The sequence below is a fragment of the Triturus cristatus genome, chromosome 1_1 (assembly GCF_964204655.1).
Source record: "Triturus cristatus chromosome 1_1, aTriCri1.1, whole genome shotgun sequence".
In the NCBI taxonomy this organism is placed as follows: domain Eukaryota; kingdom Metazoa; phylum Chordata; class Amphibia; order Caudata; family Salamandridae; genus Triturus; species Triturus cristatus.
Window position 1 is genome coordinate 40940891 of NC_140579.1, and position 123637 is coordinate 41064527.

Genomic DNA, 123637 nt, shown 5'->3' on the forward strand with positions numbered 1-123637 from the left:
TGACTTAGTGTCCATCTTTTATCATCCCTACAATATTAGTCCTGTCGCAGCAGAGCTACACATGCACAACTTATATAGTTTCTGGAAGTAAATATGATTAGTGCTAGTGCACCCGTACGCAACTCCTCACTGCAACCAGAATAAAACATGAACAGAAAACTCACATCATGGTGTCTTTGTATTGAAGATCTAGCCGAGTGGTGGGGGTGCGGTCGGGGCGGCCTCCGTCATTCCCGCCTAATACCTCTTGGTTTCCCCAATGCTCCCCCAGGTGGAGCAGAGCAGCAATCACAGCAGTAGCGGTGTGGGGTCCAGGAGGGCCTCACCGTCTGGGGAACCATAGGAGTCCCTTGGTCCATTATATCTCAAAGAGGTGGAAGGCTCTCAGTCTGGGGCCACACGCATACAGGGGCAACCCCTCTGATGAATATCCCACTAGTGGGGTCCAGATATAGTCAAACCCCTTGCTTGTGTCCTCTACGATATCCTTCATTTTTTCAGGGGCTAGAGCCCCCCATAACCTAGCATGCCAATGCGTAAGGGAGGGGGCCTCTGCTTTTTTCCAGGCTGCGGCTATTGCCATTTTAGCCACTCCCTGGCATAACCACATACTGGAGCGATCCCCTTGTGTTTGGTATTTCAGACTGGGATCACGCATCCACAGGAGATTGTGTTCAATGGTGTCTGGGATTGGGTAGCCTAGAATCTGTTTGGTTGGAAAGAGGGGCAGTCTCACCAAATGTGGCAGAAGTCTCCCAGCAATCCGCAGCCCCTCCAGCATTTATTTGAAGTGTTAGGGAAAACTTTGTGCAGTTTCGAGGGATAAAGATACCAGTCGTACATAATTTTGTATCGGGTTTCTCTCAGAAACATGGATTGGTTAAATTTGGTGATGCCCTTGTACAGGGAGCCCCACTGTTAATCCCACATTGGGGTGGTAATGATAGTGTCCCAGAATTTACGAATCTGTGGAGCCAACTGGGTGCTCACGCCAGGATGAGGGAGTACAGGAATGAAATGCAGCCCTTAGTTGTAGTGCTTGATTGTGCAAATGTCTCAATAGGTAATAGGGCTCTGGTCACGGCCAGCTGCACCTGAGGTTGTTGCACCCAATGCTTAAGTTGTAAATAGTGGTATTCTTCTGTGGGGGATAGCTTAAATAGACCCATACACTCTTGAAAGTTGAGCAATTTTCCCCTCTTGTAGAGGTCCGATATCATGAGGCAGCCCCCTGCCGGCCATCCATCAAAGGGACCCTCCTGAAGTGCCGGGGAGAATTCCGGATTGTAATGAATGGGGGCATAGGGGGACGGAAAGGTCGTCAAAGGCAGGGCCCTAGTGAGGCTGTCCCATGTTTGTAGAGTGGTGCCCGTGGAGGTGCTGAGGTATGCGTTGAGCGGCTTATCCTGCTTCCGTTCACAAAAGGTCCCATATTTTTCTGCCGATCCATATGGAGCCGATGTTTCTCAGATGCTTTGAGGGACCATTCAATCAGCACCCGTAGTTGGGCGGCCCTGTAGTACCCGAGAAAATCAGGAAGGGCCAGCCCCCCCTCCCGGCGTGGTTTAGATAGGAGTCTTTGGGATAAGCGAGCTCTTTGTCCCTGCCAAATGAACTTACTTGTCAGCTTTTACAATTCTACAAACAACTCCTTTTCGACTGGAATCGGCAGGCCCTGGAAAGATATAATATACGAGGGAGGACATTCATCTTGATAGCATTTATTCTGCCTATCCATAGATGTATGCAGATCCCCACCCATTAAAGTCAGCTTTAAGCTGTCCCAGCAGGGGAGGGATAAGGATAAGGATCTGTTATTTTGTGATTTTCTTTCCGGACACAGTGGAAAGGGGAGGTTTTCTCAAACCCAGCCATCACCTCTCGGGCAGAGTCAGATTTAGTAAAAGGATTCAGCCAGGTTTACCTTGAATCCTGCAGCTCTTTCAAAAAGGTTGAGTTTGGCTTGGTTTGCTGGTAGAGATCTCAGCGGGTCAGTCATGGACATTGTCCGCAAATAGGGAAATGTTATGCTCGTCCGTACCAAACGGTACTCCTCGGATATCGGGATTCGACCTTATTCGCTCTGCCAGTGTTTTGATGCATAAAGTAAAAAGCATGGGGGAAAGGGCACACCCCTGTCTTGTTCCTCGCAACAGTCAAAAGGAGTCTGAGGCTACCCCATTTACCAAGACACGGGATCGGCCGTAATGGTAGTTGGCCATCACCGTGCCTATGAAGGTTTCACAGAAACCACAACGGCTTAGCGCCCTATTTAAAAAGGACCAGTCAACGTGGTCAAAAGCCTTCTCCACATCTAAAGATAGGAGGGCAGCCGGGATATGTTTTTTCTGTACTTTTTCCATTACATGTACTATTCCAAGTAGATTATCATGGGTCTGTCACCCGTTGATGAATCCTGATTGGTCTTGCTGAATTAATACGGGTAGATTTTCTAAACGACTGGCCAGTATTTTGGAATATAGTTTTTCGTCCAAGTTTAAAAGTGTTATAGACCGGTATGATGCACAGGCTTTAGGGTCTTTTCCTGCTTTAGGGATTATAGTAACTAGAGATTCACCCATGGTAGCTTACACCTGTTGTGTAGCCGCGATGTCATTGAAAAGGTTTGTCAGGTTGAAGATAGCTCGGGAGCAAATGTTTGGTAGAATTGCGCAGTCAGACCATCGGGCCGGGGGCTTTCTGTAATTTAAGTGCGTCTATCGCTTTTTGCACTTCTTCTATTGAAACAGGTTTACTGAGTTCCTTCTTAGAAGTGGGAGGGACCTGCAGGAAATCCAAGGACTCCAAGTAACCTGTCTGGTCCTGAGGCGACAGGCGTTCTGCAGTGTACAGGGTGCACTAAAAGTTCCCAAATGGGTTCACTTTCCCCTCTTCACTAAAATGGGAGACGCCAGCATCATCCACTATGTGTTTCACATATTCTTTTTCTTGTTTTGCCTTAAGCTAATGTGCCAGCATTGTAGCTATTTTGTTTCACTCGTCATAACCTCGGGCCTGCAGGCGTAAGATGGTCTTTTCCGCCCTGTTGGTGTATATGGCCTGAAGCTTCTCCTTTAGGCCAGTTACCCTCCTCAGGGCCTGCATCGAAGGGCTATCTTTGTGCGTTAGTTTGGCATTCCACAGTTCCACATCCAGTAGGAGTCTCACTTCCTTCTGCTGATTTTTAAGCATGGTGGCCATGGCGGTGCACTTGCCTCTTATGACTGCCTTAAAGGCGTCCCAATTGTTCGCATGGGATGTAGCTGTGTGGTCGTTCATGTCAAAATATTCTTTAATCGATTTCGTCAGGTCATCCCTAAGAAGTCTGTCTCTGCTAAGGAAGTTAGGGAAGTACCATCTAACATGTTTCACCAGAGCTGTAGCCAGAAGTATATGTTTTGGGGGGGCATGGCCCCATATAATGACAAGAGGGGGTTCAGGGAGGTAAAGTAATAGATTTCTATCTACAGAATTTGTTTGAAAAAAATATTTACATTTTGATAATAGTTTGAAATAGGCAATATATATTATTGCATATTTTTGGGTATGGTATGATTGTCAAGTGTTGTGGAGGAAACAGGAGACAAATAGTTAATTTTAAAACACGCTAGTCAAAATTAGTTAAAGTAAAGACACTTTAGCGGGCTTAGGCTATTACAAATGATTTCTTGAAATATTTATACCCAGTGTTGCAACTTGAACATATTATGCCAATTGCCTAACATATTATGCCAATTGCCTAACACAAAACTGAAAAAGAGTTAAATCCCTGTGTACAGGAGGAGTGGGGGTTCCACCCAAGGGCTCTTATGATAGTTTGTGTGCATATTGCACAATAAAACATACTGTAGCAATCACATTGATCAAAATTAGATAATTTTCAGCAATTGCTAGGTGTCCCTCAAGTCAAATTCTTTTGCATTTGACTCGTGAGGGACACCTAGTAACGACTAGTGGAACTGCAGCTTCATGAAAGGGTTTCAAAGCTTTTGAATTTGACTCGCGAGGGACACCTAGTAATGACTAGTGGAACTGCAGCTTCATGAAAGGGTTTCAATGCTTTTGCATTTGACTCGTGGGGGACACCTAGTAACGACTAGTTGAACTGCAGCTCTTTGTAGAATTCTTTTGATATTGGATACTATAATATTCACTGCCCATTGCTAATCTCGTCCCATAATGCTTTGCAGGGCCTTTGGTTGGGATTGTATTTTTGCCCATAACTGTGCTTGGGGTGGTCCTAAGAACATGGGACCACCACCGAATCGCTCAGCAAGATGTGCTCTTTGTTTTCAAGGCATCTGCTTGGTTCTCTCCCTAGGTTAGGGAGGATCCCAAAATCACCTCCTCTCTCACTGCTTGCTAAATTTTCATCTTCACTTTTGTGAAATGACTATGCATTTAAGCATGTAAAGACAGAGATACTTGTTATTGTACCAAAAGTATATGAGGTTTCTGTTTTATTAAGTGAGAGTCCGATATGCCCACCCTTATTACAGAGTCCTACAGATCATCCACATTAAAAATAAATGAAAGGAAAATCTGCCCACCCTTATTACAGAGTCCTACAGATCATCCACATTAAAAATAAATGAAAGGAAAACAGATTTTTAAACACACTATTTAAGAATCATTCAAGGTCATCAGGGTAGGACTGTCTACAGAACCGAGCAGGCACTATCAGAGGGCCACCTGAAGCACTGCAGCCGTGGGCCAGTGCCCACTTTGCCAATGCCTTTAAACGTCTCTGTATTGTTGTATTGTTGTCACATTTGTTGCTGAACTGAATCTGTAACACACTTTTCCTTTAAGAGTGGAGGTTAGTGAGGCCTTCTTATGTCCCTTCCTTCTGGGAAACCTATGTCGAACTGCTACAGAGAAGAGCTTTGCCCAGCCGAGACATGCTCCCACCATCTTGTAATTTAGGTACGACAGAGAAGAGTTTTGCCCAGCTGAGACAAGCTCCCACCATCTTGTATTTTAGGTGCGACAGAGAAGAGCTTTGCCCAGTGAAGACAAGCTCCCACCATCTTGTATTTTAGGTGCGAAAGAGAAGAGCTTTGCCCAGCAAAGACAAGCTCCCACCATCTTGTATTTTAGGTGTGACAGAGAAGAGCTCTGCCCAGCTGAGACAAGCTCCCACCATCTTGTATTTTAGGTGCGACAGAGAAGAGCTTTGCCTAGCTGAGACAAGCTCCCACCATCTTGTATTTTAGGTGCAAAGAACCGCCTTTGATGCAACAAAACACATTCTCAATACAGGAATTGCATCACACTGTTACAAGTAGAAGCGAGTGGTGTGGGAGGTTTATTTAGGAATGGTTTAGGGATCGCTACAATTTGTAAACTAGTTTACCCTTACTTATTTGCTTGATCCATTGCTATTAGAAACTCTGCTTGAGAAATGAATGAAGACTGCGTGACAGAGTTTTGTAAAGCCTTGTTGTCAGTTCTGTGTTCTACTTTGGCCTCCAAGCCTCTCAGTCCTGGTGGCATTAGTTCCCTGCATTGGCGTCCACAGGAATATTTAAACGAATCATCTAAGTCTGAACTGTCTGTTGGAAAGTGCTGCTCAGCCTTGCAGGAACTTATCTTGAGGATCATGTGTGCCACCAAGACGCCATTAACCTCGGGATGCTCACAAATACTGTCCGAGGACATCAAAGTAGAAGGTAGTATGTTCCCCTTGTGGTCTTCCTACACATCTTCCTCAGATCATCTTTTCCGGTAGTGCTGGTCTCTTGTACCTTCCCAAGATCGCGTCCGAAACTGGATAAATGGTCAGTCTCCCTTTCGCCCCATCCAATGAGCATGACTGAGGTTCTTCAAACAGTGGCTAAACATGTAAGAGTGCATGTGCAGAGAGTGGCTGAGGATGTGCATATATTGCTACTTCAGCACTGGTCTCCTGGCGACTGTGAGAGCTGACATGAACATTGAAGAGCCTCCATTCACATCCAACTGAACAGAAAGATCTGTCATGCTTTTTACCGGCACTCTGGTCGCCCTCAACAGTTGCTTACAAACACGCACTCTAACCTAGTCCTTATTACCACACACATGGGCTTTACTCATGCACCTAGTGTGTACTCACAATTACATCTAATCTTTACTCACATAAGTTCAGGCTCCACTCATCCATAGTCCTGTTTTCTGTCACACACTGACCTCCACATCTTTGCTGTCTGCATGGTACTCTCCGCAAAACATAGCCACCTTGTGCACAGCATCAGCAACACCACTTTCTGCATATTATCTCCCCATCAGTACAATCCATGCTACATCAATCAATGTTATTATTTCTTCTCGATTGGTTGGCTGTTTTCCCAGTTGCTTTTATTTTTCAGACACTAATCTTGGCACTTTATTTTTATACTACACAGAACTGAAGGGTTGAGGCAAAGAGAAACCGCACCTGCCAACATTAATATTCCGGGAAAGGTACAAAATATTTCCAAATTTGCAATGAACCTAGGAGTATAACCCCTCTCTACTCCAAAATGGAAAAATTCAAAAATACTAAGAACGGATAGTGGTTCAGCACTCAGTAATCGTATTGTATTGTAAGAGATAATAAGAGTATAGCAACAACGTATTAGTCACCAACATCAAAGATCACAGTGTATATGTAAAAAAGTAAGAACTTCCAGTGTCGAAATTTCCTTTCTTCATTTGTTCGTTATTAAATAATCTTCTCAATCAGTTACATCAATGAAATGAATGATAAAATCCAGTAGCCATTGCGTTTCGTCCACAAACGACTTCTTCAGGGCTCTAAAGTGTGTATGGGATTCACCAAATCCATAGTATCTTTTGGCACTGTTTACATCCCAAAAGTTGTCAAACTATGCAGTAAATACCTTGAGAAATGTTAGTCTCTTAGGTGGTGCCCGTCATGGCGTCTGCTTCTAAGCACTTTATTTTTATGTTTGCTTATTTCCATCACTGTGTTTTTTCATATTGTTATTGCACATAGGTTCATCATAGTTACAGCTTTTCTCTATCTTTCTATTGGCATTATTACACGGATTCTTCTCTTTGCACTTATCTTTTGCTAAATAGTGTATTTCCTAAAGGAGCAGGAACCTCAACAGTAAGTGCATGTCTTTGAAGGGAGAGGCTTCCATGCAGGCAATTAAAAGAATAAGTTGGAGGAATAGCACCTGGGGTGGTAGCAGTACCCTAAGCAATTCTGCTCAAGATATTTGAAACCATGTTTTTGCAAATTGGGTGAACCTAAATCTTGCTACAACTTATAGAACACGCCCCATTGAGTAGCCACTTACCCTTCATATGCTTTCTGTGTGTAGGGTTCTCTGTTCATCATGCTCACTTTGATGGGCCTTTGCAAAACTGACATTATGATTCAGTGTATCCCTTGTGATAGTGGAAATTAGTATTGGTTACAAAATATTCCAGTATATAGTTGAGACGGGGAGGATGTGGGGAATGTGCAGTGTCCTGGCATGCGCTACTAGTTGCTTATTGGCCTGCTGAGTCATGCCCCGGTTACTTAACGGTAATCTTCATTACCCCGAGTTAGGTCTTCCTCGCCACATGAGTTCCCGTCCCTCCCTCCCTATCTGGCTATCAGCTTCATGGTTATGCTTGGTAGTTTCAGGCTGTGGGGTTGGGCCGGCCTGACTCTTATAGTGGTCATGGGGTGTATGGGTCGGCCATATTGGGAAGGGATGGGAGGCTAACTTTTGCTTCGGAGGGTTCTGGTGTGGAGCTGAAGCTCACTTCGTTAGTTATGTGGCGAGGAAGACTAACAAGGAGGTAATAAAGCCTTCATGTAGCACCTTTGCAGGGTAAGATTTTTGTTTAACATATGTCTCTATAGTCAGACTACTGAAAACAACGAGCCGCACAGTTTACTGTTGTGTCTTCAATGCAGTGTGTGTTATTGCTTGTTACCTGTTCCCTTTAAGAAATATTTCTTCCATATGCATAATTAACACAACCTGAGTTTTCACAAGGGCTTTGCACCATCGTTGACCCATTTCTGATTCTTTGCCTCTTTTCTTTTGATCTGAATTTCAACAGCACAGCTGTCAAATAGACCTATTCTCAACCGTATACAAGGAAGTGGGTTTTGGGTCCTCCCCTTTCATCCATTGGCTTGTTTGGACCAGCTACTTTCGCCCATTGAATTGAGACTTTGTCAATCATGTGTTTGTCATCCCAGTGGCTCTAAGGCCATTGTCTGTTTGGGTGTAACCTTCCGCCTCCTCTTGAGTTCCATGGAACTGTGAGGTGCTACTTTCCAGCTACAGCTCTCGCTGTCCTTCCCTGCTGGCTGTCTCCCGTGTGTGGCACTTTACTATTAGTGCTAGAACATGAAACACACACCTCAGAGGTTAGTTTGTAAAATAATAAGTGCAGATGGTCAAAATGTTTCTTAAGCAGCCACCACCCACTGCCACTCGCTCCACCCACTGCCACCTTTGCCTCCTGTGATATGCACCCTATATTGCGGCGTAGATCATTATTGATGGAGCAACATTATAGGCTAATAAATCAAAGATGAGAGGTTTTTGTGAAGCCCACATCCTGATCTTGTGTGTTTAAAGGTGCTCTTGTGTGATCAATGGACCTGTTGACTTTGCTAGAGGCTTTAATGGCGCGAGGCCCCCAGGGGTGGCTTCTAAAGCTGTCCTGTCTCCCCCCAGACTCCACATGCTCACCGCCCTACTCCGGCTCCAGCACAGGTGGCATTCCACACATGGGCGCTAGATTGCGCCAGAAGGCCTCGCTTGCCCAGTCATGTCCGAGACACATCACTTAAGAGTGGGTTTGATTGTGGTCTGCTGTGTTATAACCACGCCCCTTAGTAAGACTGGAAACCACTTCACAAGGATGCCTATCGTTTCATTAATTTTACTACTTGAGCTGAAGGGGTTACGTGTCTATTAGAAACCTTGTGTCAGGGTGTGGGTATTCTTAATATGGTGTTAATCTTAATTTTAATGTTAATCTTAATGTTAATTAATGTTAATGTTAATCTTAATTTGCTTCCATGTTGTAATTGGAAGTTTATGGAGTGAAACCATTTGTGGTCTTTTCGTTGCTGTTAAGGTAATGTTTTTGTCGCACAGGATTGTTTATTGTTATCATTAAGTTGCATTAACAAGCTGTTTCCAAGAATAACTGCGTTTAATCAATTTAAATTAAATTCGGTGAAAAGCTACAGTTCATTGAATGATAGTGCGGTATTGAGTCCGTTACATGTGACTCGATTGGCAGAAATCGGATTGCCAAACTGTTAAATATCCTCTTGGGTATCTGTTATACAGATTATTTCTTTTTATTTAACACTTAATCAACAGGTATAAGCATAGAGCAGGGATATTGTGTACTTTTTAGATACAAACCGGCAGTTTGAAAAGAAACAAGCATTGATAATGCCAATCGGTGTCGCTATTGGGATGTTATATGTATTTAGCTATGCCAGCATTAGCGGAGGGGGAGCACGACACTCTGCATCTTAGCTGATGTCTGAGGAGGGCTTCTGCTGCCTCAAAAAGTGCCTTCCTTATTAATATGCACTTACCCTGACTTCTAGTGCGAGCGTGATTCAGCACCTACGCTAATGTGCTGCATAGCTAAATACATATAATATCCTAATGGCGAGACCAATGGCATTGCCAATGCTTGTAATATAAACTGATTTAATAAACTACTGTTCTTGCGCTCATCCCTAAATTAGACAAGCTGCGCCACCATGTGGCAGACGGTCTTAAGTGCTGGTGTTGACAATGAAGTGCTGGTGCCGAGCACCGGAAACCACTGGCTCATATTAACCCCTGCTTTGTTAAAACCCTGATACCTATACACATGAGAACTCAGCCAATCCTTGAGGTAATAGAGGACTATGGTCTTCAGAATAACTTGACGCACAACTCCTCAAAACCAAGATCCTTCACTGGTTGACCAAAGAAAAAAGAAACGTCCACCACTGCAGTCCGGCTTTAGGAAATCAGTCGACTCCTGAACACCTCTGCAGAAGTAAAGACCCCAGGTGTGATCGCAGACTTTAACCGATTCTCCACCATGGGCATCCGCTGGTCGGTCTTCCATCACTTGGGACTGCGTCACAGGCTCCTCCCTCTTGAACTAGAGAGCCAACTTGGCTTGACTATGCCAACAGGGTTTAACAAAGCCAGAAATGATCCACCAGGACAAGTGCCAACCTTCTGGAGGCATGACCACCCCACCCCTGCCCTCTGGCCTGGCTTGGGTCTTCATGGCAGAAGAATCTAATTCCAAACTCTCCGCGTCATCCACTGGGCGATCCCCAGAACATTACTACAATGAAAGCTCAGGGTCTACTTCCAAAGGAGGGACTTCAGATCCAGAGTACCTCGAATCTTGGTCGACCCCTATTACAAATCTTGTCTGTGTGGGCAATGTTTCTCAGCAGAGGCATGCCAGCTCTGCACACCTCTCCTGAATGAAATAAGAATCACCAGCAAAGACCGGGAGCCTCATGGGGTGATGAAGGTCCGGCTCTTTCTATAACATAACACTCACTGAATGGAACCCATCAAAACAGGAGCTGTCTGTAAATGCCATCTGCAGCTCTATCTCCCAAGCTCCTTGCAGTGCACTCCTCTCACAGCACTGCTCTGTGACAGAACTCCTACAGCACTACTGCTGCACTCAAACACTCCTCACACCTGAGGACAAGGCGTCCATTCAGACCTGGAGCCTCATAACACTCACTGAATGGAACCCATCAAAACAGGACCTGTCTGTAAATGCCATCTGCAGCTCAATCTCCCAAGCTCCTTGCAGTGCACTCCTCTCACAGCAATGCTCTGTGGCAGAACTCCTACAGCACTACTGCTGCACTCATACACTCCTCACACCTGAGGACAAGGTGGGTGCTCAACATGCAGCATCTTTGCGACCATGCGACGGAGTCCTGCACCCAGACTTAGGCCTTCCAAGAGGAGAAAAGGCTCTACATAAATGGCAATATAATACAATTCCTAACAGTGCCTTCTGTGAGGTGTGCCTCTGTTGCTGCTGGTTGGACTCCATACATTATTCACTGGCTGCTCAACAGTGAGAAAAACACAAAGTTGCTGAGAGGATTCTTTGCAAAGGTCAGCTACTGGCAATGTCAGGAGCTGCATTCCAGTCCATCGTTTTTACCCCACTCCACCGCTTCTGACAGTGAGGCTGCTCCTCTCCTGCCTGGAGTGCACTCCATATAATTCTCCCTGCAGATTACCCGTGCCTCCTGCAGTGCGGGGACTCTGTGGCTCCTGGTCGAACATTATCTAATACTCACATTTGGCTGAACAGTGCCACCGGAAAGTAGCGCCCAGTCACTTCCAGGTGGGCTCCGTCAAGCACACTCCAGGCTTTCACCCAGGCCTCCAATGGCTTTACCTATGTTGTCCCTACTGGGCAGAGTCCATCTTGCATAGACTACAGTGAACCTTTCAGGTGCACCACAATGACAGTCTCTACAGCCAGCTCCCAAGGGGAATCCACCTTTACAAAGCGGTTGTTACATCGCGTTAGCATTACAACGCGGTCGTTGCCTTACATTGCAAGTCATTCGATCAACTTGCTCTAGATGGCGCTCTAACCTACTATTCCAGCACTTTCCCTACTGTTGCGCAGGGTGGAGTTGGAATAGTAAATTATACTATTCCTAATGTTGGAGCGCCATCTAGTGCAAGTCGATCTAATGACTTGCATTGTAAAGGTATCGCGTTCTAACAACACGGTCGTTGTAACAACTGCGTTGCCATGGAACGCGATGTAAAAGCATGCGTTGTAGCATGCTATATTCGCTCCCAAGGTTTGTAAGCATCGACATGCATGCATACATGTATGCTTACACTCGCAACACCCCGTCATGCTTGTGCCTCATCCTCACACATCTCACCCATCATGCTGCATATAGTCCAAGGTAAAACCTACTCCATTTCTGCCATGCCCTCAGAAGGGCACCCAGGGATACGGCTCATATTGAAGTGCTTCATGACCTTGTCGGTAGTATGAAGCGCTATGTAAATAAAAGGTACAGAGATGCTACTTAGGTGAACACCCAAAAAGCACGTTAGTGTTCACCAATAGTAATAAAGCGCAATACAAATATCAATACACTACAATGTGACGAGGCAGCTGCAATCTTTGATGGAGGGTTTCCATTCACAGTGAAATGGCCCTCTCCACTTGGCCGCTCCTTGCAATGGTTTCTTGCAAGATGCAGTGGTGGAGCTTTCATCGAACCCATCAGCTGCCTACTGTGTCCATGGCCACGCCATGTACGCCCACCTCTCTCCCAACGTCCTCAGATACGCCGTGGCTCCCAGTAACCCTGCTGGTGCCAACACAGCCAAAATGAGGGGGTGGGGGGAATTGGCGATTGTCTTTCAGGTGCTAACTTCTCACAGGGGTGCTGAGAGCTCTGTGGAGGCAGGATTACGTACAGCAATGGTGTCTCACACGTCACTTGGGTCTTTGACCCTCTGCTGATGGCCACCATAGGCTCTCATGCCTTACAGATGCCAATTCATGGGCCTGACTCTCATGCACCTAACTCTTCTGAGGGACATAGATTTCTGGGGACTGGAAATTGAAACAAATGTGAAAGGGCAGGCAGTGAGATCCTCATTTACAATATTTTGATGCACTGCAGCGCGGCATGCCTTCCTGCTGTGCTGTATCAACAGAAAAGGCTAGGAATGCGCTGTATCTACAAGATACGGCACATTCCTGTCCTTTTCCCCTGCGCTGGCGCACAATTGGCTGTCTTATGCCAACACAGGGCCACTTGCGTCATGATGCAAGGGAGTCTGCGTTTCCTGCACAGAAACAAAAGCAATCATGAAAGGTGTTTTACACTTTCTTTGTGTGCTGCAGAATGCAGCACACATAGATCAAGCATTTGCAATGCAATATGTCAAGTACAAAGTCCGTGTTTATTTGTGTTTTGAAAACTGCAAGTGGTACCAAAACACGGACTTTGTACTTGTATTCGTTGCTTACGAGAAGCAAGGCTGGCTGTAACTGCGCCTCTTATACTACCAGTCGTGCTTCTCGTAAGCAACAACTGTAAGTACAAAGTGCGTGTTTTCGTACCAGGGATACTGTGCAATGGTCAAATAGGATGTTCCTAATCGAAATTTCAACTGCAGCAATATGGCACGTAGTGTCTAGAGCGGCAAAGGCAAGCGTCAATGCTAAGCAAGTTGCAAGACTTGATGTCGATTGAGCTGGTATAATTTCATAAGAAGACCAGAAATTTGTTGTACATCAGCGCAGAATTGATTTGGGTGTATAAGATGCCTTCTGTTTTTTAAAATAGATACGAGTCCCCCAGTTCAAAATAATGGTGAGGCGTTGATCAAGTATTCTCTTGAGAAGTTCACAAATTACAGCCTCCTCTCATTTAGGCCAGATAGTTTCTCCTGGCCTCTCCTCTAGGACCATTGCACAGTATCCCTACCCAGTACAAGTCTGTTGACACCATACCCTAGGTGGGCGAGGTCCTGATGAAGGTGGTTTCATTCCATGCTATCCCACCGAAACGCACGTAGACCACGTGCGCCCAGACCCATTAAGAGTTTTGTCATCACTATCAACTATTGGAGATGTCTTATCATTCTGATATTCCTGACACCCACATAATATACGTGTCATGTATGAATGAAAGTATAACTGAGTTATGAGTGTGTTTGTGAGTGCTGTTGTAGTCTTGGCTGAGTAGGGTTGTTTTGATTTTATATAACAGTGATATAAAAAAAAAATTTGTCTAAAAAATTGTACGTTTATCAACATAGAAAATGAAATGTTTGGCATCAGTAAATGACGTTATCTGGTGAACAATTATTACAAAAATTTGAATTTTTGAGAATGAATAAATAAAATGAATATTTTTATAAAAAACAAAAAGTTTATGTATTAATGAATTAAAATGTAAAATGACTATGCTATACTAGTAATGGTCAACCCATGCACAGATTCAATCTGAGGTAAAAGAAATAGAGGTCTGAGAGGAGTTATAGCTTTGTCATATTGTTTACCTTCCCCTCTTACTCCTAGACCTAAAGTGCCTTTGAGGGGGCCCCTTTATTTACAAACAGACCTATTCAGGGTCAGGGACTACTCTTCTCACTACTCCAAATGCAGATCTGCCTATACAGCCTTGCGCTGACTTACCCAGCCCCTCTGGAGCCACACACCTCACCAACCCCTGTAACTCCAGAGCCAGACATGCAATACACATCAGGCAGGCACAAAGACACAGACACATAGCACACAGAAATGCCAACTTCTGAAAGTGGAATTTCTAACATAGTGATACAAAATCTGCGGATACCATTACGCAGCATTTATTTATACTATTACAAGCATACACAACTTGACCACGCTGCTCCTCTCATATCAGGAATTACCACTGAAACACTTATCAGGGAATCCCCAATGCATTCCTAGGAGAGGGCAGCCTCACAGCAGTGAGAAACCAAAATGACTGTTTGTCACTACCAGGACATGTCACCCAGTTGAGGTACATGTCCTAGTGATGGAGCAAGGATTCAAGAAAACGAATCCTTCAATAACTTTTATTAACCGCTAAAACTGTAGATGAGACAAGACTAATACGCATCAGACACCGACACATGGGGAGAAAGCTTTACGCATGCTTAATTAATGTGGAATAAAATTGCAACGCGACTAAAACCCGCTTTAAATCGGATAAACGCTTCGCGCATGTGCAAACCAAAATTACATAAAGATATTATGACTAACCCGCTTTGAGAGGGAAAAACTCACGCATGCGCAAAAAGGACTAACATGTGGTTGTGAGGCACCACATGCCCTGCATATGCTTGCTTGAACTTAAGAGAAAGCTACTGCGGTTAATGCTTTTGCTCAGAGAAATAATGCTAACATGAGATAGAGTGGAAGTGGGTGGTGAACAGTGAGAATTAGAAGTTTAAGGAAAATAACATTTGCTTATGATTCTTTTATTATTAGTGTGCATTTGGGCTTGTTAAGTCAATAACAGAAGGAGAAAATGGCGACAGGTGAAACGAGTCGCGCATGCTCAATGAATACATGAGATGACCGAAAAGATGAATAGCTGCCAGACACCGAGGCTAGAAGACGTGGGAGAGAGAAGACGTGTATCACTCATCCATGTAGCCTGTATTGAATTAAGTTATTACAATGGCAATAATATAGGTATAGGAAGAGAAAATCATCAATGAGCTAAAGGGGAAGACAATAGTACTTTAATAACAAGCATTTGCAATGCAATCGGTCTCGCCTTTGGGAATCTATATGTATTTAGCTATGCATCACATTAGCCTGGGTGCTGAACATCTACTTTTCTTTAAAATGGAGGGAAAGTAAGCACCAAACTGCGTGACACACCAGGTATGTGAACACATGGTGAGAAATATTGCCTTTCAGCGGGAAATGGTATAGTCCAAAGCTCTGTTTCGGTGGTCATATCACTGAAAATACAAGATTTGAAAAAATAAATATTGTCTACGGGTGCTCGTGGAAGACGATTTCTATGGACTGGAATCTAGAGCATGCTAAAGTGATTCTGGTATTTTACTAACCTCTGCTGGTCAAATAGAGGCAGTTGAACAGAAAAAAAGTCGTTAAGCGGAAGCAGACTAGTCCTAGGGCTGATCTCCAGAACCCACATAGTACATACACATACAAGTATATAATAAAGTATATACAAGAGGTCTCGAATGCTCAACCTAAACACACAAAGGGGAAAGAAGGAGGATGAGAAAGACTTAAGTACCGTCACAAAGGGAGACAGCAGGAACCAGCAAGAGAAATAAACGAGCCGAGGGTGTCAGGTGCTGGATTAAAGCGGCCCGGGGTGGTTTCAATTCTAGAGAGCCCTGGTATTCAGCCTGCCGACATTTATTTAATAGGCTTCCGAGCAGAGCTTTGGGCACCGATACTCATTAGTTGACAAATTAAGCACTGATGCATCTGAAGAATACATTGCCTTCAACGATGCACACAGCACTCATTCCACAGTGGTGCGATGCTTTCCTATTCACATTCCCCTCGCTGGCTCCCGCACCCCGCGTGTGGAAGTGCTTCAGGCTCGTGCTCTGACCAACTTGCTCCTCAAATGGACTGTAATGGAAGTTCCTTGTGTGCTGCAGGGCTCGGGGTTTATTGCTCCAGTGTCCCGGTGGGAGAAACGCTGAGCAGCTGAAGCACGAGGTAGGAAACGCGGAAATTTCCCGAGAGCATAGCTGCCAAGGTTTTAGATTGCTATGTGTGACATTTTCCTAATTTCTGTGTAATTATGAGTGCCATTAGAACCACTATGAGGGACACTTTTCTCGCCAGCAAAATCAACCAATAAAAGACGAGGGAAACATAAATATCAGAAATTTGACCCATTTGAGCAACGAGAAACTCGAAGATCTTAAAACTGCTGCAAATTCATGAGGTGGCTGAGTCATAATTACAACGAAATTATCAAAATATCATACATAACAATCTGAAACCTTGGCAGATATGAAAGTGGGCGAGCATCACTTCACATGACATAGCATTGAAGGCCATGCCCATACTTCTGTTCTTGACACCGAGTCTTGTTTACTTAAATATTTCATAAAAGAGATAGGAAGTATGTGTTTTATTCTATTGCTATTTTATTGCTTCTCTTGTACAATGCTGATCATATAATAAACTTGTGAATTTTGGTTTGCATAATGTATTGACTAATAAGAATAAAAAAAGGTAGAAGCAATGCCAATTAGACAAAAATAAAAGACAAGGAGTATGATAAAACAAGGAGAATAAAACAAATTACTTTTACCAGGTGGTGTTTGTTGTCCAAGACGAGGCCATGCAAAAAATTAACATGATGAGAAAAGGTCTTTCACCTGGATTGGGGTGAACTAAGTTGGTAAAGCTGTCACTGCAGGGGCCACCTTATTCATAAGCGAATGCTGTAAGCAGGAAAGTAAGACTTTTGAAGCAACTACTAATATTAGCCTCAGATGTCACCACTAGGAAAAGAAAAAAAAAGCGGACAGCTAGAAAGCAGGTCTTATGGCTCCGCTAAGAGTGAACACTAAAAGGAGCAAGGACTTGCGTTTATACTGCAGAACCACCTAACAGGGTGTGAAAGGCCCTAACACAGAGCCCAGTTGCCTCGGGCCCATATCGCACATCAATTAGAGTCAACTGACTTGCGGACTACGGCTGGTGCAGTTAGCAGTGTCATGAAAGCATGGTGCTGGGCAAGCCTCAGGAGAAGCTGAGAGATGCACACAGCGGTCACAGCAGGCTGTATTATTTCAAAATATAACACCAGTGAATTGAGCAGTCCAGGGGTCTGGCGTACCATAGCTACACAATTCGCTTACTTGAACGAGTCAATAAACTACAAGAACTGCATGTACTCGGTAGCAAAGAGAAACCTTTTAAGTCATTTTTAAAACCTACTTGCTGCATATTTGCTATGCCGTGGGTTTTAGAACAGGCTGCCCACGGTTCACCCTGCAGCAGAGCCTCTCTTCCTCCTACAGAGCACATCTTCTTGCCCTCGCTGTGACCTTGGAAATGTCTGGGAGCCCCAAGAGATTGTCACATACAGGAGACTGGTCAGGCCAGGCGATGTAGAGGACACGTTTGTACTCAGCAAGGAATTTTGGAGTACTTAAATCTCGGATTTGTTTTTATTAAATCCCGGATGTTTTATTTTCCAGTGTAAAAAACACTTAAGCCACTCTTTAACGAATGGATAAACCTTTCCTCTTGAAGCAATATCATGATCGCAACAAGAGGACAATACTCCCTGGGGCGCACAATTGAAAATGTCTGAAATCAGTTCTTACGTGTGTTGGATTGCTGGATTTTACTTAGCCCACATGTATGGAAATAGAACATTTTCATAATCTTCAGCGTACGTGGAAATGATGGTTCCGAGATGGACAGTTTGATTGTCTTGAAAAAAAATTGATGCAAAGTCATTTTGTTTGGGGCTCTGCTGCCCTCTTGTGGGCTCTCTCGGAACTGACAATGGCGCAGCGAATAAGGGAAAGCCGGAGAGCTTTTCTTTTGTCTAATTGCTGAACCGCGGATATTGTCTAATCTACAGGGTAGGTTATATAATATTATGACCCTAAAGCTCTTGCGTGAAACAGGTTACAGTAATACCAACAAGCATTGGCAATGCAATAGGACTCGCATTTACGCGAGACGTATTGCGTTGCAAATAGCAATGTGTGTGGGCGACGAGGCACAATGGGGGGCAGCGGCGAGAAGGCATTGGACTGCGGGAAGGGGGTGGGGCACAGGAAGAAAGTAGTCTGTGCTGTAAAGGGGCCAGTAGCCTTGGAAGGACACAAATGACTGACATGGCTATTATGGAGAGGGACTAACGTGCTTAAAACAAATCGGAAGGCAGCATTTAGAACCTAAGCCAATGAAGAAGATGGGCTGGAGAGTGAGCGGAGCTTCCACAAAGCTTCCACACTATAGTGTATACTGCATGCCTCGCAAAGCGATGGAAGCGCATTCGTGCTGCAACGCTAGGCGAGACCTAAAAATGAATATGTCAGCATAGTGTGATGAAGATTCCCCTATCCTTGTCCAATCACATTTTACTAATATTTGCAACTATTGAGGGTGGGACATGTTAAAATAAAGACTATAACTGGGGAACTTGGAGAGACATGTAGAGTGTGCGAAGCAAGAGATTTTCAAAATACGGCTGCTGGTTAGAGAGAGCGATTCGAGAGCAGAGAGAAGAGAACCGAGACAGCGCTGTTGCTGCTGGGTCGAGGGGGGCGGCGGGGGGAAAGAGAGCAATCTGGGAAGATTCAGATCCAAATGACAGCCTGATTAGATTTGAAGATTGCGCAAGAACATCGAGGAGGGAGAGAGTGTAAGAGAGGGATGCGCCCTGGTGCGTCGGGTTTGTAGAGAATAAAAGTATCTGCCCTGTTCTGATCCTGTCCTATAGTCTTTGTCTCCTGATTCTAACTCAGGGGAACCCCACCAGTCCTTTGGCCAGAGGACTGGTTTTCGCTATTTCTAATAGGTAAATAGTATTCTATTTCAAAGTTTGCATATTCTTTGCAGCTGTATTTTTGATTTGTATCTTCTGTCTTTTCATCTATTCACTGTCTTTGCATTTGATTTATTGAGTGAATTTGTGTCAACGAATTTATTTGCTAAATGAATTTTTTCTCTCCAGCATGAAGAATGATGGAGTTTGCACTGTGAATCTGTATTAATGAGCGTTCAATTTATGACTGAAAATCTTAGAGAAAACTTTGTAATCTTACCCAGAGTCTGTGGTTATTTCACTGAGACCTACAAAATTAGTTAGATAGCATGTTAATATCACCATTAACTAACTCAACTAATGGTCCATCGACCAGAGGAAAGTGTGTTGATTTGTGAAAGATTAGTTAAGCATTTAATTCGTAATGGTCTAAGGTTACAGGGAATTGACTAATCTGAACTTAAGTGAATTACAAAACTTGAACCCCCAGCGGATTGTCGAGGGAGTGTGTGTGAACATTTGGGTAAATGTGTATGGGCCCCATTGAAATATATTTGTTTTGTGAAGTGTTCATCCCTGGGCTTCAGCTGAATCACTACCTTTTACCTACAATGCACCCTGCCATAGGGCTAGCTAGGGCCTTCCTTAGAGGTGACTGACATGCAGTAAAAGGGGAGGGTCACAGACGTGCACTCACTTTATGTGCCACGTCACAGTGGCAGTACACTGCGCGCCCAGGCCCTTCAATGGCAGAGGCCTGAGACAGGTTTGAAAGGCTACTTTGGTGGGTGGCGCAATCGGCGCTGGAAGCCCACCAGTAGCATTTAATTTACTGGCCTTGGGTATCTGAGATACCACTTTACAAGGGACTGATAGGTAAATTAAATACGCCAAACAGGTGCAGGCCAATCTTACCATGTTTACCACAGAGAGCACACACACTTTACACTGGACAGCAGTGCTAAAGTGCCCAGAGTCCTAAACCCACCAACACCAGGTCAGAAGGAATACCAGGAGGAAGGCTAAAAGCTCAGGGATGACCCTGCAAAACGGGCCAAGTCCAACAGGACTTATCTTCAGGGTAAAGTGACACTTAACGCTGCCATTATGTCTTAGATTTTTGGGTGCTCGATTTTATGCATAATATTGCAACACCATTATTCTTGAGTTAGGTTTTCGCACACACTCACCCACTGAAGGGAGCGGTTTTGCCATACTTTTGGGCTCTACAGTACAGCTTCATACGATAGAGTAATTGATGTAGGGACCCGTCACAACTTCGGACAACAGTACAGCCGCCTGCTTGCATTAAAATTGTTTTTTGAATTACGGGCACTTTAGCAGCTTCTCTTTGTGTGTGTAACTAAAAAAAATCAGATAGCTAAACGAGCGTGAACCAAAAACACACTGTCTAGCGTCGGCTGCTTCGCATTGCCCATCATGGAAAGAGAAAGAGGACCGAGTCAGAGAGGCAAAGAAAGAAAGGAGGAATCCGAGGGGAGGAGATGGAAAGAGCTGCCAACAACAATAACAGTTATTACCCTGAGTCGGACGTCGGGAACAGACACAGTTGAGCTACTTGCACGAAGAAATCCAAGTATGCTTGATTATCGTAAAGGCTCCAAGGAGGTTACTGACCACCCCTTTCAGATGGATGACATTCTAACTCTACCCATCCCCAGAACATGAGGCCTCACCGCCCACCACAATTTCATTTTTGTTCCAACGTCATGTTTATGAGAGCCTAAAGGCCCTCCAATCCTTTATCTGCAGCCTGATTATTTTTGCTGCTAGCCATCAGTGCTCTTCCTCCCCCTAGTCCTAATCTTTTGTCCTGATGAAGACCAAAGGATACGTATCTAATTACCTACATGACATTTGTATTTTATTTGAAAGGTTTTATATAGCGCTAGCTACACCCGAGGGTATCAGAGCGCTTTACAATGACGAGAATTAAACTTGGACACAACAATAGCAATAGTTAAAGCAATTAAACACAATGTTATATAAAAATAAAGGAAAAATTAATATTACATATTTGGCAGATTGCGTAAATTGTAAACAGAAAACAAAATGAGAGGACCAGAATGAAGTTATAGGTAGTGATATAACAGTATGCCAGGGGGGACTTATTGCACATAGTAAGGAGGGAGGGTATGGTGAGCGGAGATCAGGGGAGTGATTACCCCAATAATTTATTGAGAAGGTGAATTTTAATGTTTCTTTTGAAGCTGTCGTAGGAGGGGTTGCAGCGGAGGTCTTTGGGAAGGGTGTTCCAAATGGTTGGGGCCTTGCCAGAGAAGGAGCGGGATTTCGAGGCGTTTTTTTTTTTTTTTAGAAGAGGGGGTATGAGCGGAAGAGTGTTTGAGCTTCTCAGCGTACGGGCACTGCCAGCTCCTTTGAGTTTGGTTGAGAGGTAGGTTGGAGCATTCTGGTAGAGTGCTTTGTGCGCGACACATGCAATTTTGTGGGAGGATCTGCCTTCCATGGGGAGCCATGTGAGGGCAGGGGAGATGCGGTCGAGTCGGTCACAGTTGGTTGTCAGTCTTACTGCAAGGTTGAGGACGGCTTTGATGGGGGCAAGGTGGATTTTGGGAGTACCGGAGAGAAGGACATTCCCGTAATCAATTTTGGATAGGACCAGAGATTGGACAATTAGTTTGAAGTCATCAGCTGGTACGAAGGGTTTGATTTTTTTGAGATGTCGGAGTGTGAACAGTGCACTTTTTGCTGAGTTCTTTATATGGGAGTTGAGTGTGAGTTTATTGGTGATGGTGATGCCCAGTGATTTGACAGATTCGTCAGCGTATAGGTGATAGTTGTTTGCGTAGGATGGTCAGGGGTTCCATAAAGAGGTTGAAAAGGGCGGGGGGGAGAGGATGGATCCTTGAGGAACACCTAGGGAGACAGGGGTTTGCCTGGAGAGGCTGTTTTGAATTTTGATTTGTTGGGTTCTATGTTGGAAGTAGGATGTGAACCAGGAAAGGACCGTGCTATTAATGCCGAAACGTTCTTTGAGTGCATTGAGTAGGGTTTGGTGTTAGACTGTCAAATGCCTCGGTGAGGTCAAGGAGGATGAGTAGGTAGCTCTCGCCCTTGTCCAGGGCTAAGTGAATATCGTCAACTATGTTGAGCTGTGCTGTTTCAGTGCTGCAACCTTTGCGGAAGCCCGATTGAAGGGGGTCGAGGAGGTTAAATGTGTCAATGTGTTTGTCCAGTTGGTGGAGGGCGCATTTTGAGGGCTTTGGAGAGGAGGGGGGGAGGTTGAAGATGGGGCGGAGATTGGTAGGGTCATTGGGGTCAGCTTTGGGATTTTTGGGGATGGGGGCGATTTGTCCGAGTTGTAGGGAAATGGGGACTTTTCCTGTAGAGAAGGAGGTGTTAATGATGTTGGTCCAGTAGGGAACGATGCATGTTTGAGATCTTGGACGAGTGCGGAGGGGAGAGGGTCTTTAGTGTGAGAGGAGGGTTTGAGTTTCGTTAGGATGTTGAAGACTTCCTGTTCAGAGACGGGGTGGAAGTTATGCCATGTGGCGTTATTTTTGAGCGGTAGGATATTGGGCAGGATTTCAGGAGGGATGTCCGATGAGATGAGGAGTGAGGGAGTCAATGGTGGGTTCAAGGGGAGAGGTGAATAGGGTGGAGTATCCAGGGGGTGTTGAGGGGTGGGCGAGGGTTGGGGGTGGAGGAAAGCACGGTCAATTTTAGCGATTTTTTCACTGAAAAAGTTCGCGATTTCTTCACATTTGTTAGTGGAGGCCACAGGGTTAGGGAGTGCAGGTGAGGTTTGACTTCTAATAATATTGAACAGTTCTCTAGGTCTGTTTATGGCACGGGAGAGATGATAGCGAAAGAAAGATGCTTTTTCCGAAAAGATGTGTTTTTTGTAGGAGGATCTTGCATTTCTGAGGAGAGCGAGATGGGATGGGGAAGGGTGTTGTCTCCATGTTCTTTAGCTAGTCTCAGTGAGACTCTTTCTTTATTAAGGTCAAGGGTGAACCATGATTTAGAGGGGACATTTTTAGCGTTTTCGTTTTTAGGGGGGCAAGTTGGTCTAGAACCTCAGTGACAGTTTTGTTAAAGTGCTCAGTGAGTTTGTTAGCATTAGAGGAGGGGGCAGTGAGACTGAGTTGGGATTGGAGTTTAAATTCCAGAGTGCCAAGGGGGATTTGCCTAAGATTTCTGGTCACAGTTGTAGTCTTATTTTTTTGTATCGGGGCCGGAGGGAAGATCGAGAACAAGATAAGATGATGGTCAGACCAATCGATGGGGATGATGTTGGATAAGGGTGTCAGATCAGGGTTGGAGATGATGGCGTCAAACGTAGCTCCTCTGGCGTGGGTGGGGGAGTGGCAGAACTGTTTGAGGTCGCTGATCTCAAGGAGGTTGTTGAGAAGGACAATTGCAGGGTCGTCGGGCTCATTCCAGTGGAGGTTAAGATCTCCCAGGAACAGATCGTTGGAGAGGAGCGATTTAGTAAGAAGGTTAGATAGTTCTTGGGCAAATGTAAGGGATTCACCAGGAGGGTGGTATATGTTATGGAGTCGGATTGGGGGTGGGGGAGGAGGGGGGGGGGGGGGCGGGGGAGTTTTTAATTTTAAGTTCGGCTCCTAGGTATTCAAAGGTTGTGTAGTCAGTGTTAGAAATAGAGGAGAGTTGAAGTTCTTCTTTATAAATAATTGCTAAAGCTCCCCCTATTTTTTCAGTTCTGTCTTTTCCAAGACTAGAGTAGCCAGGGGGGGCCAGGAGGTCAAGGATGGGTGTGGAGTGGTCGTTGAGCCAGGTTTCAGTAAGAAAGGTAATGTCAGCATCCTCGTTGAGGATGGTTTCAGAGATTTCAGACGCATGTCGGACAGCCGAGCGGCAATTAACGAGCATGCAGGAAGAGGGTTCAGGATTTGTATTAGGGGCGGGGAGAAGTTGAATGTTGGAGAGTTGGGGGGGGGGGCGCTCGGAGCCTCAGGGATCCTGCTAGTTCCCAGGATAACTGGGATCTTGGAGTGAGTGGGGGAGGGGTCAATAGGAGGGAGATGGATAAGGTAGGCGTTGCAGAGGGCAGAGATGTAGGGATTCAAGGTTCGAAGGGGCCTGTCAGAGCGGGTGAGGAGAGGCGATGTTATCCAATGTTTAGGATATGGGTGTTTTCTGTGGCTAGTGTTAGGCGCATAGGGCCAAGAGGGGCGGGATATGGGTTTATGGGAGTTGATCCCATTGAGATCCTTTCTGAGAAGGGTGAGTTCAGTAGTTAGGGTAGAGAGATTGTGGTTTAAATTACGAAGTGTCTGACAGAGGTCGGGTAGGAAGTAAGTGGAGGTGACTGGGTTGGAGGAGGGGTTAGGGATGTGGTGTGGAGTAGGGAGGGGATGTTGGCAGTTTGTAGTGGTCGTATTGCTAGGGGGCGATACAGATACAGCAGGTGGTTTCGTGCTAGGAGGGGGTTTGGGAAAGGTTAGGGGAAAGGAGGAGTGTATGCGCCGGTGTTGACATGGAGGGCTGGGAATTACATGTGATGGCTTGGCGGGGGGTGGGGGGGAGAGGGGGAGAGGAGGGGGGAGAGTATGGGGGGTGAGAGGGGATGCAGTAGCGGTAAAAAGGGTGGAAGTGAAGTTTGTGCGGGAAGGGGTGATCTGAGGAGTTATGGTTGTCAAGGGACTGGAAAGAGGGGTACAGGGGAGGTTGCAGGGTGTTAGAGTAGGTCGGTCATTGGGAGGCAAGGGGATTAGGGGGAGTGTATTGTGGGGGTGAGAGGGGGTTGGATCCAGAGAGGAGGGTAGGATAGGAGTTAGTGCGAGGGCAGTGTTATTAAGGTTGGGAGTAGCATGGGGGTGGGGAGGTTGGTCTCATGGGGGCGGAGGGGAGTTGAGTGGGGGTCTGGAAGGGGGTTGGTGAGGTGATGGGGGATCGGATTGTGACGGGGGATGGTTCAAGAGAGGGTGACTGAATAGGAGTTGTTGAACAAGGATCGTCATTGGGAAGAGGGTTGTGAGTAGGGGCGGTTTGGGGGGTAGGTAGTAACAGCTGGTCGGTAAGAGTGTTAAAGATGAGTTCAAAAATTGCGAGGTGCTGTTCGGAGGCTTGAATCAGGATGTTTCCAGTTTTGTAGATGGAAATGATTAGTTCACCAGGGAAAAGAGAGGTCGGGTAAGTGGTGAGTTTGTGACCATGGGAGATTTGAAATCGAGCTAGATACTGGGAGGTGTTGTAAAAAGGTGCTCTTCCATTTGGAGGGACGTTTGGTGTAGAAAATATAGTTGGTTTTAATGGGGGTAGTGAGGCTGTGGTAGTTTTCTTCAATAAGGGTTTCAGGATTAGGAGTTTATGTTTGAGGCTCTTTTTGGCATTTTTTGAAAGGTTGGTAGGGTATGGAATTGTCCAAGAGTTGGGGCCATGTTTGGAGAGTGCAGGGAGCTGGTCAGTTAGAGCTTGAGAGGGGCGTAGTGTATGGGTGGGATTGGGGAGGGGTATGGTGGAGAGGTTTGGCTGGGGGGGCGGGGGGGGGAGTGGCGGCAGACAAAGAGGCAGGCAATGATAGGGGGGGAAGAATGGGGGAAGGGTATTTGTGTAAGAGCGATGAGGGGGTGGGTGTGGGAGGGGCGGGCGGGGGTTCGGTTTTTTTTGTGACCCTTTTTTTTGTGTCCCTGCTGCCGATCCGGGGGGGGGAGGGGAGGGGAGAAGATGTAGGTGGGTGGGGTTGATGGGGGGTAATGAGGAAAAATTGTGCAAGTTAGCGGAGGGCAGGGGGGAGATTAAGATTAGGAAGGTTGCCAAAAAGAGGGCAGAAAGAGGTCTAGGTTGGTGACCGAGCAGGGGTTCAGTGCTAATAAGGTAGGGGGGGTAGCAGATTGGGGTAAGGGATGCGATGGGGTAAGGGTTGGGATGAGGTAAGCAGGAGGGTAGGGGAGAGGTATGAATGAGAGTTCGGGCGGGCAGTGGTGATTCTCCTAGGGTGAGGAGGGGGAAGACTTTGTATAGCAGAGAGGAATAGAATGGATAGGGAGGTGAGTGGCAATACAGTAGAGAGAAGCAACAACAGTAATGATGAATATAGGTATGCAGTAAGTGGCACAAACAACAACGGTAATGATACATATAGGTATGGAATAAGCAGTGAATGGTTCAACAACAACAGTAATGAAAAAGTAAATGATAGTAATGACAGTGAGTGAGATGAGAGAGAGTATATTTTAAGTTACAGGATTAATACAATCAATTTAAAGTGCATGTTGATATTGATAAAATAAGTGATGGGGGTATAAGGAGGAGGAGGAGGAGAGCATGTAGGGGCAGAAGAGGAGAAAAAGTTTAGAGCAGGTAGTCAGGGTGCGTGATAGGAGGGGTGGAGGCTTAGAGTGAAAAAAAGAGATAATAAGAGGAAAAAGGAAGGGCAAGCGCGTAAAACAATGAGAAGTCGTCAAAGTATTGACAGGCCTGTCTGGTGGGGGAAGGTTAAAAGAAAGTTCCGGATTCTTGGGAGAAAGCGTATGGTTGAGGGCCCAGGGATCAGGTCCAAGGAATAGGGCACGGTCTTCTGTCGTTGCAGGGGGTGAGGCAGGAGGAGTACTGGGTATGTCAGAGCATGGAGACGGTCTTCGGGTGATCGTCTGTACAGAGAAAGTAGGGGAGAATGCGGAATGTTAGCTCATGGGGATGCAGTTAAGTGAGACTTGATGGAAAGGTTTTCTAGGACGGACCAATGACAAGGCAGCGTTGGGCTTTCAAGTGCGGTTCAAAATGGTGGCAGCGAAACGCAATCAGACTCTAAAATGGTAGCAGTGAGCCAGAGTTTCATCAGAGGTTGCGAGTAAAAGAGACTGGGATCAAGGGGCACCAGCCGATCCCACAAGTAACCTGTCCATTCAAAACAGGCTCATGCGGCTTCTGTTAGACCCCATGAAAGGGGTCTACTTGGGTTCAAGTGAGGTGCAGAGCTTAGGGGATCCTGGGCCGTCATTGGAGAGCTCTCAAGCTAGTAGTATGGAGCCACTGCTCAACCCTACCTGCCAGTAACCCTCGGGGGCTATCTCGGCGAGTATCGGGCAGGCAGCGGGGAGTCACAGCTCGGGCGCACCAAGTCTCATGTGTTGATTCAGGTGGGAGCCTCAGTGGATTCATTTGGGGCCTCAATGGTGTAGCACTGCAGTCCGTGGCGAGAAGGGGCCAGAGGGGGCTCAGCAGGTCTGAAGCCACAAGGCAGATCAGGCTCAAAGAATCTCTGGGGCCATCCCACCAGGTACCTTTGTTCAGGTGTCGGTTGGGGGGTTTTCCTCCTTTTTTCTCCTTCAAACAAAGGCCCAGACCAAGTGAGAAACGGGGGGGGCAGCAACCCCAGCCAATTCACTTTAATTAAATTAAAGTAAGGTAAAGTAAAGTAAAGGACCCCCCATAGAACACAGTGTACTCACCTTGAGCGAAAGCGTGCTGAGACCGCAGTCCTCCGACACTGATCAGGGAATCACTCAGCTCCAGCGTTGGCTTCACAACGTCGGCTCCAATGAATCCAATGTGCTGTCCACACTCACGAAGAGCGTCCTCCGTCTATCTTGCGGTGGTTCAGTGTGCCTGCAAATGGCCCCTGGTGGGCAGCGGGAAGCTGGGGCCGAGCCGCAAGGTCTGATCGGGTGTTCGCATCAAGGGCAGGCTCCGGGCAGCGTCCGTTAAGGCAAACAGCGTGTGCAAGTTAAGGCATCGGGACACTGGGTCGGTTCTTCTGACCTGGCAGCGGTCGGGTCAGGATTCGAGCAGCGGGCGCCCACAACACAGGCCTTCGACGAGGGGGGGGGGGGGGGGCTCTCGTGGATCGCAGTGGTCTAAATCCTCGGCGGCGGTTCCCAGGATACCACTGGGCAGTCACCTCCGAGGAACAGCAGTGATTCAGCCGGGGCCGCGCCGCAAGGTCTGATCGGGTGCTCGCATCAAGCGGCAGGCTCCGGGCGGCGTCCGTAAGGGCCAACAGCAAGTGCAGATAACATCGGGTCTGCTCTTCTGACCGGGCAGAGGTCAGGTCAGGACCGGAGCAGCGGGCGCCCACAACGCAGGCCTCCAACGAGGGCCACGGAGGTCGGGTGATGAGTGGAACCGCTGGAGCGAACCAGAGAGCCAGGGCGCTGCCCAGGGAGCGAAGAAGTCCAGGCAAGTCAGCGTTGAGTCCTGGGGTAAGACTATAATCTAATTTGCTTTCACTCCCTAAATTTCAATGGTAGCAGTTTCAATGGTAGAGATGCAGCATTCGGATTCAGGTAAACAGGGGATAAATACCGATTTGGTATTCCCCTACCCTGGAGCTCTGCGGAGGAGCTCCTATTCGGCGGCCATCTTCCTCCTCCTCAATCCTCCTCATATAGGGGTCGATTCTCTGAGCACACAATTTGCTATGTTTTGTTTGTATTACTTTGCCATCTTTATTCTGGATAGGTTGTAGCTATATCTGATGTATAAATTGCACATAGCACAAACTTCCTCTTGAGCACTCTTGTTTCTAAATGTACAGACAATCATGCTGCCTATAAATAATCATGTGATAATGAATAGAATAAAATAGCATTGATTTGCCAATATCATGGTGATGTTTGAATAACTTTATTATAATTTTTGTACCACACTGATGTGACTTCCACTGTGACCATTACCTTATGTACTGACAACAATACCGAGCACTCATCGGCTGCATTCCCAGGTCAGCACTGCACATAGATGCAGCGTGCGCATTGCTGCTCGCTCCCACCACAATACTCCATGGGAGTAAACTTTTTAGAAAAGGTGGGGCATGCACTCACCATTAGCCATTTGCAGGCTACCATTTTGAAATGACAGTCACGAAAGCTAATGCAAAGCATGGGAGGAGTCAGGCCCCACAAAGTACAGACAACAGATCGCCTAACAGCGCAAGCGCTGTCTAGGCTAGACCTTACATGGCTTTGTAAATCTGGGAAGGCACACTGTGCCGCTGGTGCATCCCAAAATGTTACACACGGGTGGTGCAATGGACTTGTAAATAAGCCCCCGAGAACATAGTGTCACCTACAAACAGGTCAGCCAGTCCAATGTAGAGCATGTCCTCCCTGGCAGGGAACGTAAACTGTGACAATGAGCTGTGAACTCCTGCATGTCACTGTTAGAACTGGGGGTCTCTAGTTGGCAGAAGTAGGTACCATTGACCAAATAGGGGCCCTTGCTTCTAGTCAGGGTAAGGGGGTACACTCCTAAAAAAATACCTGCTGACCCCCTTGGTAGCTTGGCACGAGCAGACATGCTTATTTCAGAGGCAGTGTGTAAAGTATTTGTGAACACATACAGTAAACCAGGGACAACACTACAGTTGGGCACCATACAAGTTGCAGTATAAAAGAAAGTATTTTTTATATAGACTTAACACAAGATCACAAAGACAAAAACCCACAATACTGTACTTTAAATATGGTAGAAATAGTTTAGTTATCTTAAGATGTAAAATGCAACACTTTAAGTTCAATGTACCTTTGGATGCGTAACGCAATACAACGAAAGTGTTGCAGGGAAGGTGATGCATCGGTTCCTTACACACAAGAACGGTGATGCATCAGGGGTCTACTGATGCGTAGGGGTTAAGTCGGTTCTTCTCTGCGTGGGGAGGTGATGCGTCGGTTTCTTACTGCGCTTCCGTGGCGATGCGGCCCGCATACCCGTGATGCGATGAAGATCCGGTGCAACGTAACAAAAATGGTATTCTTCTTGACGCGACACGATGCGTGCACGTCCGATGGCCGTGCGGCGAGTCAACGATTCTTCTGAGCTGCGACAGGCCCTGCGACACGCTTCCCAGTGATGCGGCGGCATCTGATGCGACATCAATCCTTTTCTCCGGCGATGCGAGGCGCTTCGGCAACAATGCGACAACTGCAGCGGCGACACGCTTTCCCAGTGATGCGACGACAGCGGCTGCAGCAGCGACACGCTACTCAGAGGATGCGGCAGCATCTGGGGCGACGTCGATCCTTTTTTCCGGCGATGCGAGGCGCTTCGGCAACGATGCGGCAACTGCAGTAGCAACACACTTTCCCAGCGATGCACGACAGCGACACGCTTCTCGGATGATGTGACGGAGTCTGGGGTGAAGTCGATCCTCTTCCCTGGTGATGAGAGGCGCTTTCGCGTTGTCAAGCGGCAGTTCGGCAACAAGCTTCTTCGTGCGTTACGCTTCCAGCTCCTTGCGACACGCAGTCCCTCAGAAAGCCCAACACAACTGCAGGCACTTCACTAGAACTCTTGGGGAGCTGGTGGGTGAAGTCTGTTGTCCCTGAGACTTCGGCAGGAGGCAAGCTCTATCTCAGGCCCTTTGTACTACTTTCATACAACTTGTGAAGTAACTCAAAGTCATTTCTCCTCTCATTGACAGTCAGGCGACCACTGCAGGCCAATCCCTCACGCTTAGGGATAGTTTCTCCTCAGCCTCTCTGGTTCCTCTCCTCAGCAAATGTTTCTTCTTGTTTCCCAAAAGTGATCTAAAGTTCTGGGGTCTGGGTCCCCCTTTTTATACACAGGTTCTCTGAAGGCAGAGAGGCCTTGCCTAGTCCAAACCAGTTCTGGAGCACTTTGTTTACATGACTCCTTTTCTTTCACAGTGCAGGGCAGGGACATCAGACGCACCACAGGAGGTGGAGCTAGCATTGTGGAGGGAAGACACAGCCCTATTCTGGTCCCAGGTGCAACTCCTCCCACCCATATGCATGCAGATCTCTCTATTCAGCCCTGTGCCATCTCACCCTGTCTCCTGGAATCCCCCAGCCCCTGTCACTCAAACTCCAGACAAGGAATACACAACCTAGCGGAGGCAGGCTTTGGATAGTTAGACAAGAAAATATCCACTTTCTAAAAGTGGTATTAAAACCAACTTAAAAAAATATGTATTTTATCTTTCTGAGTTCAGGCATACTAAACTCAAATTTCTACCTAGTTCCATGTATCTGTTAGGATCATAAGATGTAATAATCAAACTGCCCATTCTGGCCTATGGAGAACGGGTAGCTTTGAAATAGTGAAAAATGAAAATGGCTGTAATTCACCATTAGGACATGCCACACACATCAGGGTGTGTCCTACCTTTTACCTACAATGCACCCTGCCCTTGGGCCTACCATAGAGGTTACTAATAAGCAAAAAAGGGAAGGTTCAGGGACTGGCAAGTGGGTGCACTTGCCCAGTCAACATGGCAGTACCAGACTGCACACATGCTCTGCAATGGCAGACCTGAGACACATTTTACGAGCTGCTTCTGTGGGTGTCACAACCAGTGCTGCAAGCCCACCAGCAGCATTTGATTTACAAGCCCTGGGCACCCATGGTGCACTGTACTAGGGTCTGACATGTAAATCAAATAATCCAATCATGGAGTCACTAATCCCTACATCAATTTACCATAGGGAGAGCATATGCACTTTAGCACTGATCAGCAGTGGTAAAGTGCCCAGAGTCATAAAACAGCCAACACAAGGTCAGAAAAAATATAGGAGGAGGGCAAAAGGTTCAGGGATGACCCCGCAAAAAGGGCCAAGTCCAACAGTCACATGCGGTTTCCTTGTTACCTTCCTGTGACACAGCTGCATGGATTGTTCATTTTATGGCTAGTATACTTACGATGTTAGTACTGGTGCACATCATCTGTCTAACTTTAGAGCACTTTAGCTGATGTAACTCTAGTACCTCTGTAATGTTGCATTAAACGGGTGACAGAGCACAGACCTTGTACGTTCCAGCTGCACAATTACATTGCATTTCTCAAAGTGACAAATATACTACATTTCATATAGTCACACATTTAAGAACAGGCGCTTTAAGTCATTTTAATTGCAATAAATGCAATTTCATGTTACATCCTTTTGTTCATTCATCGTCTTTTTTTATTCGCATTGACATCCATTACTTTGGAAACTTGTCCAAGTGATCTCCTTTAATAATTTAGTTTTTATTAATGAATTCCTCATTATCTGATAATATAAGGCACATTAATGATCAGTGATTAATGTGCATATTGTGTGACTGTTATTTGCAAACCAAAATCTATTATATTGACACAAATTAAAACAATATAAAAAGACAAATGAACAAAACAATGTAAAATGGAGGAGAATCTATTACAATGAAAGGACTGTGCAAGGGGGAATCCCCTCTCTTTGTAGGCAGCTCACTATCTTGGTTTGCAGTACCCGAGGACAGCGGATAGACTCCCAATGCACGCCTACATTCAGCTTCAATTGGCAAAACACTTCCAGAAAGGGTGCCTCAGTAGTGGAGGTTCAGTCATTTGCATATAATCAGTTTTCAGTCAAGAGACAAAGAACCCAGGTCTACACCTTGTAAAAGGTGGCAGTTTCACCGCTAGACCCCCACCTTCTACCTGATGCAGCCCTAGTCCACCAATATTACGCAGTTTAACAAGGTATGGGAGATAGGTACTGCAAGTAGATACATACTGCATGATTTAACCAATCATAAAGAGAATAGGAACCAGAAGTGTATCAGTCATACAATGCACACACACAAACACTTTCACTGCATAACACCGTCCCACGGATTCACAAGACCAGGACTGGAGGAAGATCTTTCTCCTACCTCACTGCCAAGACCTGGAACACCCCGCCCCTCCACCTCAGTTCAGGAAGGATCTGAAGACCTGGAACACCCCCGCCCCTCCACCTCAGTTCAGGAAGGATCTGAAGACCTGGAACACCCCGCCCCTCCACCTCAGTTCAGGAATGATCTGAAGACCTGGAACTCGCCCCTCCACCTCGGATCAGGAAGGATCTGAAGACCTGGCACACCCCGCCCCTCCACCTCAGTTCAGGAAGGATCTGAAGACCTGGAACACCCCGCCCCTCCACCTCAGTTCAGGAAGGATCTGAAGACCTGGAACACCCCGCCCCTCCACCTCAGTGGACCCTATTTAGGTTCAGGTGGTCAGGATCCATGTAGATTTCAAGCGATCCACTGACGTCACTAATGTCCTTCATTTAGATTCACTCCACGTACATTTATTTCTGTAGATATCCTGAAAATCTTGAATGGATCCGCATGGACCTATTACAAAATTGCATTTCCGTTAAAGCCTATTTACATTTTTGTTAAATATGCTAAAATACTCTTAGAAAGTGTTCATTTTATTCCCATAGCTCTTTCAAAACATATCATTTTGTCCAAGTTCCTCTGAATCTGCATGAACCCTACCAGCATGGAGGCCAACCCTTGACTGCATGGAGGCCAACCCTTGACTGCATGGAGGCCAACCCTTGACTGCATGGAGGCCAACCCTTGACTGCATGTCCTTCTGTCTCATAACAATAGTCATCTCCATTTTCGCGCAGAGAGTTTAACATGACCCACATTGAGGGAATGGATTGAACTTCGCACATCGTAGGACCAAATTCCTTCTTCAAGAAGAACTTTTCTTCACGGTGATCCAGACAATTAGAAAGGATATGGCAGCTTCGTGGCACTGGGTGGAGCATTGGTGGAGTTGTTCTCTGGCCTGCTTGTATGATAGAAGTGATGATGGCTAGTGGTTTCATCTCCAAGCCGTACACAGCCGTGTTCAACGGTCATTGGGATGTCTTCAAGGACTCTCCAAGAGGCTGCTGGTACAACAGATCGCATGAGTTACGGGGACCCCACCACGGTCCTACAGTCCAGGCTGGCCCGAGATTGTTTCATGTATAACTGAGCACCGGACGATGGAAACCTCTTCTCCAGAATGTTGCAGACCTGCAGAGGGAGAAAACAAACTTACTGCATCTAAAGCCAAGAAGGATTAAGTGAATACCTAAAACAAGCACGAAAATAAACCACATGAATTCTCTCTAAGAGAGGGCATACATTGGACATCATTTTGGGGTCGACAGGGGTCTCTATTGCGACTCCTGGCTTGCCCCGTGTGAACCATGGCATTACCAATGTGACCACTGCCCTCAGAGGTGGCAAAAGTAGTGCTAAGAACAGAAAGCAACCAGTGGCCTGATGAGCACTCAGTGTCTGCAACTCCCACTAAGAGGTTACACTTTTAGTTAAAAAGAAATTCATTTAGAAGTGCAAAGGTCACGTTCTAGAATACTGAATATAATTAAAGTGCTACGTTCTTAGTTCATTGTATCCTTTATACCTGTCAAACTACTTCTGGGAGTCCCTGAAAGACTGGAACCCTGGACGTGGGGACTTGTGTGACCTGAGGGCTTGAAAGAGGGGGCGATCTCCATGGTAACAGGTTTGTTTTTAGAAATAAACCACACAGGCAGCGGTGTATCGTACCATCTGCGTGGGGGGGGGGGGCATTCAAGAGTCCATTTAAGATGGTTTAAAACATGCACTTTACCAATATAAGCAAAGCAGCTTGAGAGAGTGATGGCTGGTGAAAAAGTAATGTGTGCAGAGCACATCCCCCCCTCACGCCACCCATGCTGAGGACTGGTAAGAAGAGTAAGGCAGGAGACTGTCTTCACACAGTCTTCCAGTCCTTCAGCTGGAGGCCTAGATAGAGGTCTGTTGAGTAAGCCTTCACCCACCCTGCTCGCTGCAGCTGTGGTGTAAAGCACTGCACGTACCTCCTGCAGCAGCGCCCGGCCATTCAGCTGGTTGTTGAGGTCGATGGGTCCGAAGCTCCGGAAAGTGACCCTCGCCGTTGCCCTGCCTGTTGAGAGAAAGAGAGAGACAGGGTGAGAGAGAGAGAGAGAGAGAGAGACAGGGTGAGAGAGAGAGAGAGACAGGGTGAGAGAGAGAGAGAGAGAGAGAGAGAGACAGGGTGAGAGAGAGAGAGAGACAGGGTGAGAGAGAGAAAGAGAGAGACAGGGTGAGAGAGAGAAAGAGAGATACAGGGTGAGAGAGACAGGGTGAGAGAGAGAGGGGGGGAGGTAAGGAGAGAGAGAGAGAGACAGAGAGAGACAGAGAGAGAGACACAGAGAGACACAGAGAGAGACAGAGAGACAGAGAGAGAGAGAGAGAGAGAGAGACACAGAGAGAGAGACAGAGACAGAGACAGAATGCAGTGGGTTTGACCTTACACTGATGTTTACAATCCCTTGAGAAAATGGGACACTGTGAACCCCCTGAGGTGGACCCTGCAGCGGGGCATTGGCACTGAAGTAAATAGATATGAGACAAAAATATACAGACAATAGGTGGTCCCCACGTACCTGCAGTGCCTCAGCACTATGAGTCTCCCCCAAATTAGAGCATCCGTGACAATCTGTGTCCTACCCCACTTCACAAAGTGCTCTGGTCACACAGACTGCAGTGCTCTGGTCACACAGACTGCAGTGCTCCGGTCACACAGACTGCAGTGCTCCGGTCACACAGACTGCAGTGCTCCGGTCACACAGACTGCAGTGCTCTGACTAGTCACACAGACTGCAGTGCTCCGGTCACACAGACTGCAGTGCTCTGACTGGTCACACAGACTGCAGTGCTCTGACTGGTCACACAGACTGCAGTGCTCTGACTGGTCACACAGACTGCAGTGCTCTGACTGGTCACACAGACTGCAGTGCTCTGACTGGTCACACAGACTGCAGTGCTCCGGTCACACAGACTGCAGTGCTCTGACTGGTCACACAGACTGCAGTGCTCCGGTCACAGACTGCAGTGCTCCGGTCACAGACTGCAGTGCTCCGGTCACACAGACTGCAGTGCTCTGACTGGTCACACAGACTGCAGTGCTCTGACTGGTCACACAGACTGCAGTGCTCTGACTGGTCACACAGACTGCAGTGCTCTGACTGGTCACACAGACTGCAGTGCTCCGGTCACACAGACTGCAGTGCTCCATTCTATCAGTCCTCACTTCCTTTGGCTGCAGAAGTGAGCCACGCAGCTTTACCTGAAAGAAGCACATGATGGCGCTCTAGGACGACTTATCCACCGAGGGATTTGAACCACCAGGAATCACATGACCTATCATCAAGGCACCTATCATATGATTCCGCACCTACACACCTTTCACCTGTCTCATCGACTAGACACATGTCATCCAAGGACTCCTCGCCAAGACCCCTTTCACATGACCTGTCAGCAAGACACCTCTGATAGGACTCATCACCTGCACCCCTTTCACTACAGCACATGTAACACTTACAAGCACATGTCCAGCTTTTTAAATACACTGCACCCTGCCATATGGGCTGTTCAGGGTCTACCCCAGGGGTGACATCTGTATTAAAAGGGACGATTTAGGCCTGGCAAAAGATGTATTTTGCCAGGTCGAAATGGCAGTCTAGAACTGCACACAGAGGCTGCAATGGCAGGCCCGAGTCATATTTAAAGGGCTACTTAAGGGGGCGACACAATGAGTGCTGCCGGCCCACTAGTAGCCTAACTAAGGCTTCTGGTTTTCCGTTTTACTGATTTTTACAGATAAAACAGGCAGAAACCAATGCTTTTCCTATCTGCATTAATTTTTAAAAGTGAAAAAATACTGAAAATGGTACTTCTGCCGAGAGACTCTCCATTCTGACTTCATAAGTTCCAGGCAACAGCTGAGCAGATAGACAGCGTGGAGAGTTAAAACACAGGATGAGATTATGTTAAATACAGGCATATGCTAACATATATTTGTAGTGTAATGATAATATATACTTGTGAGTGTAATGTTTTCTTACATGTAGCTGCTTAATTTGCTAAAACATGACAGGCCTTGATATAGGAGTGCATGTCTAAGAGTTAAATAGCCATAAGCGTTTACATCAGTATAGCCACTAGGCTGCACTTAGAATTTTGAGGTCTGATTGCAGCTAAGAGCTTGCCATACCTGTAGCCAAGCTCCTGGGAGCCATGTGGATACTTTGCGGAAAAATAACACCCCCGCCTTAACTCACTGTGATTCTCCGATTTTATCTTGTTCATTTTAAATTGTAGTGCAACAACTTTGTTGTTATTTTTAGTATTTTATCTTGTTTATGCAAGCTGATAACTGAACCCATCATGGCACTCTTGGCGTTTTTTGTAACATTTGATTGGCTTACGTCAGACTGTACTGTACAGTATTGTTTTTTTTATTATACACTGTTGTACTTGCACTTTTGATAGCCCAGGAGGCCGAAATAAAGTTATTTGAATAGAATACAATAGCGTTAAATAAATGAAGAAATATACCATTTTACAGTTCCATTTATTCTCAACACACAAAACAAATCTGGATGAATACAGACGGAAATGTAAAAACAAGTTGACCCCTGTAGCCAAAGTCACCGCACATTGACCGTGGACCGAAGAGTAAGCCCAGGAAAACACCGGTCACCGGATAGGCAAGGTAACTGTCTGGCCAAGTCTTTTTGGCCCCTGTGAATCGCCCCCTGCTGGAGTTGGTCACCCAGATTGGGCCTGAGTAGCCGTACTCAGCTTTACAAAAGTTTTCAAACTAACCGCGAACCGTGGTAATTACCAATGCTTGTTTGCAATTTGAATGAAAACCAGTGACTTATTATCTGCTTAGTAATTTAAATTTTCAGAACATTCAGGTGGATTTTGTTCATTTTAATGTTCAACTATTCATAAAAATAAGAGTGTTTTTTAATAAACTGGTGTTGCATTTCTTTCTTATTTAACTATATTTGGTGCTTTTAAATGCTTTGCACTTGTTCCTTCCTCTGTGAAAGCCTGACTACCCGAAACCACAGCTGCCTACTGTTTGCATAAGAGGCTGACGGGACTCAAGATGGATTAGTGAGTGTATGACAAGGTGAGATTGCACGCCACCATATAGTACACCGCTTTACTCAAGATGTGCTGGCCTCCTATCAACACCCAGGAAACAGCCGCCACCATGCTACCACCTCTTGGGACCCGCCTTGTATCCATGTCTCCATTCCATCATCCTCATAGGACTCAACCCCATCTGCCCCATCCACATGCCAATCCTCAAGGACTCCTTCACGACCGTCACCTTCCTGGATGCACGGAAAACCTCCTAAACTTACCATCTTACTCCTCCTAAAAAAGACTTCAGCGGACCCGAAGGCTCTGGTGAGGTACAGAGCCATCTCCCTCATCCCCTACATGGAAAGAGTCTTTAAAGAAGTCAACAAGCTACTGGCTCACCACATCAATACCAACCACCTTCGGGGACCCTCGCAATCAGATTTCAGACAGAACCACAGCAACAAGACCACCCTCATTGCCTCCACGGATTACATCGGTCTCATCATAGACAAGGAGGACACAACGCCACTCATCATATTCGACCTCTCAGCCACTTTTGACACCGTCTCCAATCCCATCCTCATCCAACGCCTCCACAACACCAGAATACGAGAACCCGCCATCCTCTGGATCAGCTTCTTACGGACAGATCACAACCAATCTGTAAGCCTGACCCTATTCTCGTCCTCTGCCTTCAACCTGATCCATGGGGTCCCTCGAGGCTCCTTGCTCAGTCCAGTGTTCTTCAGTGTCTACAAGGCCCCACTCACCAGAATCATCTAATTCTACACACTCAACAGCATTTCCTACACCGATGACACCCAGCTCACCCTCTTCCTCCCCGACAACACCCCCAATACCAGATGAAGGTCACCAGCTGCATGACTGAGGTATCAACTGGATGTGGACTACTGTCTGAAGCTCAACTCCAACAAGACAGAAGTGGTCCTCTTTAGGAAAGACTCCACAGCCTGGTGGCCCTCCAAATTAGGACCAACACCCCCATACTCTTCAAGAAACCCAGGCATCGTGATTGACAATCATATCTCTATGTATAAGCAAGTCAGCATAGTTACCTCCATTTGCTTCCACCACCTCAAACTCCTCACGAAAGTCTACAGATAACTCACACTAAGCACCCGGAGAACCACCACTCAAGCACTGATCACCAGATGACTGGATTATGATAATACCCTTTACGTTGGAATCACCTTGCAACGCACCCACAGACGCCAGGATATCCAGAACGCAGCAGCCAGACTCACTCTGAATCTGCCACTCCACACACACATAGCTAAACACCTTAGTGACGCCACTGGTTCCTCATACACAAACTTGCCATCTCCTCACTTACAAATACAGAGCATTACACAAGCAAGGCCCCAAATACCTTAACACTTGTATCAAATGCCACACCCTGACCAGACACCTCCACTCTGTTGGCCCCCTACTTGCCCAAATGCCCGCATTCTTCGAGCCAGAGCCTGAGCTTGCGCATTTTCTTTTCTGCATCCCAAAGCAAATCTTTCCTAAAATTGGCTGGCTCTTACAATGCATTCCTGGTCAGGGCAGCTCCCCTCCATAGATAGCAGGATACCCTATGGGTGATATGCACACCCTACAAATCTTCTTAATAGGACATATTTCTCTTTTTCTGACACTTTCTCTCACACTCTGTCTTTATCTCCCATCTTTCTCGCCCTCATTTCCTGTGTCTCCATCTCTAACTGTATGCCCCACCTCCTCTATCCCTCTTCTCTCTCAACCTTCCACCTCCCTGTCACTGTGGTTGTGTATGGTCTCAACTCCTCACTCTCTCTCCTTCAGTACCACTCCACTCTCTTGCTCTCACACATTTTTGCTTTTCGTTCTGCTCACTGCCTTATGTTCCTTTCTGCTCCTCCTTCATTGTGTCCGCTTTGTCTCTTCCTCCGCCCTGTCCCTCCGTCTCTTTCACCCCTTCTCTCTCTACCTCCCAGCTTTCTCTCTCTCTACATGGTGCCCTTTATATGAACTTTCATGTAACTCCAAGGGGCATATTACCAAGAAATGGCAATAACTATTGCTAACCTAGGTTAGCGCTAGTTTTCCTATCGCCGTCGATCCCTGCAAGTTATCGCCCTGTTAGCAACATTTTGCTAACAGGCGATCGCTTCAGGGATCAGCGGCAAAAACCCCCGCTAACATTAGTGCGATGGCGTTAATGAAACCGGTGATAGCGGGTGGAATCCAGCGATAAGCCCTTAAGTGATAGAAAAAGGCACGCTAAACCACAAGTTTGGACTATGCCGATCTATCCACCTCCAATATAAAAGATGCACACCAAAAAAGGAAAAATGCAGATTTGAGCAGCCAGGGCATAGTGCAGCACACATCAACAAGCCCTTCAAGCCACCCAACATCCTGGTTGACCAGGATGAGATCTTGGTTCCCACGGAGGACATGCATCTGGTTCCTGGATCCCTCGCTGGACTGGCGTCTGGTTCCTGGATCCCTTGCTGGACCTGCGCCTGGTTCCTGGATCCCTCGCTGGACCTGCGCCTGGTTCCTGGATCCCTCGCTGGACCTGCGCCTGGTTTCTGGATCCCTCGCTGGACCTGCGCCTAGTTCCTGGATCCCTCGCTGGACCTGCGCCTAGTTCCTGGATCCCTCGCTGGACCTGCGTCTATGGACTGGAGTGGGATGTGGAGTAGGTGTGGAGTCGATGAGCTGTGGCGGGAGACATTGATGTGCAACGATTGCCCGTATTGGTTGGGAAAGTCTGGCAGGTCGCATTGAGACACATTGCTGACCTGTGTGAGAAGCCCGCCCTGCGCACCTTGGTGCAGTCAACAGTAGAGGTGATCCTGCGCACCGACGTAGTGAGGTCCGCTTCGCATACTATGATCCACCACTACACCGGGGTGCACGGAGGGGATTACTAACAGTGGGTGCCGTCTCCCTGCATCACAGGACGGATGATGTTGGGCTGGCTGGACGCTCGAGGGTGAGGCCCCTGTCCTATGCCGAACTTGTGTGGTCTGAGCGCTGCAACTACACGCCTAAGGAAGCCCTGCTGCATCAACTGTATTGGGTGGTCCACCAGCGGACTACGCGGTGACTGCTGTACCCAGCCCAGTGAAAGCACACCTGGCTCAGGCTCCTGCTGGCTGAGTCACAGATTTGGAGAGAGTGCAGTGGATTGCGCCACAGGGTCAATGTCCAGGTAAAGAGATGGTGGGACACGTAGCGCAGGAGGGCCGGGGGTGGAGTCGCTTGTGCCTATCAGGCTATCACACGTAGATGATGCACCCCCAGTGGCGGCTCTACCTCTATGTTGGAAGAGCTTTGCCTCACCACCTCAAGCAGTGCAGAAGAGGAACAATCATCACATGATGATAACTCAATCAATCACTCAGGGCAATTGTAAGCGTGCCACTCACCCGTGAGGGTCTCAAGGCACTGAGGGGTGGGGGGCCGCAGGTCTGTTAGCCGAAGAGCTAGGTCTTGAGGGTCTTCCTGAAGGTGTTCAGGGAGGGGGCATCTCTGATGTCTGCCAGTAGCTCTTTCCAGGTTTTGGATGCAATGTGGGAGAAGAATCTTCCGCCTGCTCTGGCTCTGTGGATGCTCTGGGTTTCGGACAGTGCGAGGTTGGAAGATCGGAGGTCTCTGTGTACGTGGAAGTGGATTCTGTGGTTGAGGTATTAGGTTACGTTGTTGTGTAGGCATTTGTAGACGTGAGTGATCATTTTGAAGGTGACTTTACACCACGGGGAGACAGTGGAGTCTACGTAGGTGTTGGCTGATGTGTTAGTGCTAGGGAATACCGAGGACGAGTCTGACGGTCGTGTACTGTAATCTTGGTAGTTTGCGGAGTAGGGACTTTTTAAATGGTGGCATGGAGTCCTTTACCATAGTCCAGTCTGCTGATGAGTGCATGGGTGACTGTCTTCCTTGACTCTGGGGGTATCCATTTGAAGGTCTTGCGGAGGATGCTAAGCTGGTGGGGACAGCGTAGACCTGTCTGTTCATGGAGAGGGATGGGTCAAGTACGTTGCCAAGGTTTCTGGCGTGGTCCGAGGGGGTAGGTGGGCTTCAGAGGGCAAAGGCCAACAGGTGTTGTCCCATGCTGAAGGTGCGGTTCCAGGGACAAGGACTTCGGTCTTCTCGGCATTGTGCTTCAGGCAGCTGTTGGTCATCCAGACTGCGAGGTCTTGCATTCCTTTCCAGAAATTGAGTCTGGCGGTGGTGGGGTCTTTGGTGAGGGAGAGGATGAGCTGGGTGTCATCAGCGTAGGATACAATGTTGAGGCCGTGTTGTCGGACAATGGCGTTGAGGGTGCCATGTACATGTTGAAGAGGGTCAGGCTCAGAGATGAACCCTCTGGGACTCCGCAGGTGATTTACGTGGGATCAGAGAGGAAGGTTGGCAGTCTGATCCTTTGGCTTCTTCTGGGGAGGAATCGGATGGCTGTTCCTTGTATGTCGGCGTTGTGTAGTCTGGTGACTAGTGTGTGGTGGGAGACTGTGTCGAAGGCCGCTGAAAGGTGGAGTATGATGAGGGCTGCGGTGTGGGCTTGGTCCAGGAGTGTGCGGATGTCATCTGTGGCAGCGAGTAGGACAACCTCGTTGCTGTGGTTGGTTCGTAATCCGGATTGGGACGGGTCAAGGACGGCGTTGTCAATGAATTGTGTCAGTTACCTGTTGACTGTTTACTCTGCAACTTTGGCCATGAAGGAGAAGAGCGAGATGGGCCAGTAGTTCTTGAGGTCGGTGGGGTCAGCTGTGGTCTTTGAGAAGGGGCCAGACTTTTGCACGCTTTGTCGTCTGGGTAGGTGTCTGTTTTGAAGGTGGTGTTGATGGTGCATTGCAGTTAGTGTGTGATGGCGGCCGTGGCACTGTGGTAGATGTGGGAGGGCATGGGTTGGTGGGGGCCCACGAGTAGATGCCTATCATGGTTGAGGCGGTGTCTTCGGCTGTGACTGGCATCCAGGTGGATATGGTAGGCTGGGTGGTGTAAACGGGGCCCGGGGCGTCTGTAGACAAGGGTTCCTCGGAGTGTGGAGTTGTGGCTGGTCTGGATCTGGAAGTGCAGGTTTACGGCAGAGGGGAAGGTTTCGCTGGAGGTGGTGAGGTGGAGGGTGCTCTTGTAGGCAATGGCGAGGTACCCTCCCGGGTGGTTGGTGCGGTCCTTCCTCTGGATCTGGTTTCCATCCGGAATGGCGGTGTTGATGTTGAAGGCAGAGGAGGCGTTGGTCCAGGTGTCCGTGAAGAAGGCAATGTCGGGGAGAGAGAGACAAGTAGGTTCCAGATTTCCATGGCGTGTTTGTGCACAGAGCACCCTTTGAGGATGCATCCTCGGGTGTCGCGGGTGCTAGCGTCGGCTGTGTTGGAGTCCAGGGTGGCGGTTAAGCTCTGGAGGCAGGAGAACTGGCCGTGGCTTGTGTTTGCCGAGGCCTGTTGTCAGTCTCTGACTTTCCCGGGGTTGAGTGCGTGGAGGGTGGCTGTGCTGTAGCAGTGAGTGGCCTGTGATCCAGGCTTCCTGGAGCTGGTCGCGGTTGGGTCGCAGATGTGCGCAGACGGGTTTGTCTTAGGCGTGCATTCTGCGTGTCCGCTGCACAATTGCGCAGCATCTACCATCAAGTAGGGGAGGGTGGAGGAACGATCAGCTGGGAGGTGGGAATGTGCGACGACGGGGGTGCGGGCCGCAGAGGCAGCAGCATCAGGAAGCGGGAAGTGCGGGCTCAGAGAAGCCAAAGAACAGTTAAAAAAGGAAAAAACCAGGGATAATTAACTGATGTGATCATGCTATGACTCCTGAGGGGGTGGGCGGGTGGGTAGGTAGGACTGCTCCAAACATGGAGCAGGGATGTGCGGATTGGCATGTACACTCAAGTGCACAATGACTGTTTGGTTGGCCCACTCAGGCCGCCCAATGCAGACATGCGCACTACTCTGTTCGCTATGCAGGCTGCATTACAGCCTGCATGGAGAACATGCCCACCCCTCCAGCCCCTGGCTGCATGACTTGTCCAATTGCCAATTAACAATCTCACCGCCGCATCGCAGCGTTGTGATTGACTCAGAGGAGGGAGCCTGGCTGCCTACTTTCTTTTCGTGGAAGCAGACGCAGGAGAGCAGGAGCTACGAAGATACAGGACACGGCTTAGAGGTAAGACTTTCCTCAATACATTTTTAACACACGCTCACACACACATCCCCGCGTCCACGACCCATCCAGTTTTCTTTACGGGGTTTACAAAATCACAGCTGTCCAGACAACCCCACGCACTTCTCAATGGTGGCCGCTATGTGCCCATGCACAGCGGACGTACTACTCGTGTGCCAAAGGCGCATACGTAGTTGCGATGCATGCCAACATCGCATTCCAATACATACTAATACTAGGCACATTGCAACAGTAGAGTAGGTGTTGCATAGCGGAGACATAAAGATCAGTGTTCCCACTACAGTGAGTGCAACCCAAAAATAACCTTTGCACAACAAACCCAACGTGAACCCTGGAGTTCCTTTCTGAATCCCCATAAGATCACATTGGAGACAAATGCACCCCTACATTTTACTTTATTTTGGCACAAAACAAACCCAAGATTTCAAAATTTTAGCCCATAAAACACCCCATTGTTCATATTTTAACCCAGGAAATAGACCATTTTAAATTTTTTCCATCCAAAACCCATACACACCTGAACCTCACAATTCGTTGTAGTCAAATGCAATGTAAAGGCACAAGCGTTGCCGGAGTTGCGTAGTTCATGATGTACTGCCAGCGTTGTACTGGACGTCTCCCATGCAAAAGGCAAACCCTAGGCTAGCCCGTCTGCGTCCATCTGCCCCTGGACCGCGCTCAGCACCAAGGAGACTTCCTCTTGGACACTCCACCACTACGACACCAGCACCCTCCTTGCCATCAACCCTGGACGCCACCTCGCCTGCCAGGACCAACCTCTGCTCCGGACCGGACGTCACCATCACTGATGGATGCAGTATCACCTGCAAGGAGCAGCCTCACCTTCGAGGACAAGGCATTGCCCTCACCTACAGAGGCACACTCCAACTGACCACGCACTCTAATGACCCAACGGTGACCATGGACCACCTCAACTCCCAGATCCAGACCAAGCCCAAGCACATCCACTGCGGTACCTTCATGTGCAAGCCCCCCGGCCCTTGGCCCCCCATTGTCATTTACCATTGTTGACCTCATGGCACCCCAGGGTCTCCCATCCATCAGACGCAAGCTGCAATTCACCTCAACAGGCCACATAGCAGGACATACGGTCAAGCACGTCGCCTCCGCCAGTGGGAACTTTGACTTCGACCACAACACCGGACTCTCCTGGACTGACCATCGTTGGTAACATCACGTCTTCATCTTGCCCACCGGACACCGCCATCATTGCACCCCCTCGCAGCTGGATCAAGGCCACCGCAGAACATCTCGTCAACATCCTCCGCACCAACACTCCACCAATGCTTCCAAACGATGACAACGCAGCACGCAACCACCACCGATGGATCTCCAACAGCGCCAACATTCGGGCACCACTCACGGACAGCACTGCGTCAGTACCTTCCGCCTGCCTGATGGCAGACGTAAGGGTGACGCAGTGCCACAGGGTGAGGCTGGCCCCATACATTACTGGAGTTGCGTCATGGTTGTGACACGACTGCAGCAATGTGTGACTCTAGCGCAGGCAAATACGTCCGGATTCCTTATGTATCGGTCATTACTTGCGTCATGGAGCGCTGTCCAGTGATTACAGAGCATCCATGCTGTCGCAAGAAGAGCGTAGTGAGAAGTGTTGCAACGCTGTCTTGTCGCAGCACAGCAACACTTTTCATGACTCTGGCACAGGAATGCGCACTATCCTATTGATTGTGTGAATTCCTGCACTGTAGTTTTGTTGGAGGGCAGCACTGCAACATTGTTTGCAGCGCTGTCCAGCACCAAAAATATCCATAGATGTGGGCCCAAGACTTATCCCCATTGTTAAGACCAGAAAATAGTTGGTCTGAAGTTCCTGCAGCTACCAGGCCTTAGCGCGACTTTTTTTAATCCCTTTGCGGGTCCGGGCCATCCTTGCTAATCGTGCGAAGTGCGGTTAGCGGGAGTTTTTGTGAAATTCAGAGAAGGAACGCCTACCTTGCAGGTCATTAGCGATAAATATTGCTGCCATGCACGGTGATAGAAAAACCGGCAGCTATCGCCGGAAAGCTGTTGCTAACACCTGTTAGCAACATCTTGCTAATATGAAATATCGCCAATTTAGCGACAAAAAAGTGCAGCTAAAGTGGCGATAGGCCTTGATAATATGCCCCAAGTATGTATTTTACTGCTTGACATGCAGAGTCTTTTGTAACATGTGGAGTTAAAGAAACGTTTCTATTTCTGCATGAAATACTACAAGCTTATATTGAAGTGTAAGTTCCGGCTCCTTTGCCTGTATGTCATTGTTAACGTGTCTTTTATGATCGTGTATTGTACATGCGACTCATAATAAAAACATTCCAGTTGAATTGGTGTCGTCTTCTTGAGCTGTTGAGTTTTCCGTTCACGGAATGGAAACCCAGCTTGGTTTAAAAAAAAAGCATCTTTTCCGATTAGATGTTGATTTCATGTGGACTGTAACTAACGCGTTTAGTGCCACAATGCACGTGCCCTGTCCTGATAACATGAATTATATCAAATGGTTTACTTTTCCCGGAAGGCCAGGTTAATTTAGAACATGAAAAGCGGCAGTGGGGTGGGCATGAAATGCTGCATGTGGGCTGCAGTTTGCATTTAATCCACTCAAATGTAGGACTGAGAAGGTATGGGTGGCCCCAGGTCCACTAATGTGGCCAGGCTGACTGAAATTTAAAATCTTGCAATAACAAGTGGGAAAGCCAATGTCTTTGGCCGTGCAGACAAATATGCTTTCATTCACTAGATAAGCCATCATGAGCTGGCCCTATAGCCATTGGTTTGGTTCTTAATGCATAAATGGAATACACTAGATATTAAAGCGAAGTATGCCCTCACTGGGAACGGCGGGCAATTGTTGCATGTCAATGTGTAGGTAAAGAACAGCCTTCATTGTTAATAAAAGTCTATTTTTAGAACATAGGCCAAGAAAATGGTCTGAGCTTGGTTCAAAATTAAATTCCTTTTAGTTTAAATGTTTACAAAACTATAGTTCCTTGGGGAAGGTACATTTTTTTACCTCCATATTGAATGGTACATTTGAAATATTATTCTTTGTGCGGCCAGTGGCTGCAATAAACCAGTCCTGCTGGCTCCCAGCTCCCTCCATAGGCAGTCATTACTGTCGTCTAGAGTTGAGAAAAGGTGAACTGCCAGGAAACAGGTGAACTGCCAGGAAACAAGGTGAACTGCCAGGAAGCAAGGTGAACTGCAGGTGAACTGCCAGGAAGCAAGGTGAACTGCCAGGAAGCAAGGTGAACTGCCAGGAAGCAAGGTGAACTGCCAGGAAGCAAGGTGAACTGCCAGGAAGCAAGGTGAACTGCCAGGAAGCAAGGTGAACTGCCAGGAAGCAAGGTGAACTGCCAGGAAACAAGGTGAACTGCCAGGAAACAAGGTGAACTGCCAGGAAACAAGGTGAACTGCCAGGAAACAAGGTGAACTATCAGGAAGCAATAAAACAAAACAACGTCCAAAGACAGAAATACTGACTGACTGAATGAAATCTCAGTGAACACGGATCTGGGATGTGTCATTTGGGAGTGGCCAGGAGCAGAGGCCTGGATTCTGCCATGCTGATGGAACAAGTAAGTTTGAGTGACAGGACACTTACATACGGGGGCTCCTCTGCCATATTGGTTTGCTCTCAGCAGGAGAGAAATCTGTTCCCAGATCAGGAAGAAGAGTCGGTTTCTCAATTCCGTGGGCTTGCTCTGGAGGGGACGAATGCCTTCTCTGTGAAGGTTTCCACAAAAAAAGACAGGAAACGCCAAAATGTGAATGCATTTTAGAGGGAACTGTGCATAGACTGGGCCTATCGCACACAAAGTCGGGAAAATCGTGCGGCTTGAGCCAACGAGACCAGGGCTGAGCAGCGTTTACTTACTGAGCTGTGTTGTACTTGTAACCCAATAAGATGCCCACTAGATTCATGTAAATATATGCCTAAAATGTCGTTGTTAGTTACATTTAGAAGCTAAACAAAATGTGCCAGATGCATTTGTAAAGGGTGATTTGGTGTTCCTGTATTTTGTTGGTGTATTCCAGCAGGAAAGCACTAAAGTGCCCCCTTTTCACATCCTTAGGGAAGGAAGGTGACAATTTTGAGCAGTTCCCTGCACACGACCACTTCCTGGTTCATTTTCATGGCTAAGAAGGATGCCGCCTAGGAGGTATAAACGCCCGGGGAGGCCACACTGAAAGACAATGCAAGGTCACACCTGAGCCACTGTCTCAAGGTAAAGGGACGGCGTCCTTGCTCTAAATGTAGTGGCGAGACTGCAGTTCTCTCTTCCGGTTTCCCAGATGGAAGCACGAAAGGGCGCCTCATTCCACACAGAAGAGTGATCCGTGTGGGGATTTTACCATTGCAAAACCAGGCCCACTTGTTATTCCCCATTCCAGAGGGGACACCGACCGGAAACTTCAGTTCTGGCCACCTGGTATCCCCACACTTAAATCCGCGGAACTTGTTAACTGGGCCCAAGCTATGGAAAGAGCTGTGGTGACCCTGCCATGTGCACGACGTTTGCTTTCATGTTTTTAGCTGCTTGAATGAGTGATGCAATATATCTTTTTTAGGTCAAGATCGGACTGGAACCGAACATAGGCTCGTGCAACTGCAAATACAGGGCACGTATGGGCAAAGCGTGAGGTTTTGCATAACATTAGTTGGATAGTTTGTGAGGTGGACGAACTGTGGGAGGGAAGTGAGTACTTAAGGAGGGTGCACATATGGGGCAGCATGACCTAAGATGCACAGCAGAGCCAAGTACACAGCACAACTGGGATGTGCAGTATAACAGCGACGGAATGGAGAGTTTTTCCAGTTGGATATCATTACTCATAGCCATACCTGTGGCCTCTTGTAGCGTCCCAAGGGCTAGCAGTCACGTGACATGACAAGAAACCAGGACCAACCAGGAAGGAAGTTCAAGCAGAAGGAACCAGCCCTGAAGGTGTCACCACCCCAAGGACCAGGCCAAGCACAACCCCAAGAGGAGCCCGTCGCGGAACCAACTACACCGGAGCAACCACCACCCCCCAAAGGAGGAGGAACAAACAACGGGAGCCCAACACCCCAATGGAGACCACGAGGAAAGAGCACCAAAAGCCCAACAGATGGATAACCAGAGGGACCAGGACCCAGTGCCAGACGCTGGAGCCGAGGACTCAGGAGAAGGAGAGGAGAAGGCCCCAGCCAAGACAAAGGGAAAAAAGAACAACAAGAGCAACAAGTCCTGGCCAGAGGTCAGCAGCAGCAACGAAAACGAGGGATGGCAGTAAGTCAGATCGCAGAGGCTGAGGCACAAAGGGACGAAGGAGGAAAAGAGACAGATCAGGTCCAGAGGGAAGACAGGGACCGCACCACCACCAGCGGACACCAAAGCGGACCCCGACAACAGCAAAGGAGGAAAGGGAGTCCAGCTCCCCCTCTCCACCCAAGACCTGCAGAAAGAGAGAAAGGATGACTTCTACACCCGGAAGAACATCATCACGGACCAGGAACAAGGAACACAGAGGAAGACTACTTCACAGTGGACTCCAGGAAGGAGGACAGCGACATGGAGGAGGATGGAAACACCCCAGAGGACCCCGCAGAAGCTGTCCGAGAGGACCTGCGGAGGTTGCACCAGATAGTCAGTAAAGCCCCGAAGATCGGAGCAGAAAAGAATGAGGAGGACAACATCGTGTGGCTAGAAGACGCAGAAGCCACAGTGGAGATCTCCACCGAGAACCAATAAGGGATAGCACGAGCAACAGAGGGCCTGCAGACGGTTCAGTACCCAGCGGTCTAACAGCCATCCCACAGAAAGGTTCCGAAACCAGACACCGACTGCTAGAGCTGAGACAATGGCTATATCATTGTTCACCGTAAACGTCAGGAGGGTGAATGATCAGGTTAGGCGGGTCGACACGTTGCGCTTCCTGGCCGCTCAGAACCGAGATATCTGCTTTCTGCAGGAGTGCAGGATTCCATACGCCTAGTCGTCCAGCCAGCTCAATGTCTCCTTCTTCCCTACTACCACGCGGGTTCTGGAAAACAGAAGAACATCTTTAAAACAGCCCAGGAGCCTCCAGCAGCCCTGGAGGTCACCTAGTGCATGTGTCCCTGGCAACAAATCATACATCACAGAGTCTGGGTGATGCATGAAGTAGGTATCCAGGCCCTAAGCTCTGTGCCCAGGGCCTTCAGCAGGTCTTGTGCGTACGTGCACTCTCAGAAGAGATGGTATGTTGTCTCGTCCACGGTGCACCCTCTCAGGCAGGACTTGTATAGGTTGAGTCCTCTTGCGTGCATGAACGCTCTCACGGGAAGTCCTCCTTGGATGGCCATCCAGGCGATGTCCTTGTGATGGTTCGTCAGGCGCTTGGATGCGATGTTTCCCCACACATGGTCACTGTGTAGTATAATACGGTGGTGTATTGCCTATCATTGTATAGTATGGTATGGTCTGTCATTGTATTGTATAGTATTTTATTCTTGTAGAGCGCTACTGTCACCCAACGGGTATCCTGGCGCTAGACTGAGATTGTAGGGAGCCCTAATGAAATACAATTATTAAACCAAAGAGGATCTTTGCAAAAGAGTGTAATTTGAGCAGTGACGGGGTGCAGTTGCGATTACATGTTCATTGCTGTGCTTTCATGTGCTGTGGCTGTTCAGATGAAACACTTCATCTGCAAGGAGACTGCCTAAACCCACGCAATTTCCTTTGGAGAGAGTTGAGAGGTTAGAGAGAATTTTGGAAGGATGGCCCTGAAATAGCTTGGATTGAATAAGGCAAATTGAGGCCCAGGTGGGAATCTTGGCAACAGAAAAGACACGCTGCTGGAAACTGGGAACTGAGAGGTGGCCACGTGGATGGCAGATGGGGACTGTGGATGGTGGCAGTCCCTATACGACAGTGCCTCGTGCCACTCATTTTCATCCAGATTCACGCAAATTTTGAGTGATATTTGTGTACATTGCAAAGCCTGCTGCTCCTGTCCAAACAAACCTTCCTAAAAAGACACACTGCGATCAGCTTAGAACAGTAGCTGGGAAACCATGCGAGGCAAAGAGGGGAGAGTGGTGGGGCGGTGGGGAGGAGAAATTACCTCAATCACGTCGGGAACAGCAGAAGGACATTGATTAAGTTTGATTATTCTGTGCTTGGTCCCTGCTCCATGGAGGCAAACGGAACAGACGTTTGGTCTGGGCTGGCCAGATAGGAGACAGCAAAGAAGACTGAAACTGGATTCTACAAATGGTAAGCAATGGGCGGGTACATTGACCATAAAAAGTAACCCTAGCGCAAAGAGGTCACTTATGTTTAGGACAAAATGAAGAGGCCTTGAATGATGTCTTTCACAGGTTCAAAATAGGTTAATATGTGGTCCGCCAGAATCAGTGGACTTATCTGATTTTTACAGGATGAGCACGTATTGTGACAGCAGCACACATGAGATACCGTACACAGCCCCCAGCAGAGGGAAAAAGAATCACTGGCTACTCACACTAACCTCTGCAGAGCACACTCAGATACCGTACACAGCCCCCAGCAGAGGGGAAAAAGAATCACTGGCTACTCACACTAACCTCTGCAGCACACTCAGATACCGTACACAGCCCCCAGCAGAGGGAAAAAGAATCACTGGCTACTCACACTAACCTCTGCAGCACACATGAGATACCGTGCACAGCCCCCAGCAGAGGGAAAAAGAATCACTGGCTACTCACACTAACCTCTGCAGCACACTCAGATACCGTACACAGCCCCCAGCAGAGGGAAAAAGAATCACTGGCTACTCACACTAACCTCTGCAGCACTTTATGAGATACCGTACACAGCCCCCAGCAGAGGGAAAAGAATCACTGGCTACTCACACTAACCTCTGCAGCACACTTGAGATACCGTACACAGCCCCCAGCAGAGGGAAAAAGAATCACTGGCTACTCACACTAACCTCTGCAGCACTTTGAGATACCGTACACAGCCCCCAGCAGAGGGAAAAGAATCACTGGCTACTCACACTAACCTCTGCAGCACACTCAGATACCGTGCACAGCCCCCAGCAGAGGGAAAAAGAATCACTGGCTACTCACACTAACCTCTGCAGCACACATGAGATACCGTGCACAGCCACCAGCAGAGGGAAAAAGAATCACTGGCTACTCACACTAACCTCTGCAGCACACTCAGATACCGTACACAGCCCCCAGCAGAGGGAAAAAGAATCACTGGCTACTCACACTAACCTCTGCAGCACTTTATGAGATACCGTACACAGCCCCCAGCAGAGGGAAAAGAATCACTGGCTACTCACACTAACCTCTGCAGCACACTTGAGATACCGTACACAGCCCCCAGCAGAGGGAAAAAGAATCACTGGCTACTCACACTAACCTCTGCAGCACTTTGAGATACCGTACACAGCCCCCAGCAGAGGGAAAAGAATCACTGGCTACTCACACTAACCTCTGCAGCACACTCAGATACCGTGCACAGCCCCCAGCAGAGGGAAAAAGAATCACTGGCTACTCACACTAACCTCTGCAGCACACATGAGATACCGTGCACAGCCCCCAGCAGAGGGAAAAAGAATCACTGGCTACTCACACTAACCTCTGCGGCACTTTATGAGATACCGTACACAGCCCCCAGCAGAGAGAAAAAGAATCACTGGCTACTCACACTAACCTCTGCAGCACACTCAGATACCGTACACAGCCCCCAGCAGAGGGAAAAAGAATCACTGGCTACTCACACTAACCTCTGCAGCACACTCAGATACCGTACACAGCCCCCAGCAGAGGGAAAAAGAATCACTGGCTACTCACACTAACCTCTGCAGCACACTCAGATACCGTACACAGCCCCCAGCAGAGGGAAAAGAATCACTGGCTACTCACACTAACCTCTGCAGCACTTTATGAGATACCGTACACAGCCCCCAGCAGAGGGAAAAGAATCACTGGCTACTCACACTAACCTCTGCAGCACACTCAGATACCGTGCACAGCCCCCAGCAGAGGGAAAAAGAATCACTGGCTACTCACACTAACCTCTGCAGCACACATGAGATACCGTGCACAGCCCCCAGCAGAGGGAAAAAGAATCACTGGCTACTCACACTAACCTCTGCAGCACACTCAGATACCGTACACAGCCCCCAGCAGAGGGGAAAAAGAATCACTGGCTACTCACACTAACCTCTGCAGCACACTCAGATACCGTACACAGCCCCAAGCAGAGGGGAAAAGAATCACTGGCTACTCACACTAACCTCTGCAGCACACTCCGATACCGTGCACTGCCCCCAGCAGAGGGAAAAAGAATCACTGGCTACTCACACTAACCTCTGCAGCACACTCAGATACCGTACACAGCCCCCAGCAGAGGGAAAACGAATCACTGGCTACTCACACTAGCCCCTGCAGCACACTCATATACCGTACACAGCCCCCAGCAGAGGGAAAAAGAATCACTGGCTACTCACACTAGCCTCTGCAGCACACTCCGATACCGTACACAGCCCCCAGCAGAGGGAAAAAGAATCACTGGCTACTCACACTAACCTCTGCAGCACACTCAGATACCGTACACAGCCCCCAGCAGAGGGAAAAAGAATCACTGGCTACTCACACTAACCTCTGCAGCACTTTATGAGATACCGTGCACAGCCCCCAGCAGAGGGAAAAAGAATCACTGGCTACTCACACTAACCTCTGCAGCACACTCTGATACCTTGCACAGCCCCCAGCAGAGGGAAAAAGAATCACTGGCTACTCACACTAACCTCTGCAGCACACTCAGATACCGTGCACAGCCCCCAGCAGAGGGAAAAAGAATCACTGGCTACTCTCACTAACCTCTGCAGCACACTCAGATAACGTACACAGCCCCCAGCAGAGGGAAAAGAATCACTGGCTACTCACACTAACCTCTGCAGCACACTCAGATACCGTACACAGCCCCCAGCAGAGGGAAAAGAATCACTGGCTACTCACACTAACCTCTGCAGCACACTCAGATACCGTGCACAGCCCCCAGCAGAGGGGAAAAGAATCACTGGCTACTCACACTAACCTCTGCAGCACACTCAGATACCGTACACAGCCCCCAGCAGAGGGAAAAAGAATCACTGGCTACTCACACTAACCTCTGCAGCACTTTATGAGATACCGTACACAGCCCCCAGCAGAGGGAAAAGAATCACTGGCTACTCACACTAACCTCTGCAGCACACTTGAGATACCGTACACAGCCCCCAGCAGAGGGAAAAAGAATCACTGGCTACTCACACTAACCTCTGCAGCACTTTGAGATACCGTACACAGCCCCCAGCAGAGGGAAAAGAATCACTGGCTACTCACACTAACCTCTGCAGCACACTCAGATACCGTGCACAGCCCCCAGCAGAGGGAAAAAGAATCACTGGCTACTCACACTAACCTCTGCAGCACACATGAGATACCGTGCACAGCCCCCAGCAGAGGGAAAAAGAATCACTGGCTACTCACACTAACCTCTGCAGCACACTCAGATACCGTGCACAGCCCCCAGCAGAGGGGAAAAGAATCACTGGCTACTCACACTAACCTCTGCAGCACACTCAGATACCGTACACAGCCCCCAGCAGAGGGAAAAAGAATCACTGGCTACTCACACTAACCTCTGCAGCACTTTATGAGATACCGTACACAGCCCCCAGCAGAGGGAAAAGAATCACTGGCTACTCACACTAACCTCTGCAGCACACTTGAGATACCGTACACAGCCCCCAGCAGAGGGAAAAAGAATCACTGGCTACTCACACTAACCTCTGCAGCACTTTGAGATACCGTACACAGCCCCCAGCAGAGGGAAAAGAATCACTGGCTACTCACACTAACCTCTGCAGCACACATGAGATACCGTACACAGCCCCCAGCAGAGGGAAAAGAATCACTGGCTACTCTCACTAACCTCTGAGGGGACTATGCTCTTCACTTTTTGTGACTATGCTCTTCACTTTTTGTGACTATGCTCTTCACTTTTTGTGACTATGCTCTTCACTTTTTGTGACTATGCTCTTCACTTTTTGTGACTATGCTCTTCACTTTCTGTTAACTATAAACTTTTCTGTGATGTAATAGTTTTTTGCTAAAGTGCAATTAAGTGAAATTGTTTAACTTATTAATAAGGCACGAATGCTTTATATCATAAGTACAAAAAAAACACCTTGGTTTCATTTCAGTACACAAAGATCCTTACTTGGAGAACGTCGGAAGAGTGGACAGTTGTGAGAACACAGTCCTGGGCACACGTAATGAGGATAGGACAATGGTATTAGTGTCTCGTATAGTTCAAAATTTCTGTGGTCGACACCAGTGTATTGATCAAAAGTATTGCGTACAAAAGGACCTCTTGAAGGTAGTCACACGTCTTTGGTGCGACATGTAGATGCGTGGGTAGAGGCGAGGCAATACGAGACTCCTTGGGGGAAGTGATCTTGTGTGTCCAGTGTCTGGAGGAGGCAGATAGGGGGGTATGCCGTACTACGGGGGGGGATGTCAGAATCCTTGGGGAATAGTAACCTTGTCCGAGCAGTATCTTGGAGGGAGCGGGAGGGCGGTTACGCCGACCTACTTAAGTCAGTGTGGGGGAGAAAGGAAGACACTGGTTCCGTCTTGATTTCCGTAATTCCTTTTGTACGCAGGGCCACACCGCCCTTCTCACAACCCCTTCCACAGGGGCCCGCTACTTTGGGCCAGCCATCTAGCAAGAACCTCGACGTGGACCATTTGGTCCTCTTTGACCTCCTGGCCGGGTTGGAATTATCACCGGCCTCGCGACACCCCCTGTTCTTTTCCAGAGCCACACAGCCCTGAAGAGTCACGGGATAGTTCGCTAATGTGAAAACACGTGTCGGCTGGTTGTTTCTTTGTTGTTGCATCATTAAGTACTTTTGACCAATACACTGGTGTCGACCACAGAAATGTTGAACTATACGAGACACTAATACCATTGACATATCCATATTACGTGTGCCCAGGACTGTGTTCTCATTACTGGTGTGGGTTCTTTGACTCACACATTTACGGGGGTTACAGGGTATTTCCCCCAACCTGGCAGCACCGTGCACACTCCATGCATAGTAAACTTAACGCATACTAGCCTGAGCACCAAACTTCCGGTTACTAAAAACCCTACATCGAGTTAGAGTTGACAATTGTGTTAAAAGCACGGTAAATGGACAAAAAAAAAACTCAATTGAATTAAAGTAAAGGGATATAACTGCTTATCCAGTGCTCCAGTTCGCTCTTACTATTTCACTGCAAGGCAAAGCAGTGCTTGTCAGCACGGGAAAACATACTGGTGCTAAAATTGCTGCTCTAAATGCACAAAGCGCTTTTTGTGTTTTACTCCAATTAACTGAAAATAAACCCTTTCATTGTGAGTATTGATTTCGGTAATGGAATTACCAATTCATATTATTACCAGGAAAAAGCCTGTCAACTGCAAAAATACCTTCAAGTCTTTATTTCATGGTATATGAAGTGACTCGGATTTCACTTACACTGTATACAGTGCTGGCTGGTGAAATTGTAAAGTGGCGGGGCACTTATTTCTAAGTGCTGTAAATATTAGATGTTACGAATACCAAATCAAATTGTACTCAATGGGTATTGAACTAAGGCAGATAAAAATGCGGATTTGGCCTTTTGTTGATTCCTGATCATGACACACACCCCCCCCCCCCCCCATGTCACACGATGAGAGCAGTGAATTTTCAACTCACTGAGCCATCGGTGTTACATTTTTCTATCAAAAGCAAATGCCTTTTCAAACTATGACCAAACACAGATATCTGCTGTATTGCAAGTAGATCTGTAGCAACAATGTGGCTAACAGTCATCTCTTCTGCCATCTGCCTCATTAAAATGTTTTTCCTGCAGTATTTCAAACCTATAATTCAAACTCACTGGCAGATGGCATGAGAGCTTCTGCCAATAGCTAATGGCAGGATGCAAAGGTACAAGGTTTATTTTTTTAATATTGACATCTTCTTGCTGCTGTTTCTAAGAAAGAGCAAGTAAGTTTTATGCAGTGTCGGGGACTCCCTTTAGTTAATGACAGGCACTAATCTTCTGGAACACACTTTTTCAATTCTTCTCATTTGGTGAACGATGCACCTGAGCAAGTTTCGTGTTTCTCAAGCACACTTCACAGATGCCCTCATGTCATGTGACAACTTCAACCAGATTTGTATCGTCATCTAAGAGCATGATGCATTCTGGGGTTTGTAGTTTCACTTTTGAACATTGTAAATATTGGGTTCAGAATTACAGCATGCAAAATGACATACATGACATGGAGCTCCCGGTCCGCTGTGCGACTGTCTGAATGCATGGATCAGACAAAATGGCCCCTTTATAAAGGATACCATGTTGGGAGCAATGCAGCAACATGCGTCTCAAACTTGGAAAATGGGAAGCGGCAACAACACTAAGATGCTTCACAGATGCAATCGTTAATTCAAAGACCTAAGAAAGATCAGACCAAGATGCCTCTTGCAATGCCACTTTTATGAACCCCGCTTTCCCGCCGGAGCCTGCCGAAAGCCTAACCGACAACAGCACCGTCAGTGTACAACTACATACATCAATAGGGTTGAGATTAATTAAGCAGCCTCACTCGCATGAGGCCCGATATCTTCTCTTATGATACAAGGCACTCAACTGCTGCAGCAGGTCACACGCAGTAACTGGTGGGCAGACGCCTGCTCGAAGAAAAGTGTCCCACTCTGAAAGGCTAGGCGCAGTGCTCGTGATGTGGGTTCTAACATGCAGGACTGCAACGTGCGACACCCAAACATGTTTATATTGCATCAAACCCATTTACAAAAGAATAAGCACAATGGCCAGCAGCGGTTCCTCACTCTTCAGCGAGGGGAAAAGGAGATAGTGGGGGGGGGGGGGGGGGGGGGGGGGGGAAGAAGAGGGTTAGGAGAAATAGTACCTCGATCATGTCGGGAGTAGCGGACAGGCATGGATTACGTTTGTTTAATCTGTGCTTGGTCCCTGCTCCACCGAAGCAAATGGAACTGACATTTTGGCTGCCCTGGCCAGTTAAGAGGCAGCAAAGAAGACTGAAGCTGGAACCAACAAATGGTAAGCAAGGGCGGGTTTGCAAGTCCTTTACTGAACACAATAGTGTCATAAGCGGGTGCTTGCACTTGCAGGCTCGACCCTAAAAAGGGTCAGTTTTCAGTGGAAAAAAGTGATGTGTTCATGTTGCATTTTTGGCCGTTTCCTGTCGCGGGCACTTAGCCTACCCACACAAGTGAGGAACCATTTTCATCGAGAGACTTCGCGCAAAACAGAATAGTAGAGCAAGTGTTATTACCAAATGTCTCTCTGCATTTGCACCTTCCAAATGTAAGAGAGTGTGTAAGAAAGACATTATTTTGAGAAATGCTCTATAATTCACATGCTGGTATGGGTGCCCACAAACTCAGATGTGCAAATAACTACTGGTTTTAAACTACACATCTTGCTCCCATTTCAAAGATACATAGGTTTCCTTGATACCCATTTTTCACTCTTTCTATTTTACCAAGTGAATTGCTGTACACCCGGCGCACAATGAAAAACCATCGCAAGGCGCAGCTCAGTTATTGGCTCTGGGCACCTCAGACTTTGGAGAACCTACAAGCCCTATTTATCCCCATAATCAGAAGGGTCAAGTGGACGTAACGATATATTGCTTTTGAAAACCTGCCATAGTTAGAAGAACTTTCAGATGCAAATAGAGACACAGATGGCTGTTTTTTAAAGCAATTTCAATTTTTTTTAAAATTTCAACTGTAACTTTATAGGAAAACCGAAGCATCTACACAAATGACCCCTTGCTGAATTTGAAATTTTGTCTACTTTTCAGAAACATATAGATTTACGGGATCCACCGTTGGTTTCACCTCCATTATTACTACTAACTGGAAGGAGGTTGAAAGCACAAAAAATAGGAAAAATGGTCTATGTCCCAGTAAAATGCCAAAACGGTGGTGAAAATGTTGATTTTCCGATTCAATTCTGCCTGTTCCTGAAAGCTATGAAGATGATGATTTTAGCACCATAAACTCTTCATTGATGCCGTTTGAAGGGTAAAAAAACCAGACTTTCTTCTGCAGCACCTTTTTCCCATTTATTCCCAGAAATCCAAAATGCTGCTGTATTTTGGTCAATTTCTCGGACTGCTCTTGGGGAATCCACAAACCCTGGGTACATTTAAAATCCCCAGGATGTTGTGGAAAAGGGACGCAAATTTGTTGTGGATACCTTATGTGGACAAAAAGTATAGGGGCCTAAGCACGAACTACACCAAGTAGCAATAAAAGGCTTAGTACGGTGGTGGGGTGTGGGGAGGCCTAGCAGCGAAGGGGTTAAACTTGATTATCCTAGCTCCACCTCAATTCATCTCACTCACACTGCACACTCCTACACACCACTACATACACCCTCTCTGTAGGACTTAGTTGAATCCTTAGCCTGGAAAACGTGTGAGAGCTCAGGAGACATGTGAATCTGAGGGGAGGAAAGGACCCGAGCCTGGACAAGCCGTTTATGAAGTCAGCCGTAGGAGAGTCCTTAGAATTAAGTCTGGGCAAATTGTTTTTTTTGCTTTCATTAAAAGATGGAACCAAGAATAGCCAAACCACTTTTTCCACATCTGTGAAATCTCACTACTTTTACGGCGTTTTGTGGTGGTTCTTGGTATTTCTCTGGTTCACATGGTGTAGGGAGGACAGAAAACTCTAAAAATTGCTTGAAAGGTGTGAACTGCTGTGAAAGTGCTTGAAATCCACCCTTTGGAAAACAAATTAGAAAAAAAGTGGTGAATGTTTACCATATACAGAGTGTGTCCCACTTACAGATTGTGCATGTCCTGCATTTCACCGGAATGTTTCTCCCACAGCTACTCCGAGGCAGATTAGGATGTACATGAATATTTCAGGATGCATAATGCATTACATTTCTATTTATAATAATGGTGCTCCTATCTGTGACGTTGCACGTCTTACACCTGAATTTTGAGTAACACTTTATATACAGGTAGAAACAGTAAGTGATGGTGTGAATCTGAGAGCACGCTAAAAATCACTGAGGGATGGGGCAAATCTAAATATACATTAGGGTGGTTGTCATACCCGGTTTGTGCTCCATGGATAAAGCGGGGGCTACTAGGCCTCAGATATCAGAAATCAATCAACAAATGAATAGGGAGAATGCTCAGCTCAATGCTTCTCTTTTCAAGAAAGAAAATACACTTTGGTACTCAATACTACATACCACTATGCCGAGTTGGTGATGCAGCGCGTGCAAGTTAAATTGTTTTATTTATTTATCTTACTCCATTCCACCGAATGTTGGAGTCCACTACCCCCACACCCTGCCCCGTGCAACACTCCCTCTGCGAGCCACCACGGACTTTAGCACTGGTGGCGCCCTGTGCGACAAGGTCTGTTGGTGCCCCCCTATGACCACCCCTGCCACGGATTCCCTCACTAGCACCCCGTAACAGTGCACCTCAAGTCTCCATAATCACGGTCTCTCAGATTCATTTAGTTTTATAGCACCACTCATACCTGTGTAAGGTGTCAGAGCACTTTGCACCACACAAATTGCACAGAGACAATCATATCTGTGTAAATCAATGTATAGGAAATGTTACATCATCCCGAAGTTTAACAGGTACACTCCCTTGTGATATTCATCATTACTGCCCATACAGGTTAACGATGATATGGCTAAAAATTGGGAAAGTTTGGGTGTAAGAACAATTGAGGATTTTTCTGGGGGAAATAGATTTCCAGTTTTCGGTGCTACAGAGTGCTTTTGAAATTCCTAATAGTCACTATTTTAAATTTATTCAGATCAAAAATATTCTTAGTTTAAAGACCCCCAGGATTACATTTGAAAGGCTTCCATTTCTGGATGCTATAGCGAGGAAATCGACAAGAATTGGGAATTTATACAGCTTGCTTCTTGATCAAACTCCTGACAATTTGGAACCAACAGAGTCATCTTGGGCATTGAAGCTTACTAACCCCATTGTTGACATTGATATGAGTGTTTTTAACATCGAAAATACTTCTAGCCCAATTATATAAGAATATTTTTAATTTATACTTTACCCCTGCTAAGTTGTTTACAGGGGGGAAAAGGATAGATGATTATTGTCCCAGATGCGGACTAGGGCCGGCTACCTTGACTCATATGTTTTAGGATTGTGATAAATTAACCTTACTAAAAAAGGAGCGGTCAAGGTTCTGGGAGGAAGTATTTGGGCATAGAGTAGCTGAATCATCTACACTGCTAATTCTTGGCTACGATAGTACATTGGGGCTAAGTTTGGAGGAGGAATCGCGTCTTTTTAGGGACTGCGGTATATTGAATTCTACTGGCAGCTAGATGGAAAGATATGGAACCTCCGACCTTCCAGAAGTGGCTCACCAGGTTTCTGGGAGTTTATAATCAAGAAAAAGCTATCTATTCCACCAGGGGTAGACAGTCAAGAATCCGTGGTCATAAGATCTGGTCACCCATCGCTGCCTGGACTAGAAATGTAAGGGGGTCATAAGTAGACAATAATAATCAGATTACTGTTCAGCATTATTGGGGATAACTTAAGTTTTCCTTTTGTCAATAATCTCTAATGTACTATTGTACTTATGTATTCACTGCTTTATATTATTTATTATATGTATATTCTGGTATTGCTTAATAAAAAGATTTTTTTTTAAAAAGGAAAGGTTACATCAGACAGGACTACAAGGTGTAATGCAGGAGTGACATGTCATCGATACTGGTAGGCAATATAGTTTAAATTCTTATTCTGGAAAAGCACACATTCAGAATTTAAAACGTAACATCATTGTTAGGGGTTCTCTTTCATTATGAGAATTTTTGTCTACCCAAATGAACCCTTTTCACAAGATTAGGATGATGAAAGCCTGGGCAAAAAAACTCTAGCATATATCTTGCAGTTTGCATGCAGCTCTAGGATGACAGTTAATAGCTCAATGTTCTATATTAGGATTTTGACATAAACGACAAGTAACAAAAGGAGCTCTCTTACAGAATCAGTGACCCACTGACCTATTTACTTTAAATGCACTTTGTTATTTGCATGGTACATGTCCTTAGCAGCAGGCATTTTAACCCACAGCACTAACTTTGGATGAGTCCAAACTTCCACTAGACAAACCTCCAGTCTCTTTCCAGGAAGACTATTAATCACCGAAGTTAACCTGACATTTAATTGATGCCTTCAAAAATTCCTGAAGGCCAGGAACGCGGCAGCAGGTGCTTTTAAAAAAAAAAAGGTACATTTTCAAAAATGAACCCCCCACCCAAAGTCAACGCCCGGTGCCGTCGCACCGATCGCACAGCCCTAGAGCCGGCCCTGTTCACACCTTCATCAGTTGTAGCCCCATTGTTAGAAATTGGGTTCCTGGTGGACTTTGATAGATCACCACAATCCTACTGGGGGTAAGTTACAAAACACCCTAAATGTACCGGTGCTCGCCCTCTGGTAGCATGGCACAGAGCAGTTAGTCTTAACTTAACAGGCAATGTGTAAAGTATTTGTGCAACTCTTCAAACAATAAAAAAGTTAAAACATCTCACAAAAATATTCCATACCAAGTTAGAAAAATAGCTCTTAATTTCATAAATAAAACAATACCAAAATAACAAACATTTAAATAAATAGAACGCGAGTTATGTGTTATTAAAGATTAAACTATAAAAAAAATAGCGCTTAGAAGCATTAAATGCCTATTTGGGCTGTCTGGTTCCACCAGACCGGGACAAAGTAAAAATTTCAGGCCGATTGCAATAGAGCGTGGGCCAGATACAGGGACTCTGAAAGGCCGGTTGAACAATAGTACCTTGATCCTGGTTGCGACAATGAAGATGCGAGGTGCTATGAGGTGGACTCGATAGTGGTGATGCCCCAACTCTGAAGACGATGTGCCGTTTCCAAGATGCGATGGTTCAGAATCCATTGTGCTGGGTTTCTCTACGCAGTCGAGGGGATGCGTAGATCGCCTCCCAGCAGTGGCAGCGATGAGGTGGTTCCAATGGCGATGTGCTTTGCTGCAAGTGCGATGCGCCAGTCCGGTACCTGCAACATCGGTGATGGGTTGATTGTGCTCTCGCAGCAGAGGATGCGTCGGTTCTCGTGGAGCAAGCACCTTAGGCCCTCTTCCAATGGTCCAGGAGCAGGGGTGCAAGTCTTTTATGTCCCCGAGACTTCAGATCAGGAGGCTAGTCAGCTAGTCCTTGGAGTCACTCTGGGTTCAAATGATGGAAGTCTAGTCTTTACCCTATCAAAGAGCAGCAGGCAGCAGGGTAACACTGCAAGGCAGCAGTTCTTCCACAGAGGCAGTCTAGCAGAGTGGCAGTCCCTTAGCACAGCAGTTCTTCCTGGCAGAATGGTTTTAGGTCCAGAAGTGTATGGAGTTGGTGGTGTCGGACGTCCAGTACTCACAGCCAATTGTGCCTTTGAAGTGGGGGGGGGGGGCTTCAAAGAAGGGTCTTTGAAGTGCACAGAGGTCCTCCTTTCCTGCCCTCGCTCCAGACTCACTACAGGGATGTATGCAGCCCTTTGTGTGTGGACAGGACACAGCCTATTCAGGATTAAGTGTGAAGCTGTGCCCCGCTCCTCCCTCCTAACCTTCCAAGAAGGCTCATCAAATCACACTGAAGTTCCTTTTGTGTGTGGCTAGAGGGAATACACAAAGTTCAGCTGTCACCTCAACCAGCCAGTGATCAGAGACAGGCTGCAGACACCAAATGGCTAAGCAGATCTACTTCCTTTCTATTAGAGATTACAACTTATTAAATGTAATGAGGAATTACCAATGTCATCCTTTGAGAAGGGTACGCGCCTCACAGTAGTGAAAAACAAGTTTTTTTTTTTATACCTACCAGGACTGTAAAACTTAAGAGTACATGTCCTACCATTTGAATACATAGTATCCTGCCATGTAGGATACCGAGGGCTTACCTTAGGGGTGCTGTATATGTAATAAAAGGAGAGTTTAAGGCTTTGCAAGGGGTTTTAATTGCCAAGTCAACATGTTTTGGAAATGGCCCTTTTTGCAGGGTTATCTCCAAACTTTTTGCTTCTTCCTCCTATTTTTTTCCTGACCTGCTGTTGTTGGTTTTAGGACTCTGGGCACTATCACTGCTGATCAGTGTTAAAGTGGATATGCTCTCTGTGTAAATTGTGTGATGGATTGGCGTTTCCATGATTGGTATATTTGATTTACTTGTCAGTCCGTAGTAAAGTGCACCGAGTGTGCCATGGCCTGTAAATCAAATGCTACTAGTGGAGAATGTTTGCATTGTCAGCATTCCGTCCATCATTTGGTTGCTGTAACACTTTTCGGCCTAAGTGGGACGGGTATGCCCAGACGTGGGTCCCTTGCTCACTGTTCCACTGGCTGAAGGGTGACATACCCTGAAACCGGTCCCAGGATGCTTGTTTCCGGTCCAGGGAGGATCTGGCCTGGCAGTTCGGTCTGGACTGTTCCCATGGGGCACAGGGTCCAGACCTATTTGCATATGGCTGGGTCCAAACTGGGGTGGCGTAGTGGGCAAAAGAACGATGGATTTAACACAGATCTCTTGACTGGGGGAGAATGTTTGCATTGTCAGCATTCCGTCCATCATTTGTTTGCTGTAACACTCGTGGGCCTGCAGCACTGATTGTGCCACCCATGTGAGTAGCCCTGAAAAGGTAACTCAGATCTGCCACTGCAGAATCTGCGCGCAGTTTGTAGCTGCCATATCGACTTTGCAAGTGCACCCACTTGCCAGGCCCTAACCTTCCCGTTTCTTCCATGTGAGTCACCCCTAAGGTAGGGCCAAGGTACCTCTGTGGATAGGGTGCAGTGTATGTGAAAGGTAGGACGTGCCCTGATGTGTGTGGCATGAACTGATAGTGAAATACTGCCAATTTCGTTTTTCACCATTGTAAGGCTATCTACCCCATTGGAAAGAATGAATTAATTTATAACATCTTTAACATCTTATAAATATAACTTCCCATTGGGACCAGGTAGGAAAATAAAGTTTACTATGCCTGAACTAAGAATCTAAAGATTCATCTTATAGTAAAGGTGATTTTTACATTTTGTGTTTGAAAATACCACTTTTAGGGCCTCATGTAGGTAAATAAAATTTACCGGTTCTTAAATACCGAGCCGTACCGAATCGGTAAATTAGAATCGGTAAGTTATATGTAGGTAAAAATTCGGTAACAGTTACCGATTCGGTAACATTCGGTAATCACGAATCGGAATTCACCGAATCGGTAAATACCGAGGTGGTATTTACCGAATCGGAAAATTCCGAGGTGGTATGTACCGAATCGGAAAATACCGAGGTGGTATTAACCGAATCGGAAAATACCGAATCGGTATGTATGGATTCGGTAAATAAAATCACATGACTTGACGAAACAGCTAATCCAGTGCAACGACAGCCCATCCAACCAGGAACTGCCCACACCCAGGCAGGTGTACATAATTAGCCGAAGTGGCCACACCCAGGCAGGTGTACATAATTAGCCGACCCTGGAGAGGCTTGGAGTGCAGAGGAGAGGCAGGGAGCCGTTGCATGTGCGAGCGGGTAAACGAACAGCATGTCCAGCCAGAGAACACAGAAAGACGGAGGGGAAAGGAGGAGGAAGCTGAAATTTAGCCCCAAGGAACTCCAGGTGCTGGTGGAGGAGGTGGTGAAGCAGCACCAGAAGCTGTTCGGAAGGCAATCCCTGCAAGTGCCTGAGGTGGAAAAGCGCAACATATGGCTGGCCATCCAGGCGCAGGTCAATGCTGTGGGAGTGACCCACAGGGACATTGAGGTCCTCAAAAGCGCTGGTATGACCTCAGGATTGTAACCAAGAGGAAGATGGGCGACATCCAGAAGGAGGCCAGCCAGACCGGAGGTGGAACCAACAGGGCACCTGCCCTCACCGAACTGGAGGAGCTGGTGGCGGCCACAATCGAGCAAGAGAGCGTCGTGGGTCTTGGGGACGCCGACAGCTCTGCCAGAGCCGCAACACACCAAGGTAAGACGAAAGCACAGCAATGTAGCCCCCCCTACCCCTATCCCACATCCCCCAATTGTGAAACGAGAATCACACTGCAGTCCACACGTGTCAGTGCAGACAGGCAATGCATTCCGGGAGATGTAGTCAGGGCAACACTAACCAGGACGTAAATGTTACAGGGCAACAAGGCATGTCACGCACTCGAGGCACAAGGAGACAGGGGACATATTGGAATGTGAAATGATTTATTGTGACGCTTGCAATGCAGCCCTTCGGGGACACTGAGCCAATGTTGTATTTCTGTCCACAGATGTGACATCATGCAGGACAGGGCATGCTGCAGGAGAGACGGCACACCGGCCACATAAATCACCTCTAGCCAGCACAAGTTCAGACCAGGGAGCAGGCCCACTGGCAGCCGCACCACCAACACAGCCAGCCTCGCCGCACACAGAGCCAGCATCACCTCACCGAGAGCCAGCATCACCACCACCAGAGCCAGCATCGCCACTCATGTTCGATTCACCGGCCACATCTCCGCTTGCAGGCGTGAGAATGAGGAGGCGTCCAGCAGCCAGGCTACGAGCCTTAGACACCTCGTCAGACGACAGCATGGGCCCAGAAGACCGCACCGGGCCCCAGGAAGGGAGCCATGCCACTGTGCCCCACACCTCACAGGCAGCACAGACGGAAGCAAGAGGGCGCCGCAGGTCGCGTGTCCAGAGTCCACCAGCACCCACTGACGGCCATGGTGTCTTCTTGGGGCTCGAGGGCCAAATGTTGAAGCAACAGCGCCTGCAATCAAAGGCAGTCATGTCAGTCCAGAGGCACATGCGGGTGATGAAGACAACATTAGTCAACATGGACACTAACATTAGCGGCATGGCTGCGGGCATTCGGGACATGTCCCAGTCTATCCAGCAGTTGTGCAGCAAATTAGATGCCGACATCGAAGCACGGCGCCGGGAACGCCAGAGAAGGGACACTACCAGCAGGGCACTCAACCGTCTGGCAACTGCCACTTCTCTACTGTGCCGGCGCTCTGTGACGATGCAGGAGGGCCTAACACAGTGCTGCAGCGACCTGTCTCGGGGGATGGTGCAGGTGACAAGTGCACTAGGGGTGCTATTGACTAGTCAGGCGTCGACAACTGCTGCAGGGGATGCTGCGGAGAGCATCGACACCAGCAGCAGCATCACACCCCCCGTCCCAGAAGCACGCAGGAGCAGCAGGCGGCTTGGGGTTGGCTCTAGTGAGGATGCACAGGCCGTGCAATCCACCACTGCAGCGCGTATGCGCAAACATTGATGTAGCCCTGCTTAGCCACTTCCCAATGGGTGACGTAACCCTGGACATACTATAGATGGTATATTGCCAGATTGGCCTGTTCATGTGTGCATGGCGTGGTGCCACATTAAAACTACGTCAGGACTTCTCACAACTCGCTGTGTCCCCTTACTTACTCAGAAATAGTTGGATGTGATCTCTGCCCGTCTCTCTCTCCCATCGATTGCAGTTGGCACTCTAGCTGCGTTGCCCTCTGGCTGGCCTGACTCATCCTCGTTGTCCTCAAAATATGTTAGTTCCACATCTGTACCTTTTTTCGTGGCAAGGTTGTGCAGCATTGCACAAGTGGCAATAATCTTGCAGCAGGTGATGGGTTTGTACTGGCGTGCGCCTCCGCTCTTGTGCAGGCAGCGGAACCTGCTCTTCAGTAGTCCAAACGTGCGCTCCACCACATTGCGTGTTGTTTTGTGTGCCACGTTGTATCGTCTCTCACTCTGGGTTGCTGGGTGTAGGTAGGGAGTGAGGATGAATGACCGGCATGCATATGCACTGTCGCCTGGATGAGTAAAAGGGAACCATCAGTAACATGCCTCATGACACTATGATTTGCAGGTTTCAAGGGGCGTCACTGTTACTTACCTAGCAGGTATCCCTCTCCGAATTCTCCGGCACTCAGTCGTGTGTATATCCCACTATTCTGGAAGATGTAAGAGTCGTGGGTGCTCCCAGGAAACTTTGCAACAATATCTGTGATGATGTTCCCTGCATCACAGATCACCTGCACATTGATGGAGTGGGTGGACTTCCTGTTCATGTAGATGTGCTCTGTATCAGCTGGTGGACAGATTGGGATGTGCGTACCATCAATACAGCCGATGACATGGGGGAACTGTGCCATGTGATAAAAGTCAGTTTTTGTTTTCTGCAGTGCAGCCTGTGTGTTCGGGAAGCTGATGTAGTGGTGCATTCTCTGCATCATGGCATCCAGGAACTTCCTGAAGAAACGTGACAGGCAACTCTGGGATACCCCACCCACCGCAGCTATCACCACCTGATAACTGCCGGATGCCAACAGATGTAGGCTGCAGAGCACCTGCACATGTGGGGGTATGGCGTGCGCCCTTCTTATTGGATGGTCCAGGAGTGGGTGTAGGTCCCTGATTAAGTCCATGATGGTTTCGGGGTCTAGCCTGTACCTCTCATGTATCTCTGCATCAGTCAGCTGGAATAGTGTGATGCGCTGTCTGTAGATTTGTTCCTCCCGTCGCCACACCCTCAGTCCTGCTGCCTGTAGACGTAGGCGCCTTGCAATGACGTACATAGCGGCCATGTTGTCCACGCTGTTGCATTTTGGGTTTGCTTTTATCCATTGTTGATGGTTACCACCTGCTTTTAATCCGTGTTAATTACCGACTCTTATTTAACGATTTTACTGGATTTCTTAATTACCGAGTGCTCCTACATGTCATTTTAAATTTTACCACTTCATATTTACCACTTCATGTTTACCGAATCGTTAATTATGTATTCGGTAAATATGAATCGGTATTTTAGAATTCGGTAAATATGATTCGGTATTTACCGCCTCATATTTACCGAAAAGTGGTTTTTGGACTCCTACATCTCACTTGTCTGAATACCGGTCGGTAACGGCATTTTTACCGAAAATCGGCCGTTACCGACCGGTATTTGGCTACCTACATGAGGCCCTTAGAAAGTAGGTATTTTCTTGCTTAGTCATCCAGTGTGTCTCTGCTAGGATGTGCATTGACTGTCTGGCTTTGGAGAGACAGGGGTTAGAAGAGGCATTCTCTCAGATGGCCACCAGGGGGCGGGGGTGATGGTTGTCCTGCTATTCCTGAATGAGTCGGGGCTGGGCTGAATAGCCCTGGCCTGTATTCAGAGCAGTGGGAGGAGTTTTCATTAGCACCTGAATAGGCCAAGTCTGTACTTAGAGTGGTGGGAGGATATTTCCTTGCACCTGAATGGGCCCTGTCTGCCTTGGACAATGCGGTCTCCATCCCCTGCTAGGAAGCTGGGCGAAGAGAGGACAGAACTGGTTTGGACTAGGCACAGACATTCTCCGACTGAGAGGACAAAGGATTTTGAGGTATAAATATTGGGGCCCAGACTCCAGAACTTTAAAACTCTTTTGGACCAAGAAGACTGCCAAGAAATAGAGCTAGAGAAGCTGCGAGGAGGAACTACCACTTTGCTAAGTGCTTTGCTGAGTTGTCTTGCAGTGGCTGCTTCGGTCTTGGGCAGTGAAAAGACTGGACTTGAACTTTCTGCAATCTATTTTTGTGAGTTTCTCCAAGAGCTTGCCCACTCTTCAAGAAGTCTCAGGTACAGCAAAGACTTCAAGTTCTGCCCTCAGCTCTGGTGACTGTTTTGTGTTGCAACAGAAGAAAAAGCAACCCAACACCGTCTAAGACGCCGCTACCGACTTCGTGTCCTGAAGGCACTGCAGAGGGCACCGCCACAATGCTGCACCGCAACCCTGGTCTCACTGATGCCACCTGATGACGACGCCACCGAGCTGCTGCTTGCACCGAGACCTGTGAGTACCGCACTCCGCACCGCCTCGCTTACCACTGCCCTGGTATCCCCGACGATGCAGCTTCATGACAACAAACGCCACTGCTTGCACCGTGGTTCGAGGGCACCGCTTGTAAGTTACATGCAACACTGTCCTCATCCTGCACTCCAGCCTAGGCCTACCGACGCCAGCGCCATCGACTCCAGTTCGTCAGTCGACGACAGCGCTTCAGCAAAGACGACGCTGCTTGCACAGTGACCTGTCAGCACCACGACGAGCACCGCATCACTTCGCAGTGCAGCCCTGGTCTCACCAATACCGCTGGACGACCATCACCTAGCCGCAGCCTGCACCGCGACCTAAGGGCACAGCATGCTGCACCGCTGCCCTTCAGACCGCAGGACCAGATGCCTGCCAATGCTCCCGACTTCAACCGCGAGGAGTTCGATCTGCAGCATGTGTGACTTCAAGGGCCAGACGACTCCTGCACCAACCTCCAGGACAGACGCCTGTGGACACCGTGCTTTCGGAGCTCAATGAGAGGCCGCTGACGCCCTGCATTTCTAAAGGTACGGTTTTGCGGGTCTTCCCGACACCAAAGCTGGCCCGCGACGCCACGGTCAGCCAGAACTATTTAGATTTGTTGTTCATGACGCCGTGATAGCCCCAGATGAAGCTATGGACTTCAAGGAACTGTTTTACACATTTATTTTGATAACTGAATATTTCTAAGTACTGTATTGTGGATTTTTATCATTTTTGGTCTGGTCTTAAGTATATAACAATATTGGATATTTTTCTAAACTGGTGTGGTGTCCTTTTGTGGTGCTTCCACTGTGTTACTGTTGGTCATGTGCAAATGTTTTACCCACTGCCTCCGAGATCAGCCTGCCTGCTCGTGCCAAGCTACCAAGGGGCTGAGCAGGGGTTATGTTAGGAGTGTAACTCCCTTATCCTGACTAGGAAGAAGGGTCCCTATTTGGACAAAGGTGCGAGCCCTTGCCAACTGGATACCCACATTTCTAACATGTCACTATAAACTGAACACTCAAGCTCTGTAATGGTGTTTAAAGGGTTACTTGAGTGGGTGGCACAATCAGTGCAGCAGACCCACTAGTAGCATTTAATTTACAGGCCCTGGGTACATGAAATGCACTAAAGTAGGAACTTCTAAGTAATTTAAATATTCCAGTTTGGGATACATCAATCAGACCATATTTAAAGGACTGAGCACAAGCACTTTATCACCAGTTAGCAGTGGTAAAGTGCACAGAGGCCTAAGGCCAACAAAATGAATTCAGCAAAAAAATATTTTGCCTGCTTCCCTCCATTTCTTCTGTACCCATGTTTGCTGGCTCTAGGACTCTGCGCACTTTAGCGCCGCTAATCAGTGCTAAATGCTTGAGCTCTCTCCCCTAAAACATGGTAACTTTATAGTGTACTCAATTGGCATATTTCATTTGCTTATAATTCCCTGGGAATGTGCACTACATGTGCCCAGGGCCTGTAAATGAATTGCTACTAGTGGGCCCACAGCACTGATTGTGTCACCCACGCAAGTAGCCCTCTGCCATGGCAGGGTCTGCACTTGCAGTTCCCTGCACTGTGACGTGGAAGGTAAAACTACTTGCCAAGCCCTGAACTCCCCCTTTTATGACATACAAGTCATTCGCAAGGATGGCCATTGGCCGCCCAGGCAACCGAAAGGAAGGAAATAAGATTTGCAGCTTTCCATATAATAGCACTAAATCTCTTACACAAAAAGAACTCTAGATTCACACAGCTCTAGGGCTCATCTTTTGAATGCAGGAATATAACACTCAACAGGAAAAGACTGAACAGTTCATTTTTCAAAATGTATAGAGCAGAGTTGGACTCCAAGTTTAGAATTTGTAGTAACTTTAGCTTATTTTGGAACTAGTACGTGTTTTGTTGAAATCTACGCATTATTCAGGAGTTGCTGGGTGACTGGACAGGTGGAGTAAACCCAGATTTATGCAGAAAATGGGAGAATCTCATAATTACAGCAGCCATGGATATAGGATAGGGAGAGACAAAAAGAAACGAGAGAGAAAGCGCAAGCAGAACTATGGAAGGGAGAAAGAGTTTAGCTAGAGACAAACATCAGAAAATTGGCAGAATGGGAAGGGAGAGACCGTAGATAAAATGGAGGGGCAGTACGAGAACGCAAGCAGAGACGACAGAGAAAGTGAAAGAGAGACATAGTGGCAGGTGAGGGAAGACAGCAGAGAAAAGGGGGACGCAGCAATGATGGCTGAAGCTGCAACAACAGGATTAAAGGAATCAGGAACAGAAAGCGGCAGGCGGGGGTGTGGGAGCACAAAAGGAGAGAGGCAGGAGCTGGAGGCCGCAGAATAGAAGATAAACAAGCATTGGCACAGCCAATAGGTCTCACCTTTGGGACCTTATACGTGTTTAGCCATGCAACAGTTGCATAACTAAATACTTATAAGGTCCCAAAAGCGAGACCTATTGACCATGCCAAGCGGCCGTCCGGCCGCAAAAGTGATCGCAATCAAACATCAAAGCGGCCCTGCGGCCGCGAAAGTGAAAGTAATCGCGGTAAAGCCCGCGCACTCTAGCTCTAGGCTGGTCTGGTGGCACTTTTTGGAGCCCTCTCAATAAGTCTCACCAGACCAGCGCATGCGCTGGGTCAGGCGAGACCTAACAAGGAAAAAAACAGGGGAGACAGGCAGCTGAGATCTCGAAGAGCGAGAAAGGCAGCATAGTCCAGGGAGAGACGAGAAAGTTGGAAGGAGAGTAGAGATAGGGGACCAGAGAACCTGGGCAGCACAGACGGGTGGCTGGGCACAACCGAGGCTGGGCGCAGACTCACAGTGAGGAGGGGTGTGCTACTACAACAGACATCTGAGAAAGAGGGTGACAAAGATTGGGGGGCTGAGACAACAGAAACTAAGTTCCCTGGGGACAGCAGCGACCGGGGCCTCTGGGGACAGCAGCGACCGGGGTAGAGGGGGGTGCAGGCACAGCAGTTGCTGGAGATAGAGGGGAGAAAGGGGAAGCAGGGAAAGTAGAGATCGAACCTGGCTGGCCAGGTACAAGAGGAACAGGGAACGCTGGAGACAGCAGTGACCGGAGGGGGGGGGGGGGGGGGGGGGGACAGTGGACAGCAGTGGCCAGAGGGGAGAGGACAGCATTATCTGTGAGACTGGTGGACAGCAATGACCAGGAGGCCTAGGACGGCAGTGACCAGGGGGCCGGAGACGGCAGTGACCAGGGGGCCGGAGACGGCAGTGACCAGGGGGCCGGAGACGGCAGTGACCAGGGGCTGGGGTCCAAAGACAGAGGCCATGGACTGTAGGGATTGGGAAGGGGGCTGCAGAAATGGGAGACAGGGACTGCTGAGCTAGGGGCCGAAGTAGGGCCGTTTCTACCATTAGGCAAGGCTGGGCGGCAAAAGGGGGAGGGCGGCAAAAACCTAAACATGCATGCATGCGCATAACGCAGTCCCAGGGTACAGAAGGCCCCAACCCTTCAGGACTCAGTGCCACATTTTGTGGGGGGTCAATGAATATCTGTTGTTCGGCAGAGTCAGGGGCCCCTCATCACAATCTGCAGGGAGTAGGGGCTGGGCATCATTCAATGTCACTCCACTGAACGGAGGCCAGAAAGCGAGAACCATGCGGATTCCAGCGATGGGGACCCTCTGTTGAACCCGCCTGTGCCCCTGGGCAGTGTGCCTACAGCGGGACACGAGAAAAGTGCTGCATATGTTCTCACATGCGTTCAGTATGTGTTGTACCATGATCTGCAGTCTGGGGGTCGGGAAAGTGATAATGGGATACACCGTCCCCCCCCCCCCCTCTTCCCACCGTCACTCACATTCAAAGGGCCTCACTTGGAGCACACATGCATTTTTCCAACCTAGAAGGAACGAGGGCCTAAAATCACCACTAGGCCGCAGCCTTACCGCGCCACAGGACTGCTGGACCAGGCCTGGCTCTTAGAAGCCACGTCTCAAGTTTCATGGCACTATATTCCTGTTTCTATTCATGCCTTCCTTTACAGTCCACTGTTTATGTATCGTGACGGCAGGTGTACCGTGAGTGCTGCCTGCTCTGTGCACCTTTACAGATGTTACACTGCCGGTAGTGCCTGTCACTGTGAGCCTGTATTACTGTCTTCTGGCCTCCGTACTCTGATAATGTTCACTGCAGCTGTGCTTCCCCCGTTACTGTCACCTGTCCCTGTGTTAACATTACTGTCGCCATGGGGGCCCACCAGCTCTTCGGGATATTTAATGCAGATTGAAAACCATGCAGCAGAAACGTGTACATAATATATTGGCACAAAACTCGAAAAGTGACGTCCCGGTCTAAATAAAAAAAAAAAAACAAGCATCACTTAAAACTACAGATCTCACATGTGGGGGCCTCGTGGTGGTCTCCTGCTTGGAACAAGCTTTTGGAGATGGTTACAGAGCAAGAAAAAACTGACAAGGAGTTTTTTTCCCAGGCTAAGTAAAAATACATTGAGGAGGGTAAAAGGAAGCGCTTGTGTCGTTTGAACGGCACATTAGTATTCTGTCGCACTTTGAACAAGCATTTGCAATGCACGAGGTCTCGCATTTACGAGAGTTTGAGCTATTGGCATTGTAAATGACAATGCCTTTTATTTATGTTTTGGTTTTTAAAACAGAAATAAAAGGCATAGTCATTTACAATGCCAATAGCTTAAACTCGCGTAAATGCGAGACCTATTGCATTGCAAATGCTTGAGATCACATGGGGTCTTCCACCCGTTAAGTACCAAGAGTCCTGTGTGCCTGTGTTATTGTACAGCTGGTACCTGGCCCGCCCCAAAAAAGATTATCCTGGCATTGCTTGATATCTTGTCTACGATAAAGCTTGCTCCGTCTCTAGAATCTCGCCCCATAAAGCAGCCTACTATGGGTTGGTTTGATTCTGTGTGGGTCTGTGTATCTGCCTGTGTTGGGTGTGATTGGAGGTGGAAGAGGCCAGTAGCCCTACTGTTCTCCCAACTCAAGCCCATGATAGCATAACTGAGTTAATACCCCTCAGAACAGGGCAATAACTTACATAGCCGCAACAATTGACACAGATGACTTACTTTAATACGGATTTGACAGTCCAGACGAGATAGAGAGGCACCAAAGCAGGCCTCCATTCCCCAAGACCTGGATGACAGGGGGAAGAGAGTGATGGTAGTAAAAGGGAGGGGGCAGCATTTTTCAATTCTCTCCTCGGGCAGCAAAACACAGAGAAACGGCCCTGGGCCGGAGCAAAACCTAGACAACAGGAATGGTAGCCGGGCAGTAAACAGACAGGAGGCACAGAGTGAGGTGTACAAGGTGCTGGATACACATAGGTAGAGGAGACATGAGGAGAGAAGCGGAGGTCGTGGAGGTGAAGCAATCAGAGAGGTGGAGGTGGTCTGTGTATGTGTCGATAGAGAGTTCGGACAAAGTGTTGGGGCGGAACAGACACAAGAAGTGCGTGTTCCGTTCTGTTCACAGGAGCACATAGTTCCCTTATCTGCACGTGAGAGTGCACTCCTCGGAGGTCAGAGTGCACTCCTCAGAGGTCAGAGTGCACATCAGAGTGCACTTCTCAGAGGTCAGGGCAGGGGCACAAGAGTAAACAGCGCAGACGCCTTGGTGTTATATTGTATTATAGCAGTTCTATAGCGCTTAATACCGCTATGTGGTATGACTTCAAGCAGGGGTATTTGTCTAAGGGGTCTAGGACACCTAAACAGGTCTATATTGAAAACCTAAAATCTACAAGCTATGCCCTTTGGAGCCCACAAGACAAAGAAAACAAGAACTAAAGAGATAAGTTAGATGTGACTTTAGGTTGTGAATCAAAGTAAGATTTAAGTTATTCAGTGTACATATGGTGGAAGGCTTCAATTAATTTCAGCCACTGGTTGGATCTCAGCCTGGACCGTCCTCTGGTTTGCACAGTGCCAGTCTGGAGTGGCACAGTGAGCATGAAAAGGATGGGAAGAATGTACACCACAGTAATTACCAGTGGATAGATATGCTGCTTCAGATTATGTCTAGCTTGATGCCATGCCACGCCTAACTCATAAAACACCTTTCCCTCCAGGCCCACCCCGGTCTTCCCAGATCCATCCTCTTCCCACCCGTGCCCAGCTGGCAGACAGCTGCTCTTAGGGGAACCTTCTCCTGGGATGGCGTCTGACATTCTAGAGATGGAGGGAGGAGAGGCAGTGGGGGGCGAGGGTTTCCAGAAGTGACCTTGGGATGCTGTGGAGAGCCAGTTGGGTATGTGAAGGAAGGCAAAGGAAAACATCAGAGTTTTTATGATCCTAAAAGGGGTTTGGGGGAGTCTGCTTGCTTCTGCACTGACCCTGGGAAACTGAGACGCAGACTTGCTAAATGATGGCCCCCGCACCGCCTTATTTCTGCACCGGGCATAATGTCCGAGCAGGAGATGGATTGTAGAGAGAAAGAGAGATTGAAAGCGTGAAGCATGGTGGCAGTGGCGGCTCCTCCACTAAGGCGAAGGAGCGTCGCCCCACTGCTATGAAGCAGCAAAAGAAAGGAAAAAAATAAAATGATAATAAAGTAATGTTATCATCATCTTATTTTGTTCTCCTGCTGCAGCAGCTAGCGTGAGGGGGCGGGGTGGGACAGCAGAGCAGGGGAGGAGGACAATGACTGTTAGGTTGTCCCTCTAGTGCTGCCCAAAACAGTCATGCGCACTTCCCCTGTTCTCCATGCAGGCTGCAATACAGCCGGCATGGAGAACATGCCACCCCTACAGCCCCTGGGTGAGCACTTTGTAACGAGGCTCAGACCAATCACAACGCTGTATTGCAGTGTTGTGTTTGGGTGCTGGGAGCATGGGAGCCCTGGTGCTTCCTGCTTCCTGTTTTTAACAAGAAGCCAGGAAGAGGACAGCAGGGGACACAGAAGAGGCGGTAAGTGATTTCTGTTTTTACACCGATTTCCCCCCTCCCCCACCACTTTGCCCCCACTTGCCTCACTGCTGCTTCAAGGTAGCAGCCGTGACTTCTGGGTGGGTGGGCCTGCAGTGATCCAGAAGGCACAGCAAGGATGTGGCAAAGGCACACATCCTGTCTCCTCCTCACCAAGGGCCTGCCAACACCTCCTGACAAACCCTGCCCCCAAAGGGGCATGCTGAACACAAGAGTGTGGTTTCGTTGCATAGATTCGGCATAGGGATAAATAAATGACTGCCAAATTAAATTCTCTGTAAATGGAGAATGAGAGGAAGTGGCGTAACGGCCAGAGCTGCTGACTTTGGAGCTGGGGAACCAAGTCCGAGTCTCAGTACTGGCTCAACATACTGTGTTACTGAACAAATCACTTAATCTCCCCGTGCCTTCAACTAAATGAAGGTTGTTGATCCCAACAACCTGACTGCCCCGACAACCACCGGCACCTCAGACCCCGCGGCCACCACCCACATCGATCCCCTGCTCACCTGGACCAACATAAACGACGATGACACCATCAAAATCATGAACACCATCCACTCCGGCTCTCCATCGTGGCCACACCACATCTTCAACAAAGCTAGCGCCACCATCGCTCCCAATCTCCGCAAGACCATCAACATCTCCTTCGAGACCGTGACCTTCCCAGAGAGCTGGAAGCATGCCGAGATAAACGCCTTACTGAAGAAACCCAAGGCGGATCCGAGGGACCTCAAGAACTTCCGGCCCATCTCCCTGCTCCTGGCGAAGGTCATCAAGAAGTCAGTCAACAGACAGCTGACCCGCTACCTCGAGGAGATCATCATCGTGGACCCATCCCAGTACGGGTTCCGCAGCAACCACAGAACCGAGACTGCCCTCATCGCCACCACCGATGACATCAGGGCCCTACTGGACAACGGTGAAACCGCGGCCCTCATCCTCCTGGACCGGTCAGCCGCCTTCAACACTGTCCGCCACTACACCCTACGCACACGCCTCCACCTCCACAACGCAGGGATCCGAGACAAGGCTCTGAAATGGACCACCTCCTTCCCCTTTGGCAGAACCCAGAGCGTCCGACTCTTCCCCGCCCCCCCCCCCCCTTCAATTCCGAAGCCTCAGAGATCACCTGCGGTGTACCCCAAGGAACATCCCTCAGCCCGACATTGTTCAAACATCCACATGGCACCACTCGCCCACGTAGCCCGACGGCACAACTTCAACATCATCTGCTACGCCGACAACACCCAGCTGATCCTCTCCCTGACCAAGGACCTCCTCCCTGCCAAAACCAACGTCCACGAGGGAATAAAAGCCGTCGCCGAGTGGATGAAGAACAGCCGTCTGAAGCTGAACTTGGACAAGACAGGGGTCCTCATGCTTGGCTCCACCCCCTCATCCAGGGACGCTCCTAGTGGCCGTCCGCACTGGAAGCAGCACCAACACCAACCAACGACGCACGCGACCGCTGGCGGCAGATCATTTTCCCACCTCGCCGCCAAGACCTGGAACACCCTCCCCATCCTCCTACGGCAGACCCAGGACCTGCTAACCTTCAGGAGGCTCCTCAAGACCTGGCTATTCGAGCAGTAGCAGCACCCCTCCCCCCCCCCTTAGCACCTCGAGACCCTCACGGGTGAGTAGTGCGCTTTACAAGTGTGTTGATTGATTGATCACGTCAGCTTGAGTTTTGAGACAAATTGTGGCATCATTATCCAAAACCCCCTTTTCCGACCTGAAGAAAAGGTAATATTGTTCCAGCCACCTATAGCGGAAGAGGGTAACCCCTGAGAGATGGTGAGGTGGTCAGGATCTCCGCTGGGAATGCAGTTGGCTCAGGTGTACTTATAGGGGACAGAATGTCATCTAGGCGCGTCTGCGTGATCATGTTTCATTAGCACGCCTGAGTGTTGGCTAACAGAAACGGATGATGGCTGCCTGGATCTAAGGCCAGAAGCCCAGAGGCCCATTATCATTTCTGGTTGTGGTTCCCATGTGTATGTGATGGCATCCAACCAGGAAGGCAGAAGGCACAACTAAAAGCCAATCATCGCTGGAATTCACAGACCTATTAAAAGGAATGAATCTTTCCCAACACATCCACACTCCTACCCACCACAAGGGTCACATACTCGACCAGGTCTGGATGTCTGACCTCGACATCTCACCTCCTTCAGTTTTTCCCTGTTCTTGGTCCGATCATTATTTTATTTCCTCTGTCCTTCACTTACACACCAGGTGTCCCCCCCCCCCGTATCAAGAATTTTAGGGCCCGAAATTGGAATAGAGCGAATCTGGCTGAATTTTATGCCTCTCTAGCCTCTACTGCTCCTACCTCTTCGATCACGCTTACAGTTCAGTCTGACAACCTCGATACTTGGTTACGTCAGGCCAGCGACAAAGTAGCCCCCTTCAAGAACATCAAAGTTAAGCGCCCTCACGACGCTCAACGCTGGTTCACGGACCAACTTAAAGCGGAGAAACTCGCCCTGCGGCAATCTGAACGCCGCTGGCGCCGCCACTATGATCCTCAGCTTAAACTGGCCTACACTGAGGCGTTGAAGTCGTACAAACTATCGATCCTGGCAGCCAAAACGGCATACTATTCTAAACTTATATTGGACTCTAACAACAATTCGAAAACCATCTTTTCTGTTGTAAATGAGTTATCCCTGCCGGATAGGGTTACCCCCCCAGCCTTTGCCGACTCAATCCCTCTGCGACTCACTTAACTCTTATTTCATAGACAAAATCATCACAATAAAAAACAACATTCCGACCCCGGCATCTTCCACTCCACCTCCCCTTCCCCCAAAAAACACTAGTTCCTTGTCTAAGTTCCCCCCCATCTCTCCACAAGAATTTGTTTCTCTCCTTTTTAAAGTCAGATCGTTCCCCTAACGATTGTTGCCCCCCTCAGATCCTGAGAGAAGCCTTCCTAACATGTCCAGCCCCCCCCCTTGCTCTCCTCAATAACTCTCTCGCCACAGGGGAGGTCCCTCTCTCTTTTAAGCAAACATCCATCGTTCCCATTTTAAAAAAACCCAACACTGATCCCCTCACACTCAGTAATTATAGACCTATTTCCCTTCTTCCTTATCTGGGAAAAATTTTGGAGACCCATGTCACCCGCTGTTTGAGTTCATTCATTGAGGAATCTGGCTTTTTGGACTCTCAGCAGGCGGGCTTCAGACCCCTCCACTCCACCGAGGCGGTCATAGTAGCAGTCATGGACACCCTTAGGAAGGGTGCCGACAATAACACCTCTCAGGCCCTTGTCCTTCTGGATCTCTCGGCGGCTTTTGACACGGTCGATCACACCATTCTGATCGACCGTGTCCATAATGCCGGAATCCAGGGAGTGGCCCTTGACTGGCTCAGATCCTTTCTTCACCAGCGGTCACAGTCCGTCCATCTCTCCTCCTTTTCTGCCCCTTACACCTCCCTCCCTTGCGGCGTCCCACAGGGCTCCGCATTATCCCCTCTTCTTTTTAATTTGTACCTCCAACCCCTCCTAGCTTCCCTCCGTAATTCGCCAGTAACAATCTTCAACTATGCTGACGACCTTCAGTTGATCTTCCCTATCGACTCTTCCCCTTCCTCCTGTTTTAATTTCCAGTCTACTATGTTGTCCATTGCGGAATGGATGTATCATAGTCACTTGAAGTTGAACCCTACTAAGACTGAGCTCGTCTTGGTAGGCAGCCCCAATCATCCTTGGAATTCCTCATTTTGGCCTTCATCCCTGGGGACCGCTCCGGCTCCTGTGCGATCAGTCAAAAGCCTGGGGGTGATCATCTCTGATGATCTTTCGATGAAGCCACAAATCAACTCGGTCACCTCAGCCTGCTTTTTCCATCTTAGGCGGGTCCGTAAGATCAGTAGGTTTCTTACTAAAGAAGCCCTGATCTTAGTTGTTATGGCACTCATCACTTCCAGGCTCGACTACGCCAACTTACTGTATGCTGGCATCCCTGCCTGTCATCTTCACCGTCTACAGCTGGTGCAGAATCAAGCCGCTCGCCTGATCTTTCACCAGCCTAAATTCCAGCATGTCACTCCCCTCCTTCACAGCCTCCATTGGCTTCCTATCTCCAAACGCTGCATTTTCAAAATGGCATGTTCCACCTTTAAGGCCCTCTCACATGCTGCCCCGGCCTTTATTTCCTCAAGCCTGTCTCGTTACATTCCTTCCAGAACCCTTCGATCTTCTTCTCTCAACCTCCTTGAGATCCCCAAGTATAAAAGGAAAAAGCATGGTGGCCTATCCTTCTCGGTTTTTGCCCCCTCCACCTGGAACGCTCTGCCATCTGCTCTTCGCATCTGCCCTAAGTATGACTGCTTCCGTAGACTCTTAAAAACCCTGCTCTTCCAATCTGCATACGGCTAATTATCTCATCCTGGCTCTCTGTCAATTGTCATTCAGCGCCAAGAAACCGATGGTGAAAGTGCGCGGTATAAATATTTTAACATAACATTTAACATAACCTGTATGGTTGATTGCAGAGTGCCTCTTAGTCCATCTAGGTGAACTATGTGTTCATGAACCCAAGGCCGGCTTTGGCGCTGGTGTGACCCGGTGGGACAATGTTTCTTGGTGTCCCCCAACGACCATCTCCGCCACGGATTCCCTCTCTACCACCCTTCAACAGTGCCCCTCAAGACCCCATAACCACACTCTCTCAGATTCATTTAATTCGTTTAATAGCACTGCCACTACTCATAGCAGTGTAGGGTGTCAGAGCTCTTTACATCACACACACTGCAGAGACAATCAATCATAGGTGTGTGAATCAGTGTATAGGAAATGTTACACATGACAGAGGACTACAAGGTGTAGGAGTCACGTCATCCATACTTGTAGGCAGTATGGTTTGAGAGTGCTTAGTCTGGAGAAGCACAAACTCAGAATTTCAAACGTATCACCATGGCTGGGGTTGCTCTTCAATAATCAAAATTGATTTCTTTACAAAGGAACCCTTTATCCAACATTACGATAACGAAAGACTGGGGAAAAAAGGTCATAATGCTTTAATCTATACCTTGCAGTTTGCATGCAGCTCTTTGATGACAGTTAATAGCTCACTGTTCTATGTTAGGATTTTAACTTATAAACGGCAAGTAACAAAGGATCTCTGACAGAAGCAGCAACGCACTGACCTATTTACATTATATGCACTTTGTGGTCTGCATGGTACACGTTCTTTAAAGCAGGCATATTAACCCTCTGCGCTAACTTACGAGTCAAAACTTCCACTAGACAAACCCCAACTCTCCAGGAAGAACATTATTCAATGGAGTTAACTTGACATTTTTATGGTTGCCTGAAAATTGCTGAAGGCCAGGAAAGAACGCGGCAGCAGGTGCTTTTAAATGCATAATATACTTAAAACGCAAAGTCAGCGCCCGTGCGGCCGCCCCGGGCGCACCGCCCTAGAGCCAGCCCTGCATGAAGCCTGTGAGTAGCAGGCAGGAACCCGGAGGACAATGGTGTTCAAAGCACATTGTGCATTCCTGGGCTGGGAGTGTGCTATCTGTTCGGTGGGGGAGCCGATGGGTGATTTAATGCCAGTCTGGGAGTGGTCTGGGATGCTGCTTGCAGTCGGTAGGATCTCTATCACATCCAAGGAGGCAGGTGTGGTCAGAGTTGTTTTAAGGCATGGGCTCTGGCCCAGGGCCCCCACCTTTCTAGGGGCCTCAGCATTGAGCTTTCTGGAACGTACCAGAGAGTGGCATAACCTATAAACGACGGGGCCCCCTGCACAATATGAAAAGGGGCTCCCAGGTCTCCAATATCTCATAAATATTCAAAGGATTTGCACTGAATGGAGGCCTGCTGAAGGACTGGGGACCCTTTAAAGGTTTGGGGGCCAACAAAGAGGGCTGTCATAGATAATAGTGAATGAGATGGAAAGAAATAATACATTCCGAGTTTATCCGAGCAGGGGGCCCCAAATGATGTTTGGCCTGGGTCCCCCGAAATCCTTAAAATGTCCCAGGGTGTGGCAGCAGTTCAATGTGGGATTAGAGGATGGTCCAGTCACCTAGTTTCAGCCTGCATCTACCCAAAAAGGGATCACAGAAAGGGATTGAATTAAGAATAAGGGATCAAGGCGGGGTACAGGTGTACGTGAGGGAGATTACGATAAAAAAGGGATTAAGGATTAAATCATGAAGTGAGATTAGGGTCAGGGATTAAAACAGGGGTTAGAGATCAGGACAATGGAAGCGTCAGGGCTCTGGTAAAGGTAAAATCAGATTAAAAGAGGCCTTCATATACTCCGCGTATCCGAAATTATGACGGGCTTCACGCAAAGAAAGTTAAGAACACATCAAAACTCAGCTGTAATTCATTTCAGGCCCCGCATCAATTCGGACGAAATGACATAATTTGTAATGAAAGCAGTACTATGTTAAACTTGTTCAAAGAATGTGCCACAATGTTTGGGATATCAGTCTCACCTGTTGCCATAGGGGCAGATGTTGTGGAGGGTAATCCGGTTGCATTCGTAAGAAGAATGGGTGCCAAAGTGGTTTCATTCTGTATTGGTTCAGACGGTTTTGTGCTTATTGTTGTGTTACCTGTTGTGGATTTTTCTGTTGTGATCTGTGTTGTAGGGACTGATGACGTGTTATTCTCTGTGGCGTTTGGTGATGTCGTACCTACTTCAGTGCTTAGTGTGGCAGTCTCTCCTACACTGCTTAGTGTGGTAATCCCTGCTAAGGAGGTTCGGGCAGTAGTCCCGACTTCAGTGCTTGATGGGGTAGTCTCTGCTACAGTGCTTTGTGTGGTAGTCTCTGCTACGGTAGTTCCAGCGGCTGTCCCCACTACAGTGCTTGGTGGGGTAGTCTCTGCTACAGTGCTTTGTGTGGTAGCCTCTGCTACGGTAGTTCCAGTGGTTGTCCCCACTAAAGTGCTTGGTGGGGTAGTCTCTGCTACAGTGCTTTGTGTGGTAGTCCCCGCTACAGTGGTTTGGGCGGTAGTCACTACTTCAATGCTTGGCGGGGAAGTCTCTGCCACAGTGATTTGTGTGGTATTCCCTGTAACGGTGGTTTGGGCGGTAGTCCCTACTTCAATGCTTGGTGGGGTAGTCTCTGCTACAGTGCTTTGTGTGGTAGTCCCTGCTGCACTGGTTCCGGCGGTTGTCCCTACTTCAGTGCTTGGTGGGGTAGTCTCTGCTACAGTGTTTTGGGTGGTAGTCCCTGCTACACTGGTTACGGCAGTTGTCCCTACTTCAGTGCTTGGTGGGGTAGTCTCTGCTACAGTGTTTTGGGTGGTAGTCCCTGCTACGGTGGTTCCGGCGGTTGTCCCTACTTCAGTGCTTGGTGGGGTAGTCTCTGCTATGGTGCCCTGTGTGGTAGTCCCTGCTACGGTGGTTCCGGCGGTTGTCCCTACTTCAGTGCTTGGTGTGGTAGTCTCTGCTACACTGGTTCCGGCGGTTGTCCCCACTTCAGTGATTGGTGGAGTAGTCTCTGTGACAGGGTGTTGTGTGGTAGTCCCTGCTACACTGGTTCGGATGGTTGTCCCTACTTCAGTGCTTGGTGGGGTAGTCTCTGCTACAATGCCCTGTGTGGTAGTCCCTGCTACACTGGTTCCGGCGGTTGTCCCTACTTCAGTGCTTGGTGGGGTAGTCTCTGCTACAATGCCCTGTGTGGTAGTCCCTGCTACACTGGTTCCGGCGGTTGTCCCTACTTCAGTGCTTGGTGGGGTAGTCTCTGCTACAGTGCTTTGTGTGGTAGTCCCTGCTACACTGGTTCCGGCGGTTGTCCCTACTTCAGTGCTTGGTGGGGTAGTCTCTGCTACAGTGTTTTGGGTGGTAGTCCCTGCTACACTGGTTACGGCAGTTGTCCCTACTTCAGTGCTTGGTGGGGTAGTCTCTGCTACAGTGTTTTGGGTGGTAGTCCCTGCTACGGTGGTTCCGGCGGTTGTCCCTACTTCAGTGCTTGGTGGGGTAGTCTCTGCTACAGTGCTGTGTGTGGTAGTCCCTGCTGCACCGATTCCGGCGGTTGTCCCTACTTCAGTGCTTGGTGGGGTAGTCTCTGCTACAGTGCTTTGTGTGGTAGTCCCTGCTGCACCGATTCCGGCGGTTGTCCCTACTTCAATACTTGGTGGGGTAGTCTCTGCTACAGTGTTTTGGGTGGTAGTCCCTGCTACACTGGTTCGGGCGGTTGTCCCTACTTCATTTCTTGGTTGGGTAGTCTCTGCTACAGTGCTTTGTGTGGTACTCCCTGCTACACTGGTTCCGGCGGTTGTCCCTACTTCAGTGATTGGTGGGGTAGTCTCTGCTACAGTGCCCTGTGTGGTAGTCCCTGCTATGGTGGTTCGGGCGATTGTCCCCACTTCAGTGCTTGGTGGGGTAGTCTCTGCTACAGTGCCCTGTGTGGTAGTCCCTGCTATGGTGGTTCGGGCGATTGTCCCCACTTCAGTGATTGGTGGGGTAGTCTCTGCTACAGTGCCCTGTGTGGTAGTCCCTGCTACGGTGGTTCCGGCGGTTGTCCCTACTTCAGTGCTTGGTGTGGTAGTCTCTGCTACACTGGTTCCGGCGGTTGTCCCCACTTCAGTGATTGGTGGAGTAGTCTCTGTGACAGGGTGTTGTGTGGTAGTCCCTGCTACACTGGTTCGGATGGTTGTCCCTACTTCAGTGCTTGGTGGGGTAGTCTCTGCTACAATGCCCTGTGTGGTAGTCCCTGCTACACTGGTTCCGGCAGTTGTCCCTACTTCAGTGCTTGGTGGGGTAGTCTCTGCTACAATGCCCTGTGTGGTAGTCCCTGCTACACTGGTTCCGGCGGTTGTCCCTACTTCAGTGCTTGGTGGGGTAGTCTCTGCTACAGTGCTTTGTGTGGTAGTCCCTGCTACACTGGTTCCGGCGGTTGTCCCTACTTCAGTGCTTGGTGGGGTAGTCTCTGCTACAGTGCTGTGTGTGGTAGTCCCTGCTGCACCGATTCCGGCGGTTGTCCCTACTTCAGTGCTTGGTGGGGTAGTCTCTGCTACAGTGCTTTGTGTGGTAGTCCCTGCTGCACCGATTCCGGCGGTTGTCCCTACTTCAATACTTGGTGGGGTAGTCTCTGCTACAGTGTTTTGGGTGGTAGTCCCTGCTACACTGGTTCCGGCGGTTGTCCCTACTTCAGTGATTGGTGGGGTAGTCTCTGCTACAGTGCCCTGTGTGGTAGTCCCTGCTATGGTGGTTCGGGCGATTGTCCCCACTTCAGTGCTTGGTGGGGTAGTCTCTGCTACAGTGCCCTGTGTGGTAGTCCCTGCTATGGTGGTTCGGGCGATTGTCCCCACTTCAGTGATTGGTGGGGTAGTCTCTGCTACAGTGCCCTGTGTGGTAGTCCCTGCTACACTGGTTCGTATGGTTGTCCCTACTTCAATGCTTGGTGAGGTAGTCTCTGCTACAGTGCCCTGTGTGGTAGTCCCTGCTACACTGGTTTCGGCGGTTGTCCCTACTTCAGTGCTTGGTGGGGTAGTCTCTGCTACAGTGCTTTGTGTGGTACTCCCTGCTGCACCGATTCCAGCGGTTGTCCCTACTTCAGTGCTTGGTGGGGTAGTCTCTGCTACAGTGCCCTGTGTGGTACTCCCTGCTACGGTGGTTCCGGCAATTGTCCCTACTTCAGTGCTTGGTGAGGTAGTCTCTGCTACGGTGCCCTGTGTGGTAGTCCCTGCTACGGTGGTTCCGGCGATTGTCCCTACTTCAGTGCTTGGTGTGGTAGTCTCTGCTACACTGGTTCCGGCGGTTGTCCCCACTTCAGTGATTGGTGGAGTAGTCTCTGTGACAGGGTGTTGTGTGGTAGTCCCTGCTACACTGGTTCGGATGGTTGTCCCTACTTCAGTGCTTGGTGGGGTAGTCTCTGCTACAGTGCCCTGTGTGGTAGTCCCTGCTACGGTGGTTCCGGCGGTTGTCCCTACTTCAGTGCTTGGTGGGGTAGTCTCTGCTACAATGCCCTGTGTGGTAGTCCCTGCTACACTGGTTCCGGCGGTTGTCCCTACTTCAGTGCTTGGTGGGGTAGTCTCTGCTACAGTGCTTTGTGTGGTAGTCCCTGCTGCACAGATTCCGGCGGTTGTCCCTACTTCATTGCTTGGTTGGGTAGTCTCTGCTACAGTGCCCTGTGTGGTAGTCCCTGCTACACTGGTTACAGCAGTTGTCCCTACTTCAGTGCTTGGTTGGGTAGTCTCTGCTACAGTGCTTTGTGTGGTACTCCCTGCTACACTGGTTCCGGCTGTTGTCCCTACTTCAGTGATTGGTGGGGTAGTCTCTGCTACAGTGCCCTGTGTGGTAGTCCCTGCTACGGTGGTTCCGGCGGTTGTCCCTACTTCAGTGCTTGGTGGGGTAGTCTCTGCTACAGTGCTGTGTGTGGTAGTCCCTGCTATGGTGGTTCGGGCGATTGTCCCCACTTCAGTGCTTGGTGGGGTAGTCTCTGCTACAGTGCCCTGTGTGGTAGTCCCTGCTACACTGGTTACGGCAGTTGTCCCTACTTCAATGCTTGGTGGGGTAGTCTCTGCTACAGTGATTTGTGTGGTATTCCCTGTAACGGTGGTTTGGGCGGTAGTCCCTACTTCAATGCTTCGTGGGGTAGTCTCTGCTACAGTGCTTTGTGTGGTAGTCCCTGCTGCACTGGTTCCGGCGGTTGTCCCTGCTTCAATGCTTGGTGGGGTAGTCTCTGCTACAGTGCCCTGTGTGGTAGTCCCTGCTACACTGGTTCGGGTGGTTGTCCCTACTTCAGTGCTTGGTGGGGTAGTCTCTGCTACAGTGCCTGCTACGATGGTTACTTTGGTAGTCCCTGCTTCAGCGCTTGGGGAAGTAGTCACTACTCTGGTGCTTAGTGTGCTAGTCCCTGCTATGCTGGTGAGGGAGGGAGTCCCTTCTCTGATACTTAGTGTGGTAGTCCCTGCTATGCTGGTGAGGGAGGGAGTCCCTTCTCTGGTGCTCGGTGTGGAAGTCCCTGCTACGGTGGTTAGGGAGGGAGTCCCTTCTCTGGTGCTTGGTGTGGTAGTCCCTGCTACGGTGGTTAGGGAGGGAGTCCCTTCTCTGGTGCTTGGTGTGGTAGTCCCTGCTATGATGCTTAGTGTAACATTCTCTGCTGTGGTTGCTCCTTTCAAGGTCTCTTCTGGGGTTCTTGTGGTTGTTCTTTCTGTATTTAGGGCTGTCGTCTCGGCTGTGGCACCATCGGTCTTCCACGCAGGTGATGTGCTGCTTGCTATCACAGTGGTTGCGAGTGAAGTCACAGAGGGTACATCCACGGGATACTGCGATACCACCATTGACACTAAACCTGTGAGGTATTAAAAAAAAAAATTGGAATTCTTCTCAGAATATTTCTGGCATCATTTTGCAACATTAATGCTTTTTTACAGATCGGTATTTCAACTAGAAGAAGAAAAGGACAACATTGTACATTGTGATAGAGAGCACCTGTTTGGGTCCTTCTCAGGAGCATAGCGGTCATGAACACCGCAGGGTCTGTGGCCCTGGGGGAATGGGATCTGAGGGGCCCGCCACTATGGTTATCTTTTACAACCAAACCACAGAGCACTGGCACCATTTCACTGGCCACGCAATGAGTTTAGAAGTTTCATTTATAAGAAGAGTCCCTTGGCTGGGCTAAACGGGATATCAAACATATGCTAGGGTTATTTCGAAACAAGGCACTACGGATTTTTTGATCAAACTGAGCTCAATGGAATTTGAAGAAAACAATCATTTTCTTGTCACACTAGACGTGACTTCACTGTACACTGAGATACCACAAGACGAAGGGTTGGCTGTCTTGGCTGTCTTGGAGACATTCCTCAATAGTAGACCTAAACCTGAGAAGGTGCCCACACAATTCCTTATGGAATTAGCTACCTTTGCTCTTAAAAACAACTACTTTTGCTTCAAAGATGAATTTTTTCTGCAAGTTAAAGGCGTCGCAATGGGGTGTCCCTTTGCCCCAGAGCTGGCAGTCCTTTATATGTCTAAATAAGAGGATCGCTTCATATATAACAACAATCCTTTTTCAATTTACATCGGTAATTGGGTCAGATACATCGACAATGTTTTCTTAACTTGGACTGGAGAAGAAGACCAACTACAAGGCTTTGTAGATTGGCTAAATAACAGAACACCTGACATAAAATTCAGCCTGAATTATTCCAAGTTTCGAATGCCATTTCTGGACGTTGAGATCTACCCCAGTGAGGGCCGTCTGGTCACCACACTCTTTAAGAAAAAAACGGATAGAAATAAAGCATTGCATTACTCAAGCAACCATCCACGCAGCCTAAGGGACAATCTGCCTTATGGCCAATTTTTGCGAATTCATCGGAACTGTTCATTTAAGGATGAATATTTCCATCATGCTGAAAACTTAAAGATCAACCTTCTCTCCAGAGGCTATCCCAAAAAATTACTGAAGAAAGCTAGTAAACGAGCTTGGTGGACCCCACGAGAGGCACTTTTGGAAAGGAGGGACAAATGCAAAATGGACAGGATCGTTTGCGTATCTACCTTCAGCCCTACTTCCAACTGGTTCAAGAAGATTATCTCTCAAAATTGGCATTTGGTCAGGAATCTCGACACCTCACTGACAGAACCTCCACTGTTTGCTTTCAGAAAAGATAAAAGCATTGCTAACCAGATAGTGCGAGCAGCTTTGCCAAAAACGAAAAATCTCAATATGAGAAGTTTTCTAAATCTTCCTCCACTTCAAGGCCACCACAAGTGTGGCACATGTACTTGCTGTGAGTCAACCATAGAAGGCAACCATTTCACCCACAGGGGAATTCATTGGAAACATGACATCTTTTCAAATTGTAAAACAAAATATGTGGTGTATGGTATTCTATGCCCATGTAATAAATTGTACATCGGGAAAACAAATCAAGAGACGAGGCTCCGAATACAACAACATAAATCACGAATACGCAAGAATGTGCAAAATGCCCCACTGGTCAATCATTGGCATCTTAACAACCATACGGAAAATGATGTTAAATGGACCGTGATTTCCAAAGTCTCACAAGATAGCCGAGGTGGTGATCTTGATGCGAAATTGTTAAAAAGGGAAGCCATGCTTATCATTAAATTCAATACGTCAGTGGACGGTTTGAATGAAATTTCTGAAATTTACAACTTGTGAAGTGTCCCCAGTCTAGTTTGGTTCTTTTTACACAAAGTTCAGCAATTCTCAAACATGCACACATGATTCATGCCAACATGTGTTTCTCATGGCCAACTCAGAGTTCGTCCACACAGCGTGCTGGATTTGTCCTCCTTTCATTTTGATAAAGTTCCATCTAAAAAACATCAGGCCTAAACTACATTTCCCATGAACCCCGCACCATCTTGCTACGATTTTTTCGGGCCCCTAGAAATACTTTGAATGCCCTCCTATTACGACTTTGAAGCTCATGCAATCGAAACTATTAGATCATCACCCACATATAATCACTCCCGTGATGTTATTTTTATACGCATAAGACGGACGAGTCAATCGTTCCTTGCAAACCACAAATCCCAGGCACCCATTACGGCGGACACAAGGACCGTAAAAGAGACGTCACTTCCCCTTGGATCTTCAACCTGAACGGCGGCAAACGCACGGAGAGAGGATTGCTTTAACTTCTCACAACGATTGCTCTGAGGTAAGCGCGATCGTATCCCGGAGCTCCGTGTCAACAGACAGTGAAGAATATCCTTCTAGAAGGGAAACCATTAACGGGCTTCTTTTCTCTTTTTATCTGTCAGAATATATGAACAATTAAAAAGGCTTTTCTTCCACTGGAAGCCGGTGGACTGCTCAAATTGGAAATAGCAAAAACTACCTCCCGCCGTCAGAACACACTTCATTGACATCACATTAGCCTGAAAAGTAAGACTACCACATAGATCACTTCGGAACTTTAAAGGTTTTGTCCAAAGGTGACGTACTTGCTAATTTCTTTTCCCCTTCCTTTAAGGCTTTTGGTTTCGTGGTCCATGTTGAAAGCCCCTACTGTGCACACCTAGTGGCAGGTAAGATGAGAGAATGAGACATGCGGCTTGACAGTCAATTGGCACAGGGACATTGGTTAGTATTTAGTGTTGTTTCTGTTTTATTTCAGAGGGTGTTGGTCCTGATGAGAATCCCCACAATTGACGGGATTCGAAACGCGTAGACCCTTCGTCGCTGTTGGCCAATTATTTTCAAAATAATGTTATGCAAAATATTATAACTGTTTCAAGTTATATCTGCCAATGGCCTGATGCATTTTTTCCTACAGTGTATTTTTTCCACATTTAATTACTGTTTGTCGTCAAAATAGTGTTCAGTCTGTGTGATTGTTGAGGTTGCCTGTTTTTCCTGAGTGAATGAAGTATGCTAGTGATGGTGTCGTTTAAATTTGTCTATGCAATGTAAATAATATTATTGATGAATTTTTTCTATTTTGTGTGTCTTTTTGGAATGTCATAATTGTCATAGTGAAACCGTGCAAACTAATAAGCAAATGTATGGTATTAAAATAATTTGAATTAAATTCAACGGAAAAGGTGGTTGGCAGTGAAATTGTTTCATTCAGTTCACGTTCTACAATTGTGTATAAAGTTAAGTGCAGCAGTGGCACTATCGCTGTTTGTTACTTTAACGACAGCTTGCTAGTTGTACACAACATCACCCTCGACAGACAGCATATCACCTTGCACATGCCACACCTTTCTATCCTAACCGCGATGCTCCGCTCCCCCTGGGACCCGGGTCCTTCGGTCCTCCCCGCCCACATCTCACATACTAGCCAGATGCCCACCAGCAGTAGATCTCTCCACGTTCCGTCATGGAACGTGAATGGCTTGCTGGATTGCATCAAACGTGCAGCGGTCCTCAAATACACCCAACGCCACGCTCCCGATGTGCTCCTCCTTCCGGAGACTCATCTCCTGGGAACCCATTGCCCATTTCTAGCAAGATACAGGTTTGACAGGGTGTGGCACTTCGGTTTCAGGCAGGGCTCCTGGGGGGAGTGGCCATACTAATCCGGAGGGGCCTTCCCTGCACCCCTGCACAGGTGATGATCGATGCACAGGGCCGCTATGTGGCCATATCCAGTAGGCTTGAAGGTCACACCCTGAACCTAACCTCAACATATATCCCACCCAACATACTCCCCACTACTCTCCATCACCTTACAGCTGTAATCTCCGCCATGCCCCTGGTTCAGACAGTAAGCAGGGCGACTTTAATGCAGTTATGCAACTGTTACTTGGCACAACTGGAGAACCATCCTTGTCGCGCCTATCTCACTCCAAGAGGCTGTCGGATTGGTCAACTGCCCTTGGTCTATGTGACAACTGGCGAATTTGGAATCCCCGGGGGAAAATATATACCCACACTTTGGCGGCCCACCATACTCACTCTCGCATCGATTTGCTCCTCCTGCCTGCCACTGATTGCCAACATGTCTGTAACATCTCTATTTTCGCCCGTGGAATCTCAGGCCACTCAGCCATTTTGTTATGCTTGGGAGGCGCCTCTGACGGTTTGGCGACTGAACGCGTGGTTATTGGAAAACACAGATTAAGGACGCGCTTGCAGTGGAGTTGCAGCATTATTTCCTTATCAACCAGGGTTCGGTCCCCTCTCCGGGCACACTCTGGGAGGCTGGTAAGGCCACCTTACGTGGCATAGCCAGGGGCCTGGTGCACATGAAATGTGCGGCACAGACTGTTTGCCTGACCCAGCTAGAGGCGCAAGCCGTCGACTGGAACTGACACTCATAACTACAGCCGAAACCCAACCCGCCAGATAGCTTGCAGCGATCCGGGATGAGATCCGTCAGATCTCCCCTGACTCTGCAAAGATGTTGTGGTGCTCCTCTGTGGCCCGTGTTTACGGGTGAGGTGACAAGAATGGAAAGTTGCTTCACAACTTAGTCGAATACCCCAAGGCTAACAGAATTATCCCCGAGATCCGAGACGCTGACCTATTGGACTGAGCCAAGAACCATGGACTTCCCGCAAATCCAAACAGATTTATACGGGGCTCCCATTCCACAGGTGATTCCACCCATCACCAGCGCGGTCCTAGTAGCCTGGCGCTCTGCCCTGTGAAATACACACTGGGACAAGCGACTTACTCAACATACACCTTTATAGCATGGCACATGGCTGCGGGAGGCATCGAACCTTTAAGTCTTTCGGCAATGGGATCATGTCGGGATCTCGCTCCTTGGAGACGTATGGGTGGGGGACCACGTCAGGGCCTTCCCAGATCTACAACAACGTCACTCCCTTCACGCCTCCCAATTTGATAAATATCTACAACTCCGCCACGCTCTTACTGCACATATTCCCCCAGGTACGTCTGATGGAGCAAGGACTCGTAAAAAAGAGACTTGCTCGGAAGCAATCCGCTCGTGTAACTGACTAACAAGTTATTAATGCAGTGTTGTGAAAACGAATATGCACCACATGAACACGCGGGTTAGTGAAGCTTACGTATGTATATACTAACACGGATAACATTGAAGGACTAATACCGCTTTAAACGGGAAATCTGTTTTGTGCATACGTCAACTACATATACGTAGGATGACTGAATAATGCTTGGAGGGAAATTCTTGCGCATGAGCAGAAGCTTTAAAAATGGAGTCTTGAAGGCTCACATGCATGGCACCTGCTTAGCTGAAATGAAAACAAGCTATTTTACTAATGCTAATGCCGGGAAAAGTATGAATAAATATAATGGGATAGAGTAGAAGTGGGGGGTATACAGTGCAACCACTTTATTTGAGAAACTCACATTGGTCTTCTGACCTTCATCATTAGTGCGTATTTGGGCATCTCTCACAAATGAAGGAGCTGAGTGACGCGAAGTCCGCGCATGCCCACTGAGTGAAACCAGGAAGGTCATGACAAAGTAGTTGAAGGGAAGCCAAGATCAGATGCTACGGCGTGAGAAAGAGATGATGTAAAGTTCAACTATGAAGACATTCATTATAATTTGTATCGACATTGTTACATTTAGCGTATGGGAATAGAATTTATGAACAAGCAAGCATTGGCATAGCCAATAGGTCTCGCCTTTGAGACCTTATAAGTGTTTAGCCTTGCAACAGTTAATGTTGTTGCAGTAAGGATATTGTGCTGCATAACTAAATACTTAGAAGGTCCCAAATGCGAGACCTATTGGCTATGCCAATGCTTGTTTTTCCTGTGCAGCGATTGTGGTTGCCATTTTATAACAGGAGTAATCTTTTTCCACATGAACCTAAAATCGAGATACATGTCACATTGATTGAGTGAGTTGTTTAAAATAGCAACTCATTGTAATTTAAAGGCGTCCTCCCCATTATTTAAACTTCACATTGAAGACATTAACAATTGTTGTGCCTGTGATGCTGTGATTTGATACTACACGAACTCCCTGGTATGAATCGAAATTCCAGGTAAAGACTGGCTACAAGAGTCGTTATGAACTGGTTACAGAGGCAGACCTAGAACGCTAACCTTCAAATTCCGAATAGAAAATAGCGAACGACAAGCTCCCGGGAAATCAGCTCTAGAAAGAAGGTTGATCCATTTTGAAAGTAAAATTTATAATCAAAAAGTTCTTTTTTAAACTGGTACCTTGTTGGACCCGGCCTCGTGGCGTGGTCCCGAACCCTCCTACCCGACCGGGGCGGCCCCCACCTTTCGGGGTCCCTCCGGATTGCACCTTGCCACCCGCACCAGCCTACGCGACCCGGCTCGCCCCGGCCTCGGCCCCAGCGAAGCCCCGACACCGAGGCACCAAGATCCGGCCAGGGGGGGCACCACGTGGCCACTCCACCGATCCCAGAGGAGGAGGGACCCCAAACCGTCCCCCAACGCCTGGTTTCGATCGCCCTCCGGCCTTCCTGGGCGCCGGCGCCTCTCCCGCTGGGTGTCTGGCCTCTCCCATCCCGGCCCCTCCGCCCCCCAGGTGCAAGGGTCCGGACATCAAAGGGTTCCAGACCTATATCTGGGGCCGCCCAGCACCTGGATGGCAGTTGTATCCTGGAGTCAAGAGCCCTGCTGATCGGATCGCGGCTGACCCTATGGAGAGAGACTCATTACCTGGGACTGGGAACTCGGAGCCCTGCTGACTGTGTCGCGGCTCCCCCCTTGCTGAGAAGAAGACCCTCACGGAACATCGGAGCCCTGCTGACCTCGTCGCGGCTCGACCTCATCGAGGCAATCCCCCGAGCCCTGCGGACGACGTCCCGGCTCCCGGAACCCCCCAGCTCGAGGATTGAGAGCTAGGCGCAGGGTGTTCCCGTACCAGGCTGGTACTGAGATTGTCCCGCTACCCCATCCCTACAAGACTTTGAGACTCTTTTGGATCCCTCGATCCACCTGTAAATATTACCACAGAAATCTGCCTTGATTACCGATAAAGACTTATGAGAATTGATACCCTGGTTGTGTCCCTTTGTGGTGGTGGGGTTGCTTGGCTGATACGATCATAGGAAAAGGACCTCGCCCAGGAGGCTTCTCAGCGGTGCTCGGCTACTCGCCTACGGAACAGTGGCCCTCGGGGTGGTCAGTCCGACACCATTGGGCTCCCAGAGGGCGCCCTTCTAACATTGGTGGCCAGCGGTGCGATCCGAGCCCGACGCAGATCGTACAGCGAGTAACTCACCCACTACCTACCTAGACACAGGGTAACCATGAACGACCAACAGACCACCCCAACCGCGGAGTTCCAACAAGAACGGTTGGAGGAATATACCCATAAGGAACTAAAACAGTTTTGTAAAGACAAAGGCATCGCGACCACCGGATTAGACACAAAAGAGGACCTGCAAAAAGCCCTAAAGACCTGGGTAGAGTCCGAAGCGGCCTCCCCCCAAACCGAAGAAAACCCGGTGCCAAACGTACACCGGCAACCAACCGCAGCCCTGGCAGAGGGGAGAACAACCAGCATAGAGACCGGCCTCTCCCCGGCAGAGATACGAGAACGGGAGAGGGTCAGGACCCACGAGTTGGAGCTCGCCCGACTGCGCCTGGACGGCGAACTCCTACTAGCCGAAAATAAATTAGCCCTAGAGCAACTGCAAGAAGAAAGAGGAGAAAAGAGGCACCGAGAACTGGAAGAGAGGAGGCTAACCCTCGAGCATGAGCGGGGCCTTAAAGAACTTGAAATCAAGTCCAGAAATGGAGAGACCGGCACCTCCGGAAACAGAGACCCCCTCCGCCGGCTGAGGCGAAAGTACATATCCCCAAGGAGGTCGTCAAAGAGTACTACAAGAACGACGACATCCAACAATGGTTCAAGGCCTACGAGGTAGCCCTGACCGCCCATCGGGTACCCCGGAAGGATTGGGGTGCCGGCCTATGGGGACGGTTCCTCAGCGAAGGCAGAGACACACTGCTACAGCTCCCAGACGCAGTGATGACCTCTTATGACCATATGAAGGAGGCCCTGCTCACCCGCTATGGGCTCACACCAGAGATGTACCGCCAACGCTTCCGGGACTGCAAGAAGCTCCCCGGTACCACCTGGGTGGAATACGTAGACTTTTTTAGCAGAGCCCTGGAAGGTTGGATCAAGGACAGCAAGGTCACCTCCTACGAACAACTGTTCGACCTCATTGTATGGAAGCACCTCTCCAACAACTGCTTCATCGAGCTGAGACAGCACCTCCTCGACAGCAAGCTGACAGAGCCGCAGAAGCTCGCCGCCGAGGCCGATCGATGGGTGAACACCCAGGTCCCTCGGAACTCGATGGGGGAGTACCAACGGAACCCCACGGGGCCCCCCCGCCAGCGGGGCATCGAACAGGAACAGAGACTTTCCAGCGGGGCCACCCCGGAGTCCTCCCCGGGGACCGCCCTCGAACCGCACGTCCCCGTCCCTCGCCCGAAGAGGGGCCCCCCCCCCCCCCCAGCCCAACCAGGGCCTCGACCGACGGTAACGTGCTACAACTGCCAACATCCAGGGCACTATGCCAGTGAACCTACCTGCCCCGTGAACCGACGGGCGGGGACCACCGGGCCACCCCCCCGCCAGTTGGCGGCCGCTGCCCTGGGGGAAGGGGGAGAAGAGGAAGAGAACTACGACGCCGGACCAACCGAGTGGGAACCCGCCGCCATGACATTGGTATGCCTGGGCAGCCGGAAAATGGTACCCCGGGCTCCCATCCCGAGCAACACCCATAAGTACCAACAGTGGGTCACCATTAATGGACGCCGGGCCGAAGCACTCCGAGACACCGGAGCCAGCGTAACAGCCGTCCGCTGCCACTTGGTGACCCCCGAACAGATCTTGCCTAATGTACTGTGCCCCGTCCGGTCGGCAGACAACACCGAGAGCTTGTGCCAGATGGCCCGGATCCCCTTCGAGTGGGGGGGGGGGGGGGGGGCCACGACCACCCGGGCCATCTGACCGAGCGTAGAGGCTCCCCCCAAAGAGCCGGAGTGGCCCGAACCACCACCTCCCTCCGTCAAAGAAGAAGCCGACACCGAGGCCGGGCCGCCAGAACTCGCCCCGGACGAGGTCGCCACGCTCGGCGACCTCCCCGAACTCGCCCAATGGCGCCAAGAAGGTGGCCCTACAAGGGAGCAGTTCCGCCAAGAACAGAAGACCTGCCCCTCCCTCGAAGGGACCTTACAGCAAGCAGCCACCCAGGCAGCCGGAGACCAGACGGGGACCCACTGGGTCTATTGGGACAATGACCTCCTCTACAGCGAGCAGAAGACCGCAGAATTGGGGGCCAGCCACGTGCTGGTGGTCCCCCTCAGATTCCGGGACTTCCTCCTCAATCCGGCGCATGATGTGCCCCTCGCCAGGCACCTGGGGCAGGACAAAACATACAGCCACCTGGTGACTCACTTCTACTGGCCCCGAATGTGGAAGGACATGGACAATCATTGCCGGACCTGCCCGGCCTGCCAAGCCAGCGGGAAAAGGGTCAAAGCCCCTCTCCAGCCCTTTCGAATAGTCAACACCCCGTTCGAGCGAGTGGGGATCGACACCGTGGGGCCCCTGGACCCCCGAACCTCCCAAGGACATCGCTTCATCCTCGTCCTGGTCGACCATGCCACCCGATACCCCGAGGCCATCCCTCTCCGAACAGCGACGGCCCCCGTGGTGGGCCGGGCCTTGATGGGAATCTTCTCCCGAGTAGGTTTCCCCTGGGAGGTTGTGAGCGACCGAGGCACCAACTTTATCTCGAAGTATATGCGGTCCCTGTGGCAACAGTGCGGGGTCACCTACAAATTCACCACCCCGTACCACCCCCAGGGGAACGGTCTAGTCGAACGATTTAACCGGACATTGAAAGGAATGATCAAGGGCCTGGAGGAGCCCCTGAGACGCAAGTGGGACGTCCTGCTGCCCTGCCTCCTGTTTGCCTATCGGGGGGTCCTGCAAAAGTCTCTGGGGTTCAGCCCCTTCGAACTCTTGTACGGACACGCTGTCCGAGGCCCTCTCAGCCTGGTCAAGGAAGGCTGGGAGACCACCATCCAAGATGCTCCCCCCGACGTCTACCGGTACCTCCTGACCCTGCAAAACCAAACACGGAAATTCAGGGAACTGGCCGAAGCCAACCTCGAGGCCAGCCAGGAGGAGATGAAACGCTGGTATGACCAGAACGCCTCCTCCATAGAGTTCGAGCCAGGCCAGCAGGTCTGGGTCATGTCGCCCGTCGACCCCTGTGCCCTCCAGGACAAGTGGACCGGGCCCTTCAAGGTGGTCGAGAAGAAGAGCCCCGTCACCTACCTGGTCGAACTGGAATCCCCCAGGAACCCCCTCCGGGTCCTCCACGCCAACAGGCTCAAACCCCACTTTGCCCGAACAGAACTTAGCCTGTTGATGGCCACGGACGATGGAGACGAGGACTACTCCGAGCCCCTACCCGACCTCCTGAAAACCTCCGAAATGGACGGCTCCGTGGAGGGAGTCATCCTCTCCGCCACCCTGACTCCCGATCAGCGCCGAGAGTGTCAAGGACTGCTGCATCGCTTCGCTGCTCTCTTCTCCCTCACTCCCGGAGTCACACGATGGTGCGTCCACGACGTCGACACCGGGGACAGCCCCCCGTGCGACAGAGCCTACCGGGTCCCCGAGCGAGTGCGGGCCTGCATCCACGCCGAGGAGAATTTCGATGGGACCCCCAACCGTCCCCCAACGCCTGGTTTCGATCGCCCTCCGGCCTTCCTGGGCGCTGGCGCCTCTCCCGCTGGGTGTCTGGCCTCTCCCATCCCGGCCCCTCCGCCCCCCAGGCGCAAGGGTCCGGACATCAAAGGGTTCCAGACCTATATCTGGGGCCGCCCAACACCTGGACGGCAGTTGTATCCTGGAGTCAAGAGCCCTGCTGATCGGATCGCGGCTGACCCTACGGAGAAAGACTCATTACCTGGGACTGGGAACTCGGAGCCCTGCTGACTGCGTCCCGGCTCCCCCCTTGCTGAGAATAAGACCCTCACGGAACATCGGAGCCCTGCTGACCTCGTCGCGGCTCGACCTCGCCGAAGTAAACCATCGGAGCCCTGCTGACCTCGTCGCGGCTCGACCTCGCAGAAGTAACCATCGGAGCCTGCTGACCTCGTCGCGGCTCGACCTCATCGAGGCAATCCCCCGAGCCCTGCGGACGACGTCCCGGCTCCTGGAACCCCCAGCTCGAGGATTGAGAGCTAGGCGCAGGGTGTTCCCGTACCAGGCTAGTACTGAGACTGTCCCGCTACCCCATCCCTACAAGACTTTGAGACTCTTTTGGATCCCTCGATCCACCTGTAAATATTACCACAGAAATCTGCCTTGATTACCGATAAAGACTTATGAGAATTGATACCCTGGTTGTGTCCCTTTGTGGTGGTGGGGTTGCTTGGCTGATACGATCATAGGAGAAGGACCTAACCCAGGATGCTTCTCAGCGGCGCTCGGCTACTCGCCTACGGAACGGTGGCCCTCGGGGTGGTCAGTCCGACACCATCGGGCTCCCGGAGGGCGCCCTTCTAACATACCTATTGCAGAAGAGTCCGCAAAACATACTGGTCTATCTTTTAGTTATTTTATTTTTGTGACTTTATATAGCGTAGATTGGCCCAAAGGCACTAGAGCAATTCACAAGACAGAGCAGAAAGTACATAGTTGCCATGCTTTCACATTCCATATGTGTGCACTGCATTTCCATGGTTTCAGTGTTTAGGTAAAAGTCACATTCTACTACCAAATTTAACACTTTTAGGGGGGAGGGAGAAGGAGAAAGAGAGAGATATCAATCGAGATAGATCTAATCAGACAATAGCTCCTCGAGCTGCAGTCACATGAGGGGTGGGGGGGGTTGTTAGAGTAGACTGCAGCTAAACTAACTAGTAAACTAAAAGCGCTAAAAAAGAAGAGGCACCAACGAGTGTATTGATAAAATAAGAGTAGAAGCTACAGAGAGAACCGAACTGCACCAATTGTGGTCGAAAGAATGAGTGGAATTTTATAAGAAACCATGGATAAAGTAAAAATTACATAGAATAAGGCAGACAAGAAGACATCAACGAAGAGAGCAAAATTTACAAAAATATAGGACAGGTTAAACTGCTACTTAGTGAAGGGCGGGGGGGGAAATGTGAAATAGAACAGGAGGAAACTTGAAATAAACTGCGTAAAGATACAATTAAAATAAAAGTAATAAGCATGAAGATAACCACATGGTAATGAAAAAGGGTGGAAGCGACAGACAATGGGTATGAAAAGGAAGTGTTAAATATGGAAACAAAGTCACAAAAGTACGATCAAAAGGCACAAGAAAAGCTTTGTGTGCATGGAACGAGTCAATAAGCGAGTGGCAAGGGATCTGGGTGGAGGGAAGTAGAATGACAAAGACGGCCGTTAAATGTAGGGGCGGGCACAGAGCAACAAAATACTACGAGGGATGCAGTAACCGGGGGGAAAGGAAACAAGAGGAGCAGAAATGGCTAAGAAAAGAAGCCGCATGGGAAATGGCTACGGTGAATCCAACCTTTGTAAATAATTGAAGCAAGGAAGAAAACGGGCAAGACCACGCGTTATGGACACTTAATAAACAAGGCGTGGACAAAAAGTGGACGAGAGTGTTGCGCGCGTGATGGAAAAGGGAAAGTAGGCTGCGTGCGCGAAAGTGAAAGGGATTGCGGCTGTACATATTGCAAAGCTGCCGACTGCGTGCATGCACGCTCGTGTGAAGGCAAGCTTGTCGCCAGCCAGCAGCACTTTGAAAACTCACCTACTAAATGTCTCTCCGAGCAGCGAATGCACCCTGACTCAGCGAGACCTAAAAAGTAAGGGGATGGGTTACGGACAGTGGTTTAACTGAATTTTGTTACATGCAAGCCTGACCAATCAAATTTCGTATTTTCCTGATATTGAAACTTTAATGGGTGGAACATGGAGAAACCGAAGGTATATTTAAGATCGCTTTAGTTAGTTAGTACAGATGCTGTGATGCGGAGTGCGCAGACGATGCTGAGAGAGAGATGCTGATGAAGAATTGAAGAAGTGCAGAACTGGGTGGAGGGAGCTGATTGCAGAGCCTGCAGCAGAACTTTCTATCCTAATTTAATTGGGTTAGATCAGAAGATCGCAGAAGAATCTCAAAAGAGGAAGAGTGCGTCAGAGAGGGGTGCGGCGCAACCGTCGGTATTCTAGAGAGGTCTACTATTCTGTCCTGATTCCTGTCCTGAAGTCTATGTCTCCTGATCTGGCCCAGGGGACCCTTACCAGCCCTTTGGCCAGGGGGTTGGTCTTCCACACCATTCTTGGTAAATATAATTTTTCGTTATTTGCAAATGTTCTTTTCTCTCTGCCCTCTCCCTTTGAGCATTGATTATTGGAGGAGTCTGATGCAAATGCATGGGGTTTATTAATCGAATTTTCTCACCCATGAATGTTGGTGACTGCACTGTAGTTTTGAGATGGTTCACATGCGTTTAATTTAGATAAATATTAAAAACTTTCCTGAGTCTGTGGTTTATTTATCACATTTAAAGTATAAGTAAGTTAGCTTTATCCTATTCTCACCTTCAACTAGTTCAACTAATGGTCCATTGACCAGAGGAAAGAACTTTTTGATCCGAGAAGGGTTAGTTAGAAGGTGAACAGAAGTATTAAATAACTAATCCTGAATATTGTGAAAATCACAAACTCGACAACCAGCGGTTTTACGCACTGTGAGTTTATGGGCCAAGGTGAGTATATTGTAGTGGAGTATCTGTTGAACCGCTGGATCACGTCGATTCCCGAATTTAGCCCGTTGGAGGCCCAGGTTATGATGGGAAACTTGGGCAGAGAAGGGGTGTCACAGATATACCACTCCCTAGTGAATAATGGCCCCTCTACCCTGGACTCGCTGCGAACCCGCTGGGAAGAGTGGCTGGGTCCCCTAGAAGAAGCAGACTGGTGCGACCCCTTATGGCTCCCAAAAGTCTTACGACCTCCTCTAAACTCAGTCTTATCCAACTTTATTATCTACACATGGCCTACTTCACCCCTGTGCGCCTACATAAGGCGGGACTGCACCCCTCCCCAGATTGCACACTATGTGGCCAAGCCCCGGCCGACTTTTACCACATGGTCTGGTTGTGCCCTGGTCTTGCCCTGTTCTTGTCGGGGGTGGAATGTGAGCTTTCGCAGACTCTGGGTTGGCAGGTTCACCATGATCCCATACGCCTTCTCCTGCGGGTATTTGATGGTCTAGATGGCTCTAGAGCAGACAAACATTTTCTGGGCACGGCGGTGGCGGTGGCCAAGCGAGACATCGCGGCGGCCTGGGCTCAGGCCAAATCCCCTACCCTGCGAAAGTGGCGACGAGTGGTGGACTGGTGCGTGGCCCAGGAAGAGCCTCTCTTTGAGTCCCGGTGTTGTCCTGGGAAGTTCCACAAGGTATGGGGCAAATGGCTGAACTTACCATTTTGAATTATTGGCTCTGCTTTTCTCACACATCGCTCTACTGTCTTTCAACTGGGGTGGTCTGCTCGAATTACTTCAATCATGACTGTGGCTTTTGTTGTCTGTTATTGATGGTCGCTGATCTACTATGCAATTGTATGCTGGCCTCTTGTCTGTCTGTTTTTCAAATGCAAATAAACTTTATTATCAAAAAAGAAGGAATTGATTTGGGTGAGAGGACCACTATTTGCCAATGGGTCAGTTGTCTAGGTAAAGACTGATCAAATGTGGGGAGATGTGGCGCAGGGGCCAGAGTGGCTGATTCCGGAGCGCAGGGCTCACAGTATGATTGCTTGCGGCAGCTCAGCATCATGTGACTCTGGGCAAAGCTCACTTAATCTGCTTGACGGCCCCCCAGCGCCTGGATACCCTTAGGGGTGATTCGTTTGCACTTTACAAATAGGGATTAAATGTGGAATTAAAAATGCAGTACTGCACTGATGAATGCTGCACACCTTGAGGAGCTCTTGGTCGGCTGATTTATGCAGGGAGGAGATTTTACCCAGAATTCGGGAGCCCTTTAAGGCTGTGATATTTTCTGGAGAATTCAGGAAGATCTAGAGTGAATTTCGAGGGGCCAATGATTCAAGCTCAAAAACAAACCACTGGGACAATACATCCGCATGTTTTGAAGGAAATTTTAATACACAAGGATTAAGTGCCTGTAAATAAAATTTTAAAATAACTTTACATAAAAGTGGACACTATAATGTTATCTCTTCAGAATAGGCTTCCTTCATGAAAACATCCTTAAGGACCGATCTGACTAACTATGGCGGCCTGTTCAACCAATCGCCAGTTAGACTGATAAACTAGAACTAGGGTCTCTGCGTCGCCCCAACGTCTCTATTTACCTTTTTTATCTATTGACCATATCACAGGTAATGAACGATGAGAACCTATCCTCAAATCTCAGATGAGTTCAGCAGTTCACTAAACCATAAATCACCCGAAATTTGAATAAGAAAATATAAATTTCGGCATGTGAGTGAAGAAGATGATTGGAGGGGAGATTGAGCATAGAGAGGACAGGTAGAGATTGAGAGGCAGAAATTAAGAGGGGGAGCATGGAGAGTAGTGGTGGAAGAAAGCAGGGGAGTAATATCTAATGAACATGTATAAAGTGATACAGAGTAAGTGAAAGAATGTGAGATTGAAATGGTACGAAAAAGAGACAAAAGAAGACTTAGACTGATGAGTTGAAAACCGATGAGAGGGGGAAAAGCCCCTGCACTGTGGTCACTCAAGACCAGTTCTGTGGGCAGCTCCTCTCCCACTGGGATTGGAGCCTGACTGGCTAGGAGGACAAAATAAAGGCAAGCGAGGTGTAAGCCACATCTGCCAGTGGCAGAGTAGGCCTCCTTTGAAGTTATGCAAGGGGCTGGGCACAGGCCCCAGGGCAATCTTGTCAAGGGAAGGTCAATCTCTCCACACACCCAAGGCCAATCTCTCAGCTCCTGGGTGACAGGAGGAAGTTCATGCAAGTGGGCTTATACAGGCTTTAGGCAGGCAAGAGGTGACTTTGAAAAGTACCTTTTGGGAAACATTTAGTACAAATCCAAATTTACTGGTGAATTGGATTTGTAATAAATATTTTTTTTAAAGTCCAAGAATTAACTTTTCATCTGTTTCTATGCAGAGAAAACATTCAGATTTAATATTAACTGAATGTTTTCCAAGGGAACAGCTAACCCTGCCACAGTGAAAATAGCTTTGAGCCCTTGTCACTGTAAGCAAATGTTTTAGATTTAACCTATACACGTCCTACTTTTAAATGCCATGACCCTACCTTATTGGGCATTGAGGCTAACTCAGGGATGACTTAATATTTAAAACGAGGATTTGTCACAGGCGTTGCAATTAATAAAATCGGGGTTGGAGTGGTTAGCTGCCCAGCCCAAGTTTTTGTGTCAAAGAGGACATCTAGTTGTCGACTCTCGATAAACTACGCAGCCTCATGGGCGTGTTTAACAAGGGACCGTGCATTGATCAGTTCCAAGTGGAATTCAAAAGAGGACTGAGGCTGTGTGTTTTTGGGGAAGGAATATTGGACATTACTCACTCAGGCCCAGATACCTGGAATCCACAGTTGTTGCATTTAAAACTGGAGGGATCCTGACTAGGATCTAACCGTAGACAGGCGTGATCTGGTAAATTAAATAAATGAAGAGCTTTGCCTGAGCATGAAATCCTGATTTCCTTTTCTGGTGTAAAAAGGGCAGCGTCTCCGGCCCTCGGTGCGTTCCTGGCGTGGACGGGGGCAAACGGGCCTGCTGCGCGCGTCCGGCCCAGCATGTGTTTTTATTGCTGGCTGAACGCGATCTGCAAGCCCCCACCGGAAGGGATTAGACTGGGGAGGGACTGCTTTTTAAATTTAATTATTTCTATAGTGCAAGTCCTGCCTCAGGAAGTCGCACGCTGCACAAAAGTCTCGGCAGTATCCGAGGGCACATACATGCTACTAAGTGAGGCTGCTGCTGGGGACAGTGGTGGTGGATCTGGTCCCGGTGGTGGTGCTTGAAGTGAGGGTGCTGCTGGGGACAGTGGTGGTGGATCTGGTCCCGGTGGTGGTGCTTGAAGTGAGGGTGCTGCTGGGGACAGTGGTGGTGGATTTGGTCCCGGTGGTGGTGCTTGAAGTGAGGGTGCTGCTGGGGACAGTGGTGGTGGAACTGATCCTGGTGGTGGTGCTTGAAGTGAGGGTGCTGCTGGGGGCAGTGATGGTGGATCTGGTCCTGGTGGTGGTGCTTGAAGTGAGGGTGCTGCTGGGGACAGTGGTGGTGGATCTGGTCCTGGTGGTGGTGCTTGAAGTGAGGGTGCTGCTGGGGGCAGTGACGGTGGAACTGATCCTGGTGGTGGTGCTTGAAGTGAGGGTGCTGCTGGGGGCAGTGACGGTGGATCTGGTCCTGGTGGTGGTGCTTGAAGTGAGGGTGCTGCTGGGGACAGTGGTGGTGGATCTGGTCCTGGTGGTGGTGCTTGAAGTGAGGGTGCTGCTGGGGACAGTGGTGGTGGAACTGATCCTGGTGGTGGTGCTTGAAGTGAGGGTGCTGCTGGGGACAGAGATGGTAGAACCGGTCCTGGCAGTAGCGCTTGAAGTGATCCTACTGCTTGTGTTGGATGCTCCAATGACTGGTGGGGACAGTGGTGGTAGAAACGGTCCTGGCGGTGGTGCTTGAAGTGAGGGTGCTGCATGGGACAGTGCTGGTGGAACCGGTCCCCGTGGTGGTGCTTGAAGTGAGGGTCCTGCATGTGTTGGATGTTTTACTAACTGTGGTGAGGCAGTGGTGGTGGAACCGGTCCTGGACGTGGTGCATGACGTGAGGGTGCTGCATGGGACAGTGTTTGTGGATCTGGTCCTGGTTGTGGTGCTTGAAGTGAGAGTGCTGCTGGGGGCAGTGATGGTGGAACCGGTCCTGGCGGTGGTGCTTGGGATGAGGGTGCTGCTTTTCTTGGATACGCTATTAACTGTGGTGGGGCAGTGGCGGTGGTGGAACTGGTCCCAAGCCAGGCGCGCAATGCCCTTTGGGCTCAACGGGCTTCTGCTTCCCACCCCCTGTCGTGTGTGTCCGCCCGGGCTAAGAGCTTTCTGGGCGCACACAGCTTTTGAGCTGCCAGCCACACCAGAGTACTTCACAGGGCTTTAGAAGACCACCAGCCTCGCCACAGCTGACGCAAGGAGCACCCTCATTCCAGCACCACCGCCAGGACTAGATCCACCACCACTGCCCCACGCAGCACCCTCACTTCAAGCACCACAACTGGGACCACGGGCAGGGAAACTGCTGTGTCCTGGATGTTGGCTCCCTGGAACACAGTGCTTCAGACAGCCCCAGGGGATTCGGTCCACGGGATCTTTCATGGCTGGGGGGGGTTGGAGGGGGGGGGGGAAGGGAGGGGGTTGACTACCCCCTTTAATTTAATTTCTGCCGCAGGGATGGGGTCCCGGGCCTATTGAGATTCAGGGAGTGAGGCTGCTCACCCTCCCTCACCTTTATTTTAAATCAGCCTTGGGAAAAGGTGTCCCAGTGGCAATTTCAGGCTTGGGGAGGGGAGCCATGCACCCCCCCCCCCCCCTTCCCTTTAGTAGAATTTTGGTTTCCAGGGGATGGGGTTCCTGGATCCTAATTGAGGCTCAGAAGGCAGACACATGTCAAATATGTTTTGCCCTCTGGTCTCTCCACCCTCCCCCAGGATCTGAAAACTTTCTGGGAAAAAAGAAGTCTATCCGAGCGGATGGGGTATCCCTTCACTTATTCGTTTTCCTTTTGTTTAGCTCAGAAGGAGTCCTGCCTTAAGATGGCTGCTTCTACACAGTTGATGTGGTAGCAGCCAATCGGATCTCAGCTTGAGATCTGTCGGGTAAGCAAATCCCCTGCAGGGTGAATTATAGTTTTTGAGCATTAATTGCTCAAAGACTAATGAATGGATTTATGCCAAATCGACACAGCACGCTTTCTGCCAAATTTGGTGTAAATCCGTTTAGTGGTTTTTGAGGTATCATTGTTCAATTTTCCTATGGAAAATGAATGGGGAAAACTCGTAATGGGACTACAGCTTTTTCTCAGCCTGCTTGATGGAAACTTTCCGGGAAGAAACTGAGGCAAATTAGATTTTTTTTTTTACGCAAAGCTTAGTACAGATTCATCAAAAGGAGCAAAAGTTATTAGGAAAACAAAAAATGCTTTTCCTATTGAAACGCAGATCTAACTATAACTACCCAGTGTCAAACGGCACTGATATATAGAGATAGATATATATACACACACACAACCTCTGGTGGTCACCCACATCACTCTCTTGCTGTCTCTGTCCGCCTCTCTCGCTCCATCTATTTTCCAGTAATTGTCATACTCTACCCTCTGCCTTGCATTCTTATTTTTGTCTCTCACCTCCTTCCTTGTTTTGCCTTTGTGTTTTAAACATGTTCGCACATGTTTACCTCTCCTTGCTCCAGCCACTCATCTCTAATGCCTCATGGCCGGGTTCACCGCACTCTTTCCCGTGACGGTTCTGTCGCGAGGCATTTCTCGTCTTCTCCAGGAAGTTAAATCTCTCTCAGTTTACCTCTTTCATCTTCTTTGTTAAACTAGTTTATTGGCTGAAGTGCTCCCACCCAAGGAGCCTGACATACTGCAGGAACCATCCGTGACTCTGTTATGACGTTAGAAAAACAAGCATTGGCAAAGCCACTTGGCCTGGCTTCAATGTGGCAACACGTGTGAACACAGGCATGCGGAAATCAGCTCATTAAAAATAGAACTTTTGGGTTTGTCAATGCGGCTTCATACAAATTTATCAACAATATATCCTCCCTAAATGCAAGAAAACCACACCAATGTTGTGGAGCGAGGTGAGCCTCAGAGTGTCAGCCATACTTAGTTAGGGAGATTCAAAGATGGAGTTTTAGATCTTCCATTGGAGCGTTCCTTAAAGAGGGAGGAATCCCTCACCTTCCACCAGCGGCATGGTTCATCACGGCTCCTCCTCGCTAAAACCAATCCCCAAGTCGGTGGTGGGATCCCAACGAAGCTCGCAGAGAGGCATTGTTTTCCAATCATCAGCTTCCGAAACAAACTACTTACAGTCACCGAGTAGCAGGGCCGGCCTTAGTGCTGGTGGCGCCCTGTGCGACAATGTTTGTTGGCGCCCCCCCCAATGACCACCTCCACCACGGATTCTCTCACTAGCACCCTTTAACAGTCACCAAGTCTCCATAACCACACTATCTCAGATGCATTGAATTAGTTATATAGCGCCACTCATACCAGTGTAGGGTGTCAGAGCACTTTGCATCACACACACATTACACAGAGACAATCAATCATACGTGTGTAAATCAGTGTATAGGAAATGTTTACATAAGCCAAAGGACTAAAAGTGTAGGAGTCACATGTCATCCATGCTGGTAGGCAGTATAGTTTAAGAGTGCTTGGTGTGGAGAAGCACAAACTCAGAGTCGAAAAAGAAACAGCATAGTTGGGAGTTTTCTTTAAAAATAAGAATCGATTTCTAGCCAAATGAACCCTTTTTGCAACCTTAATCAATGTTTTAATAATGTATACTTTGCAGTGTGTATTCAGTTCTGGGATGAAAGTTAATAGCTCACTGTTGTATATTAGGACTTTATGTTATAAATTGCAAGTAACAAAAGGATGTCTCTTCTGAAAGCAGTAACCTGCTGATCTGTTTACATCAGACCCACTCTGTAATCTACTTGGTACACGTTCTTTGCAGCAGGCACATTAACCCTCTGCACTAACTTCACAGAGGTCAAAACCTCAACTATGCAACATGCTGATCTCTCTCCAGGAAGATAATTAATCACAAGAGTTATCTTGACATTTATGTGAGGCCTGGAAACGCTGCAGCAGGTGCTTCAAAAGCATAATAAACTTTCAAACACGGCGCCCCCAGGAAGCCAGCACCCGGTGCGGTGGCACCGCTCGCACCGCCCTAAAGCCGGCCATGCTGAGTAGAGTTAGAGGAAGGGCATCGGTTTACAGAGGAAAGGGGCCACACATGTAGAAATACGTTTAGTTATCTTAAAAAATGGAACCTCATTCTGTGGTGAACACCAAAAGATTCAGTTTGGAGTGTACAATGCACACCTTCTGATAATGATTGTCGACATGTTTCAGCCCACCATCAAACCCTTCCTGGGTCAAGAGCATTCAGCAGAAGGAGTCCCATGAGCATTCAGCAGGAGGAGTCCCATTGATTCAACCCTAGCCTCCACTAGCCATGTTAGTAACCTACAGCCGCTTATGGAGAAACTGAAGAAAAAAAAATTGAGAATTGCTGATGTTATGTGTCCCAACACTTGTTATCATCACAAAAAAAACAACATTGTTAGAGGTAACAGCATCATGCACACGCTTCAGTGAGCACATTCTCCAGTAGCCCCTAAGAAGGAACACTTGACATCACTCACCGCATAGCAGCAGGTAGCCTGCTACGGTCATCTTGAGATGAAGGCCCGAGCAGCGTGCAGGCTTCTGTACTCCTGCTGATAAATGCAGCATCCTGGCTCCTCGGGTGGCTACAGTCTCCGCGACTCTGGTTGGGTACCGCCTTTCTTTGCTCCCTGGCCAGGTGCCGCCTCCTCTAGGTCTCTGGTCATCCCCCTAACTTCCTGATCGGACGCATCTCTGGTTCACAGGTCAGGTGTAGCGACCCCTCAGCGCCCGTGGTTCTTAGGACAGGTGAAGCCCCCAGCAGCGCCTCTGGCGCTCAGGACAGGTGCAGCCCCTGGCTCTTAGGACATGTGCAGCCCCCAACAGCGCCTCTGGCTCTCAGGACAGGTGCACCCCCAGCAGCGCCCTTTGCTCACAGGACAGGTGCAGCCCCCAGCAGCAGCCCAACTCTCAGGACAGGTGCAGCCCCCAGCAGCGCCCCTGACTCTCAGGACAGGTGCAGCCCCCAGCAGCGCCCCTGGCTCTCAGGACAGGTGCAGCCCCCAGCAGCGCCCCTGGCTCTCAGGACAGGTGCAGCCCCCAGCAGCGCCCCTGGCTCTCAGGACAGGTGCAGCCCCCAGCAGCGCCCCGACTCTCAGGACAGGTGCAGCCCCCAGCAGCACCCCTGGCTCTCGGGACAGGTGGAGCCCCCAACAGCGCCTCTGGCTCTCAGGACAGGTGCACCCCCAGCAGCGCCCTTTGCTCTCAGGACAGGTGCAGCGCCCCGACTCTCAGGACAGGTGCAGCCCCCAGCAGAACCCCTGGCTCTCAGGACAGGTGCAACCCCAGCAGCTAACCTGGCTCTCAGGACAGGTGCACCCCCAGCAGCTAACCTGGCTCTCAGGACAGGTGCACCCCCAGCAGCGCACCTGGCTCTCAGGACGGGTACAGACCCCAGCAACGCACCTGGCTCCCAGGGCAGGTGAAGCCCCCAACAGTGCCCCGGGCTCTCAGGACAGGTGCAGCCCCCAGCCGCGACCCCCGTAACTTAGGTGAGGTGAAGCCTCCCCTACTCCCTAGTTCTCAGGACAGGTGCAGCTCCCAGCAGAGCCCCTGACTACCAGGACAGGAGCATCCCCCAGCAGACTCCGTGGACTCTCTCACTAAGTCACGCCGCCGCCTCCAGCTGTCCTCCCTGCACCGTTCAGGTAGAATTAATGTGCCCCTGCAGTCACCAGGGCGGGAGCTCTCAGCAGGCGGCCGCTCCCTCCCCTGAGCAGGCAGGTCTCCTCCGGGGAGTCCCGCACCAGACCGCGGCGCTACTCAGCAGCAGCTCACGGCCTCTCTGCTGGAAGATCTCCCAGCATGAAATGTGGGTATAAAATCACGTTCAAGAGAAATTGGCGTCTCGTACCTAAGTGCTTTAGCACATCCTCAGAGCAGAAAGCGCTACATACATGCTACTCAGGCGCGCAACGCCCATTGGGCGGAAAGAGATTTAAATTAAATGCACAGCCAACGGCAGGCGACTTGGGGGGAGGTTGGGCTGTTAGTAATTAAATCAATCATTTAATTACTAACAGTCCAACCTCCTCCCACGTCGCCTGCCATTGGCTGTGCAGCTTCCAGGTCAGACGCGCCCATGGACCTGTTGTCTCACATCAAAGTCTTCCGCAGCCTCGCCGGTCCTCCGAAGGCCATTTATTTACATGTCTGTGTGTTTCACGCCTTCCCGTGCCCTTCCCGCCCCGACTCCTGGACGGCTGGTGCTGCCACAGGGTGGAGTGTATCTCGGGGAAATACGCGAGCAGAGAGCTGTAGGCAAGTGTAATGGCTTGTTTCTAAGCGCCGTGACAGAAACCGAGCCCTCTGCTGGGATTTAAATCGACATGTAAAAATGTACCAAAGGCTTCAAAATTCAAAACGTCTAATGTGAAAGCGATTTACCTCCGAACACTGGAGTTAATTAGTGCATTAAATTACATTTATCAGAAGTCTTAGGGTAGGGTGACCAGAATTTCAAAGCCAACAAGCATTGGTATAGCCAATAGGTCTCTCAATGACATTAGTTTGAGTTATTGGCATTGTAAATGACATTGTTTTTTTCCACCTTAATGAAACATTAAACAAATGCGGTAATGCAAAATGTCAATAGCTCCCTTTTATGTAAGTGCGAAATCTATTGCATTGCATTTGTACTCGTGTGAGTTTTCGGACCGGAAACCCCTTGTATGCTCCGCCCAAACCCAAGAATCTGCCGCTGCCCGCGTCCCACGCAGTGGGACATCAGCAGGGCAGCTCTCTAGTGGCCGCCCGTCGTAGCCTTCCCCCTCTTCTGCCTCGCGTGCGAGGCTACGCCCAGGCAGGAGACCTCCCAATAGCGCGTAGGTGGAGGCGGGCCGTTGGGGGTGGGGGGCGAGGCTAGCCCCCCTACTTAGGCGTCCCTCTCGCCCAGTTCCTCCTCTGCTTTCTGCGCGCCGCTCCAGCTCGGACACGCGTATTCCCACCCTTTCCGCTTACCCTGCGTAGCGGAGACAGCGCGTTATTGGAATGTTTTAATGTTTTCTTTTGCGTTGCAGGCGGAGTTACAGGGCGATCTGGATGCAGACGGGTACAGTATGTGCAGGTGCTAGATCCTCCCATAATTACGTTAGGATGATCTGCTGTGGCTTCGCTTAGAAGGTTAGGAACACCAGTCACGTCTAAGCTTACGGCAGTGGGGCCAAAAGACATCCTTTGTTCGTCTGCCCTGGGCTTTTGAGTAATGTTGCAAATTAATGCCGTCTTTTACGGGTTACAGAACAGGACCCCTAATTTAGCCCATTAAGCTGGCTCGCAGGGGCAGGGCACATATAACAGCAAAGGGAGGAAGGGGGGGCTCTGGCAGCGACGGTTGCCTCCCCAGAGCTGTGGCGGAGTTACAGGGCGATCTGGATGCAGACGGGTACAGTAAGGGTACCTCTGCGACAGGCGGTACAGTAAGGGTACCCCTGTCCGGCACAGTAAGGGTGCCCGAGCCAAGGTCCAGGAGCCGAAGGGGGTTCTGGGAAGACCGCGACGGCGCCCCGCAAGTCCTTCGGGCGGTTGGGGGGCCTGACCAACCGGGGGTGTGCCACAACACGCTCCGCCCCTGTCAGAAGGGGCGGGAGTAGGAGACAGATCACGTGACCCAGTGGATGATCTGAAAATAAATATGTGCCACACTGCCGGGCATCGACCCACCGTGTGTGCTGGCTCACCAGGCGGGCGGAGCAGCTAGGGGCTGCTTGCCCTGGATCGCCCGTAAGATAACCCAATTTTATTGTCATACTTATGTTGTATGAAATAAACCTGCAGCAGTTCTTCACCCACAAAGAAAGTGTCAGTGTAATCATTGGGTGACGTCTGTGCATGCGTGTTGATTGAAGCGGATGACGGTGTGGTCACTATGCCGCTGCCCGCGTCCCACGCAGTGGGACATCAGCAGGGCAGCTCTCTAGTGGCCGCCCGTCGTAGCCTTCCCCCTCTTCTGCCTCGCGCGCGAGGCTACGCCCAGGGAGGAGACCTCCCAATAGCGCGTAGGTGGAGGCGGGCCGTTGGGGGGGGGGGCGAGGCTAGCCCCCCTACTTAGGCGTCCCTCTCGCCCAGTTCCTCCTCTGCTTTCTGCGCGCCGCTCCAGCTCGGACACGCGTATTCCCACCCTTTCCGCTTACCCTGCGTAGCAGAGACAGCGCGTTATTGGAATGTTTTAATGTTTTCTTTTGCGTTGCAGGCGGTGTTACAGGGCGATCTGAATGCAGACGGGTACAGTAAGGGTACCTCTGCGACAGGCGGTACAGTAAGGGTACCCCTGTCCGGCACAGTAAGGGTGCCCGAGCCAAGGTCCAGGAGCCGAAGGGGGTTCTGGGAAGACCGCGACGGCGCCCCGTTAGTCCTTCGGGCGGTTGGGGGGCCTGACCAACCGGGGGTGTGCCACAACACGCTCCGCCCCTGTCAGAAGGGGCGGGAGTAGGAGACAGATCACGTGACCCAGTGGATGATCTGAAAATAAATATGTGCCACACTGCCGGGCATCGACCCACCGTGTGTGCTGGCTCACCATGCGGGCAGAGCAGCAAGGGGCTGCTTGCCCTGGATCGCCCGTAAGATAACCCAATTTTATTGTCATACTTATGTTGTATGAAATAAACCTGCAGCAGTTCTTCACCCACAAAGAAAGTGTCAGTGTAATCATTGGGTGACGTCTGTGCATGCGTGTTGATTGAAGCGGATGACGGTGTGGTCACTATGAGTGAATACACGAAAGCCTAGACATTCCGCGAATGTGGAAGACAATTCCTAGGGAACAGATCGCCGAGTAATTGTGCTTTTCTCTCACGTCCAGGCTTAAGAAGTCTGCTCATGCTGTTTTTTTATATTCAGCTACCCCCCTTGGATATTGTAGGGTCTTGGCTTCTCCACGATGAGGGCGGGTGTTGCCATTTCTATGGAAGGTGTCTGCAGCATGTCATTTTGGAAAGTGCAGCACTAAAAATGCAACGATGGAATTCATTACGGGGCATAGAAATGAACTGTGTAACCACGACTGAACTGAAATATTGAAAATATTCAGGTGCAGAAAATTAAAGTCTTAATAATGATTTTAACAACGTTTCCTGTGTTTTTGTATTATTTTAAAAAGTTAGACATTTATGCTTTTAGGTTAAAGACTTCTGCAATCCGAATAAATGATTTATGTAAAAGCAGTAAAAAGTTCAATTCTATTGTATGTACCCTGTGCACAGATCTATAGATGTGTGTATTTTTTGCAGGTAAACATTTTTGTCAATAGTAACTGTCAATTATTATAAGGTATTGACTCTAATCGACTCTAACTCAAACTAGACTGTGGCATGGCTCCTTGGGGCCAGTTCACAAAAATATATCTGAGTGCAGAAAGTAGTACTACGGGAGTGTTCATGTCAATTGCCTTACAATGTCCAAGTTCCTATTAATGACAGTGTAAAGAGGGCCCAGTCATTTCTATTTGTATTAACTGCATATGAAGATTCCTATTATAATCCCATTTTAGATACTGTTCAGCACCTCACAGAGGCTTGCAGGAGTGTGTAAATGAGTGCTACACAAGTACCCCTTTATGTATTTTAAAATGACTTTCTGAATATGCTGTTTGCATTGGGTGCAGTTCATCGCAGTTTAATATTTGCGTGGCCTTGTACTCGGCGCTTGAAGAGAAGTAACTCCCTTCCAGTGCCAGAGTAAGTGTTTGCTGCTGAGAAGTGCCTGTACTCTCTCTGGCCCTCTCCCTTTGACTGGTAGAAGTGCAGGTAATCCGGGCCTGGCAGGGCTATGCTTGGTTTATGCTCCTGAGATTAGCAAATGCCCCACAGCTGAATTTTCCAAATCACGCTGTAAGAGGCGCACAGCCGCCATGTTTTGCGTATATCAAGTGGGTTCAAACCACCTTTTTATTTCACAGAGGGCTCGGAAAATACCGTTCTTCGTAGCTCTGCGCGATGCCTGCATTCAGGCAAGTGAACATTGTAAGTGATAAACCAATGCTAACAGCACGCGTGTGTCTTCTTCCTAGTGCGGAAACATGTTTGTCTTCTATAATGCTATCGGTTCTGTCACAGCTGTGATAATGTAAAGCAATGGCATCATTTTAAGTAAAGTTAATGAAAGAGTTTTGATTATCATCTTTTGAATTCTAATACACAAATCCTCGCTTCTGACGTATCAATAACCACAAATCGTAAATGGGCGGCAACGGAATAACTGCCATTACTATATGAACTATAATGCTTAGAACCGCCCCTTCAGTTACGCTGTGTGCGCGCAAGAATTGTCGGCGCTGTGTGCGCGCAAGAATTATAAAATTTAGGGCTGGGCGGAATTTGCGGAATGCCTCTTCGCGGAATTTTGAAAAAAAAATTGTGGAAAACGAGCGCACAACCTGAGGGACCGTGTGCCCGGGACTGGGGTCCCTCGTGCTTGGGCAGGCTCCCCTATCTCCCCGGCCTGGCTGCGTTGAGAAGCAGGGACTGGCCCCGAGCCTCCTGATTTTTGGTCAGGGCCTGGGATCCCACGTCCTGCGGCCTGCCAAGTGTCCATCTGCCCGGAACAAGGGACCCTGGTGCAGAGCAGGCGGGAGCCCTACCGCTATGGCTCGGTGTGGGCAGCTGGGAGTCCTTTCGGTCCCGGCCATCTGGTCGCACCTTCCCCTCGGCCATCTGGTCGCACGCAATGCTTTCCAATGGGGCGACCAGATGTCCGGGCCAGCCTGGAAGTCCCGATGAGGGCTCATTTGACTCCCGGATCCCAGTCAGGGCTCCAGGAGGCCGGGCGCGTCCGCGCCTAGGGTCTCCTCCGTCACTCGGAGCGCGAGGGTTACAAGAAAGGTGGGTAGCCTTCCTCCGGATTGGTAGGGGCAGGGTATGCCGGGACACCCCTCCTGGGGATGGCGGTTCTCAGGCGGGGACCAGATGGGCCAAGCCCGGATGACACTTCCCCGGGGCGTCCGGTGCTCCCTCCTCCAGCCCGCGGCGAGGCAAAGTGCCCAGGACGGGCTCCATGGGTCCCCCGGGCGTCCACCGAGGCCTGCAGCCCCAAAGCCCTGCAACCCTGGATGTCACAACAGAGTCAGAGTGTCAGAGGTAGTACATGCACAACCCACTAACCTGAGCCGGCCAGCAGGAACGATGAGGTATTGCTGCCTATCCCTTCCTTCCCTCTCCAGCTCCTGCCCACTGCGACAAAACAGCCTATGCAGTGCACGGGACCCAGCGGGGGAAAACAGGGGAAAAATCAAAGATGGTTCACTCGCCTCTCTTATGGAGGCGCCCTGAAGACTCAAAGCCTTTCGTAGCGCTCGACCGTTGTTCCGGCACAACGGGAGCGGAGAAATAGAGGTAGGACTCAGCTCCGGGTTCCTGCGTCCCTACGCAGCGTTTGCTGAAGTTCAGAGGGGAGAAATCCGGCGAACATACCGTCGGCTCCTCTAGAGTTTCGGAACGCGGGAAACAATCCAGCAGCGAAGGACAACGCGCTGGGACGGTTCTTCGTGAAGATCAATCCGGAGCAATGTCGGCGTCTAGGGGACGAGCTTCCTCATCGGGGCTCTCATTCAAAGGAGTTCAAAACGATTGTCAAGCGCCTCCTAGTGGGGGAGGCGTCCTTTTCTACTTCCTGGACGGGCGCAAGTTCGTCCTCCGCGCCCCAGAGCATTCTGGGTGTTGTAGTTCTGCTGCCCTCGTCGAGTGATCGCGACAGAACCCCCTCTCAAGGACTGCCGTCTCGGCGGTCGACCCGGCTTCCCGGGATGTGTGCTATGGAAGGCTTCCAATAGGTCTGGGCAGTGGAGATTTTGTGCAGGTTCCAAGGTTCTGTCTTCCACTCCGAAGCCTTTCCAATCCACCAAATATTGGACCCTCCCTCTTATAATTCGGGAATCTAGGAGTTCTTGTACTTCGTACTCCTCCTGTCCGTCTATGTCTACTGGATGTGGTCTCACCGGGAGCCTTGTGTCTACTGGGCAGGGTTGGAGTAAGGACACGTGGAAGACAGGATGTATACGCCAGGCCTCGGGTAGGGAAAGCTTCATCGCTACAGGATTCACTATTCTCTCGATACTGTACGGGCCTATGTATTTGGGTTTAAGCTTCTCTACCCCCTTCAACTTGAGGTTACGCGTTGATAACCATACTCTATCCCCAACTTTGTACTGAGGTTCTTCCTCCCTCTTTCTGTCTGCGTACCGTTTGTGAGTGGCCTGGGCAGCAGCCAAATTCTGCTTGGCTTCAATCATTACTGCCTGTAGGTGCATGTGATGTTCTTGGATGCTAGGAAGGTTGGATTGCGCTGGCCAGTCAAAAGGGAGCATGTTGGGATGATAGCCATAAAGGCAAAAGAAAGGAGAACACCCCAAGGTGGAGTGGTCCGCGTTATTATACGCGAATTCTGCCATCCAGAGTAATGGGTACCACTGCATAGGATTTTGTAACGTGAAACATCGCAAATATTGCTCAAGGGTCTGATTTAAGCGTTCTGTTTTTCCATCGGTTTGCGGATGGAAGCTCGTGGAGGTTCGCATATCGATGGAGAGGGTTTCGCAGAGTGCTTTCCAGAATTTGGATGTGAATTGTGACCCTCTATCTGTGATCAAGATACTCGGGATACCATGCGCTTTTATGACATGTTGGAGAAACACTTGAGCAAGGTCAGCAGAGGAAGGGAGTTTCCGCAGCGGGATGAAGTGTCCCATCTTCGTTAAGTGGTCGACCAGTACCAGTATTACTGTGTATCCTTCACAGGGGGGCATTTCGACGATGAAATCCATCGAGATGGTGTGCCATGGTTGAGGGGGAATAGGGATTGGTCGTAATAACCCCACGGGTCTTGTATGAAGCGCCTTGCTTTGTACACAGATCGAACAGGTTTTTACGTAGTCCTGCGTGTCTTTTCGTAAGGTAGGCCACCAGAAGGATCTTTCGAGGCTCGAAATAGTCTTATTGATGCCTCCATGACCTCCCAGTGGGGCATCGTGTGTCCACTGGAGTACTCTATGTTGAAGACGAGGGTTTGGCACATATAAGGCATGGAAGTGATACAGAAAGTCATCCTTTTCATGGCGGTGCTCGGGTTGTTCTTGAATCCAGGTTCGTGCATCCACGTTTGCTACTGCTTCTTTCAGGTCGTCTAGGAATTCCCGTGGGGTGATCAGGGCGATTGCCAGGACTGACTCCTTCTGGTCTGGGATGATCATCGGAGGTGTTTCATCTTCCGTTCTTGTGCAGCTGTCTGTTTCTTCGGGTCTCGATAAAGCATCGGCCTTCCCATGTTGAGTTCCAGGGCGGTATTTAATAACAAAATCATAATCGGAAAAAAAAAGCGACCAGCGCAACTGTCTGGGTGTCAGGGCCTTTGCTGTCGTTAAGAAGAGTAAATTCCGGTGGTCTGTATAAATCTCCACTGTGTGGCGTGCCCCCATGAGGTAATGTCTCCATTCCTCACAGGCTCTTTTGATCGCCAGTAACTCCTTGTCGGTGACAGTATAGTTGGTTTCACAAGGGGTCAGTTTCTTCGAGTAATAGGCAACGGGATGAAGCTGCCCGGTTTCCGGATGCCGTTGCGATAGTACTCCGCCGATGGCATATTGTGATGCGTCGGTTTCGACTACAAACGGTAGGTGGGTGTCTGGATGTCTGAGAATCGGGGCTTGCGTGAACTTGTCCTTCAGGGCCCGGAAGGCTTGGTCGGCGTCCATTCCCCATCGGAAGGGGGTGTTTTTTCGTAAGAGGCTAGATATGGGTTTAATGATCTTGGAGAAGTCTCTTATGAACCGCCGATAGTAATTAGCGAACCCCAAGAATCTCTGGACCGCTTTTACGGTACGAGGGGCCTCCCAGTCTGTAATAGCGTTGACCTTGCCTTGATCCATCAGAAAACCCTGCGCGTTTATGATGTACCCCAAAAAGGCTACCTCTTCCACATGAAATAAGCATTTCTCTAGTTTGGCGAATAAGGAATGTTGTTGTAGCCTGTCCAGTACTGCCTTCACATGTACTTCGTGATCCTCTGGGGTGGTTGAATAGACCAGGATATCGTCTATGTACACCACACAGAACGTCTCCAGGAACCCTCTGAGTACCTCGTCCATAAAAAACTGAAAGGCCGCTGGGGCGTTACACAGCCCAAACGGCATCACCAGGTATTCATACAGGCCGAATTTTGTTCTAAATGCCGTCTTCCACTCATCCCCGCTTTTCACGCGTACCAAATGGTAGGCCCCCCGTAAGTCCAATTTCGTGAACCATCGGGCTCCTTTTAGTTGGTCTAGTAGTACCGGAATCAACGGTAGGGGATACCTATTTTTGATCGTAATTCGATTGAGCGCCCTGAAGTCGATACACGGCCGTAGTTCAGCACAATCCTTCTTCGGGATGAAAAAGAGTGGGGACGAAGCGGGGGATGAGGAGTGCCTGATGAAGCCTGAGGCCAGGTTCTCTGCAAGATACTGTTGGAGGTACTGCGTTACCTCCCATGTAGGACATCATGAACGCTGTTTTTGCCGCTTCATCCTGGAAGACCGCAGGCTTACAGAGAAAGTGTAACCTACATTGGTTTAGGAAGGTTTCGAATTTCTTGGGCTCACCATAGAACCTTTCGGGGGGGGCCAAAGGTATACTCGTACTCTGTAGCACATGTACTGTGGGGACTGAATCTGTGACTGGAGCTGTGCTCCGTAGGGAAAAGTCCCCATTCCCTTTTAACTGGCCTGCTTGTTGCGCCATACCAGGAGGAGGCAGCGTCCAGTCTTTAATGTATGGACTCCTGGCCTCAGATCTCCCTTGGCGTGATATTCCAGCTACTTCTCTACGCAGGGTACCTAATTCTGTTCTAAGGTCTCTGTTTTCGGCGCGGGATGCCTGTACCTCAACTTGAAGTGCCGTTAGGCTCTCCACCAGAGAGGTGAGGACAACGTTGGTATCCATCGTTCGGGCTGGGATACTATCTTGGGCTTGACAATCTGTCACAACAGAGTCAGAGTGTCATGTGGTAGTACATGCACAACCCACTAACCTGAGCCGGCCAGCAGGAACGATGAGGTATTGCTGCCTATCCCTTCCTTCCCTCTCCAGCTCCTGCCCACTGCGACAAAACAGCCTATGCAGTGCACGGGACCCAGCGGGGGAAAACAGGGGAAAAATCAAAGATGGTTCACTCGCCTCTCTTATGGAGGCTCCCTGAAGACTCAAAGCCTTTCGTAGCGCTCGACCGTTGTTCCGGCACAACGGGAGCGGAGAAATAGAGGTAGGACTCAGCTCCGGGTTCCTGCGTCTCTACGCAGCGTTTGCTGAAGTTCAGAGGGGAGAAATCCGGCGAACATACCGTCGGCTCCTCTAGAGTTTCGGAACGCGGGAAACAATCCAGCAGCGAAGGACAACGCGCTGGGACGGTTCTTCGTGAAGAGCAATCCGGAGCAACGTCGGCGTCTAGGGGACGAGCTTCCTCGTCGGGGCTCTCATTCAAAGGAGTTCAAAACGATTGTCAAGCGCCTCCTAGTGGGGGAGGCGTCCTTTTCTACTTCCTGGACGGGCGAGAGTTCGTCCTCCGCGCCCCAGAGCATTCTGGGTGTTGTAGTTCTACTGCCCTCGTCGAGTGATCGCAACACTGGAGCCCTTCAGCCCGGAGCCCTGGAGCCCTGCAGGCCCAGAGCCCTGCAGCCCCAGAGCCCTGCAGCCCCGGAGCCCTGCAGGACCGAAACCCTGCAGCCCCAGAGCCCTGCAGCCCCGGAGCCCTGCAGCCCCGGAGCCCTGCAGCTCCGGAGCCCTGCAGCCCTGCAGCCACGGAGCCCTGCAGCCACGGAGCCCTGCGTGGGCAGGCAGGAAACCTAGCGCGAAGGCTCGGGGTTGGACAGATGGGAGTCTTTTCAGTCCCGTCCATCTGGTTGCACCTCTCCCCTCGGCCATCTGGTCGCGCGCAGTGCTTTCCAATGGGGCGACCAGATGGCCGGGCCAGCCTGGAAGTCCCGATGAGGGTCCATTCGCCTCGCGGATCCCAGCCAGGGCTCCAGGAGGCTGGGCGAGTCCGCGCCTAGGGTCCCCTCCGTCACTCGGAGCGCGCGGGTTACAAGAAAGGTGGGTAGCCTTCCTCCGGATTAGTAGGGGCAGGGTATGCCGGGACAGCCCTCCTGGGGATTGCGGTTCTCAGGCGGGGACCAGATGGGCCAAGCCCGGACGACACTTCCCCGGGGCTTCGGGTGCTCCCTCCTCCAGCCCGCGGCGAGGCAAAGTGCCTGGGACGGGCTCCATGGGTCCCCTGGGCGTCCGGGCCCCGGGAGCTCCGCCGGGCCTCCCATGCCTGAGGCCCAGTGGGGGGTCTACGAGCACCCCCCACCCCCGAGGCCTGCAGCCCCAAAGCCCTGGAGCCCTGGAGCCCTGCAGCCCCGGAGCCCTGCAGCCCTAGAGCCCTGCAGCCCCGGAGCCCTGCAGCCCCGGAGCCCTGCAGCCCCGGAGCCCTGCAGCCCTAGAGCCCTGCAGCCCTGCAGCCCTAGAGCCCTGCAGCCCTGGAGCCCTGCAGCCCCGGAGCCCTGCAGCCCCGGAGCCCTGCAGCCCCGGAGCCCTGCAGCCCTGCAGCCCCGGAGCCCTGCAGCCCCGGAGCCCTGCAGCCCCGGAGCCCTGCACCCCCGGAGCCCTGCAGCCCCGGAGCCCTGCAGCCCCGGAGCCCTGCAGCCCTGCAGCCACGGAGCCCTGCAGCCACGGAGCCCTGCAGCCACGGAGCCCTGCGTGGGCAGGCAGGAACCCTAGCGCGAAGGCTCGGGGTTGGACAGATGGGAGTCCTTTCAGTCCCGTCCATCTGGTTGCACCTCTCACCTCGGCCATCTGGTTGCGCGCAGTGCTTTCCAATGGGGCGACCAGATGGCCGGGCCAGCCTGGAAGTCCCGATGAGGGTCCATTCGCCTCGCGGATCCCAGCCAGGGCTCCAGGAGGCTTGCGCATCCGCGCCTAGGGTCCGCTCGGTCACCCGGAGCGCGCGGGTTACAAGAAAGTACGGTAGCCTTCCTCCGGATTAGTAGGGGCAGGGTATGCCGGAACAGCCCTTCGGCGCTGGCGGTTCTTTGCCGGGGACCAGATGGGCTGCTCCCGGGCAACATCCTCCCAGGCCTCCGGGGCTTCCCTCCTCCGGCCCGCGGCGTGGCAAAGTGCCCAGGGACGGGATCCACGGGTCCCGGGCAGTCCTCCGCCGGGCGCCCGGGCCCGCGGGCCCCGAGAGCTCCGGTGGTCCCCCCCATGCCTGAGGCCCACCCGGGGTCCCCCGAGCCCACCCCGGGAAGCAGAGTCCCCCCGAGACCTTGGCGGGTGGGCAGGCGGGAGCCCTACCGCTATGGCAGACGGGAGTCTTCAGGTGCCGGCCATCTGGTCGCTCCTTGCCCCTCGGCCAACAGGTCGCGCGCAAGGCTTTCCAATGGGGCGACCAGATGGCTGGGCCGGCCTGGAAGTCCCGATGAGGGTCCATTCGCCTCCCGGATCCCAGCCAGGGCTCCAGGAGGCCGGGTGCGTTCGCCCCTTGGGTCCCCTCCGTCACCCGAAGCGCGCGGGTTACAAGAAAGGGGGGTAGCCTTCCTCTGGATTACTAGGGACAGGGTACTCTGGGACCCCTCTCAGTCCTCAGCCGGCAGCTGGATGGGCCCGGATGCCGCCCCATCCCCGGGGCCTGCCGCGTGGCAGGGTGCCCGGGACGGGGTCCGGAGGGCCCGGGGAGGCTTCCTCTGTGCCTGCGGTCCTGGGAGCCCCGGCTGGGTCCAGGGGCCGGGCCCCTGGTCGGGGTCTCCGGCCCCGTCCCCCGGCACTGCCAAAGGCCCGGGACGGGCTTCCGTTGTGGCCGGGGAGCCTCCCCTCGCTGGCTTGGGTTCAGGAGCTCCGGCCGGGCCCCTGGGGGCCCTGGGGAGGGCGGCCTCCCCACCCCGGGCTCCGTCCTGGGTCCTGCCACGTGGCAGGGTGCCCGGAGCGGGGTCCGGAGGGCTCGGGAAGGCTCCCCCTGTGCCTCCGGGCCTGGAAGCCCCGGCTGGGTCCAGGGGCCCGGTTGGAACCCGGGTGGGGGTCTCCATCCCATGGCCCCGTCCCCCGGCCTGCGGCACTGCCAAAGGCCCGGGACGGGGTTCCGTTGTGGCCGGGGAGCCTCCCCTCGCTCGTCTGGGTTCAGGAGCTCCGGCCGGGCGCCTGGGTGCCCCGGGAGGGCGGCCTTCCCACCCCGGGCTCCGTCCTGGGTCCTGCCGCGTGGCAGGGTGCCTGGGGTGGGGTCTGGAGGGCCCGGGGAGGCTCCCCCTGCGCCTCCGGGCCTGGGAGCCCCGGCTGGGTCCAGGGGCCCGGTCGGGCCCCGGGTTGGGGTCTCCATCGCCTGGCCCCGTCCCCCGGCCTGCGGCACTGCCAAAGGCCCGGGACGGGGTTCCGTTGTGGCCGGGGAGCCTCCCCTCGCTGGATTGGGTTCAGGAGCTCCGGTCGGGGCCCTGGGGGCCTTGGGGAGGGCGGCCTCCCCAACCCGGGCTCCGTCCTGGGTCCTGCCGCGTGGCAGGGTGCCTGGGGCGGGGTCCGGAGGGCCCGGGGAGGCTCCCCCTGCG

At 49.6% G+C, this 123637-nt stretch overlaps 1 protein-coding gene across 2 annotated transcripts; it reads right to left on the reverse strand.

Annotated features, from left to right (window-relative positions):
• Positions 1–33141: 33141 nt before the first annotated feature.
• On the reverse strand, positions 33142–111032 carry LOC146869304 (uncharacterized). Of its 2 annotated transcripts, XM_085647126.1 has the most exons (4): positions 109578–111032; positions 83216–88024; positions 34594–34679; positions 33142–33760 (listed from the first exon to the last, which is right to left on the reverse strand). In XM_085647126.1, exons 1-4 carry the CDS (start codon positions 109666–109668, stop codon positions 33656–33658), a joined length of 5091 nt encoding a protein of 1696 aa, XP_085503252.1. In that variant the 5' UTR covers positions 109669–111032; the 3' UTR covers positions 33142–33655. The 2 variants fall into 2 exon arrangements, with proteins under 2 accessions (XP_085503252.1, XP_085503258.1); XM_085647132.1 differs by lacking the exons at positions 33142–33760; positions 34594–34679 and adding an exon at positions 66243–66750 and having other exon boundaries at positions 109578–109767.
• Between the last annotated feature and the right edge of the window lie 12605 nt (positions 111033–123637).

What these genes read in the sequence shown, in the direction of transcription:
- LOC146869304 (XM_085647132.1), bottom strand. Translation starts at nt 109,668, where the DNA reads ATGCTGCATTTATCAGCAGGAGTACAGAAGCCTGCACGCTGCTCGGGC. An exon ending in AGGCTACCTGCTGCTATGCG is followed by an intron (nt 88,025 to 109,577) that starts GTGAGTGATGTC and finishes AATACCTCACAG; the next exon opens with GTTTAGTGTCAATGGTGGTA. An exon ending in ATCTGCCCCTATGGCAACAG is followed by an intron (nt 66,751 to 83,215) that starts GTGAGACTGATA and finishes CTTTGATTGCAG; the next exon opens with GCGCTGTTGCTTCAACATTT.